At 38.3% G+C, this 107,443-nt stretch overlaps 2 protein-coding genes across 7 annotated transcripts; one reads left to right on the top strand and one right to left on the bottom strand.

Annotated features, from left to right (window-relative positions):
• The first annotated feature begins 2,595 nt into the window (after positions 1-2,595).
• CCNI2 (cyclin I family member 2) lies at positions 2,596-24,488 on the top strand. The gene is made up of 6 exons (XM_087883648.1): positions 2,596-2,925; positions 9,232-9,389; positions 10,997-11,131; positions 13,696-13,770; positions 15,080-15,220; positions 18,401-24,488. The coding sequence occupies exons 2-6, from the start codon at positions 9,276-9,278 to the stop codon at positions 18,776-18,778; spliced, it is 843 nt and encodes a 280-aa protein (XP_087739774.1). The 5' UTR covers positions 2,596-2,925; positions 9,232-9,275; the 3' UTR covers positions 18,779-24,488.
• SEPTIN8 (septin 8) lies at positions 16,232-95,619 on the bottom strand. 6 transcript variants are annotated; one of them, XM_087883644.1, is made up of 10 exons: positions 95,178-95,617; positions 61,588-61,702; positions 58,523-58,718; positions 56,155-56,341; positions 47,206-47,367; positions 45,419-45,515; positions 42,720-42,888; positions 42,299-42,431; positions 38,935-39,125; positions 16,232-16,523 (listed from the first exon to the last, which is right to left on the bottom strand). In XM_087883644.1, exons 1-10 carry the CDS (start codon positions 95,205-95,207, stop codon positions 16,358-16,360), a joined length of 1,446 nt encoding a protein of 481 aa, XP_087739770.1. In that variant the 5' UTR covers positions 95,208-95,617; the 3' UTR covers positions 16,232-16,357. The 6 variants fall into 6 exon arrangements, with proteins under 6 accessions (XP_087739770.1, XP_087739771.1, XP_034260508.1 ...); XM_087883645.1 differs by having other exon boundaries at positions 56,155-56,335; positions 95,178-95,588; XM_034404617.3 differs by lacking the exon at positions 16,232-16,523 and adding an exon at positions 26,974-27,701.
• Between the last annotated feature and the right edge of the window lie 11,824 nt (positions 95,620-107,443).

The raw sequence follows: 107,443 nt of genomic DNA, 5'->3' as shown, positions 1-107,443 counted from the left end.
TAAATAAATAAATAAATAAATAAATAAATAAATAAATAATAAATTTAATAGATGTAAAGTTTAGGGAACCTAAAGTTAAACCTATGAGCTTCACAATCTTAACTCTGTTCCATAGATACAATAAGATGGAAATGGGATACAATGGGATTTTTATAAATTATATAGCCACTAGTGAACAATGCCTGGTTATTCCAAACTATAATTTCTTTTACTATAGTCTGAACTATTCGTCATTGATTTTAATGCAATTTTGATTTTTTTTTTGCTACATTTCTTTCAAGTTTGGTTATTATTATTATATTAGTAGTATAATATTACTAAAACCAGGGGAGGGGGGAATTGGAGCCACAATAATTCTTTGTTAGTCTTCTTTTCAACAATAAGGCAAGGATCCTCAATTTTTATAACTTAAGATGCAATGGACGAAGATCTCAGAATGGGCTCAGCAGATGTTCTTCAGAGATCTGAGTAGATTGGCAAAATCATGAGAGACTGACTATTAGTCATACACACAAAACACTAATGTTAGGGAAGCCAGCTGTAAGTTTCTTAACACGTATGCACATTTATTTATTCATTCCATTTATATTGCCACCCGTTTTGTAAATGTAACTCTATGAAGCCAACAATATTAAAATAAATACAATAAAATATTACTAAGGAATTAGAAAATCAACAATGGTCACAAAACTATTAACAGAGATCTCTCAACTGGCCATCTAACCTGATCAGCAGGGCCTGTAGCACCTCCAGATTAACATTTTATGAAAGATCAGCAGGATCAGGGTTAATGTGATCTCAGGGGACATGATGTTCCAGACATAACAGATTCCAAAAATGCTTAAATATTTTTCCAGCAAGTAACTTGTACTTTATGCTAAAAATGTGGCATTTCTATACTACCATATTTAAGGCCAAAGGATCCTTCTCTCGGGCAGCATGGCATTTTTAATCAGGACTTGTATTTAGAAGACAGGAGAATGGATATCGGAGAAATGTAAGTGCTATCATTCCAAAATGTCTTCCGCATCAATTAATTTAATGAACTTTCTGAGGAGGGAAATAATTGGAATCAACCTCCCTAAATGAGTTCTCTATAAAGAAGCTTGGGTATGCTTATGACTTGATTTTTCAGAGCAATGCATATACCTGTCAACACAATTCTTTTGCAAAGGCCACTGTAGGCTTACAAAATAGCATGAGCGCTTTCTGATATTAAAGCGTCTTCCTAAGGCAAGAAGGTACTGTAGCAGTAAAACTCACTAAAATTGAAAACATTCCAGTTTCATCTTTCTAAATACAAGGAACCAATCATCATTTCCTTATTTCATCTTCCAAAGTAAACTCTGAGCAAACATCCTCCACAATCTTATTTGCAACATATGGCTTCTCAAAATATTGGCCCAGTGGTACTTTTTGTATGAACCCTGTTGGTTAAACGGATGTACTGATCTGCATTTATGAACGTACCTTTTCTCAGGGATATGAAACAAACATGTTGTTTTCAATAAAAGGGACTGCCATTCTTGGCTACTCTAGCCAAGTCTGCGTAAAACTCAAAAGGCTGAGATTTGATCCTTTTTTATAGTCTTCCTGGCCAAACTGGTGATGGTTTCCAGATGTTTGACATAGAAACAATATAAGTGAGACACCAGGGCTGGGCTAGCTGAAAACTATTGGAACTGTCTTCCCATGAATTTCTGCAATAAATATATTTCAACTTCAATAGACCTGAGACAGGAAGAATTCAAACAAATACAGGTAGTCCTCAATTTACAACCACAATCGACGACAGCAATAAAAACAGTACAGGTAGACCTCGACTTACGACCACAATCGAGGCCAAAATTTCAGTTGCTATGCGAGACATTTGTTAAGTGAGTTTTGGCCCACGCTACGACCTCTCTTGCCCCAGTTGTTAAGTGAATCACTGCAGTTGTTAAATTAATAACACGGTTGTTAAGTGAATTTGGCTTCCCCCATTGACTTTGCTGGTGAGAAAGTCGCAAAAGCTGATGACGTACAGCCATCATAAATATGAGGCAGTTGCCAAGCGTCTGAATTTTGACCTCATGGCCATGGGGATGCTGCAATGGTTGAAAAATGGTCATAAGTCCCTTTTTTTCCAGTGCCGTTGTAACTTCAACCGGTCATTAAACAAACTGTTGTATGTCGAGGACATCCTGGGATATTGTTACTGCTTGTTTATTTGGTTTGAAATCTCCCCTTTCCTGTGGAGGGAAGGCTCCCTTTGGTCTGCTATAGCAGAAACAACCTGAGCCGAAAGTTTCAGAGGGAATTTTTTTTCCCCTTTCCTCTATGGAGCTTCTCAGTCATCCAGGTCACGCTTGTCCCAATTTTCAGAAATTGGACTTTCTGGTTTTTCTCTGAAGACGTTTCGCTTCTCATCCAAGAAGCTTCTTCAGCTCTGGAAGAGGTTGAGAGACCTGGCCCTCAGAAGGCCATTTCACCCTTTCCCATTTTCTCACCCCCCGCCCCCCCCTCACCTTGGCAGTTCCGTGCAGAGTCCCACGGAGTCTCTCCGAGGAGGCGTGGCCTGCGCGAATGGGGAACCGGAGTCTCCTGAAGCGGACTGAGCCCGCCCTCGGAAGGACCGTCCCGTCCCATCTTGTGCGATTGGGGTTTGTCAACAGCAGAGCTGCCCCCGCTCGCTCTTCGGCGCTAATGCTTAGGAGGGGCGGCGGATCGGTTGCTCTCCCCGCGAGGAGTATTAGGGCCTTAAGAAGCGGCTATTATTGACTTCAAGCCCTCTCCAGCGCCGGAGTCGACGCCCCTCCCGCCGCTGCTGCTCCCCCGCCTCCTCCTTTTCGCCGCTCGAGCCTTTGCCGAGAGACGGAGCGACCCAGGATGAGAGCAGCAACCGTAGCAAAGATACGGAGGGTCTTCTCGGGTGGTGCCAGTTAGGTAAGAGCCCCGTCCGAGGAGTAGGGAGATTTCAGATCTCCTGCCGCGCTCTCCTCCCGTTCCTGGAAGTTGGCCTCCTTTGATGGAGTTGATCCGTTCCTCTGGCGCCCTTGGCCGATTCTTCTGCTTTGCGAACCTGACTTTTGTTGTTTGTTTTTCGTCTTCCCCTGTTTTTTTTTTTTTTAAAGTACCAGCCACTCATATGATCCGAGTCACGTGCTTTGTTTCCTGTTGTTTTGTTCCCTGCGCGCTCGCGGAGAGCTGCGGTTGTTGTAGCTGGGTTTGCGGGGATGGCTTCGCTTTCCTGTCTTCTCTTCTCCCTCTCTCCCCCCCCCTCCCCGCCTGCTCTGACAGCTTTGGTTGTCCTCGGACATCAGCTCCCACCACACAGTTAGGCAGGACGCATCAAGATCCAGGCGCTGCATTTGCACAACAAGCCATGTTGGGTTAATCTTGGTTACCTGTTATACAGCTTAGCTTATGGTACAAAGTACAAACCCAAACCGTCTGCTTAGCGGCGTAGGCTTCGATGTAATGTATACGATGTATACATCCAGAATTAACTTGGGACTTTACAGTAACCAGCCGCCACTGTCAATCAGTACCTTGCGGTTTACTTTGCCGAGAAGTTTCCGTTTACTAAATTACAGAAAGAAAAAAAAATTCCAAACATGAGTCAAATTGCAACTCTCACATTTGTGATGCCATAAAATATTTATTAACGTTTGCTCTGCAAAAGACTGTAATAAATTATGCAAAGGCTCCACATTCAAGAAATTTAGATTTGCTGACTTGCCTAGAAATTTTTGGGATATGTTTTTGATTTTGTGTGTGTGTGTGTAATTCCTTCACTCTTAAGCAGTTTCCTGTGTTGCATGCAATAAAAGTTACATTACAATAAATTGAAACTATCACAATGCTACTGTTTAAGAGAACCTCGGAAAGGGCCCAGCCAGACATCTTTTAATACCGTCCCCCAGTCTGCATAAGTCTGCATAAATTGTGTTTCTTCGACACCTGTTAATAAAGCGATCAGTAACGTGGCCAACTAGTAGTCCATCTTTGTAGTGTTAATGCAGGAAAGTTAAGATGAAAGTTTCCTTAAGTGGACTTCCCCTCCCCTGGCATCAGTTGCTGATGGGGAAAACCCATCACCAGTTCTTCTCTTTAATTATGGTCTGGCAAGGCTGGGTGAGTGTGGTGGATGCTTTGAACAGCAGACTCAAGGACCATTGGACTCCTGCTCAAAAACAGACCAACTGGCAGGTCACTGGGATGAAAGTGAGATAGCAAGGAAATTACCATAGGTGCCTTTTCTCCCTCTCAATTTGCTCCAGGCTAATAGGCATAGAGGAAGAGGGTGCAATGAAGTCAGAGAGCAGACCTGAAAAGGAGCAAGCTCTGTCCTGAGTTTGTGCTGCAATGGAATGACACCTCTAAAGCATCCAGAAAGAGCCTGGATGGCAAAGAGACACCATTGTTCCCACAACCAAAGTATCAAAGACAGCAAAACCTACAGCCAGGTTAAACTTTTTGAGGGCAAAAATAGTGGGAAACCTGTAATACATTCACTATGACAGAATAAGCAGCATCCATCTGGCAGAATATTTTCCTTTTCTTCCCCCTGACTTCCCTGGTAATAAACAAATGCCCATCTTAATAGAAAGATGGTTGGAAGCTGGCTTCTTCTCCCAGACTAAATTGATGTTCAGTGCAGCATCTGACTAGCATTTTCTTAAGAGAGCACTTGCTTTTTAAACGCAGGCCTAGCTCTTTCAAAGAATGTTGGAATCATGTTTTAGAAACAGGGTGCTAACCCTGTATTTGTAAGGTTTCCAGATAAGATCTATCAAAATGACTTGGGCAGATACCCGTGCAGAAGCCAGGTGTCCAGGCCCAAGCCAAAATGGCCAGGTAAGGCAGTGCCAGCAGCTAAAAAGGAAAACATGCTCCCAGTATCCTAAACCACTCAACTTTTTTTCTGCATGTATTTGTATACTGTATACCTTCAAGTAATTCCTGATTCCTGGCAACTCCCTAGGCAAGTCCCTGCAGTTTTCTTGGCAAGATTTTTCAGAAGGAAGTAATGTTTGCCATTACTTCCTTCCCAGGGCTGAGAAAGTGACCGGCCCAAGGTCATCCAGCTGTTTTCTAGCCTGATGCCTTAACCAGTATACCAAACTAGCTTTGAAAGTGGTAAAATAGGAACTGAGTTAATGGCTACATCATTAATCGGTATTAAACCACAGATTTTCAGTGTTTTCAGGAATTAGAACCTGTTCATTAATATAAAATTCCTGGAATCAAAAGGATTTGGGGTCCTGAATGTCAGCTTGGCAAGCCCTTTCCTCTGGACTGTAAAAAAGTAGTTAGGGTTGCAAGTTGCTGCATCAAAACAGGAGTAGATGCCTGAGGGCATTAGAAGTTTTCTTCTCCTTTAATCCCTTCCACAGAATAAAACTACTGTAGAGAACCAAAGGGGGAAAAGGGACTTTCTGCAAGGGACTGAGTGGGAAAAAAACCTTTGAGGCCAATCAATCATTTTTTCCTGGCTTCGGTGCTATTCCTGAGGGAGATCTATAGTGGGTTTTCTAATTGATCAAAATAGGAAAGAAAACCTTCCAAAAAGGAGTAAGCAAAAACAAAACTCACTGCAATAGATGTAAATCTGGCAGAGAGATTATTTTGCCCTATAAAACCTGCAGAACCCACCCTAGGGTTCCATAGAACCCAGTTTGGCACAACCCATACTAGATCACATCCATGAAAAACTATGTTGGGATAGAGGGAGGAGTAAAACTGTAGCCACTAAAGACAGCTTCAAAATGTTTCAGCCCTGGACTTTTTGGCACGAGACAAAAGCAACATTATGAAGATATGTCATGTACAAATGATTCCTGGGACATGTCACCTGGAGTCAAGTCTGACTGGAAGGCACGCCCCGCTCCCAAAGGAAAGGAATTCCAAAAGTTTTCTTTTTCTTATCACATTTGGCAAAAAAAAAAAATTGTTAGGAGAATGTCAGAATCAGCCTCAAATCAGCCAATACAAACCCTGAAAAACAGAGCAGTGCAAGAAAAGAAGAGACAATTTGTCGTAGTGCTTAAGACACCAGGCTAAAAATTGGGAGACCAGGAGTTATAATCCTGCCTTAAGCAAAAAGCCAGTCACCATGGGCCAGTCACTCTTTCTCAGCCTTAGGAAAGAAGCAATGGCAAACCACTCTCTAAAAACCTTGGCAAGAAAACTGCAGGGATTAATCCAGGTAGTTGCCAGGAGTCAAGACAGACTGGAAGGCACATCCTACCCCAAAGGAAAAGAACTTCACAAGTTATTTTTCTTATCAGATTTTGCAAAATATTATCATGGATTGGTAAAAAAAACAAACAGACATGGATAGGCACCTCATCCTCCATGTTTAGGGCAGTCACATTTACAGCTTTTTGCTATTGACTATGCTGACTGTGCAGATAGAAGTCTAGCATGACTAACCCAATCTTGTCTATCACTCAAGGCTTCATTGATAAATTCTATAAATATTATTCTCGAACTCCTACCATCTTCTAGCCCAGCCACTTTGTTGAATACCAGATTAGGAAAACAGTTGTGATCTTGGTGTGATATGTAGCACAGGGGTACCTGAACTCTCTTGTGTTACTGCCACAGTCTCACAGTTCACAATTGGTATGCATGAGTAGACTGTTGCTCATTGGCATGGATTGAGACCTGGTATGTCCCAACTGCCTTGCTAAGCTTCTGGCAAGTCAAGATTAATGGAGTCACCCAGGCATTTGTGACACAAAACCCTTGTTTGCTTTAGTGATTTATCACCTCTCTTATGCCTGAGTGAGCAGTGTGGGAATCTCCTAATTCAATTCTTGATTATGTATTCTGGATGCATCTGTGTCCAACTGGTGGTTGTAGCGTTCATCATGCAAACTGGATAAGGAATGCAAACTATTTGAAATCCGTTGCATGAGTCTGGGGTCACTTCTTTCCTCTTCACACTTGACTTATTTTTATTGTCAATATCACACCATGCATAAATGTTGGCTTCTTGAACCTAGAAATTTAAAAACTTCTTGGAGAAACATTTCACAGTAGAGGTCTCTAGGCATTTGTGGGATTTCTCTAAAAGAAACAGACTCACCTGGTCCTTCAGAACTATAGTGAGCATTAGAATATATGGCAATATAAGCAGTGGATTCGCTGACATTTTTCCATCTTATATTCAGCAAGTGACATATGAGTCTTAACTAACAGCTAACAGCCGTGTCTTAATAGCTTACCGTATGGTGTTGTATTATTTAATACTAGCAGCAGAGTGAAAATGAAATGGCCTTGTACTTCATTAGGAACATCATGTTTTTTTCCCAGGCTACTTGCCTATTTTCCTGCTGTCGCTTCACTCTGAAAACAAAGATTTGTGCTTAGGAATTTGTTAGATGTTAGATAACGAAGATGGAAATGTACAACATTGCAATGCACCCTTTAGATGGAAAATAATTGTACTTTTACTGTGGGTTTTTTTTTTTTTGCTCTTTTAATTATTATATGGTATATAATTTCCATTACATGTCCATTAATGTCTTTGGAAACATGGTAAGAACATATCTGATATATAAATGGAATATATAAGAAATTGTGGATCTCTCCATCAAAGAAAGTTAAAACTTTCTATAATGGAGGAAAAAAACTATCTCTTCAACAGTAAATCTAACGGACATGGCATGAAATGTATTATTTATGTGTTTTTAATTTTCTGTTTATTGGATATCTGAGATACCAGCTAGATTTATTAAACCACGAGATATCAACATTGGTTGATCTATAGGCAAACCATGGTTCATAAACACAATGGCAGAGATTTTGCAATACTCTACATTACCCAAAGACAGAACCAGTCAAACCACATTATGAGTTGCTATCAGTGCATCAGTCTAGGTATTGTTTAATAAAGTTTCAGTTGCAATTAATTGCCAGGGACATTTTCTCTTATGGTCTAACCTTTTCCTAACATTCAAGTTTGGTCTGAGATATGCAGCATTGTTAATATTACTGTGTTCAATTCTAAGTGGTTGCTGCTCATAAAATTGGAAATGTTCCTTTAGATTCTATTCTTAGCCCTTGACTGTACCTTTATACCAAGTCTTCTAGCATGCAGTGTAGTTAAAAGAATTATAACTCTGGGAAGATAAGCTTACTTGTGATTTAAACCAGTGGAGAAATGTGCTTTCTCTTGTAAAACATGGTTTTTGGATTTTGGTCAACAAATCTTTGTAATAGGCAGTATTTTTTTCTTTCCTTTTAATATGTGTAGCACTGGAAACAAAAAAATGTGTATATGCACTAACATTCTTGAAGCAATGCAAGCAAAATGTTAAGTTACTTTTCTTATCATCATTTGGATAATTGCTGGCAATAGAATCAAATGTTTTGTGTATGTGACTGATGTAGAAAAACCTTTATGGTATAGCTTTCTAACATTTCTCTCTTCGTCACTATTTCCCAGGGGTGGGATAATTTCTGTGCTGAAAGTGATTAAACTCCTGAGTGTGAATAGCTTATGCCATGAAAACATCTATTACTGTGTGAATTGATATAAAGCATCTTCTTTGTGGGGACCACAGAGCATTCACTTGGCTTTCCCTGAATATCTTTCACTTAGAAAAGATGGAAAAAACGGAGTTAAAAATGAATGGATTTTATCTGCCACTCTTATCTCACCAAGGAGAAAGCAAAACCAAAAAGTTTATTCTTTGTGATTGACATTAGATATGTATTTATAACCTCATCCCATTGATAAAACGATGGCTTATTCCGGTATATTTAACTTGCATTACAAAATACCTGTTGGTATTTATCACCACGGCATATTGGGCATGCTGCCTATGTAAAATTGGACCCTTATCAAGTCATTATGGTGTTTGTATAAAGAAGTGCAAATCCCAAAGATGCTTTTTCAAGAGGCAACTGGACTTTCTGATTTTCCTTTGAAGACGTTTCGCTTCTCATCCCAGAAATTCCTTCAGCTCTTAGTGCAAATGCTGGTTCAGTTCAAACTCCAAGACCTTTGATTGCGATAGCCAAAGTAAAGGAGGCCACACCTATTCGTTCACCAATTTCCTGAGGTTTCCTAACCTCACCGAAAGGTACAGCAAATAGAGTTTCATCTTCTTGAAAACTATGTCTCCTTGTTGGTATGAAGCACTGATAATAGTCTGCAATCCGACTCATTTGTGCATACAATGCTATTTTAAGAGTAAAATAATCACCGGCTGTCTTATGGTTGTTTTAAATCTCCAGATAATAATTCTTGCCGCCCAAAATAGGCCCATCGATTAACTACTATGAAGTGCATTGGGCCTTCAGAGGGCCAGAATCTTGCTTTGGTGTTGGAGTATGCTCTAGCAAGAGAAGCAAAGATCTGGAAGGCACCGGTCTTCCAGAACTTCACACTGAAGGTATGTTTTCCTGTGTGAAAAGGTGATCTGTACTGGAGTTTGAGCGTCAAACGAGATTAGAATTGCCCTCGGAATCCCCCAAGCCTAGATTGGTCGTCACATTTTCCCCACGTGCAATGTTTGTTCACAATGATATGCAACAGCTTGTGTATGCTTGCCATCATTACAATAAATTGCATTCTAGAATGAACCTGGGTAAAACCTGTCCTTGAAAACCACCTAGAAACTACAACAGATCCAGAATGTATTGTGGATTAGTTTTCCAGTTTTAGCTATGTTAACAGTCTGCTGCATAAGCTGCACTGGTTCCTAGTTTACTTCCAGGTGCAATTCAAGATGCTGGTAATTATTTTAAAGCACCATATGACCCACCAGGGTCAGGTTATCTGCCGGGCCATCTCTCCCTAAGGACATCTACCTGTTCTACCAGATCATTTAGGGTGGGCAAAGTCCCAGTTCCTTCCCTTAAACATTGCCATCCCATGGGATCTAGGAAGGGTGTCTTTTCTGTATCAGCCCTTGCCAGTGGTGGGATTCAAGTAATTTAACAACCGGTTCTCTGCCCTAATGATTTCTTCCAACAACCAGTTTGCCAAACTGCTCAGAAAGCTAACAACTGGTTCTCCTGAAGTGGTGCAAACTGGCTGAATCCCACCACTGGCCCTTGCCCTATGGAACCCCCAACCTCTTGAAATTCAACAGGCCTTCTACCCTCCTAGTCTTCTGTAAAGTACTTAAGGTCCATCTTTCCCCCCCAAGCGCTGGGATAGGGTGAGACGTATGAAAGGATTTAATTAGGATGTAGGAAGTTTAACTTTGGTGCCAAGTTTTTATTGTTTTAATAGATTTATGTTACGTTGCCCTTACTGATGTTGTTTTAATTGTTGATTGGGAGTCAACCAGAGTTCATCACAAGTCGGGCAGATACATACCTGTTTTAAATTAAATAAATAAAAACGTTATATTCTGTTCTTGCTTTTCTTGACCGCATCTATGTATACAATTGTACTTTTCTGGGGAAAGGATCTGTATCTAAATCTCCAAAGATGGGTATTACCATATCCTGATTACGGTGAGCTAGAGAAAAATCTCGGGTATCTTAAAATGCACATGCCCAATTTTTATCATGTACACCCTCTTATGATCAATGGACTCAGAGAGATTCCAAATGATTATACAGGTAGTCCTTGACTTACAACAGTTCATTTAGCATTCAAAGTTACAACGGCACTGGAAAAAGCGACTTATGACCATTTTTCACACTTATAAACGTTGCAGCATCCCCATGGACATATGGATTACATTTGGATGCTTGACAACTGACTCACATTTATGACGGTTGTAGTGTCCCAGAGTCATGTGATCCTCTTTTACGACTTCCTGAAAAGGAAAGTCAATGGGGAAGCACAATTCACTTAACAACCATGTTACTAACTTAAGAACTGCATTGATTCACTGAACAAATGTGGGGGGGGAAAGTCATAAAATGGAGCAAACTCGCTTGACAAATGTCTCACTTAAAAAAACATAAATTTTGGGCTCAATTGCAGTCGTAGGTTGAGGACTATCTGTACTGCTTTGTTCTAATTCAGTTTTTTTCTGTTTAGGGCACCAATATTTCTCCACTCTCTTATGACAGAACTGTTTTGTGGATTGGAAAGTTAAGCTCACTCTTTCAGTTTTGCTTTCAAACCTTTTCCTTGGCGGTCAGCTTTCTGAACCGGTTGCTGGCATCAGTAAAGGTAAGGACCTCTGGATTCTCCTACTAGTTGTTTCTGTCGATAGTGAGAAGTGCAAAAGGACAAACTGGACTCAATAAGTTTGTTTGGAACGAGAAAAAGCCGAGAGTGAAATTGAAAATTATGCAAGATGTTCCAGAAAGAGGAGGTCTTAAACTTCCAAACCTACAGTTATATTATGATGCAGCAGCTTTAACTTTAACAAGTGATTGGTTTGGAAGGAAAAAGACTGGAATATTGAATGCAGAAAGTTTTGATCTTGAATTTGGATGGCATGCTTACTTATTTTATGATGACAAAGTTGATAAAGTATTTAAAAGTCATATACTTAGAGACTCTTTGATGTGAGTTTGGAAGAAGCATCGACTCAAATGGGATTATAAAATACCGTTATGGCTGGATCTTGGTCATACTTTGTGGAATACAAATATAATGTCACTCGGGGGGGTTTTATACAAAGAGGTTCTTTTTATAGATGCGGGCAGATGGCAGCTGAAGACATTGCAGACACTGTTGGACGAAGGGATTAATTTAACTTGGTTACAATATAATCAATTACAATTGAGATGGAAAGAGGACCAAAAAACTGGTATTATGTTGCACGAGGAAGAATTGGTTAGACATATAAGAGAGAAAGGTCCAATGCATATCAAAAGGCTTTATAATGTTTTGCTAGAAAGGGACTCAGAAACTGAATTAGTTAAAGACTGTATGATTAAGTGGGCACAAAATTTTGAAGAACCAGTGATGTTGGAAACATGGGAAAAAATTTGGGTTCAGAATGTTAAATTTACACAGTCGCAGAACCTGAGGGAAAATTTCTATAAAATGTTTTATAGATGGCATTTAGATCCCAAAAAGTTGTCATGTATGTACCCTAATGTTCAGCCAAAATGTTGGAGATGTGAATGTTTGGATGCTACGTATTATCATGTTTGGTGGACCTGTAGGAAAGTTAAGGCTTTTTGGATAAAAATTTGGTGGGTCATGCAGAATGTTTTGAAGAAAAAAATTCAATTCTCTCCACAATTGTTTTTATTGGGTATAGTTAAGGGTTTTACATTGGGTGAAACAAAATTGATATTGTATATGATAACAGCAGCAAGATTGTTGATAGGTAAATATTGGAAGAATGAAGCTTTGCCCACTATCGAGGAATGGACTTTGAAGATGGCCAGTTTTGCAGAGATGGCGAAGATTTCAGCATATTTAAAAGATTGTTCACAAGAGACTTATGAATGGGAATGGAAAAGGTGGATAGAATATGTACAGAACAAATATCAAACTAGAAAGTATCAAATAGCTTTTATTTGAAAATAATGTATTGGAAATATTTTAATGTAATGAGGTAAAGAGAAAAAATTATACAGGGGAGGGAGGGGTTCAAGTTTATATATAAGTGTTATATTAAGGGTTTTTTATGAGTATGAGTATATTATAGGGAAGTCTGGGGGGAGGGGAGGGTTAGGGAGGGTTAGGAAGGTTGGGAAGTCTGGGGGGGAGGTGGGGGGGGAAAGGGGTGAAAATGTAATTGTAAAACTTTTGCAATAATAAAAAAAAAAGAAGTGCAAAAGGAGCTCTTATCACACGTATAACCTCAGATGATTAAATCTTCAATCCTAGACATAACTTTTTGGTAAAAAGCTCATTGAGGCTTATTCCAAGTATGGAAATAATTACAGGCTTACAATGTAATCCTGTATGTACATCAGGGGTGAAATCCAGCAGGTTCTAACAGGTTCTGAAGAACTGGTAGTGGAAATTTTGAGTAGTTTGGAGAACTGGCAAATACCACCTCTGGCTGGCCCCAGAGTGGGGTGGGAATAGAGATTTTGCAATATCCTTTCTCCAGGAGTAGGAAGGAAATGGGGATTTTGCAGTATCCTTCAGCTGCCACGCCTACCAAGCCACGCCCACAGAACCGGTAGGGAGAAATTTGGATTTCACCACTGATGTACATATGTACTGTATGTATTTGTTATGATTTTATACCCCTTCTTCCCTCCAGGAATTCAAACCAACTTTTTCATGGGATCCGCTTTCATGTTTTATCCTTCTAAAAGCAACCTTGTAAATTTGGTTGGACAGAGAGAATGACGGGGTCAGAGTCAACCAATGGGGTTCCATGGCTGAGATCAGACGTGAGCCTGGATCAAGCTCAAGGCTGTCAAACTCCCAATCCGCAGGGCCGGATGAATCACACACTGGCCACGCCCACACTCAGTTTAGCGAAGTGGGGGAGTCCCAATATGTCATGTAACGTGGTTCTTTCCATGGTAAATCTGCCCTGATCCACAGATCCAGCATGTTAGGTACTTTATTGGACACGCAAGAAAGAGTCTTAATTTTATTTGTATTATTCATGTTACATCTTACCCACTATCTTTTTTTATTTCTGTAAACTGTATTGAGTGACGGAAAAGACAGAATGGTGTGACATAAATTCAATAATAAATAAAATACATTCTAGGTGATTTTTTACTTGATGCACAGGTATAGGTATACAATGTGTGTGTTTTCAGCAACTTGCACACAGCAGTCCTTTATTCTTTATCTCTCCGTTTTAGGCACAGCTGAAACATCTCCGTTGCATTGCAATAGCTTGTCTACTTCTAGCAGCAAAAATCAATGAAGAAGATGAGGTAGGCGTCTTATTAAATAAGTAAAGGTTTGGACTTTGTTGAGTAACACACAAAATACTATTAAATGGGCCTGATGGAATGGCTCATTCATCAGTCTTCTTTGTCTTTCTCAATACAATTTTGACTAGAATAGAATTTTTTATTGGCCAAGTGTGATTGGACACACAAGGAATTTTGGGGTTGTGACTTACAATGCCTCAGTCATGATTTTGGTGATGGGGGCTGGCTCCTATCAGACTCTAGTTGGCTGAATGAGGTGCTAGTTTCTAGTAAACCCTTCCTTGAAAAAAATCAGAAATGTACACTGTTCAAATTCTCAGAGTTTTAAACTGTAGCTGTTTAGAGCCGTCATGGCACAGTGGTTAGAATGCAGTACTGCAGAGAACTCACTGTTCACTCCAGGAGTTCAAGCCTGACCAGCTGACTCATCCTTCCATCCTTCTGAGGTCAGTAAAATGAGGACCCAGATTGTTAGGGGCAATATGCTGAGTCTGTAAACCATTTACAGAGGGCTGTAGAGAACTGTGAAGTGGTATATAAGTCTAAGTGCTATTGCTATTATACTGTATAGTTGTATAGATTGTGTTTGTATAAATTGGTGTAGAGAAGGTCTATTTCTAAGTAAATTTTTTTTTTCATTCCACTTAGTCATGTCCAAGTCTCAGAGACTACTTAGAAAAGTCGATTCCAATTATTTTTGGGGGGAGGGGGCAAGGTTTTTCAGAATGGTTGGCCATTGCCTCCTTCCTAGGACTGAGAGAAAGTAATAGGCCCAAGGCCATCCAGATGGCTCTGTGCCTAAGGCAGAACTAAAATTCATGGCTTCTAACCTGGTGCCTTACTCATTATACCAAACTAGTTCTCTTCTTTGTTTGTGCTTGTACAGATTGTATCTATTAGTGTTGAGTAGGTCTATTTCTAAGCAAATAAGATAACTAGTGGCTTGGAAAACACAACACTATGACTTATGAGCCAAAGCTTCAAATACAGATTACAATTACACAGTTGAGGCTAATTTTTATATTTCACAATATAGATTACTTCAGTGGATTTAGTCATGTACATCAAGAACTGGTATGGATGAATTAATTTTTATTAAAATGTATGAGAATATTGTCTTGTAAATACACAGTTGAGCATCCTGGATGTTTTGATTTCACAGAAGAATCGCTTTAGGTGTTATTCATTTTATTACATGGACAGAAAGCAACTCTTCATCTTTCAGAGAATTGTACATACATCACCATTACACAATACTTCATAAGAACTGAGCTTTTTTTTTATTATGTTTCCATTTGTTTTTGAACAGATAATACCATCAGTAAAGAAGCTGGCAGAGCAGAGTGATTGCAAGTGTTCTCCAGCTGAGATTTTGAGAATGGAAAGAATCATACTTGATAAACTTCATTGGGATCTTTACACAGCAACATCAATGGATTTCTTAAACATTGTAAGCGTTAAACCTTTTTGATGGTTAAAAGACTAAGCTGACATTTTAAAAACATTAGTAAACATATATTCCTTTCTAGTTAGGCTCACAAATACATTTGCAGTTACCTGCAAGTATTTCAAAGTGTATTTTTTATCACAAAGATACTGAATTTCCATTTGAACATTCTACTTATTCCAAACACTTAAGCTGATTTACAATGTAAATTCCCATTTTGAAAGGACAACTGAAATGGATGTTTAAAAGAGATACTCATACTGTCCACTAGAGGTCTTTCCCCCCCCCCCTTTTTTTTCTTTTGCACGCTGCAAAAATATGTCTAACTATCTGAATCTTAATACTGTATGTAAAAAAACTTTCAAAATTTTTGCTACATTTCACAAATAGGTCATCTCAGATCAGCCTTTTTTTTTTCACCCTGCATAAATGCACTTGACCCTCATTTTAGTTAAAATAGATCATTCTGATCTGGCACTTAAGTCATATATCTTAACTGCTAAACATTTATAGAAAGAAAACTTCCTTTTAAGAAATTACTATGTGCTATAGTAAGGCAAAAAATCAAGTGATACAACAGTGTCTTAATGCTCCTCCTTTACCACGAACAAGTAGGGTTTTTTCCTCCCATCCTGGAGAATTTTGGATAAATGTCCTGTTTTAACCAACCAGGATGTTAACTTTATATTCCTGTATGAGTGATTTTTATCACACTCATTTATTTCTTTGTGCTGGCTTGGATATCACTATTTTCTTATTTATACAAATAAAGGAGAAATTGGACTTTCTGAATTTCCAATTGCGACAATGCAATGAATTCAGAATTAGTTACATTCAGTGTAAGCTTAAACATCTCAATATTTGGCAAATACGACACAAATTATAACAATGGAACATAATAATCCCAGTTTAAACATCTGGCTGACTGTGCGACCAACCATTGTAATAGATTTTAGAGGTTCCTGCCATTAATAAGAATTAGTTTGCACTTCTGGTCAATGACATAGGAAAACGTACAAAGTTCGTTGATTCATATATATATATATATATATGAATGATATAATATACTGATTGTTTCTCTTCTCTCCAGTTCCATGCCATGGTGATGTCCAAGTGGCCCCAATTACTAACTAGGCTACCTCAGAGGAATCCTTCCCGCCATGCTGCGTTCTTGACCAAACAGCTGCAGCACTGTATGGCCTGCCACCAAGTGTTGCAGTTTAAGGGTTCCACACTGGCCTTGGTGATCATCACCTTAGAGTTGGAGAAGCTGACTCCTGACTGGTTTCCTGTAATTACCGATCTGCTAAAAAAAGCACAGGTAGGAGTCAGGTTGGCCCCTGCAGCTTAAATTGGAGACCAACACCCTGTTTCAAAAAGCAAACAAGCAAGCTAACAAGTTGTTTGAAAACATTGCACGTTTTAAACAATGTACTGTTCAGGAGTGCTTGCAAGTAGTTGTTAGGATGCCGTTTCTGTCCAAGGCAAAAGATCAGGTTAGTTTAATAGGATTTAAAGTTCTGATGAATTAAAATCATTAGTGGGTTATATGGAATCATGAGGTCATGCTTAGCTTAGTTTATATTTTCAGATATTCCAGATGTTCTTACCTCAACCAGAGCCTTGCCTTTGCTCTGGCAGCTGAGAATATGTTAGCACCACTGTCTTTAGCCGGCTGTAGAGTTTAGCTTTATAACCCACAGCCATGTAATAGGTGGCTTAGTGAACCCAGGAGTCAGTGTTTTTTTTTTAATTTCTTAATTACATCAATCAACACCATCCTTGCAATTGCGATTCTGGACAACAAACACAGGATTCAAACCACAAAAGCACTGTGACAAATAATAATAACAACAACAATAATGGTGCCCAAGGTGTTAGGAAATTTAAGGGTGGCCACTTTGGATATCAGCCAATGACATCATTCATAGCGTTAACGATGAAAATCGTTGCTATGAAACCTTATGGTTTATTCAAAAACTTTGCTTTACTGTATGCATTATGCAGACTTCTTAAAGACAGAAATGAAACCCTTCTACTATGCTCCCATTTCCCTGTCCTCTTGAGCAGGGGTCTCCAACCTTGGCAACTTTAAGACTTGTGGACTTCAACTCCCAGAATTCCTCAGCCAACAAAGCCAAGATTGGAGACCCCTGCTCATGAGTGGTTTAGTACTTGCTAAATAAAGTAAAGGTTTCCCTGTCCAGTCATGCTCATCTTCGTTTCTTGGCCAAGGAAGCCAGCCTTGTCCTAAGACATTTTCTGTGGTCATGTGGCCAGCATGATTATATGCCAAAGGCACACAGAATGTTACCTTCGCAACAAAGTAGTACCTATTTATCTACTTGCATTTGCATGCTCTCAAACTGCTAGGTGGGAAAGTGCTGGGGCAGGAACAGGAGCTCACCTTGTTGTGCAGCACTCGGGTCTCGAACCCGGGCTGTCAGCTTTCCAGCTGACAAGCTCAGTGTCTTTAACCGCTAAGCCATTGTGCCCCCTTGCTTCATACCAAGTACCATTGAGTACTGAAAAAAATTATAATGCATCTCTTATAACTCCCAGAACTTCAGGGCTTCATTGATGCATTAAAGTTCTCATGAAACAGAGCCACAATTGGGAACCTGTGATTCTACCATTGTTGCGCAGCTACATTTCCAGCTCAGATGGCTAAGGATAAAAGATAAGGCTTTGCTTTCTTGTCTGCCTTGTTCATCATAGTGCATTTGCACAATGATTTGAAAACAAAAGATAGATGCAGCATTTCTTGCCACACTAAGCTAAGATAGGAGTCTGTGGCTAAAAACTAAACCACATTTGCTGTGTAATTCTTCTGTTGGTTCAGGACTCATTTCACATCATTTATCTTGAGGAAGCAGCAGGTTTAAAGCAGAGCACTCGCCCTAATTGTGGTTTAAAAATACATTTACAACATTAAAAAAAAATTCTAACATGAAAAGACATAAAAGTTTCACGTCAAGTGTGAACTCGGCCAAAGCATATCCAGATTTTCCATTTGTTGGCGCTGAGTCCAAGGATAGATTTGACTGGTTTTATAGAGCAAACTTGCTGGAATTACTGTAATTAAACGGAAAGACTTTTAAAAATGAATCATTGTTAGCAGCTAAAAATTAAGGGAACAAGGAGAAAATGGTTTGATCACATTATATTTATATTACGTGGCAGATCGATAGCACCAAATTCATCCACTGCAAAGAACTTGTGGATCAGCAGATCTTGGGCTTCCAGTTACCCAATGCTGTCTACATTTTCAACCCTGCAAATCAAAACATCCAAACTCACCTGGCTGAAGGATTACCCTGCTATTATTCCATGGAGAAGAAAGAAATGCAGCTTAACATGCAAAACTCACTCCTCAGAGGCGAGGCTTATGTGGATGACCTCCAGAGTGATGAATTCTATGATGGATTCAAGTACTTGTACAATGAAGATGGGACCTCAGAAGCTGGACCAAACAGTGAGATGGGAAATGATGGTATTCAGGGACCAGAGGAAAGTATCAATGCTTGCCCACCATTACAACCTGCCCCTCATATTGATTAGAGGTTCACATAGGGCAAAAAAGGGACCAAATACTAGACAAAGCCAAGGCTATTTCTAATACTTCATTAGTGAAGACTATATATTAATCGTATATTGCCTATACTGTAGCTTTCAACTTTCCGTTTTTTAAAAAATTCTTTGGCCAGACTTATTTTGATTAGATCAAAATATAATCTTAAAAAAAACATATTTGAACAAGGCAAAATTTCAGATGTCCCATGCTTAAAAATATTGATCAGTGAGTAGGGTAGCTTCTTAGGACAGCTTAAGTTGTTTGTTAATACAGATAGTCCTCAACCACAATTGAGCTCAAAATTGAGCCCACAAATGAGACATTTGTTAAGTGAGTTTTGCCCCATTTTACGACCTTTCTTGCCTCAGTTGTTAAGTGAATCACTGCAGTTGATAAATTGGTAATCTGGTTGTTAAGCGAATCTGGCTTCCCATTGACTTTGAAGGTCCCAAAAGCGGATCACATGATCCCAGGACATTGCAATCATCGTAAATATGAACCATTTGCCAAGCATCTGAATTTTGATCACATGATCATGGGGATGCTGCAGAGATTGTAACTGTGAAAAATGATCATAAATCACTTTGAATGGTCACTAAACGAACTGTTGTAAGTCAAGGACTACCTGTATTCAGCAACCAGAAGAATACATGATAGCAGTGTTCCAGTATTTGAGGAGCTGCCAAAGAGAGGAGGGGGTTGGTCAACCTATTTTCCAAGGCACCTGAAGGCCAGACAAGGAATAATGGATAGAAGCTGATCAAGGGGAGATTCAACCTAGAAATAAGGAGAAATTTTCTGACAGAACAATCAACCAATGGACCAGAAGTTGCCTTCGGAAATTGTGGGAGCTTCATCACTGGAAGCTTTCAAGAAGAGATTGGACTGCCATTTGTCAGAAATGGTGTAGGGTCTCCTGTTTGGGCAGGGGGTTGGACTAGATGACTTACAAAGTCCCTTCCAACTTTGTTAATCTGTTAAAAACTAGCTTGGTTCTCCTATTATTTGTTGAATTTCAGCATAGGAGTTTTCTTCCCGGAGGCTAAGGCTGCAGGTCTGAACTGTTAAGGCCTGGAGCAGAGATTTTCTTGATGGCAATCATCTAAATCACCACTAGGCCATCACTTTGTCCAAGTGAGCTCAACTGCTAGTGAAATAACGGTAGAGAAAAGAGGAGGCTTAGCGAGCAATGTAACTTTTCTGGTTGTTGACTGATGTTCTGAACTGAGGCAGCACTGTAATAAATGGTCAGCACACTTCAGAGTAGGATACAAAGGTTTTCAGTTGATGGGTAGGCTTTACAAGTGAACAGTTTTTTTTTTAACACAGCTGAATGCCGCAGCCATGACTTTCCACCCCTATATAAATAGCAAAATTCATTTCATAGAAAGTTTTCTGTTGCAAAAAGATAGGTCTTGGACAATGGTCCCACAAAAATGGGAAAATCCTTTCCCTTCCCATCTACATTGTTGTGTAATCAGAGCTGAATATACACGAATTTATGAGATCTCAGAAGGATAGGAAGTGAAGCAGGATTCCTATTGATCCAGGGCTAATTTTTTGCCCTTTGGATGATGTATTGTCATCCCACAATAAACTAGCTAGAATTATTACAAGGCCTACAGATAAAGTTAGTCTTTTCAGAATTCTTAATTTTTCAGCAGGAGCTTGAACATGATTGACTTCTTCCAGCTCTATATTTGTATGAGTTGTACACATCCAACCGAGAGGCTACCGTGTTTCCCTGAAAATAAGACCCTGTCTTATATTTTTTTGAACCCCGAAATAAGCACTTGGCCTTATTTTCGGGGAGGTCTTATTATTGTGGGGCGCATGGAATAAGATGGAGCTCCTCTTGCTGTCTTACCTGATTTCCAGTTCTGTGTTTAAATATTTTTGGGGAGGGCTTATTTTTTGGGGGAAAGGCTTATTTTAACACATGCTCTCAAAAGCCCGATTGGGCTTATTATCAGGGGATGTCTTATTTTTGGGGAAACAGGGTAATATTTGGGGTAATAATACTGACTACCCAGCCTTATACATTCCCAGTTGAGACCCAAATAAGAATGGCTGCATGATTTTTTTTTTCCAAATATATTCAGATGCCCAAATACTAAAGTGTCCTGAAGGATGAAAAATGGTTTCAGGGAACAATAAAATGGTTTAGCTAGAAGAGCACAAGCAAGTGATAACTGGTTTGCTCTTCATCTGATCTACATTTTTGTCTTTACCTTAGCCCGTTTGTTGCTCTGAACATTATGAAATGGTGTTGCCAGTTTGTATTCCATTTCCATGGAGAAATTAATTGTCTCTAAACCACATCTGTTTTACATTCTGTGAACTGAATCTTGGAACAGAAAACATCCAATTGGAAAGAGTATTATTATCTTTAGTTCTTAGCTTGACTGGGCATGCTTCAAAAATAATTTGAATATGTGCACAATCACAATATCTCTCTGCTATTCATTAATACAAGCCAGGGGTGGGTTCTACTTACCTTTACTACCGGTTTGCAATGGGGCCGCTCGTGTGTGCTTGCTTTGTGCATGCATGCTCTTCTGCGCATGCGCAGAAGCATTTTGATGACATCAGGGTCAGTGGGCGGAGCCTCCCGCCAATTTTACTACCGGTTCTATAGAACTGGTGTGAACCAGGGGCAATCCACCACTGATACAAGCTGTCTTTTTTCAGGTTGCTGCATGGAACTGAAAAATGTCTTTGTGTTCAGAGTTCAATAACTTAACGAGTTAAGTTAGCTGTTAATGCAGCACCATCTCATTTTCAACCTTGTGCATCATACTTGATGTGGCTGCTTTAATGAATAGAAGAGAGATCCCATATTTGTATAGATTCCAATATATTCCTGAACAGTTCTATCTTCTTGGGCAAGTTTCTTTCTATAAGCTTTATCTGTTTGTTTTCTCAGACATTCTGTGGCTTCCTTCTCTCCTCACATTCATGATCATCTCAAATTCCAGTGGGGACTACGGTACTAGGGACTAGGAGAGTGAAATGGTAGCAAATGAACAAGATGTTTATCATAATTTATACGTCATAACATTTAGCTTCTCCCAATGCAGCTAGTTTTAATACATTGACTTTGGAAAAGCATTTAGGCTTCCCTGTATAGAGATGCTCAAACCTTTGGCTGAATGGATTTCACTTTCAAATTACCTTAGAAATAAATGACTCAAGGAGCAGAGTAGGTTCAAAATCTTCGAATTCCCATTGGAGAAAGGACAGAAGAGCACCCACTTCTCCTTGAGTATCCAAGTATAAAATAACCATTAGGTAACCAATGGAATTCTTTATTCTATAGTCTACAATGGGGGTTCTAAAACCATGGTTTGAGTCTCCCCAGGAGATGCCAACAATTTGGGAAGGGTGTCTCAAGCTCCATCTTGTGCACCAATTGCACTCCTTTTGGTACTTTGAGGCTGTTTGCAATCACTCGTGTCTTGGTGGACTACTGCATTCCCAATCCTGCAATGCACTTTACATGGGGCTGTCCTGGAAGAGCATCCCTAAGCTACAGCTGGTACAGAATGCAGCGGCGCAGGCAGTTATGATCACTTCTTGATCAAAGCATGTTGCACTTCTGCTTTGCAAGCTGCACTGGCTGCCAATATTCTTTCACATTCAGTCCATGGTGCTGCTTGTAACCTAGAAAGCCCTTTATGGCATTGGGCCAAGAGAAACCACCTCTCCTTGTTTATGTCCATTAAGTCTGGCAGGAGGCGTGCTCTGGGTCCCATCTCTATTAGGGAGTACCATTTGGTGGGGCCCAGGAAGATAGCCTTTTTGGTCATTATGCCCACCCTTAGGAATATCATCCCTCCGCCCCCACCCCAGAGATTAGATTAGCCTTCACTTTGTCATCATTTTGTAGGCTGTAAAGATAGGGTTTGGTCACCAGGCCTGGGAGACAGGATGGTTGGGGTGTGTCGATTCATTTTTGATGAGTTTGATTTTACCCTAACTGTGGTTTCTATGTGTGCTGCCATTTTTATTGTTTTTTATTCATTTGTTTTATTTATTTATTAAATTTATATGCCACCCATATCACTATCAAACATCTTTTGATGTTGCTTTTTTCAAAAACTATTAGTAGCAACCCAGAATCATGAACTTGAGATGGACAGCCATATAAGCTGGGTGAATGAATGAATGAATGAATGAGTGAGTGAATGAATATTTCTAAAGCTCATTAGGTTTGCACACACAAGGCAGCAAGGAAAACCATTCTTTTTTTTTTTTCCAAATTATCTCTCAATGCTGTGTATTGCCCAAAGCAGGGGTGAAATGCTCCCGGATCGGACTGGATCGCCCAATCCGGTAGCGTTCTTGGCTGGTGGTTTGGCAATCTGGTAGCGATGGCAGAGTGAAGCCAGGAGGTAATGCTTTTTTTTTTAAACCTTCTGTGCATGCGCAGGTGTTGCACATGCACACGTCTGCGTGTGCCTGTGATGCACGCGTGCGCTTCCGAACCGGTAAGGAAGGCAAGTAGATTTCACCCCTGGCCCAGAGTCTTATGGAGTTGGATGGCCTTCCAAATCCAGCAAATGAATAAACTGCTGACTTGCAAAATTAGTCAGGGCTAAAAGGACCAACAGTTGGTTTCTCTCTTCTGAGAATCTTTTTTCTATCCAATGCTATTGGGATGTAATGGACTTTTCATATGAATGTTGTGAAACAAGGTAACCACAAAAAAACCTACGGTTCTCATTCCTTACCTGTTTCCAAGTGGATATTGGACTATAGAACTACAAATGTAAGCAAGTGTTCATTATTATTAGTTTCATTATTTCATACATTTAGAAAGTGAATTCCCTTCCATGCATCTTTCGGCTGACCCAGGCAGCATTTGCAAATAGTCTGCTTGAAATAGTTGCATACCGGATGATCATGTGAATGAAGCAAGCGTAGCAAAAGGTATTGTTTTGGAATATATCAGAGCAGCACCAGTATGAATGCTGTGTCTTTCCCCAAACTTTATGCTTTGTGTGTGCTGAAGAACTCAAAATAATGCCTTCACGACTTCACAGTGCAGGCAATCCTTGAGTTACGGCTGGTAGCTGAACAACCAAAGTTATGATGGACCAAAAAACCCGACTTGGATGACTGCCCCCCCTCCGCAGTCATGTGACCACATTTTGGGCACTTGAAGGCTGGCCTACATTTACGGTTGTTTGCAGTGTCCCATGGTTACATGATAGCACTTTACATATTTTGCCAGAAACTAGTGTTTATTTCTGGTTTCCAGCAAAAATGTCCACTGTGGGCAATGGTTCCCTTAACCACATGGTGATTCACTTAACAACCACCAGAAAAAAATCTTGCAATATCAGATACATGATGACCGCTTAACAACCAGTACAACTTACAACTGTAATTCCAGGCTTAATTATGGTCCTAAGTCAAGAACTACTTATATGTGAACATTGTTGATACAATAAGGGACGTAGGAATTTAAGTTATGCAATGTATTAAAATGTAAAATCTGGTATTTTTCATATGCTTCGATGTCTCCTAAAGGTCAGTTTGGAAAATGTCTTGACATTCCTTTCAAATTATAGTATCAAAAGCATAATTGTAAACTGTGACTTTTTATATTTTTAATATCACCTATTTGGGGTTTCTCTTTTTTTTAAAAGAAAGTGGGTGTTTTTGTTCAATAAAATCTAATTTAAAATCTTAGGTCTAATTTGCCTTTCTTGATTTTGCTTTTTTTCTTGGAAATAAAGCATAGTTCTTGTGACTTTTGCAAATAGAAAACAAGCTAGTGCATTGAAGACATTGTAGCTCAGGGATGGGTTCTAAATTTTTTTACTACCGGTTCTGTGGGCGTGGCTTATTTTGTGGGCGTGGCTTGATGGTCATGTGACAATTCTTTAGGATTTAGCAGAAGTACTGGTCTACCAGGCTTTTAACTGCTTGCAGAGGTCTACTCATTTGTTTTTGGAGGCACTGGTCTACCCATTTGTTTTTAGAGGCACTGGTCTACCCATTTATTTTTGCAGGCACCGGTCTCCTCATTTGTTTTCTTTTAACATTGATCAGCTGTAGGGTGGCCCTTTGAAGCCCAGTGGCAAGAGTTTAAACAGGTTTTTTCCCTCTAGCCGATCAGCTGGGACTCAGGAGGTAGCAAAAGATTGGGGGTGGGGCCAAATAAAAGGTAAGAATAATGCTGGGGCCGGGGGGGCAGAACCGGTTTGGTGACGTCATATCGTCACCGCTACCGGCTTGGCAGAACCAGGCAGAACCGGGCGGAACCCACCACTGTTGTAGCTGTATAGATAGTTATCTGAAATATGCCTTGAACTCAATGGATCTTAACCTCTGAACAGGCTTGCATTCAATGGGCTATGATCTCAGCAACCAAATTTCTGAAATGTCCTTCAATCTGCAAACTATACCTACACAATGCATACTTTCTTATAGAATGAAGCATATTCTGTGTACTTTTACAGCATGTGGGAAATTAGACAATTCAAGGGTTGGGAAAAGGATGTGAAAAGGAGCAAACAAATTGCCATGAACACACTATTCTGTTTTGATTTTTAAATGTAACTATCAGGGAGGTGTATTCTATGGGGAAATTAATATTACCCAGTCACATACGTTCCTCAGATGCAACAGTTTTCAGTGGGTCTCATGAGGACATTATTTAATGTCAGACTAATATGAAAAAAATCTGCATTTGGCTAAGCTTGGACTTGGTATTAAACACTTTTATTCTGACAGAATATAATTCTACAAATATCCAACATATTTTGGATACTATGTATCAGAAGAAAATTCAGTTAGTCTTGTTTTCCATAAATGAAGAAATTAATATAAAATGCTTTATTCCAGGTATCAGAGTTCAGAGCGTTGAGGAATTTTTTAAAAGTTATATCATCTCTGAAACTACTTCTGCCATTTCAAGACCAAATCAACAATCAGCTCCCAAAAGGGGCCTCTGAAGACTGAAGAAAATTTTAACTGGCTATATACATCATGCTTATGCCAAAAGCAGAATTTCCTTTGCCTTCAGTTGGAACTCAGTTGTTTCTTTTTGTTTGTAAAACCTTCTGGGGCAACTGTTTGTTTCCTTCTATCCTGTCACAAATGTGAAAGGCAGAAAACAATGGTAGCTGGATGTTCATAAATTCCAAGATGATATGAAAACACTCTCCTAGATGTTTCACAGTCTTAGCCCTCCAAATTTTCAGATGTCTTGGGGAGGCTAGAAACTTCAAAAAAGTGAAGCATTTCTTAGCTGGGTTTATCAGGAGATGGCTCTTATGACCAAAGATGCTGAATGCTATTTCTCTTTAGAACAGATACTTCTGCACATAATCAGCAAATTGGGGAGTGGAGAGGCGAAATAGTGCACATTGTTCATTTTTAGTAAATTTGACCAAAAGCAGCCAGTGACTGCCACTGCTGCAATAAGATCCCTTCAGTTTTTGCATTTAATGATTCTGGTCTCTCTTCTGTTCAGCTTAATGTTCTGATATGGCCTCTTGAGATAACAATATTTGTGGCCACTTTGCTTCCTTCCAAATGTGGCAGCAGAGTTCTGCTGATTCAGCTTACTCATGCTCTTACCGAGGGGTCCCTGGCCAGTTTCCTGAAAGTATTCCCTACAGGCATTGCTGTGTACTTCAAAACAACATAGGGCACTAAATTGTTGTTGTTTTTCATCCAAATACTATGGGTCAGTTTGGATATGCTGGCCTAATTTACAGAACTCTTCTCCCAAAAAATGTCTTGATATAGAGTCCTTCTACACTCCACTTCAGGTTTCTGTCTTGAATGAGGTAGCAAACTAAAGGACCAAATGTAAATTTATTTTGTAGCTCAGCTTGAATGTATTTAGCTTCCCATATTAGAAAGTTTTATGCCAGAACAATTAGGATCTGTGCATCTGGGCTATGCATAAATATTATCCATTTTGCTAAAGGAAGAGTTCTGTAGGTGGTTTTCTTGTCCTATTTCAAGATCTTAATAACAAACCTATTAACCATGGAATTTCTCCACCTCTCCCATTTAGTTGTCCTTTTAAAATGGTTCATAAAAAGATTTTAATTTATTATTTAGAGACAGAAAAGACTTTGGGGCATTGTGGCTTTAAATAAAAAAAAGCAGATGCACATACAGAAAGGGAAAAGACAACAATGGTCTAAAGAGACAAGAATGGGAGTGTCCCTCTATTGAGTTGGGCACAGTAATTTAATGAGTTATTTTCCTTTCATACAAAATGTCTCATTATACAGACATAAGGGGGAATTTCTGCAAAGTTAGTGTTAAGAGATTCTAGAATTTCATAGAGAGGTTAGAGATAATTTAAAATGATCTTTGATGCCCCAGTTTGAAACACAGTGACATATTTGGTGTGGTGTTTTTTTTTTAAGGTGAGGACTTTTCTCATGTAGGGCTTCTAAATTACAATGTTTTTTTTGAAAAATTGATCCATTATAGGTAGAGTCATTTTTAATGGATCCAACTAAACACATCGTGTCTCTGTTTATACTGGAAGTAAAACAATAGCTGAAACATCAAATTCACTGTGAATACCTTCTCAGTGTGTTCAATCTGTCATTAGGAAACTTTGTTGGGCTTTCTTTCTCCACATAGGAAGATTAGTGTTCTTTTTTTATTTATTTTAGTACATGCCATGCATTTAGTCTGAATTAAACATTTATAGGTGAGTGATCAGTTTCTACTTAATCAAGGAACCTGATCAGGCAGTGCCGTCCAAACCAATCCTTGCTTTAGAATCTCTTCTGTGAATACATTTCAAGCATTAAAAAAGTAGAAGCACCAATTAAAACTCTTCTGCATGAGATGTTTTGGCCTTAATAAATCTTCTAATTTACATATCTTCCTGATGTAATGGAGCACGAACTGGGAAGACTAAAGAAGCTACAGAAAGAACAAGAAACAATATTTAGATTTCAGGCTCACTTAATTACATCAAACATACTGCAAGAAAACACATTCTGTAAAGATACCACTGCTGCTTGTTCAAATGTCAGCGTTATGATTTTCTTCAGATGGAGAAAAAGTTCAGTGGCTTGCTGCTCTCAATAATTCCAGTAATAAAATAAAAAGAGATCAGAGAGTCAATAGACCGTAATGTTTGTAGATCCGTCGTTGCCATGCAGAATTGAGAATAGATTTGGAGTGGGGGATGGGGTCGGACTGGGTTAACCGAGGTTCTGTACCTCCAGGAACCATATAAACTCCAATAAGAACTATAGAATAGGTGATGCATAGTGATAGAAGCTCCCATTTCAGTATATATCGGTGGCAAAGGCACCTTAACTAGCCCTTAATTGATCCGACACAACCTTCCCTTGATTCTGACCACAAAACATAGATTTCAACATGAGAAGCTTATTGATAGAACCTTCTCAAAGTCCTTTTTACTACTCAGAATATGAAACAAGAACAGGCCCACAGAAACCAAATGGTTCCTCTTGACTGCAAATGTAGTTTTTAAAATTTCACTACAGAAAGCAAGCTGCTTTATAGGCAATGTTTGCTTTAACTACTTCGGTAAGAGAAAATACTTTCAATGATCTCTTCACAGTGACACAAATCTTAAAGTCATGGATAAGTACCTATGCACTGATGATGTTACCTAGTTGGGTAATGAAAGGTCTGCAAGCAAACAACCAAACTCAGAGAGACACCACAGACCGCCTGCTGCCACCAGTAGCCTCTCACCGGCCAGTACACTCTCATAGAGAGGGGCTCCTCAGGGTGCCGTCGGCCAAACAGTGATGACTGGCCCCAGGGGAAGACCCTTCTCTGTGGGGGCATCTGCTATCTGAGCTTCCCCCGGAGATACGGAGGATCCCGGATTTACGCACCTTCCGCCACACCCTCAAGACCTTTTTATTCCAACAGGCTGGCCTGGCCTAACCTCCCTTTTTAATTGTAAAATTTAAATTTGTCTATAATTTTAGGGGTATTTTAATCTGTTCTGGGCCAAATTTATTTAATTAGGTTTTTATACTGTTTTTAAATTTTGTAATTCTGTGTGTTTTATCTCTTGGCTATTCACCGCCCTGAGTCCCTCGGGAGTAGGGCGGTATATAAATCTATATAAATCTAATAACAAAAAAAAAAAAAATTGTGTTACATGTGTTCTGATTCACTGGTACTCTCATAAAACAGAGCTCATATTCAACAGTTGCCAATTTAAGAAAAAGACAACCAGCAAAAGATACAGTATTCTTCATTCTAAAATGACATATATCTACAATTAGAATCTCATATATTTGCATCTCATTTTTTAAAATGCAATTTGCATTTTTTGTGATGCATTATCCTTGCTAATTAGCATTTTATCAGATTACCTATACCAGTGATGGTGAACCTTTATGGCACCAAGTGCTCAAATTGGAACATGCGTTCATGTGCACGCCGGCCAACTGGACTTTGGATTTCTGGCACGCGCATACACGCTGGCCAGCTGGTGTTTACAGGCACCAGAGGACCGGAACACAGCCCAAAACAGATTAAAAAACAGGCTGTTTTCAGGCCATTTTCCAGGCCATTTTCCGGCTGTTTTTCAGGTAGTTTTTTGAGACTTTTTTTGTCCATTTTCGGGCCAAAAACAGCCTGAAAACAGCCCCAAAAATGGCCTGGAAAACTGCCCGAAAAGGCATGTTGTCCCACCATTTTTGGGGCCATTTTCAGGCCATTTTCTGGTGCTTCAGCACCTATGAAGTTGGTGGCCGGCATGCATGTGCGTGCTGGAAATCAGAAGAGGAGCTGGCGACGGTGCGCGTGCCCACAGAGAGGGCTCTGTGTACACATCTGGCACGCGTGCCATAGGTTCACCATCACGGATCTATACTTTCCTATCGATCTAGTAATATAGTTACCTAATGCATTACAATTTATGTTCTGCTTAAGACAGCCTAGTTCAGCAAAACAAAATTAAATATGATCACTGTAGCAGCAGGACACCCTGCATCTATGAGATGGATTAGGAATAGCTATTTTATTCATTATTTTCCTTACACTTCTGCTACCATAGTGCCAGTATTACAAAATCATTAAATACTTAATGGTTCACTTCATAGAACATCAGGATAATTGACCTCATGTTCACAGCCCTCCAATGTCTCCCATATCGGTTCTGAGGGTTAAAAAAAGGGACATGGACAAGGAATGGGGCCTGTAGTAAGAAAAAGCATTATTACCCATCCATTTTCATAAGAACTATAATTATAGTTATTTTTCATTATGGTTGACCTTACTTGTTGATATTCTTTTTTTTAAAAATAACCCCACTATTCAAACTGTTTTGAATGCAATCCTACATTTTTATCCTCCCGAATGCATATTCCTTATGTTATCTTACCCATCTTTAAAATGTATTTTCAGGATTTTGAGAATTGAAAATTCTCTCTGCCCCATTATCTGTGTGTATGATTTCCACAACTTGAGCATCCTTCAGCTCAGATTTTCCCAGCAACTAAGGCAATTCCACCAGAGTAGTACCTCCTTAGGTTCCTAGCTAAAGTTTTTGAGGCTAACAATGTGTTCTTCTTTCATAATTGAAACCTGATTATGAAATCATCTCTTTTTAAAGTGCAGACAAGCCCTAATTCCACCATTAAAAATTGCTCGGGGTTGCTGGCATCAATGAGAATATGGTTTTACCCCAGGCACATCAGCATTAAGGGTGCAAATATTATAGTTATATAATATGTTACAAGAACTTTTTCAAGTTAGAATTGAATGAAATATGTAAAAATAAAAGCACGGAACTTAAAATGAAATGTAATATTTAATAAAAAGAAGTACAAAGAAAGCTGAAAAAGTGGTTAAAAAACTACTAAAACCGTAATGTAAGAACAATACATAATACTTCATTAAAAGAAGTTGACGGGTTCTCCTCTTGACACTTTAAAATATCATTCAGTATGATTGTCCAAGTGAACATTTTTACTTCTGAAAACATAGATCATATACTGAATCATTACTTAAATTACACAAATTTTGAAAAAAACAGGAAAATATGGGGTAATTAAAGTCAATGGAAGATGCAGCTCTCCACTAGTCAAACATTATAGAAAATAATGTAGGAAATAAGATTGTTGTGTTTTCCTGTTTTTCTTACTTCACACAACAGAGGTAAATCTTCAAGCTTAGTTTAAGATTTAATTTAAGGTTAGTGTCACATTATAATAGCTAGCAACTTATTAAATAACAATGAATAGAACTACTAAATGCAATTTGGTCCCATAAAGAAATACAAAGTACCAAATCAGACCTCAACCAAGAAAAGGATATTAGTTTCCACGGGACGACTAATTTACAAATAGTTTAACAAAGATGGTAGCAAAATTGAGGCCCATATTTCAATGAAAATAACATAACAGGAAGCACAACATAAAATATGCACTCACATAACACTAATATTATAATAATTAATATAATGTTACATACATTCTGAATGTCTTCATCAGACATATATTGTCATTTCGCTATGCCCTCTATATATTTTATATTTATTATTATTCCCACCTTCTTAATTAATTTCCAAAATAGGACAGCATCAAACTGAGGTCCAGAAAACCAACTGGACTAAAAAGAAATGTTCTGCATAGAACAGATCTTATTGGCTTTCACAAACACTTAAGCTGCAACATTTTGCATAATTAATAGAACTCTATTCTACCACCCGGCAGTCTCCTTAGCATGCATTAATTTTCAGGCTCCTAATTTTGCCTCCCAAAGAAATTTTGTTTTACGCCTTTAAGTAATCATGTACCAGAACTGCTATTATCTACATAAACAATACAATAGATCTCTTCTGCACTGCAATTCACCTTCAGTAATTATCCAGTTGCATTTTAGAAAATATATTTTATCTTAATAAAGGCACAGCCTTTATAAAAGAAAAAAAGAGATTAAAATGCAAGCCTGAAACAGTATAACTTGAAGAGGCTTGCGTTTTTGTTTTTGTTTTTTTAATTTGATTTATATGCCGCCCTTCTCCGGACTCAGGGCGGCTTACAATGCGCTAAGCAATGTAACCTATGCTTACAGTTTTTTTTTATGAGGTTTTTTTTCCCCTCTCTTAAAAATATCAGGTAATACTGTAACATGATTTTCAATATATTCAGACATTGGCCATAGGTTAAATGACAAAAGACTAAACAGTATTTCAACCTCTAAGCAAGAAGCTTCTGCAAGAAAATGTGCAAAACAAGGAACCTCAGGATAACTATATAGTTAAATTCTACTTTTGGAAAGGTTTTAACAAAAAAAAAAAATGCAAGCAATGCTCTAGCACCACCAAAAATTTAAATGGAAGGACAACTAAAACTTCCCAAGCAAAACATTCGGTGAACAGCTGCTCAGTCAATACTAAGGCAACGGAGAGAAAACATGTGTCCATCCAGTTCTATGCAGTGCACAAGCTGGCTCTAACAGCTGCTGTGCATTTGGTTTTCTTACCAATTTCCTGGCAAAGAAAATTTGAATCTTTTTGTGGCAGTAAGGTGAAGCTTCAATAAACTTCACTTAAGCTTGGTTCAATTTTCTGGCAGCTTTATTTATGCAATAGGAATGTTTTGTAATTGATTTTTCCATCAGAAGTCACTGTATAATTGGAAGTCTTGCCATTTGTCCAGATCCATTTGAGTCCAGTGTTAATTTGAATCTCCATATGCAATAAATGGATCAACTGGATCCCAGGACTGCCTGTCATATACTAAGCCAGCCTTTTCAGACTCACATTTCAGTTGTACATTTCCTCAAAGCATATAACAAGAGACAAGTCACATTTTAAAAGTAGACTGTACAGTATATAAGTAACAATTTAAACCAGCACAAAATATGATTTGAAAACCACTAAATGTTTTAATTGGCCTAATCTTAATTGGCCTAATTTTTTTCAGAACCCTTGCCATCAATGCCATCTCCATTTTTTTGCCTGGCCTCTATCATATACAACAAATTATAGTACTTGCAGTACTTGACATCTGCAATACTTATGAACTATTTTAAAATAGCCAAACCACCTTGGCTGAAAACCAGTTGAGGGAAAAGAACCAACTTTAAAAGATAGAGATTAATGTTGAATTTTATTTTTTAAAGTAAAGTATGACTTTCTATGTTCTACCACTAACTATGGAGCTATTTTCAATTTTAAAATTTGAGGAGAGAATTAATTAAAGGAATTATATGTCTCCACTAGATCCTACAGCAAACTTATACCCTCTTGAAATTTGTCTTGAATAATATTTCAGTCACCAACAGAAATGCTAAGCTTTCTCATACTATAGTTCTTATTTTAATATAAAGTTAAGAATGTTGCCTCAAAACAGGTTTTGATCAGAAGTAACATTCTGGTAATCTCTCCCTCAGAATAAATTGCAAAAATTAAAACCAAAGGTAACTTTTCCCAATGGTAACTTTTACACTGCTACCTCTCTGCCTATATTGCATCTTAAAAATTGACTTGCTATATTTAGGGCCATTTGATACAGAGATGGTGACTTCGAGTTTAGAACAAATAGGTTGCGCTGCAATTACCTTCCCGACATTTCAGAACTAAATGTGTGAAGAATTTCCACCTTGAATCTGCAAAGGCAAAGCAAATCATTCTTTTTCTTAATCATGCTAATTTCCTGCATGGTCACCATCCATTCTTGAAAAAAGGCAGGTGATGAGTTTCTCGTGCTGCTTCCTTTGCACAGTGGGATGGCAGAAGGATTCACAAGGTGGGAAAACAACAATTAACATACATATGAATATACAGAGTCCACTCATGGCATTGTAATCTATGTGTGAGATTAACTGAAACAAAAACATAAAAAAACATGGATTAAACTATAGAACTCAAATGTAATAAGAACATAATAGCATGAAAAAAATAAGGATGATATGACCCTTTGGGACATGCCATAAATGCCCAATCGAATTATACCCGTCTCAAAAATCTGCCAGAAAGTAACTGCAATTAACACTCAACCACTTTACCTTACTAAAATATTAGATTGACATATATAAAGGCTCATGTTCAATTCCTAGTATTTTCCCACTTTTTAAGATTTGTGGTAGCAAGAGTGACTATCTCAGATCTCACACCAGCAGGGATTCAGCATGTGGGTACCTATTTATATTCCAAGATATCCAAGTGACTGCCAAGTTCAGGAACACTAAATTGCATTTAGTGAAAATAATAAGTTTTACAGTCAGAGCAACAGAGTATTTTAAAAAGAAATAACTATTTGAAGCATTGATTACTTGAAACAGAAGGACACAAGCAAGATACTAGTAGCTGTCCATCTTCTTTCAACTCCTGTCCTCTTTCTCTGATTGATCTAGCTGGAGCACATTAATAGGTTGTTGAAGGCAATGTACAAATTCTAGGAGTGAAATGAAATAACTGGACGGGACTACCAAATGGTAAATGCATCTGCGCAAGAGTCATGGGCAAGACTCCCTACAGAACTCATATGTCTCCTGCTCAAAAAATCCAATTTGGATCTTTTGGTCCTTAATAACTTAATGTTCAGTTGGTTAATCTCCCCTTTTAAGAGAGGGTAAAACTGAAGATAATCCTGAAAGAAAGGAATAACTGAACTCATTCAGGCCTGATTAGGTGACCAAATCAATACTGACTGCCCAGGGAACAAATGTGCCTTTGTTATCTTTTTATCTCTTCATTCCCCCTTTAAATTATTTTATTATTATTATTATTATTATTATTATTATTATTATTATTATTATTATTATTCATATATCTATGCTGCCCACTCTCCGAGGACTCTGGGAGGCTTACACCAAAGACAGTATACTAAATAGCATATTGCCCCCAACAATCTGGGTCCTCATTTTACCCACCTCGGAAGGATGGAAGGCTGAGTCAACCTTGAGCGGTGAGATTTGATCCGCTGATCTGCTGAACTAGCAGTCAGCTGAAATAGCTGCAGTACTGCACCCTAACCACTGTGCCACCTTAGCTCTTGTGATATCCTAAACTAAACATGTGATATCCTAAACTTTCCTTGTAGGTTGTGAGCGAAGCATTACAGTGAAACCACTTTATTCCTAGATTAGCATTAGGTGACTATATCTTGGCTTCCTGGCAGTTAAGGAACTCCAAAGTATTTCACTGTTTATAACATACTTTCCAGTTTTTTATAAAAGCTGTTGGAAGCCATTCTTAAGGGAATCAGAGGTAAGCCTCATTGATGTGTGACATTACAGAGCAACAGAGTTAGGTACCATCTGAATCAAGAGAAATGAATTCATGTTCTTGACCAATTTCTGGACACCGCAGGAGGTTGGAGGAAGATCAACGGGCCGAGGCTGAATTCTGAAAATATGAGGACAATGGGAACATGATGTTCTCTTGTCATTTGAGACAGGACTGTACATTCCTTGAAAGAGTGCTGTTGGAGCCTCTTTATGATATGAATGGAGATTTTGACTAAATTGTACTTTGTAATTGGTGTGTGTGTGTTTGTGTGTTTGTGAGTGTCTGTTTAATAAACTGTATCCTTGCTTTGGCATTTTTACAGTAAAAATATCAGGTATGAATTACATAAATAAACCAGGTAGTATCAACTGGGCATCGTTCAATAGGAGATGTCCATACTGACATTCATCCCAACTCAGATGACAAACTTCCATAGCTTTGAAATGCAATAATGGCTAAATCTTCACATATTAATAAAGAATAAATGAACTATCTGAACGTGCTGAAACAGAAACTCTTTCATTTCAATCCATTTCTTGTCTTTTAGCCTATTAAGAAGGGCGATTTATTCTGGGCAAATAAGTATAGGAGACCGCAACATATATATAAAATCAGAAGATGAATACAATTAAACCCGCTTTAATGCAAACTTTTTCATAGAGCAACTGCTTCAATTTATGCCAGCAAAAGAATCCTTTTCCTACAGCGGCAACTTTGTTCCAATTCATTTTAGACATTCCATAATGAAAGAAATAATTGTAGCAAAAGTTACCATGAAATCTTGCTTATTAAAATAAGTAGATGTCACAATATATTGTAATTTAAGATTAATTTTACTCCAAGCAAATCTGTAGTTATGAGCCTCCATTATAGGAGGAGAGGCATGTCAGTCTATGGTAGTAAAAGCTATGAATCTGATAATACCTTTTCATACTAACAAATTTTATTCAAAGACATAAGCTTTGATCAGCTATAGATCACTTCATCAGATGCACAGAATGGCTAGAGTGCTCTAAATTTTAAACTGGGATGAGCTGGGGGTAGGTGGGTGGGAGAAGGGAGTGGAAGATAGGCTGATCCATGCTCCCTAATGCCAAACATGGTTTTCAAATAGTGGCAAAAGGTCAGCTCAGTTAAATTATTTACATATATTTTGAATCTGTATTTTAAATTGTATCTGATTTGAGTTTTTATTGGTTTCATTAGCAGCCCAATTTCTACCTATCTTATTACTAGTGTATAATGTATCTTCAGCTACAGTTCAAAATAATAAAATATACTATGGTCATTTCCTAAGTAAGAAAAATGATGGACTTAATATTCCCACATTTAAACCTAAGTAATTGTTGGCCAGCTCTGCAGTTAGAGAGTTTATACTCAATGATCAAGATCACAACATTTTTTAAAAGGTAAAACATGTCAAGCCGTATTAAAACAAAGAATTAATTATTGCACTACCAACAGAGACTACCTAATATTGTATGCTATTGTATGCTAATCCCAAAGGTGTTTTTTCAAGAGGCAGCTTGAAATTGCCTCTTGAAAAAGTACTTTTGGGTCAACCATGACCTGGATAACTGAGAATCTCCATAGACATTGTATGCTAATATTTTATAATGAATTTTAGATGTGAAATATACCTCAGATGGGGGGAACCTGCATATGTACTATATCTAAAGAAGTGCTCTAAATTTTATGCATCTGATTGTGTTCCACAAAAGCTTAGACAGATCTTAATTTATCTTACTTCCCAGGTTCCATAAAAATATTTTTGCTTTTGCTGCAAGAGACTAAAATAGCCATTCCTCTGGGAAATTATTAGAAGTTCATTGGCTATGCAATTCTCATCCAGTGACTGCTCTAACTTTGCATTAGGTAAAAGTTCATAAACCACCTTGAATAACTTTTTCAAGGGTGGCATATAAACCTTTAATAGGTAAGAAAAGTATTTCCATGGATGAACATATGCTTTGTCTATAATTGGATCCCAGGTTCAATTTATGTGGTTTCCAAATTCATGTTGGAAGGACTCTGGTCAGCCAGGTATCTATAAACAACATTCAAGAGGAGGATGCAATGACCTTGCTTGACAAAGGACATCTTCCTACCTCATAACGATTCTGCCTTTTCTATCTGTATAGCCTCTCATTTACTCATGCACTAAATGTAATTTCCTGCTATTTGTATAACTTCAGTACTCCTGCCCTATGGTACAATTTCTGGATTCTGCAAGGCATATAAGGGAGTCATCAGACAGTTAGAACAATTAATTCACAACTTGCCTCTGGAAGTTGTGAATTCTCCAACACTGGAAGTTTTAAAGAAGAGTTTGCACAACCATTTGTCTGAAGTGGTGTAGGGTTTCCTGCCTAAGCCGGGGGTTGGACTAGAAGACCTCCAAGGTCCCTTCCAACTCTGTTATTCTGTTATCTCCTATGTGATGTGTGATTTTCCAAATCCAGCTGCCCTTTATCACTGATAAAGTTTAAAAGAGTAGGCACCATGATACGGTACTGGCAAAGATAAAAAGATAATAAGTATGCTGCAGAAGTTTAAAGACAGTCTAAATAGGAAATATTCTTGATTCATTAATTTGGAAGATGGGAAATGTATTTTCTTAAAATAATATTGTGTAAGAAAACACACATCATGATGCCACTGTATATTAAAGTGCTAACTTGAGATACAATTGCTAAACCTTAGTGTGTGTGTTCTGCTTTTCCTTCATCTTTGAATGCTTATTAAAAGTAAAATTTGGATCTCTTAATTCAAGACCCGATCTACTAGAAGTAGCATAAGTAGCTTTAAATAATCTAAAGCTCTTTCATTTTTAGCTGACTTTATATCAAGTAGTAAACTCCAGAAAAACACATTTTGCTTTTAGTTGTTGATTCAGCACAAATAATATGAATTAATGCAAATATTGAAAATGTATCTTATGAATTGTAGGCAGTAAAAATATGGTATGGCCACTGGTTGGGATTGCTTTACAAGGGGATCATACAGCTTCAAGATTATTGAGACATCCACAACATCTGAATATAGAGAAGGTTCTGCTATAGGTTATTCAAATCGTACAACTAAGAGAGGATAACTCTATATCCAAACAGCAGACATTTTAAGAGTGTGCCTGATATTGGATCCAACTTAACAATTTTCATGTTTACTGGCTTTTATTTTTCACAGAGCAGTTATCCAGCATATCTGATTGAAAGGATCTTGGCAACATCATCAGGAAAGGTCTCTGCATGAAAACCTGAAGAGTTGTTGTTAGCAAATAAGTTTAGAGGGTCCAATGTTCACATTTTTGTTTCAAATTCAGAGCACATGATTCAGTTTTAATATACCAACACTGAGAAGGATAAGTGTACATTTATGGAACATAAATCATACTCTAAAATTAAGTACCCATGTATATGCTAAGTGCTTCTATTCCTCAATTCATTGTTTTCTGCTCTTCATTTTGTTGATGTCCAGATCCTGTGCTTCTGGTACTGCTTTAATATCAAAGATTGCAGAACCCAACAGTAAAGAAAACAAACTTCATTAACTTCCATGGGGATTAGCAGACCCAGCATTCCTTGTAGGAATCAGGATAATCAAGCATCAATTAAATAATCTTTTCAGATCTAAGAATCATTTGTCTTTAATTTCTTTAAAAGGTATTCCTTTGGCTTATCCTTTTAGGATTTGAAAGCATTCCAAACGGGTAATTAAACCTTAGGTTTGATTTTGTTACCAATACCTAACCAAACTTGTTACCAAAGTTTGGTACTTGTTACCAAATGGTTATTTATTGTTGCAAATAATTTGTTGCACCAATATTGTTGCAAGTTATTTGCAAAATTGTTCCAAATAACCATTGCAACATTTTTATTCGATCAGCTGTGAATCTTGGAAAAGGTAGATAAAGTGGCTTACTTTTTCTTGTCTTTATCTTTCTTCAGTGGCTGCTGTGAAGTGGCTTGCAGGTTCTGATACTGTAGTGTTTCAACTGCCACCTTCCGCCTGTTGAAGGCATTCATCTCCTCCTCTAGCTCTCGTCTTTTCTCCTCTACTTTCCTCTTTTCCTCCTGATGTATTCGCTTGAGATGTTCAAACTTCTCATGCAGCTGGTGGGAGAAAGAAAGGAAATCTAACCCAGGCTCTGTCTGGCACTAAAACCAATTATGGCCTGCAAAAAGGTATTCTAATGAGGCAGATTACTCCAGAGTATCCATTACACACCATGTCAGAGTATACACTATGTAAGATATACGTAGAATACTGTAGTCATGTAGGATGTTTCAACTACATAGCAAACGTACAAACATTTCATAGGGTTCCTGTTCAGTTCCTAAACTTTCTCTCATAAAAATCCTTCAGTCTCACAAATTGGGCCCAAAACATGTTCCTAACTCCTCCTCTTCCTCCTCCTTCTCCAATACCACCTCTATCACCATCACATTACTATTTATGAAAGGTCCAAAGAAAATTAAACAGTACAACCCCTGGACACAAGTGCCCATTTTAGCACTAAAAACCTGCATGCTTCTATTCTAATTTAGGTTGCATTAATAGAGTATGTGAAGTATTTGTACTACTTTATAAGTCTTAGTAGGACCACTCTTAGAATACTGCACCCAGTTTTGGTCACCATGTTATAAAAAAAGATGTAGCGACTCTAGAAAGAGTGCAGAAAAGAGCAACAAGGGTGATTAGGGGGCTGGAGGCTAAAATATATGAAGAACAGTCACATTAATTGGATTTGTCTATCTAGTGAGAAGAAAGACTAAGTGTGATATGATAACAGTGTTCCAATATTTGAGGTGTTGTCACAAAGAAGAAGGGGTCAATTATTTTCCAAAGCACCAGAAGGCAAGACAAGAAACAATGGATGGAAACTAATTTAGGAGAGACACAACCTAGAATTACAAAGAAATTTCCTAACAGTGAGAACAATTAACCAGTGGAACGGCTTGTGATGGAGTGCTCCATTACTAGAGGCTTTTATGAAGAGACTGGGCAGCCACTTGCCTGGAATGGTATAGGGCCGTGATGGCGAACCTATGGCACGCATGCCACAGGTGGCACGTGGAGCCATATTAGTGGGCACGCCAGCTCAGCTCTGGGGCGCATGCGCGTGCCGGCCAGCTGATTTTTGGGCCTTCTGGGCCCACCAGAAGTAGGGAAACAGGTTGTTTCCTGCCTCTGGAGGGCCTGGGGGCGGGGTGGGGAAGGCCCATTTTTCTTTCTTACCTGGCTCCAGATCCTCTCTGAAAACAGCCTTTCCCACTCCCTTGGAGGCCCTATGGAGGCTGAAAGGGCCCATTTTCCGACTCCCGGTGGGACAGGAAGTGATGTTTTTTCCTGTCCCCAGCCTCCAGAGACTCCTAGAGAGGCTCCTAGAGACTCCTAGAGAGGTTCTGGAGGCTGGGGACAGCAAAAAATGTCACTTCCTGTCCCACCGAGAGTTGGGAAATGGGCCCTTTCAGCCTCTGTAGGGCCTCCAAGGGAGTAGGAAAGGCTGTTTTCGCCCTTCCCAGATACATAGAGAGGATCTGGAACCAGGTAAGAAAGAAAAACGGGCCTACCAGGCCATCATGTGCCAGGAGCGGGGGGGAGGGGGTTGCGCACGCATGCGTGTGGGCACGTGCGCGCGCGACCCTCCCCCGTCCTCCCCTCTCTTGGCACGCGATGGCAAAAAGGTTAGCCATCACTGGTATAGGGTCTCCTGCTTGAACAGAAAGTTGGACTAGAAGATCTCCAAGGTCCCTTCCAACTCTGTTATTTTGTTTTTCAGGTAAGATAAATGCATCATGGGTATATTCATTGGGCTCAGAGTTACATGCTTAAAGCCCCTTTATGGAAGCTTCACGACCACTCAAAACAGAGAATCTACAAGTAATTCTGTATAAAATTACTTTTACAATTTCAAGGTAATCCTTCCCTTAAAATATCATTTTTCTGCTTTTATATGCTCCCTTATTCTTAATTACCGTATTTTTTGGAGTATAAGACGCACCTTAGTTTTTGGGAGGAAAATAAGAAAAAAGCTGATTGGCAGGTGGATTGGCCTCCCAGAATACCTCCAATCAGCTGTTCCCAGATGTGAATTTTAGCAACAGGTTCCTTGGTTGTGAGCTCTGTGTCTTGCTTTTTTTTCTCTCTCTTTTTTTCTGCCTCTGAAACTTCTGAAATTCCACTTCAGAAAAAAACTTTTTTTCTTGCCTCTGAAAGCCTCCGAAACAGAACTTTAGAAAAAAAGCCTCTGAAGCTCTGTTTGGGGGCTTCTTTTCTGAAGCTTCGTTTCTGATGCTTTTTTCAGCCTCTGAAACCTCCGTTTGAGAAGCTGGGCAGGGCTACATTCAGAGTATAAGACGCACCCAGATTTTCACCCTCTTTTTTGGGGGGGAAAGGTGCATCTTATACTCCGAAAAAAACAGTAGCTGGATTATTTCCTTGAGAATGTACAGTATGTAAGCATTCTGTAATGTGGTTAGGTTTATACCAGTTTTTTATATTGCTAAAGTACATCATGTTTGATTGATATAGAGCAGGGGTATCAAACTTGCATCATCATGTCATCGTCACGTGACGTATTGTGACTTTTCCCCCCTTTGCTAAAATGGGGGTGGGGGTGGCCAGCACATAACGCATTTGGCCCGCGGGCCACGAGTTTGACACCCCTGATGTAGAGGAAACAAAACGTTCCTAGTTCTTTTTGTTTTAAATAAATGACTTGCTGCAGAGCACTCTGTGAATTCTATCACAGTTTACTGATTGATACATGGGCAATTCCATCACTGTAAAATAAGCAGGTTCATGGGAAGTAACAATCCTCTATGATGCCATCAATTTGGGGCATTTTAAAACATAACAATTATGTTACCCTTCTCCCTGGGAAATCCGTCTTCTGAGTTTTAAGTCCTATTTAGTTTCACATTGTTGAAACAAAACAAAATTGAATAAATTAAAGAAATGGCAGGACTCTTAAGCTTTAACATCTACAGTGAGATGGGTGGCAAACAAATTTAATAAATAAATAACCAACATCTTATTACAAGCATTTGCATTGCATATATATGCCTACCCACACATGCATATAAGTGCTTTGTGTCCTAATGCTAAATTTCCAGAGGGATTTAATGGATCTACCAGTGGGAAGAGAATATTAGGCCAGTTTAACCTGCTTAATATTAGAAAGATCTGGAAATTCCCCTTGATCAATACAGGCAAAACAAAAAGAAAAACTCCTATCTAACGTAGGAATTTGCCTAGTAGAGTCATTGTCTGCCATACTCACTTCTCTCTCCTTTTCTTTTAGTTCTGACTCCGTCTCCTTGACCTTGTTCACAAACATCTGTCTCATTTCTTCCTCTTTTTTTTGCAATTCACAAAGGAACTCTTTTCTTTTGGTCTCATACGTTTCTTGAAGGCTGGTGGAAAAAGCAAGTTCCAAATTATCCAGACATTAAAAGAAAGATCTAAGATAAACTATTCAAGGTCACACACGTCTGAAAATGCATTTTTTTTTTATACCCCATGAAAAAATTTCCAGGTGTCAGAAAGGGAAAATATCAACAGAGAGAAAACATGAAGAGATATCATGTCTACCCCACACACTGAAGGTAAAACTCCCACAGACCCCAAGAGAACATCCAATTTTCACAATTCCCTGTAGTGTATTATTGGGGGGGAAAAGAAGAAAGGTAAGACTTTCTTACCTGAATGGCTGGCTGTCAGGATCTGTATCCTTGAAGCCCATTTCTTCTAGCTTACACCGCCTATAAAGCTCATAATGGCGAGCATGAGTTTGCTCTCGCAGGTCTTCCATGTTAACCCGGATCAGCATTTCCCGCAGCTTCATAAAGTCACAGTGGCTTTCATTTTCAACTATTTAAACAAAGAGCAGATGTGAAAACACATAGGAGAAAATGACTGGTTCACATAGAGGCAAGCATCTGCACCAGTGGTGGGTTTCGAAAATTTTTACTACCAGTTCTGTAGGTGTGGGCATGGCATGGCATGGTGGGCGTGGCTTGGTGGGCATGGCAGGGGAAAGATAATGTAAAATCTTCATTCCCACCCCACTCCAGGGGAAGATTAAGGCAAAATATATGTTTAAATTATATATTTATACATTTATGTATTTTATGTATACATATTTATGTATTTTACATTTTATTGGGTTTGTTTTATTTCTTGTGAGCCGCCCTGAGTCCTACGGAGATAGGGCAGCATATAAATTATATTAATTAATTAATTAATTAATTAAATAAATAAATAAATAAAATCCCTATTTCCTCCCAATCAGCTGGGACTTGGGAGGCAGAGAATAGATGGGGGTGGGGCCAGTCAGAATTTTTACTACCGGTTCTCCAAACTACTCAAAATTTCCACTACCGGTTCTCCAGAACTGGTCAGAACCTGCTGAAACCCACCTCTGATCTGCACATGTGCACGTGTGCGCACGCGCGCACACACATACACACACACACTCTCTCTCCTCTTGCAGGATTAATGCAGCATTGGTATAAAAACAGCATCCTCCAGAAAAGTAAAAGTGTTGGAAGAGAGAGATTAGAAACGATGATAGACTGCAGGCTCCTGTGTATATTTTGCTCAGAAGTTCATCACTCACTTCAAAAGGGCTCTGCTCCCTTGCAGCTGTGTTGAAAGAGGTGCTTTGCAATGTGTGGGAACACAAACAAACCAACTCTATTTGAATCGTTAAAGCAATCATGTGGAAGCCTCTGAAACGTGACATCTCTGCTTGGCTGAACAGCAGAGACTGATTTATTTATCCAGCATTTGTTGCAAATCATTTTGGAAATCCTATTCTTCATAGGATTTCACTGGAAGCTACTTTTCAGAACCAACTACAAACATTAAAATCAAATCATGTATTGGTGTTATTAAACTGTTACACCCCTTCCTTCTTTTTACTTAATGTGTTCAAACATTTGTATGCCCTTCCACAGATATTAGTTTGGTATATTGTTTGGTTTTTTTTATACAAGTTTTATTGGTCCCCCCCCCCACATTAACCCATATCTTTCTTTAACAGAGCATTGGCCATATTTTATCTTATACAATTAATCAAATTCAAATATATTTTACTCAATTACAGTTTTTGCCAAAATCTTTTTCCCCTTTTTTTATCATGTCTCAATATTTCTATGCTTGCTTACATAAACAACATCTTCATTTGCCCTTAAAATCTAATTATTGCTATTTATTCATATTTGTTCTCTTTTATTCTTTAAACAATTCATTCTTGATCTTAATATCTTACTGTACTTGTTTGGGATTGCCTTTCTTCCATTTCATCTTTTTTATTGTACAGCAATCTTTCTCCTCAAACCTACCACCTCTCTCTTTTCTTTCCTTCTTACTGTCAAACATTTGTATGCCCTTCCACAGATATTAGTTTGGTATATTGTTTAATGTGGTGACCTAGAAGCCAGGAGACTCTGAATTCTGTTCCGCGTCGGGCACAAAAGCGGCTGGGGCGCTTTCACAATGATTTTGGACCAGTCATTGTTTCTCAGATCAACCTACCACACAGGGTTGTTGTTGTGGGGGGAAATAGGAGGAGGAAGGAGTATTAGCTATGTTTGCCACCTTGACAAACTTAAAAAGTAATGTAGATGGGATAAAACTCAAATAAATAAAATTTTTAGGATAGTTAAACCATCAAACCTTGTAATAGGAAACAGTGGCAAAAGAATAAATAATCTATTCCTGTGTGCCACCTCTGCGCTGATGTGGCACAGTGGTTAGAGGGCAGTATTGCAGGCTACTTCTGCGTCCTGCCAGCTGCCTGCAGTTCAAATCTCACTGTCTCAAGGTTGACTCAGCCTTCCATCCTTCGAGGTGGGTAAAACGAGGACTCAGATTATTGGGGGCACTGGGCTGACTCTGTAAACCACTTAGAGAGGGCTGTAAAAGCACTGTGAAATGGTATATAAGTCTAAGTGCTATTGCTATTGCTATTAAATATTAAAATGTATTAGAGCCCAATCCACAGGTGAATATAAAAAAAAAAATAACACTTAAGGCAGCAACAACAATAACAAAAATGCTGATGAAATGATCTTTCTGATTGATTGTTTCATGACTATGACATTCATTGGCATCCCAAAATTATGTTTTCATAAACCCACTCCTTGTAATATTTATTGAGTGGGCACTATTCTTTTATTCAAATACATACAAACCTAGACACATATATATATGGGTTAGCCAAAATAGATAAAAAGATGGATAATTAACAGGTGAATAAATATGTCAAATCCAGTCTAAACATCTGGCTCACTGTGCAATCAGCCATAAGAACAGCAGCAGCAATAAATATTCTTTAGCAACCTACAACATACAAGGATTTCAGCCATTGTTAAACTTTTCTGGAGTCCCAACTTACCTTGTACAACACCCCATGGATACTGCCGAGCTCTCACCATTTTATTTCCCACTTTTACTTCTTCTGTGCTTCCCACAACAGCAAATGGCAGATGAGCCTTTGAGGAAAAAATATAACTTGCAATTCAGGGCAAAACAATAGAACTGTCCAAAAGGATTTTTTTTTTATTTTACTTTTAATGCAAATTTCCTAATAGAAAACATTTTTTTAAAATGTCTATGGAATCAGCATGATGTTAAGACAGGACTGCCAGGACAAACAAAACAAAGCCTAATTTTTGAAAGATTATTATTCTACAACCCATTAAATAAAAGGCTACTCCTGAATTTGCAATAAAATCATGTATGGAATTTTTAAATCCACCAGTTTTGTGAACAATGTTTTTGGCACTCTTTACATACTGCATTCCACATCTTTGTATCCACACAGAAGTTTATTTTGAGCAATCATAGATAGAAGAATGAGCCAAACAGAACAAACCCTTGTTTTTACAAATCGTGCTAAACAATAGTTTGCTATTCTAGTTACTTGCAGAAATAGCTAAAATAGCAGAATAGCCAGGAGATTTTTCTGCCTCATAGCATGTTGTCAGATTAAGCTAGGGCCAATAATTTTCCCATTTCTACAAGGTAAATTCTATAGGGGATACCAGGTCTAAGTAGATCTTCCCCAATATATAAATTTCCAGGAAGACCAGACAATTCCTATATGAACCATCTTCTAGAAAATTCAAAACCCTTTATTACTTGTGCAATAGCCAAATCCTGTATTGCAATGATGAAAATAAGATATAGCTGCTCACAGACGTAACCACTTCTGTTTTATTCATCACATCAAGTTTAACATGTTAGCTGTCTTGTTTTTAGGTAATATATATGTACACTTGCAGAGGTAATTATAGTACTGTACAGTATATTACATTTTTATTTGGTATTTTATCTTTTTGATGCTGGTGTGTTATCTCATCTATTTGATTTTACTTTTGCATTGCATTTTTAAAAAAATGTGCTCATCACTGATCAAATTAAGAGTATTTCTTTTCTCCCACTTCTTGTGGGATTATTGCAAGAAATTTGAATTCCAAGCTAAATGGGATATAATGTAATACACTAATAAACGGGGAGGGGGGAGTCAATTTGTTATAGTGGCTAAGGCGCTGGATTGGAAATCGGAAGACTGTGGCTTTTAGCATAAGCCACCTCACAAGATTGGTACTGAGGAGAAATAGGCAGTGGGACATTATGTATGATATCTTGAGTTGTGCAAAGCAGACAAGTTATAAATGTAATAATAAATTAAAAAAGAAATGGAAACATTTTGCTCTCTCAGATGTTGGCAGATAACAATATCATTTTTCTTTCTCCTCCTTTTCCCTTATCTAAAGAGAGTAGTTACATCCATCAATCTGCCTGATGTTTTGCTCCAACACAATATATGCCAAAAAATATTTCAATATTCTCAATCTAAAATGTATCCAAGAATATGAAGGACTTTATAGTGACTTTCCAGACTGCATTACAAATTCATATTCCATTCTAAACATACATTGAACATGAAATGTATCAAGGGAGAAGGATTATATTCCACACCAAATGACTGGATTGTCTTAAATGGCAACCACTCTAGACTGAGAGAATGCCACTGCTTCCTTGCATTTCCATTTGAGTAATGGAAGGAATAAACTCTATTATAATGGCATTCACCAGGTAACACAACATACAGTTTCTCAGGGCCACTGCTATAAATACAGAAGCATAGAAAGTCTACAGAAGAAGCATGTTACTTACATTCATCACAGAGTTGATTTCAGATACAGCATCATCATCAGTAGGGAACTGATAAATCTGTACTCCATTACTGACCAGTTCGCTCATGATCTTAATCTTAAACTTGTGCAATTCACTCTTGGAAATAGTGTCAGCCTTAGCAATGATGGGAATAATGTTCACCTGGAGAGCAGTGAAAAAACAAGAAATAACTGAGCTTTCTGTAATCAGTCACGAATTAGCTACAGAATGGATTAATGCCAGCTAGGAGTGCAGGCAGAATTAAACATTAAATGACAGTGGCTAGAAAATGAATGTAAAAAGATATGGACAAACTGAGATATGAACAAGTTCAGAGAAGGGCTATCAAGATGTAAAGGAACTGGAAACTAAGCAATGAAGAATAGTGAAAAGAGCTGTATATGTTTAGCTTACAGAAACAATGATTGGGAAAACATATAACTGTCTGTAAATTCTTGTAAAGGATTTGTTTGCTGTTGTCCCAATAGACAGGATCTGAATCCGTTAAGAAAACGTAATCTAACATTTATTTGTTTGATTATTTATCAAATTTATATAGAAGCCCATCTCACCAAAGGCAACTCTGGGTAGGGCACAATAGATAAAAAGCAAGAGTATATAAATAAATAAATAAAGACCATAGTAATAAATACCTCAAAAATCCAGAAATACAACTCATAGTTGAAAGAAATAAATAAAAATGTGAAGAGGTTAGGGCTAGATGATTTCTGAAGCAAATTAACTCTACACTTTTTCACAATTCTTCATAACATAAAATAAATTTAATTTAACAATAAAAGTGTGAATTAAATAGTTATTTATAAATGCAGCTTAAGTTATATCTCTCTTATTCTCTTTTGCAAGTTATTTCATTTTAGGTTTTGTTGTTGTTGTTCAGGGAAAATATGAGGAATGCATGAGATTTGATAAAAACATGTGGCCTTAAAAAACATTCAGCAACACAGGCTGACCAAAAATAAATAACATCCTTTTTGCTGAATATTAATTGCTTTTGTTGGCACATCAAAAGAAAGGACAGGTGCAAAAATGCAGATTATGAAGCAAGCAAGCAAGGTTTTTTAAAAAGAACATCATCCACTCTAGAGAAACATCTCCCTACTCTAATAAACAAGCTTACTTGTTTCATTCAGTCTAGAATTCTGGGAGTTGCTGAGGTTGAGAAACGCTAGTCTAGATAAGTGTGGTCTTTTTCAACTCTGAAGAATGGAATTGACCGACTGTGTCTTCTGCTGAGTGATCCTGCCCTACCTTGATCCAGACTTCCCCACCAGGATGCATCTTGACTCAAAATAGTAAACTGCTCTCCCAAGCAAAAAGTGGGATGATTCAATCTGGATACTGGAGACAGGTCGCTGAACACGGACAGAAAGTTTCTTTTTTCTTTTTGCCTCTAGATCGAATGAATTTGGACCTGTCGCATCAGTTTTTCAAAGGAAAGTGACATTGCAATCTAGGACACCTCTTCAAAGGGACGTTTCAATCAGAGCTTGGTGAAATCATGCTGCCCCTTTGAATACCACATACACACTCAACTGAATTGAAAGGGGAAAGTAGCATTTGTAACCACAATAAATTTCAAGTTCATGCCGAACCCAGTCCCTTCAGATGCTCTGGCCTGGAGCTTCCAGCAGCCATAATTGGTATGGCCAAAGGTCTAACATGACAGGAGCTAAAATTCCACAAAATCTACAGGATACCTTCATTAACTGATCCTCGACCAGAGCAATAATACAAAATAAAACTCCTGTAAAAATGCTCTGCAACTGATTAAATACATTTTATCGTAGAGTTTAATATATTTGCACACCTGAATCTGCAGAATGTTTTTGGATATGCTCAGTAAAATGTATTAACAAATAATTAGTTAATATCTTTCATTTTAACAACGTCTAACCCATCCCTAATAACCCATCCCTAACCCACCATATTTACTAAGCTGATATCAGAATGGAATACTTATCCATGTCCTTGAACCTTAAGCAGTACAAGCCAGTTCTTCAATTATCTTTGATATAAGTTCTATGGTTGCTTCAAGAAATACAACATTTTGGATGATTGCCTGAAATTTTGACAAGATATTTCTCCCTCTTGTTCATACAACTGTTGGACCTGAACAACAGGAATATGGTAATAAAATGGTGATGACCTATGAAGATTAAGAACTCAAATTAAAGGCCCTTTGGAATTGAATGAACTGATTCATCTCCAGTGAGTTATTCTGGCTCCAACTGATTGATTTAATCTATTGAATTATCCAGTTTTGGTTGCCACAATGTAAAAAAGATGTTGGGACTCTAGAAAGAGCGCAGAGAAAAAGAAAGATGATTAGGGGACTGGAGGCTAAATATAAAGAATGGTTGCTGGAATTGGGTATGTCTAGTTTGACAAAAAGGAGGACTAGGGATGACATGATAGCAGTGTTCCAATATCTCAGGGGCTGCCACAAAGAAGAGGGAATCAAGCTACTTGCCTCCAGAAGTTGTGAATGCTCCAACACTGGAAGTTTTTAAGAAGAGATTGAATAACTATTTGTCTGAAATGGTATAGGGTTTCCTGCCTGAGAAGGGGTTTGGACTAGAAGACCTCCAAGATCCATTCTATTCTATTCCTATTCCTATTCCTATTCCTATTCCTATTCCTATTCCTATTCCTATTCCTATTCCTATTCCTATTCCTATTCCTATTCCTATTCCTATTCCTGCAGTCTAATGAAACCACCTCAGCTGCTTTCAGCTCTCTTCTTTCCTGGGTCTTTGCAGGATCAGCCACCACATTATTGATGGATGCAGTGCTCAATCTTTCCATAATTTTCTTGGGCAGTAAACACAATTTTCATGCATGCATGCATGCATGCATTCATTCATTCATGCATTCATTCATTCATTCATTCATGTTTCTAGACTGCACATCTCCTTCAAGGACTGTGTAGGGCTGGGGAGGCTTGTATCTGTCCTCTTTCCTACTTTTGCTGGCTTAGATGGGATGCAGGAACTCCTTGAGAGAGGCTCAGAGTCTTTCTGGGATCACACCCTGCTGCTCAGGCAGATGGTACTGCTCATGCTCCCATTTATTAGCTCTTTCTTCCCTTTCCCTTGGACATGACACTGTTTTGGCTCCTCTTTCCTGCTGCCATTTCGGATACTGATAAGGTGAATGGGAATCTGCCTGGATGCTAGGCCATCACTTTTCAATGATGCTTGGGAAACCACTGATCTCCTTGAAAACGTAAAACCAAAAACTGAAGGGGAAGGTTAAGAAGAATGTTCCTCTCAGTCTTGCTTTTTCACTAAGTGCTAATGCTAATCTTTTCAGCTCCAATGATTCGTTGAATGAAAATATGAATACTACCAGGTTGCAGATAGCACTACACTCTATAATGATATATCTAAGTGGTCCTCCAAAACCAGATATGCAGAAAATAATCTTTATATATAATCCTCAACTTACAAACATTCATTTAATGATGATTCTAAGTTACAATGGCACTGGAAGAAGTTATTTTCAACCTGTCCTCGATATTATGACTGTTGTACATCTCCTATGGTCACAACTGTGATTTGGGTACTTGGCAACCGACTTTCATTTATGGCCTACTACAGCCACAGGGTCATGATTTGCAACCTTTCCAGGCAGCTTTTGACAAATAAAGTCAATGGGAGCAGCTGGATTTGTTTAATGACCATGTGATTCACATAATGACCACAATAAAATGTTCATAAAATCATGTCTGGTCACATGATGAAATGACCATATCATTTAATGACCAAAATTCCAATCACAATTTTGGTCATATTACCAGGACTCCCTGTACATCATTGAGGACTTGAGGTGAGGAAGAAATAAAATGAAAAAGAAGGAGAAAATTGTAGTCCAGTCCTTCTGACTTCCAACTCAACTATCAGTCACAGACATTACACATGTCACATGTAGGCAATTTGGACTCCAAAAGATGGATCCAATCTTTTCATAAATGCAACATGCACATATGGCAAGAGATTATTTCCAGATATCTATCAGATATCTTGTAGCATATCTTGACCACCATGGAGAACTTCCTGACTGCAGAAGAGCTTTTCTGAAGATCCAAGAAAAGCAAAACTCCTGTTTTCCTGCATATGGTATTTCATATCTCAGCTTTTGCCTTTAACATCCTGGAAAGCTTTATGAAGTAATAGAATTTGGAAACAGTTGGCAACCAATAAACGTGTTAACACTTCTTATAGGAAATTGCTTGACTTTTCATTCACTGGCTTCCCAATTAGTTTTACAAAATGGGTATGTTTAGTTTTTATCCTGTTAAGTGAGAAAAATGTTTGTGTGTGCCAAAAAAGAAAAAAAAAATCTACCAGCAGGAAGTCTAAAAGCAGCCTTATAAAAAGAATCACACCACTTCACTGAAATTAAGCTTCATGTTGAACACCTGGCCACATACACAACAGTGAAAATTGCTTTCCTAATTTTCTACAGAAACAAAAACACAATGATCTCCAGCAAATTCCAATGGATGGATGCCCAGAATCATAAGAGTTGGAAGATCATAGAAGTCACCTAATTCAATTCCTCTGTTGTGGCTCTTACACTCTAGAATTACATCCCTCCAGAGATCCAGATCAGTCCAATCCTCATGACACACAGGAAACTATTAAAGACCTGGCTCTTCTCCCACATTTTGGAGCAGAAAGAAGGTTGAGCCTCTGCTGGCTCATTTTATTTGGTTATAGCTTCTTTCTGAGGCTGTTCATGATTCTTTGTGTTTTGCTTTTATTTTTATTTATTTTTTACTTTTAATTGTAAGCAACCCAGAGTTGCTAGGAATTGGAAGGTCTACAGGTTGTGTATACAAATAAATAAACTCCCTGTCCTGTGCAGGATCTACTAGAGCATTATTTCTCAACCTCAGTATTTCTGACATACGATCATCCAATGGCTTTTTGAAGATCTCTGGTAAAGAAGAACTCATCACATAATGCGGCAGCTTGTTCCACTGGTTGACAGTTCACGCAGTCACGAAGCCCCTCATAGTATCTAACTAAACTACCTTCCTACCGTCCCTGAAGTTTTAACCTTCTGATTCTGATCGTGCTCTCTGAGGCAACGGAGAGGAATTTCACTTCTTTTCCTACATGACAGCCTTCCAAATATTTGAAGACTGCTATCATATGTCTCCTCTTTTCTGTAGACCAAATATAGTCAGATTTTTTTAACCATTCGTCATGGGGTCTGGTTTTTCCAAAACCTTCACTAGCTTGATTGTGCTCTTCTGAACTTGTCCCAATCTGTTATTGTCCTTTGGGAACTGTGGTGCCCAAAGCTGGACATGGAGATCTCAACAGAGAATAAAAGCTGGGAAGAATTACTTTTCATGACCCAGACTTTATCTTCTGGTTAATGTACTCCACAATAATATTCGTCTTTTTAATAGCTGGATCATACTGCTTGCCTTTAACAAAGACACCCAGATCTTATTTTTTTTCTTTTTACAGTGAGGAAATTACCATCTCTAGCTAGAATACAAAAAAAAAACTATATATAAATAAATTATGTGAATCTGCAGAGGTTCTGGAGTTACTTTTATCAAGTAGCAATTTGCTATAGCACAAATGGATGTTTGGTTTCAGATCCAACTCAGCTACTCTAAAAAAAAAAAAAAAATCAGAGCAAACTAGGTAAATTTTTATCATATAATTTGCTGGAGATCTCCTAGCAGGAAATTAAATTTCCTAAATATACATCAGTTTGAAGTCTCGTGACATCTTATAGTCTTTTCAGCTTTATCTTCCTGTACTATTTCTTGACTTTAGAGTTTAAATCCTGAGCTCTGGAAATATCACAAGGAAAAACCAAGCCTGGAGCTAGAACAAAAATGCACACCTTTCTATTCTCATTTAACAAGAGTCAGTCACAAAAGTCGTTCTAAAGAGGCAAGTATTTGGCACTATATATATACACAAGTTCCATTTGAACAGTAAAGCAGGAAAGCTGCTAACATTCTCTTATTCCTTATGAACTGCTAGAGGTGGATCAGTTCCAGTTTGACTAGTTTGTTTCAACTGCAATTCCAACCACCTATTATTTAACTGAGGAATTCAGCTTTGAAGATGAGTTTTTGGCTGCCTGGAAGTAATTAGATACAGGAGGCAGCAGCTGGTTTGGTTATGAGTTCAGCTGCACACAGATGCACAATGGAAGAGCGGGCTGGGTAAAAAGGTCACCCACTGATGAAGTCACACTTCTGAACAAGATTCCTTAATATCATAGAAAATCCAGACAGTCTGCTCAAGTTTTACATCATCCTGCTGATTCTGCTGAACTGTTGAGCATTGGAACATAATGCCAGATGCTTAATAAAATATAAATCTTTGCTGAGAAGATGTCTGATCTCCAGCCAGTACATGACATGGGTCTCAGAAGAGGAAAGCATCAGGACAAGAAAAAGAAATTAAGTAGAAAAGAAATTCCTACTTAATTAAATGTCAAATATTTTCATTTTTCAATCTTTCCCATAACTTTCTTTATTTCTTGTCTACCACAGCAGATTCCTCAAAGAAACCAAATTCAAAATAATAGCTGCATCTTTAAGAAAAGACCAGTTTATTATTTGGGGGAGTATTCACATTGCTTGAGTTGGGCAGAAATAAGGAAGAGCCAAATATAATAGAAGTTTTGTGGTAGAGGTTTACGTCCCTAGTTTTCCCCTGTTTTATAACTCATTTCTGATCTGTTGTTTTGATGCAAGATCAATTATTTAAGCCCACATCCTTCCTCACCTGGGACTCTTTAGGGCCAGCCCCCAGAATTAAAGCACAGAAAAAAGAAGATAGAGCCAAAAACAGCCCAAGGTTCACCTAGAGATAAGCCTTGGGCCCATTACATCCATGGGAATGAGGTTTATGGGATTCTCCTCTGTAATCCATATCAGGATTAAGCAAAACAAGGATTAAGATTGTGCTCTTCTCCTCTTCAGCAGAAAATCTCCCAAAATATCTGGAGAAGTTTTATGACCTAAGTCGAACTTGAACATTGTTAATGCTTACCAAGTGACAGGAGGATTTCATATTATATGAAAGTTTTCAATTACTACCACGTCCGCTGATATCTCCAGTAGTCAGATTGATATGTGCATGACCCCATACTACATCAAATCTCACCAAGAGTAAGGAAATAATCATATCCAGAAATCTACAGTCATATACAAATGCATTGGTCAACAGCTACATATCCAACATGCAGCCCAACTGCAAAATCAATAGCATATTAGGTAACAAAATCTACGGTGAATGAACTTCTGGGTTGCCTCTAGAAGTTGTGGATGCTCCATCACTGGAGGTTTTTAAGAAAAGAGTGGACAGCCATTCATTTGAAATGGTGTAGGGCCTCCTGCTTGAGCAGGAGGTTGGGCTAAAAGACCTCCAAGGTCCTTTCCAACTATATTGCTACTCTGTTTTGAAGTAGTACTGCTTAAAATCCAGACCACTAGATGACAGCAAAGAGTTAAGGGATTTCTTCACTTCTTTGCTAATATCTATTGGTTGGATTTTTAAAACCCGTATCTGGTTCTCCTAGGACAGTGATTATGAACTATGTCATGTGTGTCACAGGCAACACTGACAACACTGCACGTCATATTTGGTGACATGTCAGGCCTCCCTCTGAAAGTGGTACAAGAGGACTCTGTTCTTGTACACCTTCTGGAGTCTCTGAAAATCACGTGAGAACAGGGAGTGCTTTCCACCCTTTTTAGAAGCTACAAGGCCATGCAAGAGCATTTTCCAGTGTCCAGGTTGTCTGTCAGAGATAGGAATTTCAAATAAATTTACAATGATGTATTTATTTATTAAATGTTAAGTTTATATAATTCATTGCTCTTTGTTATTGTTTCTCTTTTGTCCATCTCTGTGTGTTGGTGTCTTGACACGCCAGCAGAATCAAAAAGTGGGCACTTTTTTTGAATTTTTGATACGCCAAGCCCAAATGGTTTGCCTTCATTGTCCTCAGATGAGGAACCTCATCAGGATTTCCTAGCAAATTAGATGCTGCTGCTGCTATTTAGAAATAGCTCTGGGTTTGTTTGTTTGTTTGTTTGTTTGTTTTACCTTTTAAAAGGTCACTCATTGGGATGGGCATTATGATTGTTTTTTTGTGTGTGCACATGAATCTCTTTGCATCAATGACCTTTATAGTGTGCCTCCAGTTCTCCTCACAATGTGAACTTCAGAAGATCAGCTGTTCCTCTTTGATCACCATGTAATAAATTAAATTACTAGTTGTCAGCTAGGTTCCCTGAACACAGGCAGCATGGGAACAATTGGCAATTGCCAGTGTTCTGAGGGGGCTCTATGTTTGACTACCACATCACAAAAAGGCTGCTGCTTCAGATGCTCTCACAACAATATTTTATATCCTATTGGCTTCGACATCAGAACATCTGCATCTCATTGAACCTGAATCCCGGGCTTTATCTCTCTGCTACTCGTCCAGTGCTATGTTTTCCACCCAGCTGTTGAAATGTTCTAAGGACAGCAATGACTCATCTCCACATTACAATCACCCTCACTTTCTTTTGTTCACATCTCAGTAGTATGCAGCTTGTAATGCTGAAGCTGCACCATCATTTTTGAATTGTGAAAGTAATGGAAAAACAGTCAACAGTTTGGTTAAAATGATTCCAATAAAGTGAAGATAGTCTCATAAAGTGAAGGAGTCTCATGTATGTTTATACAGTTCTACTGAGGGGAGGTATAAAAGAAAATCTTTTGATAAAGGGAAGGGTCAAGGTTTTTGTTGAAATTATCTTACATTCATTTATGCTTTCAGACAACTGAAGGAAAACTCCTGATCAAGTGCATCATTAAGATTGATAATAAGTAAGACGGGAGAGAGGTAGACAAAAATAAGAGCCAATACTTGTGATGATGTGGGGATACTTACTTTACTATCCAGCTTTTTCATGGTCACCAGATCCAAGGACTTCAAGGAATGGCCGGTTGGGGTGATAAAATAAAGGCAGACATGGATTCTTGTATCGTGATAGTTAAAAAGGGAACGCCGGATTTTTAGCTCTTCTTGCAAATAATTTTCAAACTGCGTGTCGATGTAATCTACTATTGGCCTGTAACTAAAAACGAATTCCATTAGCAACTTGAATGGTACCATTCATGAAAACTGACTAAACACGTTCAACATGACTGCAACATTTCTATCCACCAAACCTTCATAAAATCTGAGTAAAAGAGATGCTGACTGTCTGAAACAGATTAAACCAAAAGACTGTGCATGTACAAAGTGCTAAACTAGTTCTGAACTGGTGCTGGATTTCACCAAAGACCTTGCAATATTGGCTGCTTTGGTGCACACCCGAGAATTGTAATCTGACAGTATCTGGCAATCATGCATTCTATTTTTTACAGCAATTACAGTTAGCCCTAAACCGACTACAGGAATTTCTCGACTTATGACCACAATTGAGCCCAAAATTGCTGTTGTTAAGTGAGACATTTGTTAAGTGAGTTTTGCCGCATTTTATGACTTTTCTTGCCACAATTGTTAAGTGAATCATTGCAGTTGATAAATTAGCAACCCAGTTGTTAAGTGAATCTGGCTTCCCCATTGACTTTGCTTCTGAGAAGGTCACAAAAGGTGATCACAGGACCTTGGGGAATAGCAACGGTCATAAATATGAAGCAGTTGCCAAGCAACTGAATCTTGATCTCATGATCACGGGGATGCTGCAAAGGTCGTAACAGTGAAAAATGGCCATAAGTCACCTTTTTTTCAGTGTAATTTTGAACAATCACTAAATGAACTGTTTGTTGTAAGTCAAGGAGCTGTACTCCTGAACTACAGATTGATTACACAGAAGTAACTGGAATGCCCTTCTACAAGCAGTCAATACTTTTCCTGTTGCGCAACTTCCTCCTCGTGTGCACCTTCTACTCAGACAACAATGACCTTTGGCTGCTTCGTTTTGTGAATGAAGATTTGCACACATAATGCAGCCACTGGAAATCCTGGAAGTTCACAGAGTGACTTTGGACAAATCAATCTCCCAGATCAACCTATTTTATGAGATTGTTAAAAGGATAAAACCTGAAAGAGGGAGTGTTTGATGACAATTTGCCTCCAGAAGTTGTGAATGCTTGCAACACTGGAAGTTTTTAAGAAAAGGTTGGATAACCATTTGTGTGAAGTGGTGTAGGGTTTTCTGCCTAAGCACGGGGTTGGACTAGAAGACCTCCAAGGTCCCTTCCAACTCTGTCATTCTAAATTCTAAATGACCTAATCTCCTCGAGCAAAGGCTGGATATAAATCCCATGATTAAATGAACACTTTGGGGACACACAAACAACTTGACTGGAGAAGTTCCTTGCAATAAAAGTAGCAAGCATATCTCATCAATTTCGGGTCCTAAAAACCTTAGCTTTACATTCTCCTTTAGATTAGTATTTGATTCTCAAGTGCTTTACAAATCAAATCATGGATTAACTGCAGAAACTTCAGTCTAGGGCATTTTCTACGTTTTGACTTGAAATACAAGTTTTGCTGTACATGAAACCCACCAGTTAGAGAACCCCGGAAGTCATTCAGAACCTCTGGGAATTGAGCACCATGGAAGCCAAAGTCAGAATTAAATAACTCCTGTTTTCCTCTGCTGATCCTCTGGGAATCTCACATGTAGGATATGAAAACAACAGCTCTCCCCTGTTGCTGTTTAGCATTGGAACAAAAGAGCAGATACTAGCACCCCTGTCTTTATTTTTGAAGGAAGTGGTATAGCAGCTCTCAAATGAAATGAACACAACTGATTCCAGCCAACTAATTTTGTGGGGAAATGGGAGGAAGGGAATCAGGATATCTGAGGGAAAAAGAGCTCCAAAGCCTCACCCTTTCATCTTCCTTTCAACATATGCACAACCCAGCAATTTACATTAGAACCAGTGGAGAAATTGAGAATGACTATAACTTGCAAGCTCAGAATCAAAAAAAAGTAGAGCTTTCATTAACTCTTTAGTTTCCTACCAAGTTTCATGGAAATGTTATTAAATCTGGCAACTGTATGGATAATGTTACAGCTAAGCCACAAGGTGGCAATGGATTGTATTTTATCTGGCTGACATCTGAAATTTCCTATTTCTGTTTTCTCTTCTTCCCGACTGCTGTGTCGTCTAAGCTTTCCATTGCAGATATTATAAGCAGCTGATCACAATAAATAAAGTCCTGTATTCCAGGTGGAATATACACATCCTTTCCCCATCAAAACAATGCATATGTTTCTGGACCAAACTGGAAAGTGACTTGCCTTTCATCTTTATTTATCTGATCTCCAAATCCGACAGCATCTACAATGGTCAGTTTCAGGTGGACATTGCTTTCCTGCAGATCATACGTCTGTGGCCGTAAACGGACTGTGTGCTCATAGTGACTAGCTTCCTCTGTCTCAAATGTTGTGTTAAAAAGAGTGTTCATCAGGGTAGATTTCCCGATGCCGGTTTCACCTAAAAAAATATTAAAATGTTTATTTCAACAGTGATCAACAAATGCTAAAAAAAAAGAAAAGAAAAGAAAATAGCATCATGAAGAAACATAATACTATTTTTTTCACATTTAAATTTTCAGCAATTTATAAAATTTAGTCCTTTGTACTATGGAGCTGGGATACTTTTCCAGATATAAAATGGAAAAGCATCAAAACATCAGAAAGAGTAATGCAAAAACTTCAGTGCCAGAATAGTATTCTACTTTTCATTATGACAAATATATTCCTATGTTTTTTTTAAAAAAAAAATGCTTTAAAATTATAGTTAATGGCAAAAACATCCTTTCAGGAATTTCTGCACATTTTAATACTTTATTATCTATCTATCTATCTATCTGTCTGTCTGTCTGTCTATCTATCTATCTATCTATCTATCTATCTATCTATCTATCTATCATCTATCTAATTTATGACTATATCTATCTATCTATCTAGTTTATATAGCTGCCCATCTCAACAAAGGTGACTTTGAGTGGCACACAGCAGATGAAAAAACTAGCAAATACAAATATAAGAATCATAAAAACACATGGACAAGCACAAAAAATTCTTGATGGGGCTAAGTTAGAAGATCACATGAGTATAGAAATGAATAGAAAATGAATCTAGAAATATTTGGATATGGCAGGCAACTACTTCATGCATGTGCAAGAAAAACAGAATAATAGAGTTGGAAGGAACCTTGGAGGTCATCTAGCTCAACCTCCTGCTTAAGCATTTCAGACAAGTGGCTGTCCAGTCTCTTCTTAAAAATCTCCAGTGATGGAATATCCACAATTTCTTAAGGCAAGCTCTTCTACTGGTTAATTGTTCTCACTGTCAGGAAATTTCTCCTTATTTCTAGGTTAGTTCTCTCCTTGATTAGTTTCCATCCATTACTTCTTATCCTGCCTTCTGATCCTTTGAAGAAAAGGGTGACCCCCTTTTCTTTGTGGCAGCCTCTTAGATATTGGAACACTGCTACCATGTCATCCCCATTCCTTCTTTTCATTAAACTAAACTTTCATTAAAGAAAGGAACTGAATTATTGGAGTGGCACCAAAGTACAATAAAAGGACAAAGAAACATTCATAACTGGCCCAGATTGTCTAATACAGCAATCCATCTCCATGTATTTGTTCAAATGATCACTGTTGAATGCAGAACATAGCAAGAAACTTAAACGGTGAGGGAGGAGTTTAAAACTAAAACTTAAAATGTTCCTCTTCATAAAGGCATCACATTACATCTTGTGAAAGACTATAAAGACCAGCAAGTGAAAGCTGAAACTTAAAAATGCAAATATCTTTTAAAACACATCTTAAATCATGTAAGATTTTTTTCCAGAAATAAAAAATATTTTAGGTGTCTAAAACTAAACAGTTTGTTTAACAAGTCATTAAATATTGTAAACCCACAATTTCTATACATCACAAGCAGGGTGGATTTGATTTAAATTGAGTTGATTTAAATCACAATTTAAATAATGATTTAAATCACTAGTAAAAAGGCTTGATTTAAATCAACTTGATTTAAATCATAATTTTTAAAGAGCAACTGTCATCTCTGCTACTCCTTTGACCCACTGTTGACTCACCGATAGTCCCAGTGTTGCAGAATATACAGCCTCATGCTACATAACTAAGCGCCATTTCATGCTGAATAAACTAAATTATTTAATTAATTTAAATAGAAAACTATCTTACGATAGATTTTTACCCCAAAAGTTTTTTATTAAAATAAATTTGATAAAAATAAAAAAAAATCCAATTTAAATAAAAAAAATCCAATTTAAATTAAAAAAATCTGATTTTTTTGATTTTTTTAAAAAAAATCATTGATTTTTATTCACCCTGATCACAAGCCAGGAATGGTATAAACTCAATCCTGGACCCATAAGGGGCCAGAAGGGTGACAGAATTAGATAGTTGAACTTTCATTCTGATTACCAAAAGTTCATTCGCTCAATGGAGTAAAATGACATTATTCACGTAAATGTTTCAAACTGGGTTCTGTTCTCACTCAGAAAAAATGTAAACAAGGTCAAGATTCTGGAAAAAGAGTTAGTTTCATTTCAAGACACAGCATGTGATAACCCACATTTGGAAAGTTTAATTTCTTAGCACATTGGCTATATTGTTTTGACTCGAAAAACCAATTTTGTGTGTGTCTGTGTGTGTCTGTGTGTGTGTGTATGTATGTGTGTGTGTGTGTGTGTGTATATATATATACTGACGCAATGTATTGTGTAAGTCAGACAGATAAGTTCCCATAAAACAGTAGGGCAAAAATTCAAATAAATCACATTATGTTTTAAAGTGATATGGGAACCTAGCTAGTAGTAGAAGAATACAGGACAGAAGTTCCCTTTTATATCATTTTCTGCCTGATCTTTTAGCTGAGATGGACTTTTAGATACGTTTCTACCAGTGGTGGGTTTCAAAATTGTTTACTACTGGTTCTGTGGATGTGGCTTGGTGGGCGTGGCATGGCTTGGTTGTAGTGGCAGGGGAATAATACTGCAAAATCTCCATTCCCACCCCACTCCAGGGAAAGGATACTGTAAAATCTCCATTCCCTCCTCACTCCAGGGGAAGGTTACTGCAAAATCCCCATTTCCTCCTGATCAGCTGGGACTCGGGAGGCAGAGAATAGGTGGGGATGGGGCCAGTCAGAATTTTTACTACCGATTCTCCGATTTTTGCTATTGGTTCTCCAGAACTGGTCAGAACCTGCTGAAACCCACCTCTGGTTTCTAGTAAGCTTTCCCCTTTATCCTTACAACATGGCAACTTCTGGCTATTATTCAGATTCTAAGCATTCCACTTCACAATAAGCACTTTACTGACCTACACAGAGGATGTTGAAGCTGAAACCTTGCACCACTGATTTGCTGACCAGTTGATCAGGAAGACTGTCAAATCCAACATGGCCTCCCATAGATAGGTTTCTTTTCTCTTCATTCTATTAAAAAGAATGACACCATTTTTGCAGGGGTTATCTGGTGGAAATTACATCATCATTATTCATCATCATCATCATATCAAAAACGTAATGAAAACCCATCAATTTTACTTGAAATGCAGCAAACTCCTAACTGGAGAAGCATCTCTCCAGATGGTCATTCAAAGAATGATCATGTTTTTATATGCCACATTCCAGACATACTATTAATTAAAGTCAAGCACCTGGGAAAAAAAGGGGTGCGGATTACAGAGAATTAAAGAGATTAAAGACTACTTTGTGCCACTTTGTTGAAAGGACAATTGCCTCCCAAGGATCTTATGTCAGACATGCATTGCTTCAGGAATTACTATTGGTAGCCATTAATAGCCTAATCCTTCATGAAGCTATCCAGTCCTCATTTAAAACCATTGAAGTTGGCTGACATTACAACTTCTGGTAGCATAATTTATTCACATATGTTGTGAAATACAGTATTTCTACCTATCAGTCTTGTTGTTAATTTTTTTATTGATTAATCAGTAGTAGTTATTTTCTAAAATGTTCAAATCTGAATCATGTCACTTCAAAGAAATCTTTAATACATTTTCTCAGACTTTGCCATAAGAAACTATGTTCATAAGCAACATTTGCTTTATATCTGTGGGAATATTGCTGCAGGCAACTTCCAGATTGTTGTGCATCCAGCACACTCCCAATCAATCCTAATATCCATAGCAGAACAAGCATACATGCCATACAGCTCAGATAGCAAAATAACAGTACATAGTAATAGCAGAATAGAGATGGAAACAGTATACTAGGAGCCTTCCTCTATTCCATACCATTAAAGAAACAATTTGGTGGACAGGCTGAATGTATCCAACAATATTCACAATGACAATAGTGAATCATCTTATCTTGTCATCTGGAGCTATATCTATTTCCCTTCTTAAAGCAATATCTTGGTTCTGTTCTCATCTCTTTCTCATTCCCTTCCATCTGTTCTTTTTCTCTCAGCATGGAGAAATAAACTGACATTTTCCCAGATGATTAGTTTATTAGATGGCTAAAAAGTATTTTGACTTTAAGCCATGTATAAATCACAAAATCAGAAAGGATCAAACAGTAGCATTAAGAGCAGGATAACTCCTGTATTTCATAGCGTATTTTACTGCAAGTTGTCACATAACATTTAAGCTGAATAATTCCACCAGCTGCTCAACCAAGAAAGCGCAAATGCGTTAAGTTAGGATCTTCAGCAAAATTGGTCTTAATATAAACAGACTGTACATGTTTGTAAGGCACATCTGCAGGGACCATTTACTTATGTGAATATCAGACATATTAGATGATGGAAAATTTGTCTCTATATAAAATTTTGCTAAAACCTAAATATATACCAAGAGACATCCTATCTATATATGACATCCCATGTAATGTTATTCTGGCGTAAACATGTGTAGCTCTTTCCTAACCATTATTACAGTATGTTTATACTGTAAAACTAAAGAGCAGAGTGCTGGAAAGATATAAAGGGTGCATGAAAGAGAGTCTGTAGTGAAGATAAAAACAACTCTTGGCAACTATCAATAGTTCTGATTTGTGTATCTGCTGCTTTTCTACAATTACAGTGTGTGCAACATACAAGAGATTCTTTTGCACTGAAGCAAACCCTGTCTGGACCAGAATTTCTCCAACACATATGGAGAAGAAAGAAGAGAAATATAGGTGATAAGATTAAAGGCTAAACCACAGTCAAGCCTCTTTCTATGTTTAAGTGTACAGGAAAGCCAAGAGGAAACACATCTGTTAAAAAGTTTTAAAGTTTTAAAAAGTTAGTGAAAATTAGAAAGACTAGTGTTGAGTCTTAGTCCATTGCTGCAACTTGCATGAGGCACTCCTATGTATAACATACCCCATACGCCCATTAGCAAGACGGCTATAATAGATGTGAGCTGGATTTTGTAGCTGTCTAATAGTATTTCTTTGTTGATTTTCAGAACATAAGCACTAAGTAGGAACAATGGAAGCTGGATTTTGTAATGTGTACTTTGGTAATCCTGGTAGTATGAAAGAATGAACTTATTTCATGATTTACCAGGTCTTTTCTTTCTGGTCATCTGGAAACCCTTCCTTCCACACCACAGGAAATCAGATAAGTTACTTTTTTCAAGACTACCTCTACTATCCAGACTGTGAACATTATATTTATGAATGTTCATAGAAGTACTGTATATAAAATACAGTATATTTCGACTAACAAATGCTGTCCTATGGGCTAGGAACTCTTCACCCTCACTTTGTTTAATGTGTAAATGAGACGATATTATGAACAATAAAAAAAACAAAACAAGAAATAGGCAAAGGTTCTGTCATCTCCACAGTCTGAAAAGGAAGTAAACAAGCCTTTGCCAAAGTGCTATGATTAGAATATGAATGCGCCAAAAGACCAGAGAGATGTTCCTAGGCAACAGCCAGAATCTGTGCTAGGCAGGTTTCGGGGGGAGATCTCTCTCACTGCTAAACCTGAAGTCTCAAACTCAGATCATCTGGAAAGGGAAGAAGGAAATGTGCCTTTGGGGGAATGATTTGTTCAATTTCTAGTTGACCACCCAATCCTTTTCAGCTTTTCCCCCTCCTGATATTGATATATTTATTTCAAAATAATATTATTTTCTAACATTCGTATTCCCAATGTGGAAAATCAGTGATTTGGCTATAAGAACTTATCGATATATTTTAGTGCAAATATTTTGTCCACCACATGGAGCGTGTTAAGAGAATAAACAAGACTCTACCTTTTGGAATTGCAGTGAATCAATACAATCTTAAATCTTGACTACTTTAATATACAAAGAAGTAAGAATATATATATATATATATATATATATATATATATATATATATATATATATATATATAATACATTTATATATGTGTATGTATATTTATATTCTACTGCATTCTGTATAAACGAGTCCCATATTTTATTATAATTGTCCCTAAAAGCTATGTCTACAGACAATCTGCTCGTAAGTGGTGAGTGCAATTGGGTCTTCAATCCATTGAATAAATGGACCATGCATTTATTTTCCATTGCTGCAAATATCAGTCTTTTAGCTGCAGAGCTTTTCAAAGCTTGGAAAGAGATCTGTCACAGTGAATGACAGGAGCGCATCCTTTACAAAGAGACCACTTTTCTCCTTAAACGCTATCATGGACCACACAGAAACAGAGAAGCTCTTTAGAATGCTGACCATAAACTATTTAATAATGAACAAGTCAAAGGCTCATCTGCCCCAATGTCAACAATATACAAGCTGAGAGTCCAAGGTCAAATGGGGACTCTGTGGGCCCTCCAATAATTGCAAGCAAATTGATATTTTAACCTATAGAAAACATGGGTAGCAATCATATGAAAAGCATTCATTCCATTTAATATAATTCTGAGTCACTGTAATTTTAAATAAATTAGATTTTTATACTGCTCCAACTATATTTGGGAGAATGACCTGTATTACAGTATCCAAATAGTTAACCATCTTTTGGCCCTGGGTCAAAAATGAACTACTGTATACAAAGAGCAGCAGCTTACAAATGAGACTAAAGTAGGTTTGTTAGTAACTTAGTTTGTTAGTTTATGCAATTGTCCTAAGAATAAATTCCTTCTTACAAGGTTTAGGAAGAGATCAGGGTTGAAAATCGTCAGGTGATGTCTCACTATGCCAAACTGTAGTCAAATCCAGCTTGGATGGGAGAGGTCTGTCACAATGGTTATCAAAATCGACAGAACTTCACTAATAACTGTCAAGTGTCAGGTAAATCAGAAGATCCAGGCAGTTCAAATGGGTATAAAGATTTATTGCAAGCTTAAGCTACAAGGATATGAACTACTAACTGCCAAAGCAAATTGGCGGTTGAAAAGAGTCAAAGGAATTCAAGGTGGGCTGGACTTAGATCGCTTATGGACATGAAGGGACTCATGACTGATGACGTATTTGACCCCTCCCTCAGGCTCAACCAGGTTATCTCCTACAGTAACAATGCATTTCTAGATGTATTAAAAAATAAGTTACATTTACTTCTCTGGGTCAAGTGAGAATAGGAATTGCTGAAGAGAATGGACACAAAAAGGAAGGAAACCAAGATTATCCCAAAAGCTTGCTCTACTCAACCCACATCCATCCACATCGTGATCCCACCAAATGCTACGAGAAAAGGATCTAAGAATTTGTGTTTGTTTGTAAAACTATACAGTAAGAATAGTTTATATTGCTTGTAAGCTACTTTGGAAGATTTGTTAGATTTGTAATTTGAAGGGTAGAATATAAACACTTATAATCTGTTAATTAATGAAGAGGTCTTGTCTCTATTGCTGTACTTTGAAAGAAAAGCTTTTGATTTATTTCAAGTATCACAGCAAGCTACATTTGGAAGGCAAAACGTTTTAAAGCAGTTTTCGATCTTGCAAGGAAGAGCAAATGTTCAAACAAAAACAACAAGTCCACTCTGAAATCAAAGGCTCAGATCATGGTCTGAATATGTACAGATGAATATTCCAAAGCCAAGTGGTCAGTTTTGTCCGTGAAAATAGCTGGAAAACTGAGTAAGTGAAACTATATTTAGATGCTTCACAATAGTTCTATATTCGGAATCCTTCTTGCCTGTTGCCAAAGCAGCTGTGAAGTTGACAAAGGCTGAGGGTTAAAAGAGAAAGGTTTTTATTATTATTTCTACCACTAAAACAAGAATATAAATTTGGATCAATTTATTGGTTACTCCACAGATTAACATTAACATTTTAATTATAGGTAGTACTTGATTTATTATCACAATTGGGACCAAAATCTCAATTGTTGAATGAAGTGATAGTTAAGTGAGATACTCACATGACCAGTTTGCTCAAATGATCACAACCCCAGTTCTCCCAGTTGTAGTTGTTATGTGTGGGTCATTAAGGGGACAGAGCGAAAGACCACGCACAGAAGGAAAGTCCTGTGGAGGGCTGCACAAATGAAGCTCGGATCTTCAGGTAAGGATATTAAGTGAACAAAAGGATGGGAGTTTTAGGCTTTGAACTACAAGCCAGTTAACCAATCATACTCCCTTCCCCAAATAATTGTGGATATGCTGCTTTAGCAAAACCACATTAAGTTATAAAGAATCTGTTCCTAATGTCCTCCTTTCCTGTCTTGTCATCCAGCATGATCTATTATGCTTGGAATAATTGAATTGGCCTTTAATTTGTTATCAGGGGGACTCTTTAATTCAATGAAAGAGTACTAAGGTAAGAGGCCTCCAAATACATTGGAGGCAGGAAAAACCCAAACTTAACTCATCTTTTCATCATTAATTACATGACAGAAATAACAGTCTAATGAAAGTCAAACATCAGGTAGGGGTATAAACCCTAAAATAGAAACCATGTGGAGTTTTTGGTTTATTTAAAAAAAAACAGGAAATATAAAAAGCATTAAAAATTGGCAATTATACATATTAAATGTTCCCTTTCTCTTTCCATCATTTCCTGCACTTTACATTTATGTAAGTAATTACGTTTGATGGAGTTGCATCCTGCTTTTCCTTCGGGGGCTCCAAGATGCTTCTTCTTCTTGGTTTTTTTCTTCCACAGCAAAAAATAGTAAGTGGTTTCTACTCATCTAAAACTGGGCTGTTCCCAGAGGTAAACAAAAGAAACCACATGGTTTCTTAGATATTCAGTTTATTTAGAAACATTTTTATAAAAAAAATTAAAGTGTCTGCTTTTGCACTGCTATATAATCCTGTTTCTAAAAACAATCCTATATTTTCAAAAGTAATCATTCAAAATAAAAATTAAACGATGTTGCTGTAGAGGAGATGGGTTATGGAGTTCATTACTCAATGCACAGATTGTGAGAAAGCTGGCACTAACCCTGAATTAGTCTGAAATAGGTGGTGTACATTTGGATTCAATTTACATAGTTTAGGGCCAAGATGGCAAACCTATGGCACACGTGCCACAGGAGGCACACGGAGCCATATCTGTGGGCACGTAAGCATTGCTCTAGCTCAGCTCCAGCGCGCATGCGTGCACCGGCCAGCTAATTTTCTAGCCTTCTGGGCTGACCGGAAGTTAGGAAATTAACCGTTTCCAGGTTCCGGAGGACCTCCGGTTGGGTGGGGAAGGCTGTTTTTGCCCTCCCCAGGTTCCAAGAAAGCTTCTGGAGCCTGGGGAGGGCAAAAAATGGGCCTACTGGGCCCACCGTGCCATTGCGTGCCAAAAGTGGGAGGAGTGCGGGGGGGTTCGCATGTGCGTGCGTGGGGCTGGGTGGGGCACATTGCATTATGCGTGTGGGTACACGCACATGCTTTTGACACGCAACAGCAAAAAGGTTAGCCATCACTGGTTTAGAGCATATCTGTCCAAAACAAAGAGTTTGTTCACTTGGAGGACATGCACATTCCTGCATCCCGTATCATTCATCCTGTAAATTTGAGCAGCTCATAAAATAGCTTAAGAAAGTGTATTTTTTTTTCTATTATTATCTGGAAATAAATACAGTGAAAATTGTCTATAGCTATATCAAATTTAGTTTGGTCATAAACTATAGCCCATAGGATGCTCAACAGCCTTCTAATAATACTTCAAAAAAAGAGTCAAAAATGCCTAATTAGTGGCTTCTGGTGCAGGAATGATTTCTAATACAACATAAGAAGGGGAAAGCAGAAATGCAAGCAACATATATTTTCCTTCTTAAAAAAAATCTCATTTCAGCAGTGCTGCAGGCTGAGAAGCTAGGGTGCCTTTTCACGTCCACTGAGTGGACATTAGTCAGGCTTGCTGGAGATGAAGTGGGGCACGTGGAGTATTTTGGGTACCCAACTGGACTCAAGGCCCTTTGTCACATTGCCCTGGGCTTGCTAAATGAAGCCTGTTGAGTATGGTTGTTAGGCATATCAACTCACACAAACAACCAAGCAGTAAAAACACAGCATAAACAAAGAGAAAACAACACCCCCAACTCTGGTAGGACAAGATACTGTATATCTGGAGACCTCAAACTACAGCCACGGGCTGGATATGGCCCGCCGAAGCCATTAATCCAGCCTGTTCGGGACCATGAGGCTGCCCCACCCACATCACCCCCCCTATCCACCAAACTCCTAGAGGCCAAGGTCAAAAACGGGACACGTGGATGCCTCAGGAGGCAAAAAAGGGCCCATTTCTGGGTGGCAGAGTGGTACTGGAGTGGTACTGTTATCCTCCCTAGCCTCCAGAGAGAAAGACAGGGAGGGAAGGAGAGAGAGAGACACACACACAGGGGGGAGGGAGGGAGAGAGAGGGGAAGGGAGGGAGGGAGACACACACACACACAAACAGAAATCCCTCCCCACCCCCCAAGGCAGCCACATCCCTTTACTAACCTGCTTTCCATTTAAAAAGTTTGAGGACCCCTGCTGTATATAAACAAACAATAAACCTTACTCTTTCGTAGCACTGAAGATGTCACCTAGTTGGGTAACAAAATGTCTGCAAGAAAACAACCAAGCTTGGAGAGCAGCCAGGATTCTGCAGTTCAACCCTAAACTGCATATATTCTCTTCTACTAAGACATTATACTATTGCAGCTCCTGTGTTGGGATGCTGTTATTCTATCTGCTCTATGTAAGAATTATCTATCAGAGAGAAACTGATCTGAACGTCTGATTAGTTTTACTGATTTATTCTGTCACATCTTTAGACTTGCTAAAAACAAAAAAACATTTTCAGAGGGGTTGTTCCCTTTCAGAGAAACCCATCATGAAATGTCCAAGAATAAGCTTTCAAGCTATAAAGTACAAACTGTAAAAACTGATATTTAGTATATCTGTGCAATGCTACATGTTTAAGTTGGAAAAAGTACCTTGAAAGATGTGGTATGAGCACACAAATGCAGAACCAGTTTGTGGCTCGTTAAAGCAACTTCATTTGCTCCAAATGAAGCTGTTTTAATGAATCACAGGTAGGCATTATATTTGCATTTGTGCAAAATTCCAGTGCAATTCTTCCAAATGGAATCCAAAGCATTGGAATGGGCTTCAAACCAAGATAATATAGTCTCTTACAACAATGCAGTAAGTAAAAATGACCTATTTCATCAGGAAATTGGTAAATGTATCTTCAGCAGTTACCAATCTTGGAGATGTAATCAAATCCGCAGATTACCTCACAGTTCTTGATTATGGCATCTTAAATATTTTTCTGTAAATTCAGGCTGTAAACTATTATATAATTTTATGCTCAAACTGTACTGTTTCTGCCATTTCACAGACCATACGAACATTAGGAGATTGGCTGTATTATTTGAAATTATCCAGTGCTGCATTACTATGCAGAGATAAGCAATTTGGTCTTATGTGACAGATAAATCATCAAGTGAAATTAGGAAGGGCCCATCATACTACGGGAAACGGAAGTATTTCAAATTATATTTTTATGAAAGACACATTCCTTAGCTTTCAAGGTGATAGCAATTAATTGTGCATTCAAATTAGAAAATTTAGAGCACTCTATAGGATCCATTGATTACTTTAAAAATAAACCAACAGAAAACAGTCTCTGACCTGGTTAAAGGCTGCCAATTACTTGGAGGCTGAATCCACAGTATAAATCTATTGGCATGAATGCTTATTTCAATTTCAGAAAACCCTGGCAGGACATAAGCAACAATTTCGGAAAGAGGGTCAAGGCTTTGAAAAGCTGATGCCCATGAGAAAACAGTTGCTTTCTTGCAGACCTTTGATTACCAAACTATGTAACATCATCAGTGCTAAAAGAGAGGGATTTGCTTTCATTTTATATACTAGTGATCACATTGGAACAGCTTCCTACCCTATCCTATTGGCTTTTCACAAGACCTGGTTCTTCTTTTAGGCATTGGGATCTGGATATTAGCATGGCAGTTCTAGTGATTTCATTTTTTTATTGAGCCTCAGTGCCGCTTTAGTTGGGTTCTTTTTTTAATGAAATTATCTGTTTTTAATTTTTTTGCTGCTCCAAATTTCTGGATTAGGTGGGTGGCTATATAAATTGGATGGATGGATGGGTGGATGGGTGGATAGATACATGTATATGAAAAGGAGTCTAACCCTTTTTAGTTTATGGGTACAGATTTTCAAAACTGAAAGCATCACAGAGTAACGTATGCACTGAGCAAAGAAAAACACGAGCATCACAGAAGAGATGTAAGTATACATAACAGACAAAATATCAGCTAGGAATGACTGCTGCATACAGCTCCTATAAAGTTTTGGGGTGTTTATTTTTATTTAATTTTTACAGCGGCTCATTTCAACAAGTGTCTCTGGACACATACATCCTTAAAACAAGCTATTATTCATTTATTCAACTAAATAGTTGAATAAATACTATACTAAATAGTGATGGCCATGCAGTCCACTGCTCCTTTTATATTTCTCAATTGGCAAACTGCTCAATGCTCAATTCCAAAGTTATCATCATATTTATTCAACAGCTAAAACACAAGGGAGCATTGCAGATACATTCAACTCCCAATGTCTGAAGCTTTTTACATATGAACATTTTTAGTAAGTAGTCACACTTCCTTCAGGCCTTATCCCACCTCCATCTTCTCATCCATCCACATTTGTCTAATGTTGGTTGGTCAAATATTTGAGGCTTTCCAGAACACCAACAGAAAAAGCAGTTCTGTCTAGTCTGTGCTGCTTTCTGTCAATGCAGAAAATGTGACCTCAGCAACTCCCATCAGCTGTAATCCACCTATTAAATGCAGACTTGTTAGCTAAAGTTGACTTTGCAATGACTTATTCTTAATGATTAACTGCAGGCAGAAAATCTGGCAGTTTTTTAAAAGGTGCAACGATATTGCACCAAACACTGACCAGTTCTAGTTTTTCCAGATATAATAAAACCACCTCAAGGGCTAAAATGTTTTATATGTGAAACCAAATGGTAAAATTAGTTGTGGAACAAATCATACATCACACATTTTTGCTGTTGTTGCTGTTTTGCGTATTGGAGGAAGAATGCTTCCCTTCAGCAATCTAAAATAGTCAAAGAGAAATCCTCATCTCTTTATTTAGGAATAATTCACTATTTCAAATGGTAAGTACCACAGATTCTTTTACCAAGTCAAGGAAAACTGAGGCTTCAATTCAATTCAAAACAGAACTGGAAAATACCTTGAAGGTCTTCTAGTCCAACCCCTTGCTTAAGCAGGGTACCCTGTACCATTTCAGACAAGTGGCTGCCCAGTCTCTTCTTAAAAACCTCCAATGATGAAGCGCTCACAACTTCTGAAGGCAAGCTGTTCCACTGGTTAATTGTCCTCACGCTTAGGAAGTTTCTCCTTAATTCCAGTTGCTTCATTTCCACTTAGTTCATAAACAAAATATTCTTGCACCTAACCAAACAGGTATCTATCACAAATTATAATGATAGAATAAAGCCACCAAAAATTCTGTTCAAACAGCTACCCTGTTTCCCCCAAAATAAGATCCCCTGATAATAAGCCCAATCGGGCTTTTGAATGCATGGTAATAAGGCCAAGCGCTTATTTCAGGGTTCAAAAAAAAATATAAGACAGGGTCTTATTTTCAGGGAAACACGGTACCTCGTTAATAACAAGTAAAAAATTACTTCCAAAAAGCAAATAATCCAGATGGCATCTATATTGAGCAACACAGTAGCCAACTTGGACAGATTGTGTGACTTTAGAAAGAACACGAGAAGATTTATATTCTTCTCAGTTTGTTCACTTACAGACAAGTACAGTTCTGAAGCAAAGAATCTTTGCACAGTAATTTTGTTAGAATGAAGCAGAAAAACGTTCAAAGTATTGCTATAACTTCAGGGCTGACAAAATAAATCCTATTGCATTTTAGATGGGGGAAAGCAAGGTGCCAGGTGAGATATTTATTTATATAAAAGTTACAGACACCATCCAAACAAAAAGTCTACATACAAAATTTTTCAAAAATAATAGCTTTTAAAAGAAGCAAGCAAACCAAAATATATACAGAGATCCAAATGGTATACAGATTTGCATAAGATTCGGTTAAACCCACAACGGCGATACACCCACTGTAAAAAACATCATCATTATGAAAACATTAAAAAAAAGCTTCACTGAAACATAAACAGACATTTTACATTGAATTTGCTCTTTTATTTTCTTAAATGTTTCTCCTGCTCCAACACATTCATAGATAAATATACCAGTGTTAATATCCCACTCTGGTTATGGCAACCTCACCCAATCTGATGTCCTCCATTATGTGTTGAACATTTACCTATTTCCTATATTAGTAGCAACTGGAAAAACACCTGGAACACTGTAGATTGGGGAGGGCTATCTTCTGCTATCCACCATAGCCACGTATGTGCTACATAGCAAATAGCAAGTTTTACTATTAGTGGAATCATAATAAATCATTTTGCTGCCCTTTCCCTAACCCATAGGCCAGTGATGGTGAACCTATGGCACATATGCCAGAGGTGGCACACAGAGCCCTCTCTGTGGGCACACGCACCATCGTCAGCTGCTCTTCTGGTTTCTGGTGCGCCGGCCAGCTGGTCTTTACGGGCACCGGAGCGTTGGAAAACAGCCCAAAAAATGGCCCCCAAACAGGCTGTTTTTCAGGCCGTTTTCTGAGCTGTTTTCAGATAGTTTTCAGGCCATTTCGTGGGCTGTTTTCAGGCTGGTTTTTGGGATGTTTTTGGCCCAAAAACCGGCCTGAAAACGGCCAAAAAACAGGCATGTGCGTGCCGGCCAGCTGGCCTTCGGGTTTCCGGTGCTCTAGCGTGTGCACATGCACACACATGCACATGCGTTCCGGTTTTGGCACTCGGTGCCATCGAAAAGGTTCACCATCGAAAAGGTTCACCATCACTGCCATAGGTTCTCCCCTAACCTATGTCCCAAAACATAGAGCTTTTGCTCTAAGAAATACTTAAACAGTCAACAGACTCTTTATGCTCCGCTCTCTGCAGAGCATAAAGTGATGCAACTGGAAACACACACAAATGCAATTTGCTTTTGCTCAGCCAAGCAGATGCTCTGTTAGCAATGACACTCTCTGACCTTTCAAAGAAATGTCTACCATGCATAGGCAGTAAAACTGTCCTAGTTGATATACAGAAGGGCTCTCTGATGTAGCAAGCAAGCTGGTTTAGCTAAAGGAGAAAAACTCCCCAAAAGGTCCATTTAATTAAAAAAAAAAAACACCTCCCCCTATTTCAATAAGTGAGAGAGTGAATGAATCCAACTTCTTCATTAGGGTGATGTAAAATCCCCAAATGGTATGTTATCAAAATGATACCTAGAGAAGACATAGGAATTCAGAGTTCACGCAAAACCTCTTATCTTCTTTTCACAGGGTTTATATTCAGCTTGATGTAGATTCGGTTTCAAGAGGGCTCCAGACAGAGGGAAGGAGACAAACAATTGCCATAGATATTTTAATTATAAAAAATAAAATATAGTATAAAGTTTAATTTTTTTTTCTATGAAAGCACCATCACAGCATCCCCACCAGTTACATGATCAAAATTTGGGTGCTTGGAAACTGGCATGTATTTATTTATGAGAGCTACTGTGTCCAATGATCAAGTGATCACCTCTTGCAACCCTCCCAGCTGGCTTCCAACAAGGAAAGTCAATGGGGAAGCCTGATTTGCTTAATGACCCCATGATTCAATTAATAATTGCAGTGATTCACTTCACAATTGTGGGGGGGGAGAAGGGTAATAAAATTGGGTGTGACTTACTTAACAACCGCCTTCCTTAGCAGTGGAAATTCTGGTCCCAATTGTTGTCATTCAAGGACTACCTGTATAAAAGACTTTATATACATAAAGTCTTGTAATTACAGATTGCATTGTGTTTGCATAGTAGTCAAGAGAACTCTCTTCACTCATCAGCTGCCTATGTTGACTGGCTTCTTTCTATCCATTCTCACCCTCCGACACCAAGGCACCAAGATGATAACCCTACAGCCTTTTCCTAAGAAACTGCCTTTGTTAACTCAATCTGAAAATAATTCCTTCCAAGCTTTTGAGATTCTCAAAAGTCTTCTCTTGGAAGATGGACTAAGCTAAGGGATGGGATTATAAAGATTCCAGCTTCTGAACTATTTTCCATTTAGAACAGGGTGGATAAAAATCAATAATTTTTTAAAAAATAAAAAAAATCAGATTTTTATTTAAATCGGATTTTTTTAATTTAAATCGGATTTATTTAAATAAAATGCTTTTTGAGGAAAATATATTACCATCCAAAGGTTATTCCATCATGAAATAAAGATTAGTTTTTTAATTATGTAGAATAAGGCTGTATATGTTTAATTTTTTTGGTAAATAAATTTCATTAATCCATTTACAATGTCATGCTCTTCCAGAGGTTTTTGTAAGATTATTGGGCAGTTTCTCTGCCTGCAAGATATTATCACAGATGCTTGGTTTACTTTTGCAGTTCTCAAAACTGAATTTGACTCAGCAGAGATCACATGCCTCTTCTTCACAGCAAAAATGTTATAACATGAACAGAGTTTAGAAAAAGACCTTAATCCTATTGTTCTACAAACCTATGAATACAGAATCAACCCCTTCAGTGCTAAGTTTCAAGAAGTTCAGTGAATAGAATAGAAACAATATTTTTCTGATTGTTTGGAGTGGAATAGATCTGCACAAGAAGAAAATGAAACTAAGTGTGAGGAGGAAGGCGCAAACAGACAAGCAGTACAAAATGAAAGTGAAACTTTCTGAGCACAATACTGCACAGCCACAGACAGACAAGTCTTTGGATCTTTTTCTGTGTATGACCTGAGGTTTATCACATTCTTTCCTTGGAGGAAAAAACCTATAATGGCAGCAGGCCGTAAAAGAGACCCAGTTTGACAATATTTTAATGAAGTTCCTTTACCTATCGGTAAGGCAGGCATGCGTGCAAACTGCAAACACTGCAACAAAGAAATGCAAGGCCTGGTGGCCCGAATGAGGCAACATCATGAGAAGTGCTGTGATGAAGATGACCAAAGAAATACATTTGAACAGGCAGGATCTTCAGGTTAGTAAACATTTTTACTGAATCATATTTCTAAAGACTGCCTTGAACTGTCATGTTTGAGCAAAATTATATTTCTTATTATTACTGCATGTTACTGTCATTTGGTACAGTTATGAAGAAAAGCAAATATTCCTTTTGGGGCAGTGCTGTGTACAATAAGCAGAAATTGTATAAACAATAAAATAACAGCATTGACTTTTTTGTTTAGGGGAATTCATGGATTCTGGAAACTATCCACCTTCAAGATCACCATCCTCTTGTTCTACAGTTTCAGAGTTATCCATCCAGGATAGTGCTTCATTAGCATCATCATCATCAGACACCCACAGCCACATATCACTATCACCTAAAAGAAAGAAAAAACCCTTCCCTCCTGGAACCACCATAGATAAGTTTGTGATAAAAACTAGCAGATTAGAAAAAGAGTTAATTGATGAAAAAATTGCCCAGTTTGTTTATGCAACGAACTCTCTAACTGAGAACCCACATTTCATTAATATGGTTCAGTCACTGAGACCAGGATACAGTCCACCCAGCAGAGCAGATGTTGCAGGAAAACTGCTGGATAAAGTGTATGACAGAGAAATGGAGCAATGTGCAACAGCCCTTGAGGGTAGAATTGTTAACCTAAGTATTGATGGGTGGAGTAATGTCCACAATGATCCTATTGTATGTGCTTATATAACAACAGAAGAAGGGAAAGTCTTCCTTGCACAAACAATTGATACATCAGGAAATGCACACACAGCAGAATACTTACAAGAAGTGGCAGTAAAAGCTATAAGAACATGTGAACAAAAATTTAAATGTCTAGTACGCAGTTTGGTCACAGACAATGCTGCAAATGTATCCAAGATGAGAAGAAACTTAGAAGAGCAGGAAGGGAATACAAAGTTAATAACATATGGTTGCAGTGCTCATTTGCTGCACCTCTTAGCCAAAGACTTAAGTGTTCCACAAATAAAGACTAATGTTGTTGAAATTGCTAAATACTTCCGTAACAATCATTTTGCTGCAGCAGCTCTGAAAAGGATGGGACCAAGCTAACGCTCCCACAAGATGTTAGATGGAACTCTGTGGTGGACTGTTTTGAGCAGGATATCAAGAACTGGCCTATTCTGATGACAGTTTGTGAAGAAAATCGAGATAAAATAGATGGCACTGTCATGGCCAAAATCTTCAACACTGGGCTTAAGAGAAATGTTGAACATATGCTGAGCATCCTGAAACCCATCTCTGAAGCTTTAAACAAAATACAGAAAAATAGCTGTTTTATTGCTGATGCTGTTGAAATTTGGAAGGAACTGAGTGAACACTTAAAAACAGAACTACACATGGACAGAATTAAATTACAAGCATTAAAAAAACGAATGGGACAAGTACTGTCTCCAGCTCATTTTTTAGCAAATATTGTCAATATCCAGTATCAGGGTCAAAACTTAAGTGCTGAGGAAGAGGAGTTAGCTATGACATGGGTATCTAGCAATCATCCATCTGTAATGGATGATTAAGAGCCTAGTGGTGCAGCAGACTAATAGCCTGTTATTAACATTCAGCTGCCTGCAATTACTGCAAGTTCGAATCTCCCCAGGCTCAAGGTTGACTCAGCCTTCCATCCTTTCTAAGGTAGGTAAATTGAGGACCCAGTTTAAGCTGACTTTGTATAAATATACAAAAGTATGAAGGCTATTGCTTAACGCATTGTAAGCCGCTCTGAGTCTCCGGAGAAGGGCGGCATATAAATCAAATAAATAATAAATAATAATAATAATAATAATAATGCCAACTATAATAAACTTCAAAGCTAAGGGGGAACCATTCAAGAAATATATGTTTGCTGAAGATATTTTAAAGAAAGTCACACCAGTGAACTGGTGGAAGTCACTTAAGCACTTGGATTTAGAGACTGTTCAAGTAATGATTTCACTTTTAACAGCAGTAGCTTCTTCTGCAGGCATTGAAAGAATATTCTCCTTTGGACTCATTCATTCTAAATTGAGAAATCGTTTGGGACCCAATAAAGCAGGAAAGCTTGTTTTTCTTTTCCAGATTATGAACAACGAAGAAGATGAAGATGACGAGTGAGCTACAGAGGACAGTATTTAAGTTTTTCATGTGTAGGCTGGGCTGACAGTCTAAGTTTCTTAAAATATATATATTTTGTTTAGCCAAATTAGTTAACAAACATGGATGTTTGTTTAAGCAAATAACATATGCTGTAATGTTATTGTTTCAGTTGAATAAATCTATTTAAATTGTTATTATTAAGGTAATGATTATTTTTCTCCTTCCTAAGTACAACAGAAAAGTTGTCCAAATATGAATGATTAACCTATTAAACCGGGGATAAAAAAACTAATATGAAAAGTTGTTATTCTAAAAATCTTCATCTACTTGCATATTAAAGTTATACCAGCAAGAATTAGTCTTTATGTAGAAAACTATGATTTAAATCAAGCCTTACTGACTAGTGATTTAAATCGTGATTTAAATCAGTTTGATTTAAATCAAATCCACCCTGATTTAGAATCTACCTTGCTTTCCCAAAAATAAGACAGGGTCTTATTTTCTTTTGTGCTTGGCCTTATTTTTGGGGAGGTCTTATTATTTTTGAGGTGCAGGAGGTGACGACCATGGTAACCTCATGGCTGCTGCTGACACAGCTGCTCGTCAGCTGTTCGCCCCTGAGGCCGTGCATGCACTTCCAGCCATGCTTTCAAGGACTTTGTACCATGCCATTGGCCCAGCCACACCACTGTGACCGGAGCATTAGCATGACAGAAGGGGTGCGGTGATTAGGTGATTTGTGGGAGTGGCTGTTAGGTAAGGGCATGTGGGGTGCATGGGGCATGTTCCCCCTCCCTTTCCCCCTCCAGCCTTGCCTCTTCACCTTTTTGTTTGTCTGGCAAGCAAATAGAGGAAATGGCGGGGACCAGCTGCCCATGCGGTTAAATATTTTCAGGTAGGGCTTATTTTCGGGGGAGGGCTTATTTTTGGGGAAACAGGGTAATAATCTCCTTATTTATTCAGGTAGAGATACTTTTTTTTAAGTTTTTTTCTAACAGCCTTCATATTAATTGATAAGATGGGCAGATCTATGCACCGGAAACAGAGGAGCTTCAGGCTGGCCCTTTATAAAAACTGCCTTCATCAATTTGTGAATTAACTATTGCAACCATTTTCTCCTCACCTGCCGCCAAATTTCAGGGCTAATTCTATCTGCTACAAAACTCAGGTAATGACTCAGTTAAAAATTGCCTCTCTACAATATCTAGGTCAATTGGGATAAAGTGTGATAATACAATAAACACACAAGGAAGTATGAATTTATGGTGAATGACTCTTAAGTCACTCTTAAGTCATGTGATAAGTCACATATCAGAAATATTTTGGGGGTTTTTTCCCTGCCTGAATCTATTGATAGGAAGCTGTCAACACGTCACAAAACTAAATATGACTCAATGCTTCACAAAAGTTGCCCATATGACCAAGAGACTAATTGAAAACTGGATGTCCCTTTCTGCCACACTGAAAAATTAGAAACAATTACCATGTTCACACTTACAAAAAAAGTCCAAGTTGTTTTCTTCATATTCGTTTGTTTTCCCAAAATAAAAATAAGAAATTTGGAGAAATCCAATTGGGTTCTTCGTGTTTAATTGCTTATTCATTATACATTCTGGCATAATTACAGCAGGAACTCCACTGCTAAATGAGAATGCAGAAGTCTACCCATATGTTTTCTAAGGGAAGATAAACATTCACAGGCAAAACATGTACATGTATTATTTCCCATATGCATTCTAAAAATACAAGCATTCCAAGAAGATTGAATTATAGAACTTCTCTAAATGTGAATGGCTTTGTAAGTGACAAAGGACGACAGATGTTCCAAATGATCATATGAAGGCAGGGCAATGTTATGATCTTTTGTACAACATAAAACAACTGTAAGAAACTTTTATGTCCATTTTATTAGCTTGTAAAATAATTCTATAATTTCCCCACAGGGAAAAAAAATTGCAGCTTGATGATTTTCTTCTGTTTAATCCATAAATGTTTCAAAATGACATAAAATATTCAAATTAGGTTAATCACGTATCCCTTACACAGCTCCTCAGAGTAGTCAACCCAGTCATCATACTGCTTAAACTTTTATTCGAAACAGATCAATTCTTTTATCTTTTCTGAAAATAATGTTTAAAAAAACATTCCAGGCAACACAATTGCTAACCCACAGGTTAAATCTTTTAAGAAATCAAAATTCTATCACTATGAGACGCAACATGGAAAGGAGACAGTTTATACTACTTGTTGTTCAAATGACAAAATGAAGCATTATGGAATTAATCAAAACCACTCTTATACCAAATCTCAATGGATAAAAGTGCTAAAAGTGTCACAAAGACATCCCAAATCCATCATATTTTTCTAGCCATGAAGTTATACCCAGGCTTCAAAAAACTTGTTTGCATGCAATAAATGTTCATTTAAAATCATACCCTCTTCTTCAGTCCCCATTGCTCATCTGGCATAAAGACTGGAAACCTTCTTTGCCATATTTAATTATACAATTATTAGCAATTGCTACTTCTCTCTAAATCTAAACAAACACATTTCCAACCCTGTTACCCAGAAGCAACACTAATAAAGCTCCTGGCCTCACTGAACAGAGTAAACTGGGTTGACTAAAACAGAATACGTTTTCTAGGTCCTCACAGCAAAAGATAGGAAGAATACAAAACTCATGATCCCAAAACTCATTCTTGGATTCCTAAAGAGTGCTTTTGTGTAATACACAAAGGTAGATAGATTTATATCATAGAATGAGTTACTCCATGCTCTGTTCAAGCCTTAGTTTGTTGAAATTACACTTGCAGCGTGAGTATCACGCTAAGCCACGGGTGTCAAACTCACCACGTCACGTTGCCGTCACATGACGTTTCACCCATTTCCGGAGCTGGGGTGGGCGTGGCCTGCGTGTGACGTATCCGGCCCATGGGCCGCCAGTTTGACATCCCTGCTCTAAACCATTCACCACAGTTTTCAATCCTGGTTAAACTGGCTTCACCTAATACGTGAAGCTGAAACTGAACCATGTTAAGAGTACACTGTTTGAGGGAGATGGCTGTTTTGGAAATATGAAATTTAAATAAATAAAAATGATGTATGTACTTATTTACAAAGAAAACCAATATTCCTCTGCAGTGACTATATCTACTGGGATGTTCTATAGAGGTAGTCCTCAACTTAAGATCATTCCTTTAACAATCATTTGAAGTTATGAGTGTTGAAAAAAAAGGTTTATGACAGGTCCTTGGACTTATGACCACTGCAGCATCCCCATGGTCATCGGATCAAAATTCAGGCTTAGCAAGGTTGCAAAGCCCCTTGATCACGTGATCATCATCTGCCACCTTTCCAGGGGGCTTCTGACAAGCAAAGTCAATGGGGGAAGCTGGATTTATTTAACAACCACGATTCACTTAATGACAGTGGCAAAAAGTCAAAATCAGGTGTGACTCACTTAACAACTGCATAACTTAGCAACAGAAGTTCTGGTCTCAGTTGTGGTCATTGGCTGAGGACTACCTCTAGTGGTGTAACAGGTTTCATTCCAATAAACCTGACAATAAAGTGAAATATCCTTAGTATCCTTGGAAAAGAGCTAACTACAATATAATAGCATTGCACTGCCTTCTATAAAAGGCACATTTTCTGCTTTATAAAGGCATGTGTCACATTTAATCCCCTGCATATATTAAAGACTAATCTTGAATTTGTTCTTAATGCAAATGCATCGCTTACCTTTGCCTAACGATTGCTTAATTCCTCACAAGTTAATTGCCATCAAGCCACACAGTACGGCAGTTAGCAAAAACTTCAGTTGTGAAATAACTACATGGTCTAGAAACAAGCCTTCTCCAGGTTGCCCAGCCCATTATACACCCACACCCCTGGCAAAAAATTGATTGCATGCTCACACCCTTGTCCTTTCTTTTATTCTGGATTAATTTAATAGCTTTAGTAGGTGTGAATGCAAGGTCACAATATACCTGACTATAATGTTGGACAAAATAATATATATCTCACCAAGATCAAATTATAGCTTCCTATAAATTTAGCCACACATTTGGGTATATGGAAACAAAGAATCTTCTTGATTTATTACTGTTTCCTCAACTAAAACAGAAATGGAGCCGAAATACCAAAGAGACATGGGAACAGACCATGTAAGACATTCAAAGAGCTAAGCAGCGTAGAAGCACTTTTTGAACTTTGTTCTCTACCACAGCTTTTGTTTCCCTCAAAAATTTTTTCTTAGCACTGAGAGCCCTCCAGAAAGATAATGTAGTACAAAGGAAATGAGTGTAGAGTTTAAGAGAGAAATCCAAAACACCAGATACACAAAGAAACAATTCTGAACTAATACAGAATCATTATTTCCTCTTAACCTGAGGTTGCCTCAATTAGCCCTTGATTCTGAACAAGACTAATGGGTGCCTGAGCTTTAGACATGGTAAGCTTTAGTTTAGACATAGCTGTTTCTTGATTGTGTTAATGATTTGGGTTTGATGTTTCTCCACTGCTTTGTATTTTAACTTTTGTAATTGTTTGTATTTCATTTTAATTCTGTTCACCAACCAGAGTCATTGTTGAGATGGATGTTCATATAAATTGGACTGATAAATAAATAAATAAAATGCTTCAGAATGCATGCAAGCACCACCATAGCCCTTGTCTTTCACCAAAGTAGCCACACTTTTTTCTGCAGCAGGTTCAATCCTAGGAAAAGGTGCGTATGTTTTAACAAGTTTCAGGCAAGGCTTTGCCCATATTTTCAGAAGCAGTTCTAAAGCTGAAATCAACAGCGCTGCTCAGAATCAGTCAATGGTGGGTGTCTGAGATCTTTATAATAAAAGTTTTTCAGTAGCCAAAGTTAAGACAAAAGACATCACTGTTCTTCTGTATCTCTCCAAATCCTCTGATTAACTTGTTGCCTTAAGTTTTCTTTGTGCCCTTGAGGATCACAGCTTGTTTGGCTTGCCTTCTTGGAGTTGTTGTTTTTACTGCTACCTCGTTGCTTTACTCACTTAAAAAAACAACACCTCCTACTATCCCTTCTGCTGAATTTTCTGCTCAGACAGGATATAGTCACCATGGGAGAAATTTTGTGTACTCCTCCCCCACACCCCCAGCGGTTTCTCTGACTGGTGACCCTGATCTGACATGCATATCAGCTTCATCTTAACGGCAGTAGCATTTCATTTTTTAATTCCTCAGATATCTGAGGAGATAGATGCATTGAATGCCTTTCAGTTTGTTTGGTTAGGCATTCTGTGAATATTTCAAGCATCAGAACTGTGCAAAGTAAACACGAAAAACCACATTACTAGAGTCCAGGGGATAAAAACAAGCAACAGAAGAAATATGGATTCAGGTATCTAATGGAGGCCATTTAGATTATAATTCTGTTATTCCTAGGAAAGTTGGGAGTATCTAAAGATCAGTGGTGGGTTGCTCCCGGTTCTGTCCGGTTCTTTAGAACTGGTAGTAAAAACGGCAGGAGGCTCTGCCCATCCACCCAGACGTCATAATTGATGATCTGCGCATGTGCAGAAGCTTCTGCGTGGGCGCAGAAGTGCAAGCCAAGTGAGCGTGTGCACGCGCTCCCATTGCGAACCGGTAGTAAAGGTAAGTAGAACCCACCCCTGCTAAAGATGCACTGAGCACCGAGTTCGTGGTCCTTGAATATTCACTCTTCTGATTGAATAAAGTTTTGGGACCCCTTGCAGCTAGTGTATAAAAACTTAAAAGCAGAGCACAGCCATTTCTCATTCAGAACTGTTTGTACTTACATGTGCCACACAATTTGAATAAACAGATTTTGCGATCACGCTGTGAAAATTCAGCAGCAAAATAGTAGAATCTGAAGGGCATGATTTTTAGATTAAAATAGGAACAGGAATGCACTCGGGTACAGTCCTGTTCCTGTTCTTAACATCTCCCACCAAATTTTGATAGGACATTGTCCCTTCCCTCATTGGAGGGTTTTCTGCACTGTTACTAACCAATTGGGAGGCTGAATTGCAGCCTTTGACCTGAAAAATATTGCTCATCACAGGATGCAGGGACCCTTTTGCACAAACGTAATATAGTAGATAGAGAAGAGATGCTGTACCAATAACCAAATATGCTTTTACAAGTTTTACAAGGCAACTGGACTTCCTCTGTTTTTCTTGGAAGAGGTTTCACTTCTTATCCAAGAGGCTTCTTCAGTTGTCATGGAACAATAAACTGAAGAAGCTGCTTGGATAAGAAGCAAAACGTCTTCCAGGAAAAACAAACTCTAGTTGCCCTTTGTAAAAGCACCATTGGGATAACTATGAGCTGGATGACTGAGAATCTACATAAACAAGGTATTTTGGGCAACAGGTCCCTCAATTCTTTGTCATTAACCATGATGGCCAAGACTGGATAGATTTTAAAAATTGAGCTGGGAAGACTTTATTTTCCTGCTCAGCTTGGAAGTATGTTTTCCTTTTTGGCCTGACCTAGAGTTTCCATAAGGATAAATCTTACAAATGCATTCCTTGAAGAAAGGGTGTTCCACTGAAGGCCTGGGGCTTAAATATTACATTCCCTGGAATTTGTCTCATCCAGTTGCAAGCCAAACCACGACTCTTCTATTTGAGGTCCTAGTTTTCAGGTTTGTGTGATGTGTTAGTATGATATTTTTTCCAGCACTAAGGAGATCTGGGTCTCATAGTGCAGTTTGAGGTATCTTCTTAGATGTTTCTTGAGCAGGGGCTTGTCAGCACTACTAATTTGACCCTTTTTTAGATTGTTTTCCTTTTATTTTCCAGGGTATTCTCATTTGGGGAATGAAATCCTTGTCCTGCTGAAATTGTGAACTCTCCCATGCTTTAAGGTCATTCTGGAGGAAATGTCTCTCGTTCTTTTGTTTCTTGGTTTCCAGCTGCATGTTTAAGACCTCCCGAAGCCCAATGGGTGTCAAAAGAAATACGGCTGTGTACAGCAATGGAGGCCTAATTGGTTTCACTTGTACTCGGCCACTTGAAGATAATGGTAGGGATTCATATAATTTCACATTTTCTTCAAATACAGTAGGTGGCTGGGGGAATTCTGCATTGAAAACTAGTGTTGTCCTGTGTTGTCTTTTCTCTTTTCTGGAGTCATAAAACTGAGGTGTCAACAGAGCCATGAAATAATCTGAATCCCACCATCAAACTGAATTGGAACCAAGGTTAATCAGTTCTTTTAAGCACAAGAGTGGAATGAGTTGGGTCCCTAAACTGCCATCCATACATGCAACAACAAATCTGATGGGGCAGCATTCTTTATTCTCATCATTTCTGAAACCTGACCCAACGTTTTAATGACTGTATGTAGATTAAGAGAGGGTAGAATTTGATCTGAATTATTTTGTTTAACCTGGAGTAGATGCTGCTGTTGTTTTTCTGATGGTAGACTTCTTGTCTTACAGCACTGTTTCTCAGCCTCTGCAATTCTTAGGATATGTGGACTTCCATTCCCAGAATTCTCCCACCAGACCGCACATCATAAAATTGCTGGGTTTTTAAAACTCTGTCTTACAGAATGATGTAGAGAGCTGTGTGATCAGTTGGTGGATAGACAAATAGGTAGTGATAGTACCCTTTAGAGACAGTCCCATAGCCCATGAAATGACTTGTAAATATATCTTCGTTCGCTCTATGATTATGATTGCTTAAAATACTTAAAATAGTTGGTGGAGGAACAAAATGCAGATTTGTTGAAAAATATGTGTTAGTACTGTTTTTTAGAAGTCCAGTTTTTCACAAGGGAATTTGGTGATTTTTATTACTGGTATCTGGAAAAAACATTTTCATCTTGTTCAAGTATAGCTGTCTAATCTTGTTTCCCACATCTGCTTCTGTCTGACATTTCTGATGAAACTCAGGCAGCCTATCTCAAAACAACAGGCTCATCCCGCTCCCTGCCTCCTTCCACAACCCTGCATCTGCCACTTACTCACACTCCACTGCAGAGTAAAACAATAGTTTCCTCTCCTCGTTGACTAATCTAGCATTCCTGACTGCTGCCTATGGTTTGATAAAGGAATACATCAAGATACACTTGCATTCTCCTTCCAATGAAGGCTTTTTTTTCTCCCGTTCAGTCGTATCTGATTCTCAGAGACTGTTTGGACGTGGTGTCAAATGAGATGGTGACATGTTCACCTTGACAGCAGACCAGCACTAACTGCAGGGAAGGTGAATGCAAAGAAGATGGAGCTGCCGTGGGAGAGAAAGAAAAGGGTCATTGCTCTAAGCGTGTTCCTGCTCTAGAATCAATTACAATCCTCCAGAAGAGCAAATGCAGGTGCTTCTGGATTTGGACCTGACTTCAGAATCCCAAACTGACAGAGCAGCTAGGAATGCCTTCTAACACCTTCAGCTGAAAGATTATCTGCATCCATTTGCATTAGAAAACAACCTAAAATTGTAATGTATGTTGTAGTAACCCCTAAAAATTACTACTGCAATCTCTTCTATGTATGGTTACCTTTGCATGTGACTCAGAAACCCCAGCTCACTCAATTTTAGCCAGGCTAATCTCACTGGTACTCACTGAAGTCCCTTTGAAACAACTCATTTAGAGAGAGACCTCTTCTGCATGATCCTCATGGCTTATTCAGTTCCACGAGAGGTCCACCCACAGCTGTTCCCACCAGCTTCTCTGACAGAAACTCAAGACTAGGCCTTCTGGGCAGCTGCTCCTCCTAGGCCAGTGATGGCTAACTTTTTGTTGTTGCATGCCAAAAGCATTAGTGTGCCCGCACCCATAATGCAATGTGCACGCGACCACCCCCGCGTGCCCTCCTGTGTATGCATGTGTAATTCCCCCATCCTCCCCCTGCCCTCCCATGCATGCACGCGCGCCTCTCGTGCTCCCCACCCGTGCATGCGTGGCAGAAACCTGAAAATCAGCTGGCCGGCAGTAGGTGCATGTGCATGTGCAGTGGAGCTGAGCGGGGGCAACGGCAATGGCTCGCGTGCCCGCAGAGAGGGCTGGCCGGCAGTAGGTGCATGTGCATGTGCAGTGGAGCTGAGCGGGGGCAACGGCAATGGCTCGCGTGCCCGCAGAGAGGGCTCTGCATGCCACCTGTGGCACACGTGCCATAGGTTCGCCATCACAGTCTTAGGCTGTGCAATGCATTCTTAGAAGTAAAAGGACATGTTTAGTGGCTTTTTAAAAAGCCCTAAAATGATTGTTTTTGTGGCCAGCTGCTGTTTAATAATTTGAATTATTTCAATTGTTTAACCTTCTTTGAGAAGGTTTGTTACAACTACCAAGAGACAAGTAACCATTAGTATAGAAATATATCAGTAACAATAAATGATTCCAAGATCACAGGAGCATTTTGATTCATCCATACATTCCTGGGTACAATAAGAGCTAGTTATTTCTATTGTACTAAACTTTTCTTTCTGTTTTAATCCTTACCTGCCTATTTCAATTATGAGCTGCTTTTTATCATTGCTAAGAATGCTGTCCCTATATAAAGATATTTCCTAGAGTAAAACAACAAAGATACAAGCATGCTTAGGTTAGCCGAAGTAAAATAACGCAGGCAGTAAATAAAGAAAATATATCCCATGGTGAGAAAAATCTACCCTACAGCTTTCTCAACTGCTTTAGACTTCCCTTTCCTCTTTCCCTTCCTTCCTTGTATCTTTTATAAGGTAACAAATATGAAAAGCCAGTTCTAAGGCAGAAAAGAAAAAAAAATCACACCCATCAACTTTCCCACACCAACCTTCACAGAAGATTTCACAGTTGCGGTCTGTTATGAAATGAGAGCACAGTAGCATATAACCAGTTCTCACACTCCAGTATCAGATGTTTGTAACATTGTTGAACCTTTTTTAAAAATTAACTCCTCTTTTTGCCAAGGGCTTGCTGTCATCTCGAAGCTTTACAGTACGATTATGCAGCTAGCTAAGCCCAACATTACGAATGTTTTCAAGTTCTGTGTAGAAAGTCCGTCTTCTCACATTATCCAACATCGGTTATCAGCTCCTTGTAATTCTTTCACTTATATTTTTGCATTCAGCCAAGAGGGTGGGCGGATGGTGGGAAGATGACAGATTTGGAAGCAATGGGAACTTCCCCAAGTCACTCAACATGCTTATCCTGACCCCACTGTATCTAAAATGTTTCAGACAGGTCAATAGTTAACAAGAAAGGACAAAATATTCACCAAGGGCCTCCACTTTAGGAAGTCTCTTTCATGTATGCATAACAGGGTCATTTCCAGTGAACAAGTTTTGATAGCCTTCCACACAAAACCACCCTACATAAACCACATACAGCAGATGCCCAGAAAGGATTCCCTTGCCAAGGTTCAATCACAGCGCTAAGGGATTGAAAATATGGGTAATCCCCGATTTACGATCACAACTGAACTCAACATTTCTGTTGCTAAGTGAGACAGTTGTTAAGTGAGTTTTGCCCCAGTTTACAACCTTTCTTCTCACAGTTGTTAAGTGAATCTGGCTTCCCCTCTCACTTTGCTTGTCAGAAGGTGGTGACCCTGGAACCCTGCAACCATCATAAATGCATGCTAGTTGCCAAACATCCAAATTTTGGTCACATGACCATGGGAATGCTGCAATGGCCGTACGTATGAAACATGGTCATAAGTCATTTTTTTCGGTGCCTTTGCAACTTCAAATAGTCACTAAACAAATGATTGTAAATCAAGGACTACCTGTGGACACCAGGCCAATAGAATCTGACCTCAATTTTTTTAAAGAATGTCAATAATCCAGTTACACCAGCAAAATGTCCATGGCTATTCTCAGTCATCCAGGTCATGGTCGTCCCAAAGATGCTTTTTCAAAAGGCAACTGGACTTGTTTTTCCCTTAAGATGTTTCACTTCTCATCCAAGAAGCTTCTTCAGTTCTGACTGAAGAAGTTTCTTGCATGAGTTAGAACTCATCCAAAACAAAGTCCAGTTGCCTTTTGAAAAAGCACCTTTGGGAGTTACATCAGCCATACATATATGCTCAAGTAAAATAATCTTTTACAAGATTTTTTAAAACTTCAAAGAAAAAGAGAAAGGATCAAGCTGAGAGTAAAAACTACAGGAGAGGGTTTTTTTAAAAAAATAACTATATTTATTTTCAGTGCTTGCAATGCATAGTTCCATACTGTTACTGAAGAGCAGGTAATTCACACTGGATATTTACAACTGAATGTTTAAGGTATGACTCAGCCATTGTTCTTCAGGACATCATACATTGCTATTTTCTAGGTCACACAGAACTGCTAAAGGACCTGTTATTTTGAGAATTTACTGTGTGTTTCAACAGCATGCTTAATGTTTGAGAGACTCAAGAATAGCCCATGAAAACTTCCTTACAAGAATTTAATAAATAGCATAGACAACTATTTCTTAGAACCCAAGACATTTTCCCTTCATGTGCACTCTCTCCCGCTCTCTCCTTCTCTCTCTTTCTTCAGTACACTGTGGTCAGCTAAGGAGTTTTCAGTACATTTAAATTGGTAAATTGAGGTTTTCAACCTCATTCAAACTGAGAAATTGAGGTTTCCAGCATCACATGTTCTGCAATGCTAAATATGTTTGATAAGAAGTCCTATTAAACTCAAAGAGCTTTATTTTCTAATAAGTTCAATTCTGCATCGTAAACATATATTCTCCATATTAAAAAGTAAAACACTCAAGGCACAGATAACCGAATTGTCATCTTTGGGACACATTATGCAAAGACTTCACTTTCTGAGGAAGGAATATTATCACCCTCCTATCTACTATGACCTGAACTCAAAGTTATCATGAAGTCTTCCATTAAATGCCTTAACATGCTTATTTCAGAAAATTATTGTATCCATCTACAGTAGATAGACAAACAAGAACAGTTTGGTTCCGAGTATAGGTGGAAAGATCATATTTGATTTATCAACAATTCTAATGAAGATGAAGGAAATCATGAATGTTAAATCCAGGACTGAAATTTTTAATACTGTGAACAAGTATGAATAAGATCTACAGAATTTTATGTGTACTACTTCTTACATGTGTTCACAATTTCACTGTTTACTCAAGAATCAAAACTAATCCTCAATTGGGAAGAGGTTACTTGAATTATCCATAGCAGAATTATGGATATATATATTTTAGTGAAGGCTCTCAGCCCATGGAGCTCTCTCAACTTTATTTTAATAATTGTAAATAAGTAAAAATATTTTTAAATTACTTTTTACCTTCTTGGCATGCAAGCAAAGGGAAAACTCAAGATTCCAAAACTTTCAATGAAAGGTACAGCACAATCTTATGTTTGTTTTGTTCAGCTGAACGTCTCATAAAGGTCAACATGACTTCCAAACATATGTAGGAAGGCAATCATAGTTCTTTTTAGAATATGTATACAGCAGGAAAAAACAAGGAAGGAAGGAAGGAAGGAAGGAAGGAAGATGGATGGATGGATGGATGGATAGATAGATAGATAGATGAGAAAGAAAATGTTTTCTCCCTCCAGTAAGAAGAGGACATTAAAAATCATGCTTTACCTCAAACCAGCTAGGGAGCTTCATGAATGTACAGAGATTATTAGTTGGCCACCTCAATAATTAGTATTGATGTTATCTGGAGGCCAGCAAGATATTGTTGCATCCAAAATATCCTACTGTACTTCAAAAATCTTTCGTAACAAGGTCAGATAGAAAGACTATAACAATATGCTATTTTTTATGGCTACATTACACATACAGTTTATATCAGTAAAAGAGACAACTTCAGAACAATCACATTTTCATAATTTACCATCACTAACCTATTATCAAGAAAGACCATTATTTTCAAACAGGGTACTTTGTTTTTTGAGAAGGTCCTTGAAGGAGAAGGGAGTTGTTTGTTGGAATCCCAAATCTCCACAGGCACCAAGTTTTAGAGCCCCCAGGTTTTGCACAGAGATTTAGGTCAAAATATGTCACAATTAAATATCCAGATGCCATCAACCCATTTGCTACTCTGTCCTTTCAACAGAAGCTGTAAAAAAAAGCCCCAAGTTAGTTCTGTATTCTCCCCAAAAGTTCCCCAAGATGTACATTCTTATTCAGAAAACTTTAGAAGTTCAAAAAGAAAACATATTTGTGAGGATAAGAGAGAGAAAAGAAATATACTATTTGGAAGGGAAAATATTAATTCATGACACTGGTTTGAGGTAAAGCATTATTTATCTTAGAATCTTTTCCTTAAGTTGTTCATTATTCAAATTCCATCAGAATTCCATCAGAATAAAGGGTAAATTTTTGAACACCACCAATCATCTATACAATTCAGTATATGGGAATAATTATATAGTACATATCACCTGCATGCTTCAGCTGTTCTAAACATTCTTTTAGACTTTTTTTTAAAAAAAATCAAGCTCAACTGAAGTAATTCTTAATTTATCTCTTTGTTACATTTTCAATTTCAAGTGCTTCTAACATATGTATGGAAATAATTTTCCTCTGAGCTAGAAATATCAGAAACATGTGAGCAAGATTTCAAGGCATCAAAGCAAAACTGTAAAAAAAATATTATTTTTACCTTTCTTATTTAAAAACTAATGTCTTTTTTAATACCTGTTACATATCATTTTAGAAAAATCTTGCAAGGGAATCTGACCAAATGGCTTGTAAATCCTCCTCCTTGCCTTTTTATGAAAAAAAAGAACTATTAAATATGGATACAGAACAACTATTTCCAGGTATCTGTCAAAAACAGATTCATCTTTTGCCTTAGCAAAATAATTAGCTACCGTATATTGCAGGCTTGCAAAATCCAACATTCTTTTTTAGTATATTGATAAATTCTATATATTACCAACAACAAACACATGATTTTCTTTTTCGAACTTCAGAAAAAAATGCAAAACCTATTTTAAAATAGTTTTAAACTAATTTTAGACTTTCATTTTTATGGCTGAAAGGACAAGGTAGAAAAAGGATGTGTTACTGGGCACAGGGATGCCCTGCATATATGTATAACCCTAGTGACCATATGACTTTAAATTATTGATGTCTTGAAGAGCAAAGGTTTATTTTTACCAACAATTTCATTCTCCATATGGAACAGCCTATCTTGAATGCCTCCTCACCTATCTGAGAATTCAGTAGAGCTTTTTTTCCCCTCAGACTCATCCAAACAATTGAATTGATTTTCCAAATCCTTTAGAATCACATCAGATAGGAGCCAAATAACAGGCTTTAAAGGTAAGAGACAACATTTCAATTGACACACTATTTGTTTCTTTAACATATTTTGTATATGATTACCTTCCCACAATCAATCTCACTTTAAACCATCTTGCTGTTTCTCAGTTTGGCTGGTTCATTGTTTGCATACATTAGATACTTGCAAGCATACGCTGCAATTCACTAAAAGTCATAATTTGTTTTGGTATCCTTCTTAGTTGCCTTGGGCCACCCCACCCTTCAAATCCATATAAATATCAAACGCCCTAGAGAAAATCTTACAAGTTATTTTCTCCCAAGGAACTCACACAGTACACAATACTATTTCAGTTTCCATTAATAGATCTTATCAATCCAAGGCAGGCAATTCAGCAACAACTAGTGGAGAACTGCCATGGAAAACAATGTCTGAACAAGCAAACATGATTAAAACAGAAAGACGTAACTCTTTAACAAAGGCTTAAAAGTATGTTTATGGTTAAAGGTATGTCATGGGTGACTTTGGACCAGTCACTCTCTCTCAGCCCAACTTACCTTGAGGATTGTTGTTGTGGGGAAAGGCAGAGGAAGAGTATTAGATATGTTTGCCACTTTGAGTTATTTATAAAAATTAAAAGAGGTAGGATACAAACAAACAAATAAATAAGAACCCATACAATCCTTATCGCAAGTTGTCCAAGAAGCCACTGCTTTAACATTCAAATCAACCAGTATTAAGGTCAAAATTGATTCCCACAGTAGTTTCCCTTCATCTCAAGATGAGTTTTCCAGATTTTGTTAAACAAAATTCATTTAAAGAACTGGCATTTTGAGCAACTGCCAAAGGCAGAAGCCAACTTGCCAAATCCAAGCTGCTATTTGTGTGGCTGCCATAAACCAAAATGCATGTTTTTAATGACACAGAGTTCCAATTAGCTACTGCCAAGGGATGTCAAAGAAAGATGTCTCCAGATGGGAGGAGAAAATGCTTGGGTGCAACAGCACAAGTTAAAAGGCACTGCAGGAAATCTTGTAATTACTCAACTAAGCAGTCAGAAACTATACAAACTTACAGGCAATGCCAAATTCCTTTAACCAAAGTTTTCCACTGAGAGTCATGCATTCACTCCTTATACAATGTATTCAATATATGCAGGCAGCTGTACAATATGTATATAATATTCCAATTATTCTCAACAAGAGTGTCCTTTCACACTCAAACATGTCAGTATACAGAACACACTCCTCGTTTTCCATCTGAGATCCCAAACACAGCCAGCCACAGTCTAGTTATGTGTTTTATGAATGTGCAAATCCAACCTTTAATTGAATTTGCCACTCAGAGATATGCAGAGGGTTGGCTTTGAAAGCCATTCCTTACTTCTGTCTTGTTGGAATGCCAACATTTACACAATTAAGGATTTGCAATGGCCAAAGACATCTGGCCACACAAACAAAACATTAGCTGTATTCTAGATAACATAATGGCACAGATAGAAGTCTGACAATCAGCTTGTAAAATGTTACTTGGAAAGTGGGGGAAATAGCTGTTTGTTTTACAAAGGACAAGCAGAATACTGAAAGATTAGAGCAAAATAAATACTCCATTCCTATCCTACATAAAAAAGATTAGAAAGACAGCCTGAACTGGTTATTTGGAATCCACCACAAATGTCAAGCTTCATTCAGAGTGAGCTCTATCTTACCCAATGCATTGCAGATTTCTGAGAAATCATTTGCAGAAAGAAAATGCTTAAAACGTTAAGAAAAATGCTTGTAACTCAAACTCTCTGATCTGGTCTCCATACTCTCATCCTGAAATTCTTGCACCAGATGTAAGGGCAATATTCATTAATAAAAAGTATTTTCATAGAAGCAATGGGCTTTACAATTGAAGTAATTGTTCAGGGGAATACATGTAGCATTATCAATTTATTTATAAAATCTAGTCCCTAGGAATAAAACCCATCAAATAGAAAATATGGGTCCAATAACTATCTGAATACATATAAAGCCCAAAGACAACATAATTCCCAAATCAAATCTGGAAAAAAAAATTGAATAACCACTAATTAGGCAGCAAAAAGTTAAGTGTCCTTCAGTGTCATCTAGTGATTATTTAGATTTATGTATTTTTTGCAAACCAGACCAGATAGCCTTAATCTGTAAGCAGGAAAGCTCAACAACTGTAGATATTGTTCATGCTACTAAGTAGGTGGCATTAAATGCATAATCTCTCTCCCCAAGGAGAAATCTCATTCATTTCATTACCTGTGAAAGGGGCTCAACAATTAAACCCAGCTGCCTTTTTTTTTTTTTTTTTTTTTTACCAATTGCACAAATTAATTTCTGCTTTCAGTGGGGTTCACTGGGGTTGATTGGGGTGAAAGAAATTCCTCTGAAGGTAATGTGACTTTATTGGATGTAAACATCTCAAGGACTGGGTAGTACATATGCTCACAATTACAGCTATTAGTATCATTGCTGGAGCCCAACCAGTGATCTCCTACCACAGCAGAGCTGGAAAAAAAAATACTGCAAGACAGAATCCATTGGAAAGCTCAGGTTCCCAACAACTGGGGAGAAGAGATGATGGGTGTCATCCTAACAGCTCAATACCTCTCTGGCCACAGGAACCAAATCTACAACTAGAACGTTTGGTTATGCATATGGAGAAGATCCTAAATGCACACCTTGTTTACACACACACTTAAGTAAATTAGCAGACCTTCCGCTCGGATCCTAGATATTTCCCCGTATGAGCCACCTTCCTGCCTCAAATCCAAAACCGCATTTTAAGATGGGGGGGGGGGGTAGTAGCAACTACTCCCGATTCAGGAGTGCGCTTAGGTACAAGCGCTTTCGCAAGAGAAGGCGACTCCCTTTCAAGCCGAGCTCTAAAGCTAGCTTGGCCCCGCAAGGCTCTCTCAAGAGAGAGAGATCAAGCAAAAAGATCCCAGAGCCCGGGCACAGGAATCTAAGCCTCCTCCCTCCACTTTACCCAGCCGATTCCCCCGATCCACCAAGGAAGCGGACGGGCTCCTCCAAACCCATCCAGTTCTTTCCAACGCCGGGCGAATGCGAGCGCGCACACCGCCTCTGCCCTTGTCCTAATGCCAGCGGGAGGGAGGGGGGGTGCTAAGGGACGGGCAGCAGAGTCTTGTTACTCACAGAAAACCGATCCAAGTCCGTGGCAGCCATAGCCGGGCACCTCCAGAGGTCAGTGGCCAGGAGTTCCTTCTCAGGCGCTAAAAAAAGTCGTCTCACCCCAAACCTGCTCTCCTCTTTCGATTGATGCAACTGAATGAATCCAATATGGCCACTTCCTGGAAACTCCCCCTCGTCGGCTGGGGAGAACGCAGACGCGGCCCGCCCCTTGGCGCCCGGGGCTCCCAGCCGTAGGGAAAGTCAAGGAGGGCGCTTTTTGGAGGGAGACCCCCGTGAGCCCCTCCGGCTGGAGAAGCCTCCGCGGAGAGGCGAGAAAAGCACCGCGTTAACTGCGGCTATCCGGCATTCCATCGAAGGAATGCTGGGAACGATCGCCCTTTGCCTGTCTCGATCCCAGGCGCATTTGGCCAATCTGTTTGGCGGGTCTGTGTCTGTGCGGATGTGTGTGTATAAGAGAGCTATAAAAAAACAAAACCAGTGTATAAAGATAATGCCCCAGCACCATTCATTTTAATATAGCATTATCGCTTTGCAACAGCTTCGGAAAGAAGTCTGATGTTCCTTAACTCAAGAGTGCAGGGGTCCAGAGAGATAATAATTCATCTAAAAAAGTTGCTTAATTTAAAAGTAAGCTTTATTGGGATATAACCAGTGGTGGAATTCGCACCAGTTCGCACCACTTCGGGAGAACCGGTTGTTAACTTTCTGAGCAGTTTGGTGAACTGGTTGTTGGAAGAAATAATTAGGGCAGAGAACCGGTTGTTAAATTACTTGAATCCCACCACTGGATATAACAGAAATGGGCAACAGCTTTGGGAAGAAAAACCTTGCCAGTTTCATTTTTTAAAGTAGGTGAGGCCTGTAGAAAATAGAAAAAAACATCTTGGAAAATCCAAAAAGATCTGAAAGAACACATCAAAAAACAAAGCGGCAGGTTCTAAAGCTATATATACTCTTAAATTTGGGGCTCACAAGGATACTGTGGTGAGTATATGTGGGTCATAAGCTGTGCGTTGTATAGGACTGCAAACCTGATTCTGTTTAATCACTATAACACAAGCCAACAGTTTTGTGCGATCATAGAAATTTTCATTGCAGTTGTTTAAAAATTTAATTCAACCTTATCTCCAAAACAAGCATCACGCTGTAGCTCCATGCTCATTTATTTAGGAACAAACCCTAGTGAGCTAAGTAGAGCATTCTCAAAAAGACATATATAGTATCATTTATTTATTGCATTTATATTTTTATGTTCCTCAAAAAATTCAAGGTGCTGGTAGCTCCTCTTTCCCCTGACATTTTAACTTCATAACAAGTACATGAGATGGATTAAGATATACCCTCTAGGCCAGTATCATCCAGTGAATGTTGTATCTGAGCAGAGATTTAAAATCTGAGTCATGCCAAGTAGCAACACCTAGCTAAACTTGGCTGATCTTCAAAAATGAATCAAAGACATACCATGCTAGTATTTGTATGAGAAACCACCTGGAAGGCCAGCATTACCAACTAGACTGAAAGGTGATGGCAAATATTTCTGTGTTGCTGTCAAGAGAACATTGGGCATATTCACACAACCCCCAGGAGGCAAGTTCAATCTGAAGGAGACCTTCATTGTAATTTCCTCAGTCTTAGCCTAGCAACCCAACCATGATACAGTGCTGGTTGTATATCCCTAAAGGCACATCTTAAAAACTGCACTGAGAATTATTTTTCATCTGTATGTCAAGCCTTTGGGTTTTATCGTTGCTATTTCTTTGTTGACAGCTCAATTCAAGTAGATAAATAGCCCAATACTTGGAGAGGCAAATGTTCAAGGATGCCAATGAAGCAGAATGGCTCCATTCCTGTATATGGTGGTGTGTCTCAGCACCTCCTTTAATTCTAATAGTTTCTAGGGCAGAGCTGTCAAACTCGATTTTATTGAGGGTTGTGTTTGATCTGGGGGGGGTGTAGGTGTGTCAAGTGTGGGTGTGGCCAGTTCAACGTCATTCAAGTCCAGGGCACCTGTAGTGGCCAAGTACTAAGGCAGGACTTCACTGAGACCTTCCCTCACTCTCATTATAATCTCCTTCCTTCCTTCCTTCCTTCCTTCCTTCCTTCCTTCCTTCCTTCCTTCCTTCCTTTCTTTTCATTCCCTCTTCATTCTCCTTTTGTCTTCCTTCCCCTCTTTCCTTATTTTTTCTTCCTTGCTCTCTTCCCATCTTTTCTTCCTTTTCTTTGTCTTTCCTCCTTCCCTTTCTCCTTTCCTGTCACTTCTTACATGCTCAAATCAAAAGGGGAAACATTTCTCCTTTTGTTTTGTTTTTAGTTTGTTTTGCTAGCCCTCTGCCAGTGAAAACGGAACCTGCAGGGCCACCCCCTGCCCCGTTTTCACACACCCCTGCCCCGTTTTCAGCCACAATGGCCTCCTGCAGCCCTCTGCCACCAAAAAGGGAGTTCAGGGACGCTGCTCAGGGGGAGCTCCCTTTTTGCTGGCAGAGACACCATGGGCTGGTCCTTTGCTGTTTCTAAGGCAGCCTGGTGGGCCAGATCTAAGCACTCTGGGAGCCGAATCTGACCCACGGCCTTGAATTTGACACCCTGTTCTAGAGCGTCCTTTCAGCACAGTCCTGGCATAACGTTTTGCTTCCACAGAATAGGAAAAAAAGAAAAAAGGTCACAAAGGGGATCACCTGACTCTGGGACACGGCAACTGTCATAAATATGAGTCAGTTGCCAAGTGTCTGAATTTTTATCACATGACCATGGGGATGCTGCAACAGTCATGTGAAAAATGGCCATAAGTCACTTTTTTCAGTGCCGTTGTAACTTTGAACCATCACTAAATGAACTGTTGTAAGTCAAGGACTAGCTGTATATCAGATGTATTATTACAATCAAAGATCAGGATACCGTATGTATATTCATTTTTTACACTGCTACAATGTAAAATGCCATTTTTATTTTTGTGTCATCGTATTAGGTCTCTTATGTTTTTCCTTCTTGTGGGATGCTTTTCATTTGTTACACAGTAACATATTCTGCAGTTAAAAAGACAACGTCAATAAATAATTTGCTAGTGTTTCCTAAAATATATATTCCTAATACTTTTTCTTTATTCACAAGATTTAGGAATCACTTCCCCATTTTTCTTGCCCATTTATATTCAAACAGGAACTATAGTGTATTCAGGATAACAATGGCTTATCCCCTCATAGTAACATCCAGATTTGATGCTGTTTAGACTGTTTTAGTATATAGGACATAATATTCGTATATTTGTATTGATATAGATGCATTTGTGAGTCTATCTTGCACACAGCACTGTCAACCCAACAACTAGAACCAATATATGTGACGTAGGGGAACACAGAGATGCCTCAACAAAACAATGAGCCCCTTTACCAAATCCTGACATTCAGCTATGGATGAAAATAACAAAAATAGGGGGGTTTCTAGTTATCCTAGCACCAAAATCAGCATATTTAAAATCTAATTTGCAGCCTTCTTAGGCTAACATTATATCTGGAAAACAGAAAGCAAAATGAAGATAATTAAAGGTCTGTCTGTGAATATAACGTGGGATGAGTTAATCAAAAATAACTCCTCTTGAAATCTATGGGGAAAAGGAAATATGCTGCAATTTATCAGAATATATCTGCTAAAAGGAAAAACCTAACTGTTGTTCTGTTTGTCTAAAAATATCTTATTTCCTTATTTATTTACATAACCATTTCTCCCCTATAAGCCAGTGGCCACCACTCACAAATTTAGGCAAAAACTAGCAATAGTTACAACAACAAACACTTCAAAAAAAAAACCACTTGTCCATCAGTCCTAAGCAAAGAAAGATGTGATATAAGCCTATAAACAAAAAACTGGGTATCGATTGTTTGACTTACTGACACTGGCTGACTTGTGGTTGTTGTTTTTTGTTTTTTTTTTTTGGTCACATTCAAGTTTTTATTCTATGCATATAAGGGTAATCCTTGTTTAGTGACCAAAATTGAGACTGGCAACTCTGTTGTTAAGCAAAGCATTCATTAAGTAAAACACAACTGTGCTTATGATATTACTTCAGCTTTCCTTTGCTTTACAGATCTGCAAAATCACATTTTCATCACCATCATAACTGTGAATGATTGCCAAACAAAGCCATCTCTAAACAAGGACTACTTCTGTACTGTCTGGTAACTTTTATTTCTGTTTTAGAATCTACATTTCAGTGTAGTCTTGTCCTGAATGTATATATGCAATCCCAGGGTTATTAGAAAACATGTGAGAAATGACTGTGTAATATAATTCTTTATACATGAGCAGCACAAATATTTTCATGTCACATGTTGATCAGTAGCTGAAATAATTTTCTTCATCCGGTTTCAGTGAATTATTTAATGAACTATTCCTTTACTTAGATAGATTGTGCTAGCTAAGTTAGTCTCCAACGTCTGTTAAAATGGCAATGCATGAGACTGCAAGTACCTAAACTCCATCTGATAATTTTAAAATTCATTCTGTAAATAGTGGGTAAGAGTTTTTGAAGCATATGGGCATTAGTATCTATGTAAAAAGTTGGACTCCTGATAAGATCTCATCACATGCCATGGTGAGGTTACAACCTAAAACAAGCAGGCCACAGGGCAGTGTCAAAATATAAATTCCAAACATTCTTGGTTTGTGGCTGTTCATTTTAGCTATAGATCAACTTTCCATGACATATCATAATGTTCTTTTATACAAGAATATTAAATGCCTATCCTATATCTGCTCTCCATACTTAAAATCACTTGCATATAAGGGACACAGGAGCCTGATACTTTTGCAGGTGTCACCTCACACACACATCTCTTCTGTTTAAACCATACCTTTAATTCCACAATTGTTATACATGTTTAAGCAAACGTGAACAGAACCTTCCCCTTGAAGGTTTAGCTACTCAACAAGATCCATGTTCTGAGAAACCAATGAGAGCGTGCATGGTCTTTGTAACCCACGTAGATGCTAAATAATCTGGACAAAAGCAACAAACTTACCCAAAGATATATCTAACCATTTAAGTTAGATGCACTTCTATGTCATTATATGCTTACTGTGCCTATGCTAGAATCAGTGAGGCATCTTATGATCCAGCTATCCTGCATCCTAAATTATTGTAGATTCTGTTACAATTAACTGCACCTCCCTTGTTCTGAAAGAAACTATTTTCCCCTCCATAATTACCTTGCAAATAGCTTGCGATCTAGGCAACTCACTTTATAAAGTAGAGAAGTTCAGCACTATGTTCTGACTCACCTGTGTGGGCATATGCAGTAGAAAGAAAAATTCCCCGGAACAGAGGTATACATTTCTGTAATGCATCATTTACAGTTTGGACACCTAGAGATCTTTCATAACGATACACATATTATATTTCTTTATCTTTGATTGATCATTGAATTTAAATAAATTAAAATAAGAGCTGGGTTTTATACAAGCAAGTCATTTACAGCCCTGCTTTTTACCTCCATTCTTAGAGATTTTCCTTAGACTCCTACTAGAGTCTCAGGGGAAAATAGGCCCTTCTTATTAGTGTTAAATTTCTTGTGCCACTTTTATTTAACTTCCTACATACAAAGGAAATAATTTTAGTAGTCATTTGACTTTTAACTAATCTGCAACAAATTGCAACCTGCAATTTAATCCTCCTCCTTTTTAAAATTAATTTTATTGAAGATTTTAATTACAATAGTAAAAGCAAATACAAACTAAACTCAAAAAAGAGAGATAGAAAAAAAGAAAAGGTGAAAGAAAAAAAAGAAAAGAGAAAGGAAAAAGTAAGATAAATGATTTTTGATTTTCATCATGATATAAAAAAAAATAACTCTTCACCCCCTAAAAGGTTACAAATGAACATCTCTTCTTCCTATATAACCTATCACTTATCTAAATGCAAATTCATAAATCATCAACTTTTCATACTGGTATCAGCAAAAAAATACCTAATGAGTTACCAGAGCTTTATAGAAAAATCTCTGATTTTAACTTTGGTCAAACAAAAATATCCCTTCCTTTTACTTCTAACAATCTTGATCTTTAATTCATTTACTGTTGCAGGATTTGGTGTCTTCTCAATTTTTCTTTTTCTTTTTCCATCCCAAAAGCTTCTTCTTTTGTAAATCCAATAAAAATTCATTGCTCTGGTTGTTTTCTTGGTTTATCATTTGTATTTCCACTTTAATTTTCAATCCTTCAACCAGAAATTTAAACCTCCTTATCATCTACTATTCTTCTAGAGAATACTTACAATATATATGTCAAATTTCATGTCTCTCAACAAAATTAGCACCATCCTGTTCTCCCATTTTTACCCAGGCATGGATATCAAAACTGCATATACATAATTCAGAAAAGAAATGTCATATAATTCTTTCTTATTATTTCTGAAAGCAGCTGAAAAAATACTAAATGGTTCCATAATTTTCCCTTCTATATATTAAAAGGCTGAACTGTAGACATTTGGAATTCCATATTCCTTTTCCTACAGAACAAAAAAAATTGAAGATTGAAATATTGCCTTATGGATTTCTCCACCTGAATTCTGAAGAACATCATCTCACAATATTGATCAGGTCAAGTCCATCTCAAGTATAACTCCACTTTAAATAAAATACTTAGCTTAGACAAAATATTATTCTTTAACAATAACACAATTCAGTGATATCTTTGCCTTCTTGAAAAACAATGTGTGATATTGTCCACTATTTTACATGGCACAATACACTGTAGAATTGGCTCTTGATTCATGTGAATCTCTACTTAAATGGTGCCTTTTATTTGTGAATGTTGTCTCTTCCTCAAGCTATCTGATATTTATTTATTTATTTTGGTCTATTCAAATTTTGCCACTCTCCCCCCTAAACAATGGAAGAATTGTTTGCCTTCATATAGCATATCCTTTGTTCCAAAGGAAAATATAATAATTTGATAGCTCTGACTGTTATGATTCCATTGCCCATAGAATTTGTTGTTGTTGTTGTTAGTTGCGAAGTCATGTCCAACCCATCACGATTCCATGGATAATGTTCCTCCAGGCCTTCCTGTCCTCTATCATCCTCTGGAGTCCATTTAAGCTCACGCCTACTGCTTCGGTGACTCCATCCAGCCACCTTGTTCTCTGTTGTCCCATTCTTCTTTTGCCCTCAATCTTTCCCAGCATGAGGCTCTTCTCCAGTGAGTCCTTCCTTCTCATTAGGTAGCTCATAGTATAGAAGATCATACTCCAGGAGCAGATCAGTTCTGCTTTGAAGAGTTAAAAATGCCACCATTTCACCCTCACAGATGAAGAATAAGGATCAGCTTTTCTACCATTTGTGAAGAAAACTTTCAATTTTCTGTTCAGTAACATTCAAGCTGCAAGGAAAAACTCATATTATGCCTTTGCTGTTCCCCTTTCCAACAGTACTGCAACACAGTGCTACACTTTTCTTACAACATAGGGAAAAAAAATACTTCAAATACTTGCAGTAAAGTTTGGTTATGAAAGAACATCACGCTAGAAATATTCTCATACTGACCCTGAACTTTTAAGTTAAACTAAAAGACTATGTTTTTGACATAATCATTTAACCTTTGTGATCTTTACAAAGAGCAAGCATAAACTGAAACATACAAACATTCAGTCCTACCTGTATTTCACTTACCCTTCCTCCAATGTTGAAACAGCAAGCACTTTGAGACAGAGATTCCTAAGTTTGCTTTTCCAAAAGTTCTCTTTTATCTGCATTAGTAATAATTCATATCTTGAGTGGTTTCGTATCTTAAAACCCAATGGGAATTTATTTCTGATTAAGGCTACATCAGCTTGCATTGTAAGCTTGGCCTTGCTTCTTCCTGAAGTCAATGATAAAGGTCTGTGGAATAAATTCAATCTCATTATTTAGTGTATTTTGACACATTATAGTACATGGATTTTGAAAAGTATGCCCTTACATGTTGCACATATCTAGATCTCTGCATCCAACTCTGCATCCAATTGCTTCCAACAGTGGAAGACTGGAGCAATGCTACAATGCCAGCATGTAATTTAGCATTAAAAATCTACAATAGAGAATGACACTTAAATTCCCAGTCCTTATTTTATTTAATCTTTTCTCTAAACAGATAACATTTATATTTATCACCAAGCAGCTCAACAAATATCACGGGGGGGGGGGAGTGGAAGAGGGAGGGAAGGAGGAGAGAGAGAGAGAGAGGCAGGCAGACAGACTTACTGTATGTAATCTATTGAATTCCTTTTTGTCACAATGCCAACCATCAGCAAATGTTACAGTCTTTTTCTGCAAGGGAAAACAAAAGTCCATCAAATGCCTGAGAGGCCCTATCATTATATGGAGAAAAGGAATACATTCAGACACACCCTTATGGGATACTCCCTTAAGAGCCCTGCAGTTGTTTTAATTAATCATATTGCTTCTGTGTATTTTATTAACTAGTTTGAAAGACTATTTATTGTATTTCTATATATTTACTTAACTGAACAGGAAGATTGGTGGACTGGTAATGTAGGTATTAAGGTAACTCCATGTTTAGATAAAGTGCGCCCTCTGGGAACAAACCTTCATATCTAGATGTCATTACAAAAAAGGTCATCTCCACAAAATTCCCACACATATCACAAGTATCCTAGGCAAAGGATGAGGTAAAAATGCATCAATAATGTGAAAGGAAGGGCTACAAAATTTCACTTGAAATTTTGAACTTGAAAAGGCAACACGAGGATTACATTGTATTAAGAGAATATTAGCATGGAAAGCACATAATTTGTTGCAAATTGGTTTGGTCAAAAATTACTTTTTTTCTCTCTTGACTTTCTTTCTCATTTGATCTCTGAATTGTAAGAGGGGAATATGATGTTGCACACAGCCTATAATCCGGTCACATTGTAAAATAAACATCCACTGACATAAAGGAGTTTAAACTGAATTTTGCAACATTGAAGGCATTTCCCTCACTCAAAGGCTATTCTTAAAAGAGTGCCCACCCTCCCCATAGAGCAGTGAGGCTTTTCAATGCCTCCAAGTCTGACAGTGACATAAAAGAGAACAGAGACCCAAATGGTGTGAAGCGTCTATGGGAGGACAGTGTGTCTACATATGACAGTGGAAATATGTGGGTAAATGTGTTTCACTCTAGACAAATATGTCAGGCAGAGAAGTTTCTGGGAGTTGGCCTTTGAGTAACACACTCAGGGCTGCATTCCAAGTAAAATGGGCAGAGTCATAACAACATTCAAATGTATTTAATCACTATTTAATATTAATCAAACAGTTAATATTAAGAATGTGCAGATTGCCAGCAGAGGCAAGTTGTTCTGCCTTGGCAAAAGAGCTGAGGTAGACCAAGCCACTTCAATCAGCCAATCTGTTTGCAAAGCGATTTCAGACTGACTGGGTTAACTTTAAGTGCAGCTGCCAGTGCCCATGGTTGCAGCCAGTTTAGAGTGGAACAGAGACTGGAACAGAGCCCCCATCCTTCCATTAATGAGCTTAACCTCACTGAAGGTTGATCGGGGTTATGGAAAAAGACTTCTGTCTTTTTCTCCACTTGCAGTAAAAGAGTTAAGATTGTCTTAGAACCTTTTGGGATGTTCTAAGAAGGTTGGTAACTGCACTTCTTATAATGGTGTTTTAGAAGTACGAGTTCTACTACCTGTCCTATTACTAGTACAAATACCGACAGTTGCCTTAACTGGAAATATTTGAACTAAGCAGTTCCTATGAGGCCTAGAAATTAATAGCAGCAGCAGTGTTTTTTTTTAAATTTAACATACAGTTGTAACTAAATTCAGGATAAAAAATAAAACCATGATAAACAGGGCCTGTTTTTCAGAGTTATAGACCATCGCTGTTGCAGAAACTTGTCCCAAGAGTCCAGAAAATAAAAGAGAATATCTATAGCTCAAGATTGAAATGAAGGATTCCTGGTGCTCTCTGAGCATAGTTTTCTTGCAGATGTCTTGCACCCAACCATTGACTAGTACTGACAATGTTACCTAATTTGGATAGTGAAACATCTCCAAGAAAATAACCAAGTTCAGAGAACACCAGAGAACCCCTCAGTCTAGAAACTATAGTAGGGATCCAAGTTCATCAACTTGCTTCTTGTTAGGTAGGAGATTTGTGACTAGTCACAGTGTCCCAAAGGTGCTTTTTTTCAAGAGGCAACTGGACTTTCTGGTTCTTCTTTGAAGACATTTCGCTTCTCATCCAGTGGTAAAATGTAAAATTTGTTACTACCAGTTCTGTGGGCATGGCTTGGTGATGGTGGGGGTAATGTGACTGAGTGGGCGTGGCCAACTTTTTTTTTTTTTTTACTTTTAAAAACATTTTTTTGGCCAAAGAGGTTGTAGAAAAAATGCTTTTAAAAATAAAAAAAAAGCCTCTAATGATCGCATGGCTCAGCTGGGCATTTTCATTCATTTTATTAAATTTGTATACCGCCCTACTCCCGAAGGACTCAGGGCAGTGAACAGGCACAAAATAAAACACATAAGTACAAAAGTTAAAACATGATTAAAACCCAATTAAATAATTTTTGCCCGAGACAATTTAAAACTCCCAATAATTTAAAACGAATTAAAATTTCAGTTTAAAATTTAAAAGAAGGAGAAAAAATTAGGCCAGGCCGGCCTGCTGGAATAGGAGTGTCTTCAAAGCACGGCGGAAAGTGCGCAGATCCGGGATCCTCCGTATCTCAGGGGGGAGCTCGTTCCAGATAGTAGGTGCCCCCACAGAGAAGGCCCTCCCCCTAGGGGCCGCCAGTCGACATTGTTTGGCTGATGGCACCTGGAGGAGCCCCTCTCTATGAGAGCGTATCGGCCAGTGGGAGGCTGTTTGTGGTAGTAGGCGGTCCCATAAGTAGCCAGGTCCTAAGTCATGGAGCGCTCTAAAGGTGGTAACCAAAACCTTGAAGCGCACCCGGAAGACCACCGGGAGCCAGTGCAGCTCGCGCAGGAGAGGTGTCACACGTGAGCGCCATGTTGCTCCCATAACCACCCGCGCGGCCGCACTCTGCGCCAGTTGGAGCCTCCGGGTGCTCCTCAAGGGGAGCCCCATGTAGAGAGCGTTACAATAGTCCAGGCGGGAGGTAACGAGGGCATGAGTGACTGTGTGTAGAGAGTCCCGATCCAGAAAGGGACGCAACTGGCGAATCAGGCGAACCTGATGAAAGATCCTCCCAGTCACGGCCGTCAAGTGCTCTTCTAAAGACAGCCGTGAGTCCAGGAGGACGCCCAAGTTACGAGCCCTCTCCATGGGGGCCAGTGATTCGCCCCCAATAGTCAGCGATGGCGTCAACTGACTATATCGGGACGTCGAAAACCACAGCCAGTCGGTCTTGGATGGATTGAGCCTGAGCCTGTTTCTCCCAGGCACGGGGAAGGAGCAGGGACTTTTGCTACTGGTTCTCCGAACCACCTGCCACCCTTGCTACCGGATCGGGCGATCCGGTCCAAACTGGGAGCATTTCACCCCTGTTCTCATTCAAGAAGTTTCTTCAGCTCTAAAGAAGCTTTTTAGATGACAAGTGAAACGTCTTCAAAGCAAAACAAGAACAAGTTGCTTCTTGAAAAAGCACCTTTGGGACAACCATGACCTGGATAACTGAGAATGTCCATAGACAACTAGTCACGTTCACTATGGCAGTAATTTTGTGCCCATAAAATGCTCCCAAAATTCAAAATGTGCCCTCTAACCTCAAAGGGTGCAGATTCCTGGTATAAATGTTTTTCCAAATAAATAGGGCAGGCTAAGGCAATCCACACTCTTTAAAATTGCAGCTTAAGCAGATACATTTTAAGGACACCTTAAGGACAAAAGGAACTTCATTTTCAGGAATTGTTCTGAAAGCTGTGGTTTTGGCATAATAACTGGGAGCAAAAATAATTAATTACTTAAGGAAATCCTGACAGAAATAAATCAAGCAAACACTTTACCAGCCAAGCCAGTTTTGCCATAAATATTCTGTGCTGTCTTGCCTTTAGAAGTTAAAGGACACATTTGTTCATACTGTGGTCATTTTTTCCCCCTACTGAAGCTAGTAAAATTTGGCTCCATAAACACATCAGAAGCAAAGGCAGAGGCCTCAATTTTATTGGGCATGTTTTAAAGTGTAACTTTGCTTGTTCGGTATTTGCTTTTTGAGTACCGGGTTTTTTAAACTGGATTACATTTTAATTTGTTTCTTCTCATCCATTGCCACCTTCAGATGATTTTTAGTACCTTCTATAGGAGACAGGCAAATAGAAAAAA

This window comes from Pantherophis guttatus, chromosome 2 (assembly GCF_059756535.1).
Source record: "Pantherophis guttatus breed Tessera chromosome 2, ASM5975653v1, whole genome shotgun sequence".
Taxonomy (NCBI): domain Eukaryota; kingdom Metazoa; phylum Chordata; class Lepidosauria; order Squamata; family Colubridae; genus Pantherophis; species Pantherophis guttatus.
The sequence above is the reverse complement of the archived record's forward strand: the minus strand, read 5'-3'. Positions and strand labels throughout refer to the sequence as shown.

What these genes read in the sequence shown, in the direction of transcription:
- CCNI2 (XM_087883648.1), top strand. Translation starts at nt 9,276, where the DNA reads ATGAAGTGCATTGGGCCTTCAGAGGGCCAGAATCTTGCTTTGGTGTTG. An exon ending in AAATCAATGAAGAAGATGAG is followed by an intron (nt 13,771 to 15,079) that starts GTAGGCGTCTTA and finishes GTTTTTGAACAG; the next exon opens with ATAATACCATCAGTAAAGAA. An exon ending in CAATGGATTTCTTAAACATT is followed by an intron (nt 15,221 to 18,400) that starts GTAAGCGTTAAA and finishes ATTACGTGGCAG; the next exon opens with ATCGATAGCACCAAATTCAT.
- SEPTIN8 (XM_087883644.1), bottom strand. Translation starts at nt 95,207, where the DNA reads ATGGCTGCCACGGACTTGGATCGGTTTTCT. An exon ending in CTTCAACATCCTCTGTGTAG is followed by an intron (nt 58,719 to 61,587) that starts GTCAGTAAAGTG and finishes ATATTTTTTTAG; the next exon opens with GTGAAACCGGCATCGGGAAA. An exon ending in TAAAAGAAAAGGAGAGAGAA is followed by an intron (nt 39,126 to 42,298) that starts GTGAGTATGGCA and finishes TTCTCCCACCAG; the next exon opens with CTGCATGAGAAGTTTGAACA.